General features: G+C 40.2%; 1 protein-coding gene across 1 annotated transcript; it reads right to left on the minus strand.

Moving 5' to 3' along the window:
• Window positions 1-43,885: 43,885 nt before the first annotated feature.
• ca8 (carbonic anhydrase VIII) lies at window positions 43,886-96,138 on the minus strand. Its single transcript, XM_052023387.1, has 10 exons — window positions 96,049-96,138; window positions 95,716-95,961; window positions 95,084-95,275; window positions 85,463-85,587; window positions 78,472-78,567; window positions 72,589-72,651; window positions 68,987-69,035; window positions 68,764-68,876; window positions 63,777-63,943; window positions 43,886-44,732 (listed from the first exon to the last, which is right to left on the minus strand). The coding sequence occupies exons 2-9, from the start codon at window positions 95,789-95,791 to the stop codon at window positions 63,809-63,811; spliced, it is 849 nt and encodes a 282-aa protein (XP_051879347.1). The 5' UTR covers window positions 95,792-95,961; window positions 96,049-96,138; the 3' UTR covers window positions 43,886-44,732; window positions 63,777-63,808.
• Between the last annotated feature and the right edge of the window lie 48,041 nt (window positions 96,139-144,179).

Here is a 144,179-nt window from a genome sequence, read left to right on the forward strand (position 1 = left end):
CCTCCTCTCCCATCAGGCAGAAGATACAGGAGCCTGAGGGCACATACCACCAGGCTCAAGGACAGCTTCTATCCCACTGTGATAAGACTATTGAATGGTTCCCTTATATGATGAGATGGACTCTTGACCTCAAAATCTACCTTGTGACCTCGCACCTTATTGTCCACCTGCACTGCAATTCCTCTGCAGCTGTGACACTTTACTCTGTACTGTTATTGTTTTTACTGGTACTACCTCAAGGCACTCTGTACTAACTCAATATATCTGCACTGTGTAATGAATTGATCTGTACGAACGGTATGCAAGACGAGTTTTTCACTGTACCATGGTACAAGTGACAATAATAAACCAATACCAATACTAATTGGCACTTCTGGCTGAACATGGTTGTGAATACTTCAGTCTGCTTCAACAGGCATAATTAAATGACATATGGGTAATAGTTTAAGGAGAAGGGGAAGTTAACGCAACAAATATCAAACGATACATCTAAAGGAACAGAAAATGGCAAAGGCAGCATCATTATGACCAACTGTTATTCCAGAAAACGGGTGCATTGCTCATAATTTGAAATTGTTGAATTCACTGTTGAGTTTGCAAGCTTTTAAAGTGCCTAAATTGAAAGATGAGATGTTGATTCTCAAGCTTCTTTTGAGTTTCATTGGAACAGTGTAGGAGGCAGAGGTCAAAGTGGGAGTTCAGCAAAGACTAAAATGAAAACCAAAAATTCAGCGCTACATAAACAGAAAATGCTGGAAATACTCAGCAGGTCAGGTAGCACCTGTGGAATAAGGAACAGAGTCAACTTTCCAGGTTGAAAACCTTATGTCAGAAGTGGGGGAAAAAGCAAGTTAGTTTTAAATTGCAGAAAAGCTGAGGAAGGCTGGATAGGACAAAGTGAATATCTTTGATCAGAGTGAGGCCAGGGATGCTGTGGAGATAGGTTGTAGAGGTTATCTAGCTGCTGGGTGAATGGGGACAGTTAAGGAAAGAGAAAATAAACAAAAACTATGAGGTGAGTGCAGTTAGAGAGTGAGAATACAAACAAAGGAACCTGAAAAGGTGCAAAATGCAGTGCTGTTGGACATGCCTACCAGGTCAAGCTGTACTAATGGGGAGAGGAAAACTGAGCCAATTTCACGGATGGATGACTTACAACAAGAATTGAAGAGAAGACAAGTTACCTGATGTTACAGAATTTGATAGTGAGTCTGAAAGGCTGCAACATGCCCAGATGGAAGATACGATGTTTATGTTGGGCCTCATTATAACAGTGCAGGAGACCATAGACAGATAGGTCAGAGTGAGAGTCAGATGGAGAATTAGCATGCCAACACTGGATGCAGTACACTACATTGGAAGAAGCCCAAGAGAATTGCTGTTTCACTTAAAGGACTATTTGGGTCCCTAGATGGTGGGAAGGGAAAAGTTAATTGGAGAGGAAATACTTGAGATGTGGTCAAGGATTCTATCACCCCATTACGCAGATGACCTCTACAACATATCCCTGCGGCCACACTGGCCTTAGTCTATTACAGTATTCTCTTTGTCCTTCCCATCCCTTCCCCACCCTGTCTGCAACTTAGAACTTGTATTCTCTCTTCCCCTGCTCTAATGAAGGGTCCTCAACCTGAAACATTAATTCTATTTCTCTTTCCACCAATACTACCTGACTTGCTGAGTGCTTCAGGTTTTATTTCAGATTTCCAGCATCTGCAGTTGATTTTTTTTGTTTTGAAAAGTTCCATGTCATGCTGGGGGAATGTTCCACAAAGCAGTCACTAATCTGCATTGGTCTCTCCAGTGTAGAGAAGACCATTTCATGGACTATAGATGCAGTGAACCAAACTGAAGGAAGTAAATTGTTCTGCATGTTGAGAGAATATTTGGAGCCATGAACAATGAAAAAGTAGAACATAAAAGGCCACTGCTTAGAAATCCGATTACCTCGCACTTGCTTTCTAGGTGTCAACCATGTAATAATTGGTTCTACTTGGAAGAGACTGTGCCAGCAATCAGATCCAGGTGAAACTACAACCAGCACATAATTAGATTGGGCTCTTCTGGTTAGGATTTACACTTACACTGATCTTTTTGTGGGCTTAGACATGAATGTCTCAAGTTTGCCACTGCACCTTTTACCCCTCATCTCACAAGGCAGCATTGGTAGAGCACAACTGGTAGAGCCGCCTCCTCACAGTGCCAGAGACCCTAGTTCAATCTGCGTGGAGTTTGCACATTCTCCCCGTGACAGCCTCTCACTGATCATAATAATGGCATGGAACTCCATCAGACTAGATTACGTTGGGAATGGCCACTCACAGAGAAGACCTTTGTATCTTCTCTGTGGAAAAAGCAAGCCATATCAAGAACAGCAAAATGGGATATGCAGTCATTACAACTGATGTGATGGAGACAGAAAAGCTGGGAGAATGAAATTGAGTCTTTACAGGAAGCAGGTGGAAGGCAGTGTATGCAAGGTTGCCATAGGCACTTGTAGGTTTCCACTGGATATTGGTTAATAGCTTATCCACAGAAAAGGAGATAAAGTCAAGGAAGTGCCAGGGATGGAGCAAGCAGTGGGGAGGGACAGGTGAAAATTGGAAACAACTCTTCTGACGTTTTCCACTTTTCAGGAAACAGCAGCAACACATTCATCAGGTATCAACAAAGGGAGGGGACCTGAATGGAATTGAAAGGTCTTCACATCCTCTGAAAAGGCAACGTAGGGAGGAATCATATGGTTTCCACAGCAACAATTGTGGTAATTGACCTCTGGCAACCGGAACCACTGTTCCTTCTTGCAAGGTGTGACTCCAGCCAGTGGAGAGGTTCCCTCTTTGCCTCTCAATGACCTTCGTTGCACCAGGATTCTTTGATTTCACAGTCAGCCAAGCATTGCTTGATGATCAGCCCCTTCTTGATAGCCTCTGCCTCTCCTACAGATGTATATTTCTGCTGGTTGAAAGGTTATAAAGTATACAGAAAGCAACAATGATTGGGGACAGTAATTATTTATTATTAGTAATTTAGGATAGTGTGCTGATATATCTATATAGGCCCCCTGAATAATCCAGGCAACAAAACTTTGAACCTGATCAACAAGTGGTATCTCCGCCTGGCCCCTGGTGGCAAGATAGACCCCATTCAATCTTCCCAGTCAGTGTGTAAAAGCTTGCTGCTCACTGCCTTCAGAAACCTTGACTGCAGTTCTATCCCAAGTCTCCCTTCAGTCAACCCTGCAGTGACACCTCTCCTTTGAGCCATGGTGGAGCACTGCATTGCCTGTGAAAAGTGGAGTAGAATGAGGAGGTGTTTTTATCTTTTAGTGAAAATGGCATTATGAATCACCTTTCCAACTTACAACTTTTATAATCTTCCAATCATTTTTCACACAGAGATAATTGTCAAAATTACCCTTCATTATTAGATGGTACTCCTCAAAAACAACTTTTGTACCAACAGAAAAATTTCCTTTTGTGGCTATATGAATGGCATCATAAAAGCCTGGCCCTCAGGGGATTCATCCATTTTTGTAGCAACATAATCCCGAGCCCTTCTAAATAGGACAGGAGTGAACTGATGGTTGCAGAGCTTGTGAAGACTGGTTATTCTGGCATATGCTGCCTTTAGCATTCTCAAGTGATCCACTCTGATTAAAGTTTAGAGGAAGTACAATTTTAACCTTTATGAGTTGAGTAGCATCAAGTTTGGCAGTGGCCTGCTGGTGCTGCAGGAAGGGAGTGCCATACCGAGCAGCAGCTTTCCTATTAGAGTTCAGCTGTCTGCGCTTCTGCTCTGCTCACCCTGAGGAACACTGTGCAGTTGGTGGTCCTTTCTGTGCTGCACCCTCCTGTGATGAAGGTAGGTAACATGCACATAGGGGCCCAATTATATAAGGCAGACAAAGTGACAATTACTTTTAAGGGTGAAAAGGTGAAGTTCTTGAGAGGGGTAAATAATTGGTTACTAGACTTTTCAAATTAAAAGGACAAAAATACTTCAGAAACCCACAAAATAATAGATAATCAAATCTTACAAATAAGTGGAAGCTCAATAATGTAGTTACCAGGACAAGATGTTCAACTTTGGGAGCATCATTACTCCAAGAACGCACAGAAATTCAACATTGTGAGAACCCTGGAGACCACAAATGAGAAAAAAACTTACGTTATGGAGTAATATAAGTTTTTGTTTCACTGAAGACATAATGGATAACATCAGGGCCAGAAGTGCACAACGGTGGAATTTCCATTCGGCATTTCTGCTGCACGCAGTGTGTCAGTGGTACAAAGAAGAGCAACTGACAGCTGCCTGTTTCATGCTGAAAATAAATACAAACTACAGAGACATCATCAGTGATCTGATCAGAATATTAATAACTGATATTTTAAACATTAGCATATCGCATTTTAAATTAAAATTTCAAAAGATAATATAAAAATTAAAATCTAAATTATATCTTATTATATAATCTTGCATATCTGTAGAAATATTTGTGTTATGTACTACAGAACAATTTAGATTATCGTAATTGTTGAAATTAAAACAGTAGAGTTTCACTTGTGACGTTTATACATCCTCATGCTCTGTAAATCTTCACCTTTGCACACTTGCAAAGCTTTGAAAAGAAAACTTCAAAATAGATGCAGCATCAGAGAAAGGATTTTACAATATCTACCCAAATTATTATTAAGCCAATTCACCCAAACGTAGATTACATGTTAGTATCCAATCATAATGGGACAATTTCCTAAAGTGTCCATCTGTTGGTTACTATTGTTGTATTTAGGCATATTTTACCAGTAAGAATAATATAGCAGCAATATGTTAAAATATAGAGTGAGGCACAAGAACACTCAATGCCTTTTAACTGGGTTTGAGTTTCAGCCTTTGACCTTGCACTATAAAGCAAATGAATAGAACATTGTCCTCATAGAGCAGGGTCTCAATAACTAGACATTTTCTGGGTCTGTGAGTTTATACAATGAAATATCAAATTCAATCTATGTACATCATGCTCCAGTGACTGCCTGGAATGGAGTTAATATTGATGGCCTTCAATATGGATCACATCATTGGTGAAATAATGTTCCATAAATGATAGTTAACAATTTAATAGAACAACAGCAACATCAAATGATAAAGCACCAAAAATACAATTGTTCGAACAAGAACACACGTTAGCCAAAAGCAAATAAATGTTGATGCATATGGTAAATGATTATAAATTCTAGGTTATTTATATAAACTCATCAAATTTTATGCATTATTGTTTTTATAATATATTCAGTTTTACATTATTTTATGGTGGAATTCAAATAATATTAGGAAAAGAGTGTTAAGTGGCAAAGAATTTTCAAGCCATTGATCCTTGCAAAAAGATTTGGCCAAATCCGACTATACCTTTTACATCCTACCGGCAACTCTATCCAAATCAACAAAAACAGGAGGATTGCTTTGCATTTCTAGTAGGAGGACAGGCACAGAATTCAGAAATGAAAACAAGATTACACCTGTTTTCTACATTAATAAAATAATTTGATTATTTAAAATCTATTGATTCCTTCCTGCATAAGTTACTCATGGAATTTGAGACAGTAACTCAAACTGTCTGGAATTACATCCTATTATTTAACCAGTTCCATTTTTGATATCGGTATCATAAAGCTGACAATCTTTGCTATGAGCTGATCCTTCACTTATGGAAATAAAACTTTGAGAAGATTTTTATGAGGGGGTGGTGTCAAAAATTATTTTTCATGTTAAAGCACATTATAAATAAAGGCCTAGAAGTTCTATTGTGTAATTTTTTTAATGTGAGTTACATATGTATCTATTATTGAGCCTTTGCCATATGGGGCATGGGATTTTCCATCAGCCTTACATGTGGCTGAGGCACTCATGCGTATGGGCCATTTATGTAGAAGCAGGCACATCTGAGGCTGGCACAACATAACTTATGGGGAACCAGCCAGAGCAGATCTCAGGTTGTGGAATCCATGTCTGAGATTGGCAGATGGGCAATTAAACCCCTAGAAATAGCTGCTTCTTTAGCATCCCACCACAAACCACCCCCACCAATTCCAGTCATGACCTCCACTTTCCCAACAACCCAATTACAAATTTAACCTGCTTACAACTGGTCACAATCTGACACTACAGCAGCCTATTTTAACTCCCTACCCATATCCTTGCCCCCACTCACCCCCTCCCCTCCCCAATACCCTCTCAAGGACCTACTCCCCCTTTCCTTGCTCAACCGTTGCTTCAATCCAGCGCCACTCTCTGGGCCTCTTGTCCCCGCAAACTGCAAACCAAACCTACAATTTAAGTCATGAAAACAGAAAATGCTGAAACACTCAGCAGGTCAGGCATCATCTGTGATAAGAGAAACAGTCAACGTTTTGGGTCTGGGTCCCTTCCTTGGAACTGGGAGAGAGAGAAATCACATTAGTTTTCAACAGTAGGGAAGATGGGGGAGGATAGGTAAAACAAAGAGAATACCTCTGATGGCATGAGACTGAATGCAGGAGTTAGAGCAGGAGCTAGAAGTATATTTATGTGTTGCAATAGCAAGACTGTGGGACATGGCCAAACGGCCAGACTATACCAAAAGAAAAAGAAAAACTAAGTTTAAAAAAGTGCAGATGCTGAAATCCAAAAAATAAACAGAAAATGCTGGAAATACTCAACAAGTCAGGCCCCATCGGTGGGATGAGAAACATGGTTAATTGTTGCAGCTTAATGAGCTTCTCTCCTTCGCAGTTCTGACGAAGGGTCTTCAACCTGAAACATTAATTCTGTTTCTCTTCCACCTGATGCTGCCTGACCTGCTGAGCATTCCCAGCATTCTTCTGTGCTTCTTTTAACCAAAATGATGACATATAGAAATAGTCAATTCTGATACAGAGAGAAAGAATGAATTACCTAAAGAATTACAACATCTTTGTCCAGAATTTGATAATGAGTCTAAAAGACAGCAAGCTTGAGGAATGACACTTAAGATTATAAGATATCTTTATTAGTCACATGTACATCAAAACGCACAGTGAAATAGATCTTTTGCATAGAGTGTTCTGGGGCCAGCCTGCAAGTGTCGCCATGCTTCTGGCGTTAACATAGCATGCCCACAACTTCCTAACCCGTACGTCTTTGGAATGTGGGAGGAAACTGGAGCACCCGGAGGAAACCCATGGGGAGAACGTACAAACTCCTTACAGACAGCAGCGGGAATTGAACCCGGGTAACTGGTGCTGTAATAGTGTTACACTTCATCTTCTGTCTGGGTGTGTTGTGGCCTCTGGCCTCAATATTCAATTTTCAAACTTTAGGTAACTTTCTTTCTGCCGGTAACAGACTGGCCATCTCTGTCTGTCATCATTTTGGTTCAGTTTTTCTTTCTCTATTTGTATGGGGTGACTGGCTGGTCATGGCTGGTCATATCCCACAGCCTTGTTATTAGCAACACACTACACAGGCAAAGAAACATAATATACTTGTAGCCGCTAATTCTATTATTATATTAAATTATTTGGTCTCCATTTGTTCTACCCATTCCTCCCCCACCTTCTCTGCTACTGAAACTTAACTTGTCTTCTCTTTTACCCAGTTTCGATAAAGGGCCTTGAGCTGAAATGTGAATAGTTTCTCTTTCCCCAGATGCTGCCTGATCTGCTGAGTGTTTCCAGCATTTTCGGTTTGTATTTCCGATATCCAGCATCTGCAGTTCTTTGATTTGCTGCAATGTGTTTTCTTTGCAATACTGACACGAACAAATGCCTTCCATAGTATTATTTGCATATTGCCTACTCAATATCTCAAAATACCTAAATCCTCGTGTGTTATTGGCCCTTGGAAAAATCATTTATGGGTCTGCTGCACACCATTGACTTAAAATGTCTTTCCAAGACACTAAAGAATATTCTGACCCAAGTTGTTGTGTTTAAACATGTGGCTAGGATTATTAAAGACAGTGAGGATTCCTAATAATTGAAACCCCACCCAGAAAATATCACAGTCAATTTGCTTTGCTCTACCTACACTTCAAATGGCACTTCATAGACCACTTCCTTGGCCTGGAAATCCACTAAGATCCCAGCAAAAGCATCAAAATTAGGCTTATCTTGTGAAGTTCCCTAGAATCCACAGGGTGGTTCGAAGCCTTGAAACACCACACGTATAATGTCATAGATGCCCAATAAGAAAAATTGCTCCTCAACAGACGTTTGCAGGAATTTAAAATTGGCAGGTTTTGGAGGGTACTTGTCTTAATGTTGTGGAGTGAAGGAATATGCTCTCATCCATAACAACATGTTATACATCTTTTTTTGGATGAGCATTGGTTGCACCTTGCTTGCCCTACCTTGATACCCTTCTGCAGCCCAATATGCTAAATATTGCTGCAACGCTCCACCCTTTCCACAATTTGTCGTTTTTATCAAATCATTATCATAACAATGGTGACCAGCCTTATCTCATTGTCGTGCCTGTAGCCTCTGCTGGAATGCTAATCCAGACCAAACGCTTTACATCTTCAGAAACAATAAGCCTTCCTATATGAAACAACAGAATTGCATTTAAGTAGACATAACTGTAGCAAAGTTAAATACTCAAGTAATAAGGTAACTGCCCATTGTAATTCATTTGTCACTAAACCACAATGTATGTTAGATTTAGAAAACTTATCAGCAAAGATGTAAAAACGTATTTCCTTTACATTTTGGTGTGGTTTGATTAAAAAGCTAAATCTATTAAAATTATTTTATTAAAATGTATTTGCAAAATAAAAAAAATTAACATTCTAAAATATCCAAAATAGTTGAAAGCACTTTTTTTCTATTCAGGAACAGTTTCAAAGTGTATTTGTGCAGTCTGGATAAGATAGAATTGATAAATGTAAGATGCACTGTGTTTGGATCAGTTCCAGGTGTGGAAATTCAGAAACATTTGGAAAAGATTATTCAGCCATTCAGGTACACACCACAAGGGCAACTTTATTAGGGCTGATCTGTACATGAACTCCTTGTCCTTGCTTCTGCTTTGCATCCCTTGCCACCATTACCCAACAAAGGTCCATGTAACTCCAAAAGGAAAACAGAATCAATGCTTTAGGTCAATGATCTTTCATCACGATTGTTAGCTCTGTTTCTGTCTTCACAAGATGAAGTGCTCCTGATTTTGCTTAGGAATGGCTTATCTCTAGTTTTAAGATTATGTGGTTTTGATTTCTCTTGTTCTCAGTGCACTAAGTTCACCCCAATTCACATTGTTACATTTGTCTCAAAATATTATGGTAGAGCATCATAATTTTAAGAGGTATTTATGTTAGCTTACTCTCTCTGTTAAGGGAAGAGGTCAAATGAGAGGGATGATTCTGGAAGGTGTGCAGGGGAATCACATGGGATAGTGCTTCTAGGGTAGAGTTGGTTCACTTCCTGGATCTGAAGCTATGGATTGGTATCAAACATTAGAAGAATGCCTTCATAATCCAAAACTCCAGAAACATGCTGCACTCTTCACAAGTCTGACGCTCCTTGAATGGCAAACAAAAGCAGAAGCAGATGTCCTTAGTCACATTGCAATCAAATGGATTCTTCTCACAGTCTGATCAATAGACAAGGCACACAGCAGTGAGAGAAAGAGTGGGAAGTGTGCTAGTTTCTGGTGCAAGCATTTCCATTTAAGCATGAGCTTTTTACATACTAAGGCCACGCTGGTGAAGCTTTATGTTGAATGTTGTGCTTGTTTTCTGGTTTGAATTATATTTTTTGCAGGAAATTCAGATCAATGTCAGGTGACATTATGACATCAGAGATGCCAGCATGCGTTTTGACATTCATTCTTCCATGCCACGTTGGGCTATCTGTGGTTCAAGCGGTTATATTAAATGCATGGAAGGTTCAGTGTTGACTAATCTGCATGACACATATGCAGACACTAGGAGGATAAAGTGACTTAGTGGAAATACATTGATGAAAATCATTTTCCTTTAACACAGAAAAAGTCCCTACATTGCATCTAAAGGTGATAAGTTAAGATTGGTCACACCCATCTTTTGAATGCTGCAAGGCCCTTTAGAGCACCAAAATGGTATTTGTGGCATAAAATGATAGGATGAAGCGTGCCTGATGCCATATTGGGCTCTGGTGTTTGCACAGTGAACACTCACTGGAAGTATATAGGTTGGGATACTGGATCAATGAGTTGATACCAGCACCACCATTTTGAAGCTCAGAGCACCAGCTGACGTCCTCCTTTAACCTTGCTTGGCTGAACACACATTTGTTAGCAACTTTTATATCTGCTACATAGGTAATTGCTGGTTGATTTTCTTCTGGCTGTGTTTAGTGCTTTCTATAATTCTTCCATGAACTAGAATTCTCCAGGAAATTGTATGATTATTGAAGGATATCTTGTTGAGTTCAAGGATTTTGCAGAAACCAGAAGTGGTGCATTAGTAGGTGATCTACTTGGGAGAAAAAGCAGGGACACACTGAGCAGGACAAGAAGCTGAGAGGGAGGAGGAAGAGGGGTGCAGCATACTTCTGCCCTGGCTGTTTGGGGAATAATGTCCTCACTTGAACCTCAGCAAGGTGCAGGATGTCAGCTATTTGGATTCAGTAAGGTCACCCACTCTGAAATTTGCTGCCTGCTCCAGGTAAAACTACCACCTCAAAGCAAGTCACAAACAGACTTCCAATGCTTGCTCAGATGACTATGGCAATAAGGCTCTAAGCTCCTGGTCTTTCCATACTTTCCAATCTCGCAGATTGCCATCTACTGCTCTGAAAGAGAGTTCATTGTGGCTGTCAAAGTGCTGGCCAGTATTTTAGTCTCCTTTGACACAGACCAACAAAGGGGGAGAGAGAGAGACAGAGAGAGAGAGGGGAGGAGAGAGATGGGGAGGGGGGGAGAGAGCGGGAGGGAGAGAAGGGGGTAGAGAAGGGGAGAGAGGGGGGGAGAAAGAGTAGGGAGAGAGGGGGGAGAGAAGGGGGAGAGAGGGAAGGAGAGAGGGGAGGGCATGAGGAGTGAGAGAGATGGGGAGATAGAGAGGGGGAGAGAGAGAGAGGTGGGAGACAGAGGGAGAGTGGGGGAGAGAGAAAGAGGTAGAGAGGCAGAGAGAGATAGAGAGAGCAGGGAGAGAGAGAAAAGAGAGAATGGGGGTGAGAGAAAGGGAAAGAGAGGGGGAGAGAGAGAGAGGAGGGAGAAAGGGAGAGAGAAGGGGAGAGAGAGAAGGGGGGAGAGAATGGTGGAGTGTGAGGGAGGGAGAGAGAGAATGAGAGGGGCAAGAGAGAGGGGTGAAGAGAGAAAGATTGGGGAGAGAGAGAGGGAGGGGGGTTAGAGAGAGAGAGGTGGAGAGTGAGGGAGGGAGAGAGAGTGAGGGGGAGAGGGAGAGAGGGGGAGAGAGATAGAGAGAGGGTGAGAGAGGTGGGAGAGAAGGGGAGAGAAGGGGAGAGAAGGGGAGAGAAGGGGAGAGAAGGGGAGAGAAGGGGAGTGAGAGGGGGAGTAAGGGAAGGAGAGAGAGGGGGAGATGGAGGGAGAGAGAGGGAGAGGTATAGAGGGGGGAGGGCATAGAGAGGCGGATAGCAGCAGAGAGGGGGGAGAGGGGGAGAGAGACAGAAAGAGAAAGGGGAGAGAGAGAGAGAGAAAGGGGAGAGAGAGGGAGAGTAGGAAAAAAAGGGGGCGGGGGAGGGGGAGAGAGAGAAAAAGAGGAGGGGGGAGTGAAACAGAAGGAGACTGGGAGAAGGGGAGCGAGAGAGGGAGGGGAAGAGGGAGAGTAAGAAATGGGAGGAGAAAGGGAGAGAAAAGGAGAGAGATGTGGGGTGTGGGGGAGAGAGGGGGGAGAGAGGGGGTGAGGGAGGGGAAGGGAGTGGGGGGAGAGAGGGGGTGAGAGGGGGAGAAGGAGAGTGGGGAGAGGGGGGAGAGTCAGGAGAGGGGATAGAGGGGGTGAGAAGGGGGAGAGAGATGGAGGGAGAGAAAATGAGGGGGGTGTGGGAGAGTGAGGGAGAGAGGAAGAGAAGGGGAGTGAGAGGGGGAGGGGGGAGTGAGGGGGAGAGGGGTAGAAAGGGGAGGGGGAGTGAGAGGGGGAGGGGGAAAGAGAGGAGGGGAGAGAGAGATGGGGAGCGGAGAGATAGAGGGGGAGGGAGAGTGGGGGAGTGAAGGGAGAGTCAGGGGGAGAGAGGGGTAGAGGGGGTAGTGAGGGGGGATAGAGAGAGAGGTGGAGAGAGAGGGGCAGGAGAGTACGAGGGGGAAGAGAGAGGGAGAGGGCGAGAGGGTGAGAGAGTGGTGGAAAGAGATGGGGGAGAGAGTGGGGGAGAGAGTGGGGGAGAGAGTGGGGGAGAGAGTGGGGAGGGGTGAGGGGGAGGAGGGTGGGGGAGAGGGGGAGAGAGGGGGAGAGGAGAGAGGGTGAGGAGAAAGAGTTAGAGAGGCGGAGGGGGAGAGGGGGCAGTTAGAGGGGGTGAGAGGGGGAATAGAGAGGGGAGAGAGAGATAGGGGAGAGAGGGAGTGGAGAGAGTGGGGGAGTGAAGGGGTATGAGGGGGAGGGAGGGTTGGAGAGGGGGAGAGCTGGGAGGGGGATGTAGGGGGAGTGGGGAGTGGGGGAAATGGGGAGAGTGTGGGGGAGATGGGGGTGAGAGGGGTGATAGTGGAGGGGAGAGAGAGGGAGAGAGAGTGGGGGGAGTGAGGGGGAGAGAAGGGGAAGGGGGGTAGAGGGGGAAGAGGGTGGAGAGAGGGGGAGCGAGGGGAAAGAGGGGAGAGAAGGGAGAGAGGGACAGGGAGGGGAAGGGAGAGGGAGAGGGAGGGAGAGGGGAGAGAGAGAGTGAGGTGGGATGTGCCAGGGGAGGGAGGGGGAGCGACAGAGCGGGAGGGTGGGGACAGAGAAGGAGGGGGTTGGGGGGATGGGGAGGTGGAGGTGGAAGGGAGGGGGGGAGGGGGAGGGGATGGAGAGGGAGAATGAGGGGGAATAAAATGTTGCTCCATGCCAGCAATAACAGTATCATAATCAGATTTATTATCACTGACATCTGATCTGAAATGTATTGTTCTGCGGCAGCAATACAGTGCTGAGACATAAGAAACTATAAATTACAAAAATAAATAAATAGTGCAAAAAAAAGGAATAATGAGGTCATGTTCATGGACCATTCAGGAATCTGATGATCGAGGGGAAGAAGCTGTTCTTAAATCATTGAGTGTGGGTCTTCAGGCTCCTGTACCTCCTCCCTGATGGTAATAACAAGAAGAGGGCATGTCCCAGGTGGTGAGAATCCTTAATGATGGATGATGCCTTCTTAAGGCACTTCCTCTTGAAGATGTCCTCGATGGTGGAGAGGGCTGTGCCCACAATGGAGCTGGCTGAGTCTATAACCCTCTGCAGCCTCTTGCGATCCTGTGTATTGGAGCCAGTCAGAATGCTCTCCACCGTACATGTATAGAAATTTGTAAGAGTCTTTGGTGACATACCAAATTTCCTTAAACTCCTAACGAAATAGAGCCACTGGCTGGCCTTCTTCATGATTGCATCAATGTGTTGGGCCCAGGATAGTTCTTCAGATATTGATGCTGTTGAAGCTGCTCACCCTTTCCACTGCTGACCCCTCAATGAAGACTGGTGTGTGTTCTCCTGGGTTCCCCTTTATAAAGTCCACAATCAGTTCCTTAGTCTTGCTGACATTGAGTGCAAGGTTGTTGCGACACCACTCAACCAGCTGACCTATCTCACTCCTGTACGCCTCCTCATCGCCATCTGAGATACTACTAACAGTGGTATCATGGGCAAATTTATAGATGCCATTTGAGCTGTGCCTAGCCACGCAGTCATGAGTGTAGAGAGAGTAGAGCAGTGGGATAAGCACACATCCTTGACGTGCGCCTATGTTGATTGTCAGTGAGAAAGAGCTGTTATTACTGATCCACACGGACTGTGGTCTCCCTATAAGGAAGTTGAGGATCCAGTTGCAGAGGGAGGTACAAAGGCCCAGGTTTTACACCTTGGTTATTGGTACTGAGGGAATGATGGTGTTGAATGTTGAGCAGGACGTTCATGCATGGCTTTGCAGGCATAGCACATCAACTCTGCCCTGCAATGGAACCGAGGTTCCACTCCCACAGAAGGCTGGTAGGTTAATTGGTCATCATAAATTATAACTAGTGCTGCTTTTCAATAACTTTCTATTCGAATATAGAGGAGCGGTGTTATGACATAATAACGTTTTTAACCGAAGAAATACGACAGCCCAGCTTTTGTTTAGTTCTTGGTTAGTTTATGTTTATTATTACTATTTTTTTTTGTTACTTTTTTTTAATTTTGGTTTGTTTTTATATAATCAAATTTCTTTTAAAATCTTTCTCATGTTCAATTATCAAGAGATTGGGAGGTTCAGATTATGTATTTTGCTCTTTGTATCTGTATCTATTAACTTATTATTGTAATCCCGATCACTTTGTATCATGTGTATAGTTATTATTGTTATGTTTATTAATTTGGAATTTAATAAAAAGATTGAAAAAGAAGGAAAGAAATTATAACTAGTGCAGGTAGGTGGAAGCAGGATCAGGGTGGAGTTAATGGGCATGTGAAACAGAATATGTCACAAGGAAATAAGAGAGAGAATGAGATCGTTGGGATAGCTCTGACGGCTGGCATAAAGTGAATGGGCTGAATGCTCTCTTTCTACATCATAAGAAAATATAAGAACTTTGAAACGTAAGAATAGCCAAACCTGGGTAAGTTGCTTTTCCGTCTGTCCATAACAGGTTTTGCTATGACACTCTGCAATGCAAGCATTTTTCCTGGTCCCAACAACTCACTCCTTCACCGATGTTTACATGCAATAATTTTTACTGCATTCAGAGCTGACACATGAAGATTGTGAGCTGAAGGGATATCACAAGTTGTTATGCATAAATTGTAGTTTTGTCAATGTCCATGGGCAGTGATACATCTGCAACAGAGTTGTTCTTAACCTGTGGTAACAAGGAAATAACTTCATTGAGCAAACATAAATGATAATGAACTAGCTGTCAACAAGTGAGCACTAAAGTTTCAGAGTGTTACAAATGCTCCCTGTGCAGCAATATAGCTCAAAATAAATTTTTAAAAATCTTGAGAGCACCTGAGATAAACAAAAATGCTGAGCTGAGAGTTGGGAAGTTTGACAGTGAAATGGTCAGTAAGATATGGCATCATTCATAGGATCTCAGATCATTTCTTGATGCCTCCAGCATGCCTTGTACTCTCAATATCAGAAACACACATGTCTGAAAATCCAATTGCATTACACTGTCTTTATCAGCATTGTGCAATTGAAAATCAAATTTTCCGTGAGGGAAGAATAATAACAATCATTTTACATCACTTGGAAAGTCTAGTCAGACATCTCCTGTTGTGATTTGGCCTATAATATATGTAAATGTATGTTCTGTATGTTTAATGCATGTGCACACTATAGTGTAGTTAGAGAGCTGAATAAACATGATGTACATATTCTCACATCTCTCCATGTCTCTCTATGATTCTCAATATTACCTTCATTACCTGCGGTTAGAATAATTGATGTGTGAAGATAGACATACATTGCAAATTGGTGAAAAGGGTGTAAATATCAGGTTCACATGAAGAGAGAAAAATATATAGTTCATGTGAAGAAAGAAGATTATCTATGAGCCAAAAATGTTGGTAACCACTGGGGCAGTTTGAGGCACCAGCAGCTTTGCTAAGTATAGTGGTAGCTAATCCTGAGTGCATGCTCCTGAATATTGGCACAGTCATACTGGAGAAAACTCTGCACCACAAGTGGGAAACACCATGGCTTGGTGGGGCAAGTACTTTGGCAAGGATTGGTACAATTCTCATGGAGAAGAGTGGGACAGATACAGTGTGACCAGCAACAAGAATAAGAAAGTCCCTGACAATTTCAGCAGAGAGGTGTTGTAGTTAACTAAGAGAGTTGGAGACTGGCCAGTGAAATAAACAAGCATTAAGCAGGGAAATTTCACATGTTCTGATATGTTGTCATCAGTTTAGCAGGCGAGATTGTCATCAAGAGGATAAAATTGCTGCTCAAACTCAAGCTTGTCACATTGGAAGCCTTAGTGCCTTTCTGTTCCTACATAGAAAATATGGAAATGTCTTCAGTGTAAGTAACGTAATGGAAATGGATGGTAATAGTGAGAATGTGCCTGCACAGAACATTGCTATATGGGAGCACAAGAAAGCTATTTTCTTAATTGAAACAGGTTCAGAAGTGTCACAGAAAGCCAAAAGTGTTTCCTTTAGCACAAAAGCTACAGAATCATTTCATTCCTCAATCATTCAAAAGCATGGAGGGCCACTAGGAATCAAAAATCACGAGAGACTGTCTTGTTGAAGGACTAGTCTTGGCACAGCAACTTTTACCTTTTTTGGACTGTGCTCATTATGACAAGTTTGTTTGTAGTTTAATCTTTGATGACTTCAATCCAAGTTATTAAAGACGGAATCTCACATTTGAACTTGCGTGCAAGATTGCAACATTTAATGAAATTTTTAAAAATTGCATCTAATGAAAGGTGCAAGCCTGACAGCTGTTTACTGTATCACAGCAGTAGTGAAAGCTAAAGGATCAAAGCAGATTCTAAAGCACGAGGGTGAGACAAGCAAATTGCTACCATTGGTAATGAATATGCCCATATTCACATGAAGCCAGGTGTAAAATCAATCTGCTGTCAGCTTGAACCTATCCATATGCAATGAAGTGGAGTTAGGTGAGTTAGAATGATATGGAATTCTGGTGAAGATAAGCCAAAATGACTGAGAAACACCAATTATAATAGTAGTTAAAGTGGACAAGACTCTTTGACTATGTGATATTATACGGTGACATTGAACCAGGCAGTTGATAGTGAACAGCACCCATTACCGTCCTCATAAGATCTCTGTGCAGTGCTTTCACCAAATTAGCTTTAGCATATTATATGCTCAATTAACTGAGTATGTAGAGTTTCAGAAATATTTTACAATATATCTTAGAGTCTTTATTTGTGGATAAAACTATCTTCTACAATCTTGTCTGGAGATCTTTCAAATTCCAAGGGTCTAGATTTTCCTAAATTGAGTCAAGAGAATACACCTTCCTCAAGCCAAGGAATGGATATAATGCCAACATGTTCCTTTGAGAAGCTTAAAGAGACTCAGAAAATTTACGAATAAGTTAAATCTGTAAATAATGTCACCGTGTAAATCAGCCTTTCTGTTTAAAAATGGGAAAGCCATATAGTGCATGTAAATGTACAGTGCATGTGCTTGGTGTTTGCACACATGCAGTGTAGTTAGTGGGTTGAATAAATAAGTTGCATGTGTTCTTGTAACTCTCCACTTCCATCCCTGATTCTCAGTATTACTGCACTGCCCATAGTTAGAACAAATAATATGTATATGCAGATAATTTATGCACATTGCCAACCTCAACAGGATTTCAGTATCAGGACTGCGTAGTGTTGTCATTCCCCATACACCATTATTCGAGAGTGATGCAGGTGAGCTTGGAGACGTTGTTCTGAGGGCACCCATTGTTGGCCATTCCCAGGACAACATGGTCTCACTGCTACAGCACTGAACTGGGAGACCTACAAAATAAAAAAAACTTACTTTCATCCTTGTACCCAATATTAGAACAGTGAAGCCATACACTAAATGAGGGAAGTGATACTGTTGATGGCAGGAGGGCCTGAGACATAAAAGACATTAGATAGCACCTCAGACCATGGACAAGGTCATTTATGAGGATATTATAAAACCTTTGAAGGAACACTTTAACTCAGCGTCATTTGAGAGTTTCAAGAGTTACAAATTTGGAACAAGCAATGAGGAACTGGAAGAAATGATTAGTCAGCACATGGTCAGGCTAAAGACGACAGTGAAAGGAGCAATTTCATGCGTAGATTGGTCAATGAAAATATTTGGCTGAAACTGCTTGATACAGAGGACTTAATGCCTGAGGGAGGAGACAGGATGACTGTTGCTATGGGAACGATGTTTAGGAGTGTTAGATAGCTTTACATGGGATGTAATTCTGGAGTGACTGTGTCTGATATGCAATGGCAGTATCTCTTTATTGGCCAAAGCATTGAATCATGTGGTCACAGGAAGTTATTTCAACAGAAAATCCTCATGTCACCAGGGACATAAAGTGGGAAAGACCACCACAGCTGAGCAAATGTAAATGGACATTCCAGAAATGGGATGCTTCAAGCACACTGGTTGCCTCAAAGATGGATATAAGTCTGCTCACTGTTAAGGTAAATGGATGCTGGGTGAACATGGTGATTGACATAGGTATGAATTGCTTGATGGTGGGTCTTCGCATTAGCAGTTGCTCAGTGTGAATCCATTGATAAGCTACGGTGTCATTCTGCACATGTACTCCAGGGTGGACTTGCAGAGTCTTGAGGAAAATTTATGCACTGTTCTTTGTAAGGGAATGATAGGGAAACCATTAATAATTGTGACCAATTACATATGATGATTAATAATAATATAAAAATTGTGGCTCTAGGAACTGCACCCATGGTCACCATCGCAGACGTAAGATCAGTCTTCTGGAGAGTGAACCCGAGGAGAGCATCTGGTCTGGATGGTGTCCCTGGCTGTGTCCTCAGCTATTGTGCTGATCAGCTGGTGGGGGGGATTTGCAGACATATTTAACCTCTCCCTGCTTCAATCCAAGATTCCCATTTGTTTTAAGAAGACCACTAACATCCCAGTACCTAAGAAAAGCAAGATAACATACCTTAATGACTACCGCCAAGTGACCCTGACATCCACCATCATGAAGTGCTTCGAGAGGCTGGTCATGGCACGCATTAACTCCATTCTCCCAAATAACCTCGACCCACTGCAATTCACCTACCACTGAAACAGGTCTTGAATGGATGCCATCTCCTTGGCCTTACACTCATCTCTGGAACATCTCGACAGTCAAGACACCTATGTTAGACTATTGTTTATTGATTAAAGCTCTGCCTTCATTACTATAATTCCAAGCAAACTCATCACCAAACTCTGAGGCCTGGGGCTCAACACCTCTCTCTGCAACCGGATCCTTGACTTTCTGACCAACAGACCACAATCAGTAAGGATAGGCAGCAATACCTCCAGCACAATTATCCTCAACATTGGTGCCCCACACGGCTGCATCCCGAGCCCTCTACTCTACTCCCTATATACTCATGACTGCGTGGCTAGATTCTGTTCTAACTCCATCTACAAGTTTGCAGATGATACCACCATAGCAGGCCGTCTCTCAAATAACAATGAGTCAGAGTACAGGAAGGAGATGGAAAGTTTAGTGACATGGTGTCATGACAACAACCTTTCCCTCAATGTCAGCAAAACAAAAGAGCTTGGTCATTGACTTCAGGAAAGGGGGCGGTGTACATGCATCGGTCTACATCAATGGTGCTGAGGTCGAGAGGGTTGAGAGCTTCTCGTTCCTAGGAGTGAACATCACCAATAGCCTGTCCTGATCCAACCACATAGATGCAACGGCCAAGAAAGCTCACCAGCACCCCTACTTCCTCAGAAGGCTAAAGAAATTTGGCAGGTCCCCTTTGGTACTCACCAACTTTCATCAATGCACCATAGAAAGCATCCTATCTGGATGCATCACGGGTTGGTACAGCAACTGTTCTGCCTGAGACCACAAGAAACTGAAGAGAGTTGTGAACACAGCCCAGCACATCATGGAAACCAGCCTCCCCTCCATGGACTCTGTCTATACCTCTCGCTGCCTTGGTGAAGCAGACAACATAATCAAAGACCCCACCCACCTGGGTCATTCTCTCTTCTCTCCTCTCCCATCAAGCAGAAGATACAGGAGCCTGAGGGCTCATACCACCAGGCTCAAGGACAGCTTCTATCCCACTGTGATAAGACTACTGAACGGTTCCCTTATACGATGAGATAGGTTCTTGACCTCACAATCTACCTTGTTATGACCTCGTTACCTATTGTCTACCTGCACTGCACTTCCTCTGTAGCTGTGACACTTTACTCTGTATTCTGTTATTGTTTTTACCCTGTACTACCTCAATGCACTATGTAATGAATTGATCTGTACGAACTGTATGCAAGACAAGTTTTTCACTGTACCTCGGTACAAGTAACAATAATAAACCAATACCAATACATTTTACTGGGCAGAAATCTATAGCTTTGGAACAACATCAGTACGTTTACAGCAGCTGCATGAACACTTTTTTGCTGACTCATTTAAAGCACGGCCCACATTTACATTTGTCGAAGAGCTAAGCCCACTTATTGTTGGCCAGACCAGTTCCCTAAACCCTTAATCCACAGCTGGATGAGGAACTGCACAAGTTAAAAAAGAATGGGATATTAGTGAAAGTTCAGTGTAAAGACTGGGCACTCCCTTGATGGGGATTGCCAAGGTGGACAAAACGATGCAATTACCTGGAGAGCACAAGGTCATCCTGAGCAGAGCTGTTCATCATAAGCAGTTTTCACTGTCCATTTCATAAGATTTATTCACAAAATTGATGATTTCTTGATACTTTGGTGAGCTCAAACTTTCCCAGGGCTACACACAGCTAAAAGTGGATCTTCTTATCATAAACTAATAATCTTGCAAATTAGTACATTGCATGATACTTTTAAAAAGCAAGTTGGAGAATGAAACCTTGAGAACAGGCATGGCCATACATGTTATGAATCAGCTATCTTTAATTGCATTTAATTGCATTTAACTCAATGAGCTGGAACTATCTGGTGGTTAATATGCACAAGGGGTTGTGTGCTAACACAAGTTATCATATAGGGTTAAAATAGCCCTAAGGTCTTTAAGTCTCTAATGGACAAAATGCTACAAGGCATCAAAGTTGTATTAGCAGCCAAAATGAAATAATTATTGCCATAGAGACCAAGTAGAAACATTTAAAGATGTTGGATGAGATATTGGCAGGTTACAGAAACACAATGTATGGTTGAAACAGAAGAGGTATGAATTATTGAGCCTGAAGTTGTCTACTTTGGCTTCCAAATCAATAAAAATGGCAATAGGTGGTGACTATATTGGATGCTTAGTTCTTCACAGTAATTTTCCTCTCAGGAACATGCACAGGCAACACAAGCATCACTAATGAATAAACATTGAACCTAAAATTCAAGTGTGTACATTTTGTACTTAATTTTGTGGTTGCATCACTTCAGATACTTTTTGAACAAAATATTTATATAATCAAATTATTTTAATAGAATGTAACCTTTTGCTTTGTTGCTTGTTGGAGAAATATAATGGCTGCTTTTCAAAGATTATTACTGAGTGAGAAGCAGTCTGACATCAGATAATAGCACCCTCATAGACATGCCTTGCTTAATGTGCAAGTAATCTGCCTGCTGAATCAAGACCAAATTTCCTACAGAGCAACTACTGCTTGAGCTTCTCTCCTAATGTACAGATAATATCTACAACTTCTCCTATAACTCTAAACATTCAGTGGAGCACTTAAATTGAGCTTACACATCTTAAAGCAAGGCATGCATTAAATTCAGCAAGATAATCATTGCGCAGCCCCTATTATCTCACTTTCCCTTTCAGACGGGTGCAAGGAAAGTTCAGTTTTAGAGAAAATCAAAAGAAAATGCGTGAATTCATTTTTTAAACGTATGACGTTCCACATATGCCACCAATGTTCAGTTATTGGATGGTCAGCCTAAGAGTTGTCACGTTATGTGGGAGGGTTTGGAAAAGCTCACTTCCAGCTCATATTCCATTGCATCAGAGCATCAGTGTTCAACAGCTGGCCTTATCCATATGATCATTTTTATGGACATAACAGAGGGCCCTTTGTCCAGTGATCTGTTTATGACATCACTATTAAAATCTTTGAACCAAACAAACTAATATTTTTCATAGAGTCATAGAGTTATACAGCTCGGAAACAGGCCCTTCAGCCCAGTTTGGCCTTGCCAACCAAATTCCTACCTGAACTAGTCCCTTTTGCCTACATTTGGCCCCTATCCTTCCAAACCTTTCCTGTCTATGTACGTGTCTAAACGTCTTTTATATATTGTATTTGTACTCACCTCTACCACTTTTTCTGGCAGCTCGTTCCATATACCCACTACCCTCTGTGTGAAAAACGTGCCCCTAGGTCCCCTGTAAATCTTTCCTCTCTCACCTTAAAACTATGCCCTCTAGTTTTAGACTCCCCTACCCTGGGAAAAAGACCGTGACCATTCACCCTATCTGTGCCCCTCATTATTTTACATAACTCTATAAGGTCACTCCTCAGCCTCCTACGTTCCAGGGAAAAAACCCCAGCCTCTCCAGTCTCTCATTTTAGCTCAAACTCTTCAATCCTGGTACCACCTGTGTGAATCTTTTCTGCACCCTTTCCAGCTTAATGCTGTCTTTCCTATGGCTAAGTGACCAGAACTGCATACAATGCTCCAAGTGTGGTCTCACCAACACTTTGTATAGTTGTAATATGTCCTAACTCTTGTACTCAATGCCCTGACCAATGAAGGCCAGTGTGCCAAACGCCTTCTTCATCTCCCTGTCTGCCTGTGTCGCCACTTTCAGGGAACTATGTACTTGTGCCCCTAGATATCTCTGTTCTACAACATTCTCCAGGGCCCTACCATTTATTGTGCAAGTCCTTCCCTGGTTTAGCTTCTCAAAATGCATCACTTTGCACTTGTCCAATTCATGCTGTTAACTTTACCATTATCATCACTTTCAAGTGGTTTCCAAAGGGAATGCTGAATGTTGCTCCACCTTTTCTCATGAAGCCAGCACACATCTTTGCCTACCACCACCTCAACTAATGTTCACCATGGTATAAAGATGTCCTGTGAGCCAGACTGCCCCCAACACTCAATGAGATGCTATAGCATGCAAATGGGCCCTCTCAAGCACTGGGGAAAATACCATGTAAGACTGGTAGATGATGGAGAGAAGAAATGCAAAGCAAAGCACTATGAAGTAACACCCAGATACTTATACCACTTTTACTTGATGATATTTTCAAAAATGTTTCTGCTGTGCTACGTATTTTCAAATGAAGCTCATTTCAGGTGGTTGCTCTGGCCACCTATCTAAGCCACCAAATGTGGCAGAGTGATCAATGTTGATAGAAAGATACTTGGTCATAAGATATGGCAATGGCGAGCTCAGGTCACAATTCTGTCTTGCTAAAACATGCATTGAGCTCTCTCGTACAGACTATTCTCAAGTTCCAAGAATAAACAGTAACCTGAAACTCAAATGTTTACATTGTGTTTCCTTCATGATTGCATCATTTTGCATATTTTTCAAACAGTACTATTTGTCATAATGAGCTACTTTGCAAACACATATGAAGTTAAATGCAATTAAAGATAGCTGATTCATAACATGTATGGCCATGCCTGTTCTCAAGGTTTCATTCTCCAACTTGCTTTTTAACAGTATCATGCAATGTACTAATTTGCAAGATTATTAGTTTATGATAAGAAAATTAAGCACATTACAGTGTGGTTTGAAGCATAACATTGTAAAGAAATACTGGGCCAGCTGGACATCAGGAATTTCGTGGCCCTGTTTTGAAGAAGAGTATGAAAGTTATTCCTGCTGACCTGGCCCATACTTTTATCCCTCAACCAGTACTACAAACCAGATTGAATGTTCAACATCATGTTACTGTTTGTGGCAACTGCCATGTACAATTCTGGCTGTTGTATTTCCTCCATTGCAACAGCAACTACAGCTGTAAAGTATAAATGTCACTGTTTGCAAAGTGCTTTGGAATGACCAGAAGTCATAAAAAGTATTATATAAATATAAGACTTCCTTTCTTTAAACAAATGGGGAAGATTCTGACAAATGGAGTTCAATGTAAGCAAATATGAGGTCTTCCATTTTGGTTTCCCTCTGCTCCATACCTAAGAATTATGACACAGAATATTTTCTGAGAAGCTGGAAACTGCGTAGGCCCAAACAGACTTAGAGTTCATTCCGAAGGTCATTAAAATATCATGGCATGTTGCAGAAAATAATCAAAAGGGCTGATAGAATGCTGGCTCTAAATCTAAGGAACTAGAATACAAGAGGGTAAAAGTTCTGCTGCAGTCCTGGTTAGACTACACCTGGTGTGTTGTGACCAGTTCTGGCTTCAATACCTATATTATGTGCAGAGGGATATAAAGAGTGAGAACAGCACAGATTTATCAGCCTGGATTCCAACTTTAAAAATATCGATGCTGGCTTACGTTCTTGGGGAGCTACTAGTAAAGATGTAGCAACAGTTTTTTATATATGGTATACATTTCAACATTATCCTTTCCAGCAAAACAATATTCCACAAAAACTTACATTCCACTGTTGAAGGCAGAAGGATGTGGTTCAGAGATATAGTTTAGTCCGAGAGACATTGGAAACATATTAACAATAAAACATCAGCCTTTAATCTACTCTCATGATCACTGTAGATTGTATTTAACTGCTGATGGTAAAATGATTTCTGTACATATACTCAGTAATATGATGAACAGTGAATGTCACATAAGAATGGAAATTGATGGGATACTTGGCCAAATGTGGAGAATCCCATCAGGCCAAGGTAAAATGGAAGACCCACCAGCTGAGTTCTGACAGGGTTCAAGGTGTCAGTCAACATAAAAATGGAAAATCACATCAGGAGCCTTGGGGGCCAAGGATATAGATAAGATAAAGGTGAGGAACAACATGTGAACAGACTTCAAACAGGTGAATGAGCTGTAAACAGTATCCAGATATGCTGAAAGCAGCAATTGAATGAGCTGGCATAGTAATCAGATTACTGTCAATGGGTAAATGGGCTTGGCAGCATAGTCACAACACATGAAGCTAGCAGGTACCATTGAAACACTGAGATAATGAGAAAGGCTTCTGCTTCACATCCATGGTACAGGACAGAGGGATGGGACCAATGGTTACCATGTGCTAGCAGGACCATAAATGGCTATATCTGTATCCAATCGATCCTATCCTTCCCTCCTTCACTTTCTCTGTCACTAAAAACCAACTTTTCTCTCTTTCCCAGTTCTGAGGGGGTGAGGGGGTTCTTCAACCTGTAATGTTACCTCTGTTTTTCCTCCCAGAAATGCTGCCTGACCTGCTGAGTGTTTCCAGCATTTCCTGTTTTTACTTCAAATTTCCACCACCTGCAGTTTTGATGTCCAATCAATAGTCGATCATTGTCTTTATTTCAAACTGCGTAAAATATTCTTATCTTTGGAGATATTTTCATAAGAAGACCCATGCATGTTTGCTTCAGTCAAATAAAGGCTTGTTACATCTACAGTTCTATGTGACATTAATCCACAACATCATGAACCATTTAATTTGGGATGGTGAACCCTGCAGCCAGAGCAGACTGTGTTTTGTTATATTCCATAACCTCATGGCCTGACATATTATTGCCAGCAAACTGTTTCCTTGTAGCAGTCAACCAAAAAGCTAAAGATGTTACGGAAATTATCCAAAAATATTAATGGTTGAAGCCATTTAGCCAGGCTAAATTAGAGGTATAGGAGCAACAATCAGTTAGCGTTTTAGTGACCCAGAGGCCTGCGCTAATACTCCAAAGTCATGCATTTAAATCCTACACAGCAGGTGGAATATAAATTCAGTTAATTCAATAGATCCACATTAAAAACCAAGTATTAGTAATGTTAATTGACCATGAACCTGCAACACAGTCTTCAACAGTTACCTGCTACACTAATGCCCTATTCTACCACCTTTATTTGCTCTGACCTAAAGGTGACTCCAGACACTTAATTGCCCTACAAAATGGCCTTGCAAAACCCTCAGTTATAGCAAATCCTACTTCAGACTTGGCACTAGCTTACGAAGAGACATTGGCATTCCTAGCCTAGTCATCTCACAAAGCCCTCCTTCTGAACATCTGTTTAAAAGTCAGAGAGCTATCCCATGGATTATTCATGCATCAGTGTTATAATCAGACGTTATAGCCAATGTCTAACATTCCCTTGATATGTCCCATCCCACCAGAGTATATGGGTTTGGAAGGGGTGGCACTAGCATTCCAGCCCAGAGTACAAAAAAAAGTGGAGTGTTTGCAGCCTTTACCACTCAGAAGTGCAGGAGTGCCAAAACAAGAATCCATCTTGAGCTCCTCCTGAGTTCTCCACCATCATAAATGTCAAGGTGCAGCCAATTTGCTTCACTCTATGTGAGATCAAGAAAGAGCTGCATGAACCACTGACCCACTGTCAGGCCAAATACGCTCTGAATAATCACTGCCCAATAAGTCCACACTCAATCACAGGCCAACTATCTTCAGCTGCTCTCAATCACAGGCCAACTATCTTCAGCTGCTTTGTCAATGACTTTTCTTCTCCCATAAAGTCACAAAATAAGATATTGACTGATGACTGCACAATGTTCAATTCCAGTTGCTGTTTCTCACAAGCTGAAGCAGCCCTTGCCTGCATGCAGCACAACCTAGACAACATTCAGGCCTTGACTGTTCAGTGCCATCACATTTGTTTCACGCAAGTGACAAGCAATGACCATTTGCAACAAAAGAGAATGTAACCATCTGTTCTTGATATTTCTAGGACAAAACAGCCCACTTTGGTTGTTACCTCATCCACCACTGCTGTCAATCATCTACAAAATACACTGCAGTTACCTGACTACTATCCTCTGATGGTACCTTCCTACCACTGAAAAGGATAACAATGGTAAAAACATGTGAACACCATCACCTATGGATTCCCCAAGTTTCACACCATCCTGACTTGGAAAGATATTGCTAGCCCATTCTCACTGGATCTAATCCTGGGAACTCCTTACTCAACAACATTATCAAAGTATCTACACCAGAAAGCCTGTGGTCATTCAAGAAGCTGGCTCACCATCACCTTCTTAAAGATGGGCAATAAACATTGGCTTTGCAGTAGCACCCTGATCCCAAAATACAAATACACTTAATAGATCAAATATATAGATATATAAAAAATATAGATTAAATCTGCTCATTCGCTCGATCATTGTACTTCAAGTGAAAAAAGATTTAGGAGAGAAAGTTACTTTTTTTAATTACTTTGCTTCAGTTTAATGTTTTTAATTATTTATAAGTGTTTTATATATATTTTAATTAACTTTATTCACTTTTAATTTTTTTAACATTTTATTTTTATATTGTACACTTCAATTTTTACAGTTTTAAATGTCTCTGAATGTTAGATATTTCCAAAAGTATTAAAATCTATGACAAGCTTCATCTGTGTCAAAGCCCCAGCTGCTAATGGCTGGCAAAGGTGCATCAGCACCACACTGGCATCCAGCCACATAGCTGGACTATCGGGTGTGGAAGCACAGCTGGACGGCATCTCCACATTCAACTCAGGTAACTGTAGGTGGAGGTAGATAGCAGGGCGAGGGCACTGAACACGATCCAGCCCATGACGTTGGTAAACACACTCCTTCACCTACACCAACACTCAGCCTTCTTCTCATGGCACCTTTCCGTCCAAACACAGGGAATGCCACACTTGTCCTTTTACCTCTTTCTTTCCCAATATCCAATGAGCCAAGCACTCCTCCCAGGTGAAGCAGCAATTTTCCTGGACCTCTTTCAAAGTAGTGTGTTGTATTCATGCTCACAATGTGGTCTCCTCTACACTGGGGAAACCAAACGCAGATTAAAGGACTGTTTTGCAGAACATCTCTGTGGGATGGAGCACGAAAGTCATCTTCCCTCCCATTCAATGTCTTTGGTCTCTTACATTGTTCTGACAAAGCCCAACATAAGCTCCAGAAACAGCAGCTCATCTTCCCACTAGGCATGTTACAGCTTTCAGGACTCAATACTTTTGACCAGAGGTTTTCGACCTGTGGTCCGCGGAGACCAGGAGATCCGCAAGCAAGCCAAGAAAAAAATGGAAAAGCGACCTGTTACAAAGACGTAGCTTACTTGCTTGCTCCAGTTTTCCACTATTCAGAAAATCGGCCATATCTATTCTATTTTTTATAGGTGACAATCTTAGAGACTTAGATGGTGTTCCCTTCAGGTAAGCTGCCGCTTAATATTCGATTTGTGTAGTCAGAGTAGTCTGTAGTGTTCACTACTCACTACTATTCTGTTGTGCACTGTAGTGTTAGCGAGACTGAGTGATGTTGTTGGTGTGCCTTAATAATATTGCTTACTTACCGTACATTTACGCCACAGTGACGTCACTGTTAAAGGAAAAGTGCGCAAGCGTGTAAATTTTAGATTAGTTTTGATAATTTTGTTTATCAGTAATAGTAATTAAACCGTCCAGTGTGTATTGCTGAGTATGGACAAATTTCTAAGAGAAAAGCTGACTAGAAACCGGAAGATTCTGATGACGAAGAGGATAAGGGTGACCGAAAGAGAAAACAACACAAGTACGATCCAGAATACATTTCATATGGCTTCATTGCAGTGGGGACAAATGCAGACCAACCTCTCTGTGTTGTGTGTTTGCAAACACTGTCCAATGATGCAATAAAGCCAGCGAAATTGAAGCGCCATTTAACAATAGTGCATCCAGATATTGCCAGTAAGATACTTCTGCCTTGCAAGCACTGTTTTGAACCATATTCAACAGCTATCACATTATTTCCATGAGTATTTTGGCAACGATGACACAAGCATGTTTGATTGGATTCAAAATCTGTTTGAATGCATGCCTACTGATTTAGCTGGACGTGAACAAGAAGAATTGGCTGAACTGTCATCTGACAGGACTTTGCGCTTGCAGTTCAACCGAATGTCACTGTCGTCGTTCTGGATAGCATGTTCCCAGGAGTATCCACTGCTGTCCTGCAAAGCCGTCAATGTTCTGTTACCATTTGCAACCACTTACTTGTGCAAAATAGCATTTTCTGCAGTCACTGCCATGAAAACCAAATACAGATCAAGACTGAATATTGAAGGTGACATACGCGTATATTTGTCACACATACCACCATGTTTGGACAAACTCTGCAGTGCAAAACAGGCACAACCTTCACATTGAACTGAACACTGAAAGACACCGCTGGTAATTATCGGTGATTGAAATAGTCACTATTTCAATAGGGCCTATGTGCAGTAATTTAAGTGTTGTATGCATGAATTATCGATTGTTTCATTTTGTGGGCTTTGGGGGTCCACCATCTAACAAGGACATGTTCTGGGGGGCCGCAGCATGAAAAAGGTTGAAAACCACTGTTTTAGACAACCATAATAAAAAGTTATCAACCTGTAACAATAACTCCATTTTCCTTTCTCCACAGATGCCATCTGACCTGCTGGGTATTTCCAGCATTCTTTGCAATTTCTGCGTTTCAGCATTGTTTTTTTTCTCTTTCTCTCTCATCTGTCCTAATTGATCTCCCTATATTCACATCTACGCCAGACAGATCAGCTTTCACCAGCTTTCACCAGCATCCCTCAGCCAGCACCACTGCTACTTGTGTCGTTCAGTCATTCCTGATCTCCATCCTCCTCCTCTTGTTCTTGACACTCCTGCTCTTCCTCTGCAATTTAAAGCACACTTGTTTTCTAACTTCTTGTAGCCCTGATACAATGTCATTGACCTGAAACTTAACTTTGTTTCTGTTTCAACAGGTGCTGACTGACTTGCTGAATATTTCCCAAGTTTTCTGTTTTTATTTCAGATTTCCAGCATCTGTATTCTCTTGCTCTTCAAAAAGTTGGAGATACTTCACAGGTCAGGTAGTATCTGCTAAAGAAGAAACTGAGTAAAAGTTTCAGGCAACGTCCTTCAAAAGCTCATTGACCTGAAATGTTAATTCTGATTCTCCTTCTATATTTATTAAATTGTTTTAATTGCATTTAAAACATCCTCAAGAAAGCATGAGAAATCAAGGAGCAAATTAGGTGAAATATGAGTAAAAATCTTCCTTCCTTCAAAATTAAAAATACCTTATATTGAGATTACATGAGAGTCAACACAAAAAGATACTCTTCTGCAAAATAAAGGATTTCACTATTTCCATTTTAAAAATGTGCCTATCTTGCCCTCTGTTGGAAATATGAATTATTGCAACTACATTTTTTTATTCTTAGCTCTGGACCGTCCACACATAGGTCTAATTTCTAGACTGCTGTGAGATAGACTTGGATGAGTTTAGCAGATCCACACCTGTCAGTTTAGGGTGACTTAAATATCATTTGGTACTGATTAATTTCTTTTGGTGCTGATATTTATAGCTCAACAAATGTCATCAATCAGACTTACTAGTCATATATTTTTCTTTTGTTGGTGAGAAGTTGCTGTGCATAAATTGAATGCAATATTTGCCCACATTCTTCAGAAGCAGTCTCTCTGGATCGAGAGTGATTTCCTTACGCTCCTGTTTTGAGGTTTCTGAGATGGCTAATGAGTCTAATGTGAGAACTACAGACTTACACAGATGGGGCAGGAGGTGCCTGACAGAATGGGCAAATGGGTAGTTTACAGATGGTGGTGCTCTTCCATAGTTGCTTTCAAGGGCTTTTGAATGCTCCCAATGCATTGAAACATGATTCTCACTACCATACTGAATGCCCCTTCTCCACTTGAGCAGTCGTGGGTCAGAGGCTCCCAGGAGTCAGTGAGGATGTTGAACTTCTTCAAGGAAGCTTTGAGCACATCCTTGAATTTTTTTTCTCTGTCTGCCTGGTGATCTCATCCCACAACTGAGATTGGAACAGAGTGTTTGTTTCGCGAGTCTGGTATCAGACATGTGAAAGAAGTGACCTGGCCAAATCAAGTAAATTATGGCCTCAATGTGGGGGATTTTGGCCTGTGTGAGGATGTTGATATGGATTACTTATTCTTCCAGTGAATCCAGGGGATATTGCAGAGGCTACATTTCAAAACAACCCAGGAACAACCAAAACCACAAGTCTTCCCTACCATTCATTTAGATTATGGCTGACTTGTACCTCAACCACTTTGACCCATACCCCTAATTACCTGATAATAATTTATCAACCTCATTCTTGGCGGCTCAAAATCTACCTGCATCCATAGGCTTTTGGAAGAGATCTCCATTTTTCTACCATCCCTTGAGTGAAAAAATACTGCCTGATTTCACTCCAAAAAAGTCTTGATCTAAAATTTAATGACAATGCCTCACCATTACAGGGAAAATAGTTTCTCTCTATCAATATTATCAAATACTTCTTCAATTCTGCATTCTCAAGGGAACACACAGGAAGCTCATGTAACCCATCCTCATAACTTTACCCATTTTCTCCGCCATCATTCTGGTGAATTTGCATCATATCCTCTCAAAGGACTATGTCTTTACTGAGGTACAGAACTAAACACAGTAATGCAAAATGCAGTACCACAATATGACAAAAAATTCAAAAATATAAAGGTAGTTTATTTAATAATGTTTTACTAGTTGTAGAGGGTTTTTTAGGATGCCATGGCAACATCAAAACACTATTTTAACATATTATTTTATAAACAAATCTTTTTGAACCAATGTGCAAGAGCAGGTTCTCTGCAGAATCTCCTGTGCAAGAGCAGTGTGGTTTTTTTTCTGGAATCGTGGTGTGCTATAATTCTTTCTTTAGAATTCTAAGGTTATTTTTTATATTTAGCCTTTACCAATGGAACTAGAATAGAACAAATTTACAAAATTATTAGCGGCATCAATAGAATAGGTAGTAGGAAACATTCCCCCACAACGGAGGTGTTTAAAACTAGAGGGCATAGGCTTTAGGGTAAGAGCTAGAAGGTTCAGAGGGTACCCAAGGAAGAATTTTCTCAACCAGAGTAGTTGGAATCTAGAACACGCTGGTTGTGGTGGCAGGTACATTACACAACATATAAGTAGTATCTAGTTGAGCATATGACACAACAATGCATGGAGGGCTACAGACCAAGTGCTGGTAAATGGGAACAATAGAGGTAGATATTTAATAATTGACATTGACATGGTGGGCCAAGAGGCCTGTTTCTGTGCTGTTTGACTTTAAATGACTGGAAGCCAAAGAAGTTACTGGAGATTGTAATGTGTTCCAAATAATGTGACCCCAATGAGTGGAGGAGTTGGCTCAAGAGACTGATGACCCTATTCCTACTTCTGTTTCTTAAGTTGTGTGTGTAGTTAGGTAATAGCTGGGCAATTTGGGGTGGGGGAGGTGATAAATGCTAGGGCTACAACGTTACTGAGTGGTTGATGATGAAGTGGGTATCTAGTTTTAGTGCACCAATATTTATTGCTAGTGCTAGGAATTATTTTTTTTAAGGTAGTTTTTTTTCCCCTCTCCATTGTATTCAGCTGCCGTTAATGTCAGATTTATTGAAGTTGAGCTATACACATCAACGAGAATATTTTCAGAAAATACCAAAGTATAATACCCAATTTGGCACTTCTGGATGAAAACATTTAATCACTTGTGCCCTGTCCATAACACTTGCCCACAAGACTTTACCAGTGTAGAAAATGTAAATATTCATGAAGCCTTCCATTAGTTTCCAGATTGTGCTTATAGATGTTGGCCTCGAACCTTTAATTATAAGCATGCTTAATTCTGGCTGTAGCTTATAATACATACACTCAAATGCAGAAAACATTTTGACAGAACTTCACGAGATTGATGCCTCATTCTTGGGTGCTCCTGGTCTGCCAACTATATTCACTGTTGAGCCAGTATTGATGCATGAAGTGTGTAATGTCAAATGATGGTGTAGTGAAACTCATTTCTATCACTGATAGTCCATACCGTTTCTTGAACATTTAGTTTTGGTTTGTCAACTTTCTCTGTGCTATTGGGTGACCTCACTGAGATAATAAGACTTTCTTCACAACAACGCAGCACTCAAATCTACCAATGCATGTCAAGATGGTTAACAAAAATTAGCAGAAGCAGATGTTTGTTTCCTTACCACCTGGCAGATGTTTGATCTGACAATTATGTGACCCGACTCTCAGCTAGTTTGATCAGCTACTACCAAGCTATTCTCAGAGCTGGATATGCATGCATCTTATCCAGAGGACACACCAAATAGGTCTTCCATTGGCCTGAAGTCACTGGCACCAGCATCATTCAACCTCAGTTGATGTAGCACAGGTGTGGGTGCAATCTTCCAATGGGAGGATATTGGCAACATCAAAAAGAGCATTGGGGTTATCTCAGCACAGGTGGTTGTCTCATTGTAATCAACTACTTACAAATGCTTTGGACACTTAGAAATATTCAATTACACCAGCCATTAAAAAAACATTTCAAATGACAATTTTATTTTTGTTTACATTTAAAGTATAGTAATGCACATACACACACATTAAAGTGAACTAAAAGCATTGAAACACAAAAAAATTTTGCAGATGCAGGAAAGCATTGAAAGCTAACTTTTATAATAAAGATCCACATAACTTTCTCCTGGGAGTCAATCCATCTCATTCATTTGAATAGGTCTGCTGTATTAAGGTGGGTTAAATTTGACACAAGCTGAGCAGGCAAGCTTTCCAGCCTGAGGGCTGGGAATCCTGTGAAAATTCATGCTGCCCAATTGGACTCCATAAAGGACTCAACCTGTGCAGCACTTGGCATTGCTCATTTTAGCACTGGAAATTAGGATTTCTGGGGGAACTGTGAACAAGCCCCAGTATCACTGTTGGCACTGGCTTGGGAGATTTGGCTCAGTGTGCCCTTCTTTCCCTCATTGCTCCTCCATGTATCATTCAATGTAGAAGATTACCAGGTTGTCAGCTGAAATGCTGTCTTTTCTTAATTTTTTTTTCAATTTTGACACTATGAAACTTAGTAGAATGGAAGTCAGTGATGAAGATTTCCAGGTCCACAGTTGACTGGAATCTTTTCCAGTACCTGTTGATATTTACATAATTGGTGATACTAAACAGTTAAATATTATTAATAATACCAATTGTAAATTATTCCAGTTCCCTGTTATGTCAGTTTTATTGTATTATTTAAGAGCCTCATTTTTTTTTTTGAGATGAAGCCTTCTTCTGGGTACTATTAATTGAATTCTGTAGGTTTACTTGGTAATGTCAGGTTCACGCAATTATAAATGCAACAAAATATTAGAAGATTTATACCTTAGACTACACAAAGCCAAAACCAGTCAATCAATACAGCCATATGGAATATACAGGTTGCGACTGTGATTTTAGTATAAATAATAAAACATTCAATAATGCTATACAACTCTGGGACATGTAATGCAAACTATTTTTCTTGGAAACTTGCTAAATTAATATAGTTGATTTATGAATTAGTTATTACAGTGCTTCAAATTTGCATATGTGAAATTGAAATTTAAAATTATCAACATCATCGTGCTCTTTACATAATTTGTACTTGTATACGAACTCTTGCATTCTGATACAAGGTCAATTATGTTTTCAAACTATGGGATATGAGCTTAAGTTTCCTATATCCAATTTTGCAACTAAAATACTTCTATTTATTACATGGGCATCCAATAGGTAACTTATTGCCCTGATAAACCATTTTAGTTGCTTTGCCAAAGAAAACAATGTGTTGCTCCAGTATCATACAACTTGCTAGAGTGGATGATAGAACAACACAAATCTTCAAGTCCATGGATGCAAGCTATTTATGGAGATGCTTTTTTTTCCCCACATACAAGGCCTTCTTCTTGTCTACTCCAGCCTAGAAGGTGAAAGGACTCATGGATCCTAAAAATCACAAATACTCTCTCACAGTCATCTGACCATACGCAACCTTGTAACAAGATATGGCCCAACTTTTGCTTTCAACCAAACAGAGCACTTTATTACTGATAAGGTTGCTAACTCTAAAAAAAAAAATTCTCATTAATGAATCCATTAATGAATTGCCCCAGACTCTTGCTTTTGACTAGGAAGGAAGCAAATTATTTCCCAAGTTGTAATTTCTCATTTAAATTTGATATTCATATTTGATATTTCAATAGTCTACATCCATCTATTGGCATACCCTACTAGGAATTAAATTCATAGCAGTGTTAATTCTTACCCAAATCATGAAAATTGTTCAAACATTCATGAAATTAATCAACATTCTAAGTGATTGGGAATCTCATTTTGCTTGACAGTATTTTCCTTGATACAGACCAAAGATTCTGATTTTTGTTAATGAGGTTTGCTATCCAATGACATTCCAGAATTAAGTACGTATACAACACTGATAAAGGGAAACAGAAAAATCACAGGGTTTGCCTCAATCTATATTTAATAGCCAGTTGGTGGCGCCATCACACCACGAAGTTAATTTTTCAGATCTTGTATATACCTCCTTAAAAGAGAGTATTAAACAAAAATCAAAAATGGAATTCTGTGGTGATAGCCATGCAAAAAAAAAATTCCCTTCCTCCCTTCTCTGTGGCTTGTGGCAATTTTGCACACCTACACAAATCCATGTTTACAGAATGGAGAAAGACCGAAAATACACACGAGGGCAATATGCAGGCTGAAAATGTTTTCTTGCTCGAGTGCTCTTCACTTCATTTGGTTGGAGACAAGTTGACCTATATTGGATTATAAATTGAAATCTGCCATTTAAAATGTATTAGCAACAGTTTTATATATTCTCATAGTTCAAGAGGATTTTAAAAAAATGGTTTTCCATAATAGAAGCAACAGTTAATAGATGCAATAATCTATTAGTCAGTGATCTCAATTAAATACATGTGACATTTATAGAATGCCCTCATCTTTCATATATATCATTCAACTTGCACATCACTCAAAATGCTGTCTCAGAAATCTCCATTAGTTCCCTGTACATTTTTTATTAATACTCATTATGAAGAAATGTAGTTTTTATTACATATGTTTGGCAGAGCAGAAATTTCATGGCTTCTATCCAACTAGCTTGACTTTGAGGTTTATAAATGTAGAGAGAAATGGAATAGAGTTAATTAATTCAAATTCAATTGATCCATATACTGATTTAATTTGCTGTGTAAATGAGATTTAAGACTCCAGGCTAATTTTAGAATGATTTCATAATGATGTGTGACATACATCTCACTTAATTACTACTATTTAGCATTTCTTTCAGAAAGTGATTTCTCACAGCTCTTACTCTAATCGGTCACTTCACAGCTAAAACTAATTATTCTAGTTTAATTTGCCAGTACCAACAACTGATTAAGTAAGAATTTAATGCAAAAAAACAAATGCCTGCAGATCAAGGAAGTCGTATGCTTAACTTATTTGGTTTTATTTCTACAATAAGTATTTACAGAGTTTTACCCATCTATATTACTGTCAGATGTATATATTACATATTTACTGAAATGCTCAGACTAGATCTCAGGAAAGGTATGCTAAGATAATAGATCAATAAGTTGATTATTTATTTAAAAGCAGACAATGTATCATGTTCAAACAAAGAAACAAAACAGCATCATTATACATCTGAGACAACCAAAATAAAATATTTAAATAAGGTTGACTCTTGCTGCCTGAAGTTTTAATGAAACAGGTGAATCAGCTTTTTTAATATTTCTTAGACTGAAGTTATACTGTATACGCCTGCTTGAAACAGGTACACTTTGTATGAAGTATAGCCAGCAAACAGAAATTACACTACTTTTTACTCCTTAAACCAAGCTTAGCAAAAATGCAGCTTTGGGCAATCACACTTTCATATATTACTTTTTAAATGTTCTAAGTGGGCAGTAAGGTGAAGGTTTCCACAACCACAGTAAACTCCATTGCAAAGTTTAAGCATAAATATAGTAACAAGTATAAAAACATTCCTCTGGAACCCATGCAAATGCTGTTAAGTTTAGGCATAGCTAATAATACATCAGAAATAACACCATGGCTCATTTGACAAACTTATTATAATTAAAGTCAAAAATAAGATTTCTGCTGGATTTGAACTGCAGGTAAATGCTCAGGCTTCCGGGCAAACTTATTTGCTTAATAACAGTGCAATTACTCTCTACTAAAGGTATTAGGAAACATAGGTTCATTTATAAAAATTACTTAATGCTACGTTATAGTTTCTTAGTTACTGTAGGAATGGTTAAATTAATCATAAACTATAGTGGTTACTTTAAACCTAAAATAATCTTTGATTATTCTGTCAAAACTTTTGACAGTTTTTCCCTCTTGAGGGGCTGTAAATCTCTTAAAAACCAATAATTTCATTCACATCTAAACATAAGCACTGTTCTTTTGAATCTTTAAATTTAAATTTAATAGTGACGTTTTCATTGTTAGGTCAATGGTTTTCAATAATTTTAAAGAAAGGTATATCATTTTACATACATGAAATGTTTAATTTAAGCAACAAAATTAGCAAAAATACTCCTGGATGTTTAACCAACTGCTCAACTAGAGCAGTTCGGGAGCTGAAGCACAATTGGGCTATTTACTTTGCAACTAAGCCCATAATTACAATGTTTTAGGCAACTCCCTTGGCTAAATGCCAAGACTAACAGCTGCCATTTACCAGAATAGAGATGAGGATATAGCCTGTTGGTATAGCAAGTTAGTGTAGAATCCTGTCATGACAAGAGGATAAAATGTGAACATTTCTGTAAATGTCAGTACAAGACCCTAATCTTGGTGGAGCCAACAGAAAGAGATACAAACTAATTCTGGGTGCTTCAGTGTAGACATCTGACCAAAAATTGGACTGGAAATATAGCATTTCCAGGTGGTTAAATAGATCCCTTTCAACAAGAGGAATCTAATGCCAGTTTTAGAGTTTAGTTCCCTTCATAGCATTAAGGGTGTGATGAACTGGGCAGGTCAGCCATACATATCTGAATTCAGCAAGATCCCACAGTTAGCAATGAAATGAACTGCCAGACAAAAAAAAACAAAAATACATGTTTGTCAGCAGACTTTAAATCATTCCATGGGATTCTCTGAATTCACTTAAGCGGGCAGCTGAACGACTGGGCTTCTCTTCATTATAACAAAATGCTCTGTAACAATGAAGGGTATAGCTACAAAGTTGCTGGGTAGGCAGTCATAGTTCTGGACCATTGATCTAGACACTCATTTAAATCTCCAGTCTCAGTATTGGTCCAGAAATTACCTGTGTGTCATAACCCATTTGGCTCAGTAACACTCTTGACAGAAGGAACTCTTACCTGATCTAATCTTTGAACAACCCCAGACCCATAACTATGGGCGACTCTTAACTGCCTCTTCAGTTCAGAAGCATTTAGGGATTGACATATCTCAGCAGCACCAATAGCATATTCTATGAATAAACAAAAAAATCCACACTTGTTTAGACTCTTCCGAACTGGAGTTTGAACCCATTGTTTTCTAGTCAATAATGGAAAGTCCTATTACTGTGCCTTGGCTGGATGTTCAATAATGAATATGGCCAACTCATTTCAATGCACTGTGATAAGTACGAGGGCAATAGGTCTCACAACTGCTGGTAAAAACATACATTGCAGTAATTAATTACCTTTAACCAGACTTTTTTTTGGAAAAAACATTGAGATGTAGAAGATCCAAGAAAGTAATACTTATGTATTACTGTCTTGCATCTACCATTGATCTTGCTTGACAGTGGTAAAGCTTCTAACAGAAACATGTGTCGTTGTATGGAGAGTGCTTTTACAATGTTAGATGGAATTTCCAAGAGCTTAACCAAGCAATGATGAACAGATACTTGTGCTTGTGTGCGAGAGAGTAGGAGTGAGAGCGAGAGAGCTTTTGAGAACCTCCATATTGCTGTCTATGTTCTGGTTAGTAATAGAAAACGCAAGACCAGGAGAGCTGTTAGTTTGGTGGTTCATCACAGCACGTTAGCCAGATAGTTAAAGGGGAAATGAGAATTTAATGAACTTTTGTCTTAAATGGCATCAAGTTTTTTTTTACAGCACCCATCCTGACACAAGATTGGTCAATTCTGACAAGACTTTAAACGGCTCAAAAAGAAATGAGCCACCCAATGAAGAATATACAAACTATTCTGATTTCAATTTATTGTTTGTTAACGACTGGGCCAGTTGGGTTTTGATTATGCACAACACCCGATGATTCTGATTGGAGATTTAATTACAATTGCAGTGAACATCATGGAGATGTCTACACCTGTTCTTGATAACCATTAGTAGCTGGCACTTATGCAGCATGAATATTATCAGATGCACCATATCAGCTTATATTGGATATTGTTCAGGTACTGCACCTGGGCACTAAGTACTTTATTGTTGCAAGTAGTACTGAATATTGTACAACTTTTGACCTCCCAGCTACTTCTAACATTTTTACACTTTCAAAAAGAGACTAGTTGTCCAACCTGCAAAAGAAAACATTAAAATAATTAGCACTGCTAATAAACACAAACACAAAAAGTCTTAGGCATTGTTTTCAATTGCAAAGGAAAACAAGTGCATACAAGCACAAAACAATTTAAACAGGCAAAAGGGCTGATGTAGCATTTGTAGATATCAGGCACTGTTCCTAGGTTGGAATCAAATTCATAAAGCATTTTTCAATTTCTTCTGGGTTAAATTTATTCAAGTCAAGGAAGGGTGATCAGATTCAAAATTGTTCAGGATTTCGCCCGAGAATGATGCTGTTGTACATTGATCAGAGCTCAAGTTTACATTTATGCTGCCCAAAACACTGCTACAAATGTGGAAAGAAAGAAAAAACAATTTTCAAGGCTGGCGCACTAACTTTGAATCTAACATAACTTGACGACAGATCAACACTGAATGACCATTGTGACTCCATGAAAGACCTGCCAATTGCAAGCTCCCAATAGTCTTACACATTCACTGCATTTAGATATAATCCTCAATTCTATCCCTTGATCTCTCTGATGCACATGTCAAATTGCTTGCCCCTTGCCAACACTAGCCAGGATTTAGCAGGAAGTTGACAGCAATTCCAAGAGTTCTGTGCATATGTAGTCAAATGCAGATGTATCAAACTTGCTTGGTGGTAACTGACATTGCATTCCTCAAGGCACACAGCTGCTGGCCTCCCCCTGGATTTCAACAGTGGAGCTCAATCTTACTGAGATTCCCTAATACTTATTCTGAAGGAGGGGGATAAACAAATCTCCACTACTAATATATCCCATCAAAAGTGCCATCAGGACATTGTTGAAAGAAAGGAAGGAAGTTATTGATCTTCAAGTACCTATGAGTAGTAGGGCACTAGGAAGTGTAATGGAACAGAGGGACCTAGGAGTACAAGTGCATAGTTCCTTGAAAGCAGCGTCACAGATAGACAGGGTGGTAAAAAAAAAAGGCATTCAGCATGCTGGCCTTCATTAGTCAGGGCACTGAGTATATGAGTTGGGACATTACGTTGCAGTTGTACAAGTTGTTGGCGAGGCCACACTTGGAGTACTGTGTACAGTTTTGGTCACTCTGTTATAGAAAAGACATGGTTAAACTGGAAAGAGTGCAGTAAAGATTTGAGGATGTTGCCAGGACTAGAAGGCCTGAGTTATAGGGAGAGGTTGGCCAGGCTAGGTCTCCATTCCTTGGAGCATAGGAGAATGAGGGGTGATCTTATAGAGGTTTATAAAATCATGAGGGGCATAGCAGTCGATGGTAGCAGTCTTTTCCCCAGGGTAGGGGTGGCCAAAACTAGGGGGCATAGGTTTAGGGGGAGAGGGGAAAGATTTAAAAAGGGATCTGAGGGGCAACCTTTTCCACACAGAGGGTGGTGAGTATATGTAAGGAGCTGCCAGAGGAAGTGGTTGAGGCAGGTACAACAGTATCATTTAAGAAGCACCTGGATAGGTACATGCAGGAGTGGGGCTTAGAGGGATATGGGCCAAACACAGGAAATTGGGAATAGATGGGTAGGCACCATGGTTGACATGGACTCATAGGGCCGAAGGACCTTTACCCGTGCTGTATTGCTCTCTGACTCTATACCATCAGAACACAAGAAATTCCTTTGAAGATAAAGGATAAATTACATACAGGCAGCAAGAATGGCATACACAAATAGAAACAAACTATATTGGAATTGTATTAAATGTGAAGAGCAAACTGGGATTGTTTTTTTTAAGTAAATGTACTTAAGAAAGCATTTAAAGTTCCATTTTATGATCTTTACTCTGTTGCAAGACATTTAAATTCACAAAAATGTGACCAAATCTGTATGTTAAATTGTGTTAGTTGAAAGAATATTGTCTTTCATTATAGAATACATTTTAAATTAATTTTAAGGATGGTACAAAAAACTCAAAAAAAATTGCCAAAAAAGTTCTGCAAAGTTAAGCAAGAAAAGATTTCTAGTCATAGATCCCAGAGGCAGGAAATATTTAATAGTGTTCACATCAAAAGTTTACAGTTTTGGAAATCAATCCAAAGAATAGCTTTAGATATTGCATTCACTGCATATTTCATTATAATACCAAAAATACATTATAAACACTAATGAACAACAATTCTAGTGATGATTGCACCAACATTATTTTCTTCATGGACAGTGCTAATATTAATCCAAACAATTTTGCCTGAACTGAAAAGACTCTGCTTCAACCCCCATAGCATAACACCAGTTTCCTTTAAAAAACAAGTTAGACATACCAACCATTTGCTTTGATCAGTAAACTATAAACTTGCATCATGGCACAGCCCATCTTTTTGGTACTTAGATAAAAGGAAGAAGAAACAAAGTCAGATTATATTAATTTTAAAGAAATAGGATGCCATAAGTCCATCTAAATATTTTAAATTATCCCCTTGAAACCTCAGTGTTTATGTAAATATAGTTAGTACTTCTGCACAGGTAGAGGAAAACTGATGCGACAGGTAAGGGAATAATCAAAGGCCAACAGACCATGAAAGAAACAAGCTGTGGTTTTGGAATAGTCTATTCCACAAATACTGGGGCATATCATGATCAATTCAGGCCTTTCCAAGGTCGCTGCCCATGTGAATCCCACGGCCATGCTACTTTCTGCGGCCCTACACGTCCAAACATCCAGGAGGTCTTCTTGTGGCTGACCCACAAGGCAGAACTGTGACTAGACCTCAGGTGGCAGAACCAGAGGCCCAATCGCCAGATCACCCTGAATGCCTTTTGACTGCTCACTGGTGTCAAAGTCCTTTTATCAATGTTTTTAAATGTCTTTGATAATCAGGAGGTATTTAAAAAGTCAAAATAGATTTAAATAATGAAAATGAAACATAAAAAACTACTTTAAATCATCTAAATACAGAAATTTAAAACATTAATAAATACCCTGTCAATCCAGGTTGGCAATCTCATTCAAGTAAATGGGCTGTGCTACATATACCAGCCACAGATGCCATCTGCATACAACATACATCTGATCTTTCAGCTCAACGCATCTGAGGTTTACCGCAGAGTCCAACAGCAGAGCAGAAGGTCAGATGTGGCAGCATCTGACATCCTGCTCCTTCCTGTCTTCTACATTGCAGTGGATTGACAAGGTGTTTATTTTACTTATCATAGAATCATCTAACAGTACAGCACAATACAGGCCCTTCGGCCCACAATGTTGTGCCGACCTTTAAACCTCACCTAAGACTATCTAACCTCTACCTCCCCCATATCCCTCTATTTTAAATTCTTCCATATGCTTATCTAGCAATCTCTTGAATTTGATCAAAGTACCTGCCTCCACCACAACCCCAGGCAGCGCATTCCATGCCCCAACCACTCTCTGGGTAAAAAACCTTCCTCTGATAGCTCCCTTGAACTTCCCATCCATTACTTTAAAGCCATGTCCTCTTGTATTGAGCATTGGTGCCCTGGGAAAGAGGCGCTGTCTGTCTTAAACTTAATCTTAAATGTTTCAAATTAATTTTTATACTTAGATGATTTAATGTAATTTTCATGTCTCAATTTTCATGGTTTGAATCTATTTTAATTGTTTTTAAATATCTCTGATTATCAAGGGGCAGAGGTCAGGAACAAGTTGACCCCTGCACTGCAACAAGCCATGTCAACCAGCAGCCTGCAAGCAGCACAATTCAGCTTATTAATAAAATCCTGCCATGTTAGCTTGTGAATATGAAAAATTCAATAATAACCAAAGTAGCAGTGTGATCAGCTAAGATTCATTATTATGGCTTCATTCCACTGCAACGTGCTCTTCTCCACCATTTAAAAGCTGGCAGAGGTATCCAGCACATAATATTAGTAGCAAAGAAACAACTCTATACTGAAACTAAAGTTGAAGTTCTCTCAATACTAGAATAAAATCTTTTCTAACATATACAAAACATTGAAAAGTAGCTGAACAAGAATTTCCGATTTATGATGTGAAAATAAAGAAGAATTTCCACTGAAATCTACTGGCTTAGATAAATTGGTCAGGATCTTCAATTAAATTAGTTTGTTATAGTTTTAAAGCAATTCACCAAACATACGTGCTAATTTATATCTTACACATCCCAATGGAAAGAAGTGGAAGAGTAAATAAATGTGAAAAGTATAGCTTTGATTCACAACATTACAAAGAAATTGAATTGATACAACAGCTCTTACATTGGCTTTTGGAGTTGTGCTTGAATAATTGTCACCAAAAGTTTATGATTTGGCCTTAAATTTTATAAGTGCTTTACTTTTCTTCCCATTTGTCACATCTTCTAATACCTTCAAATGAAAATACATTAAAAGGATTGTCCTTGGTGCAATGAATATACTCAAGTGTTCTTAATATATGCAGTTGAGGCCAAGCATTTAAATAATGCAGAAGTCCCTCTGCCATTTAAAAAATACAATTTAAATTACACTACATTTAAATTCTGAAAATTTTACCCCTCTAACACAGTTCAGCAACATGTACTTCAAAACACATGCCTGTAAGTTCATGGAGTCCAAACCCCCAACCCACCCCCCTCACCACACACACACACACACACACACACACACACACACACACACACACACACACACACACACACAGTAAAGCAGGGCAATTTTGGAATTACTAAATTAGGGGAATATTCAGGTGCAGAATGGTTCAATATGTAAATGTTTCAAACCACTTTATTCAAAGTGGTATTACTTTCTCATACCAGAATCAAAATCATATTGCAATCATATTCATCATAAAAGGAATGGGTTTTGATTGAAAGCAAACTACAGATTATGGCACTTTCTTCCAGGTACAATTTGCAGTAAACTTTAGACAACAGGTTGTTGGAAAATGTTAAAATAACAGTCAGTATTAGCCAGATTAACTAGAGTAAAATCAAATGGCTACTGAAATGTTTGATCATTTTAAGGATTGGCAATTTCTCTTTTCTCACATTCAATACAATTTTATTCAGTCATGCAGATAACTCTTAAATCACATCGATATTGTCTAAGAGCAAACTGATCTTTTGGTACTACTATATTGCAAAGTCTTACTTTCCCAAGCAGCAAAGAGCTAGCAAGTACCCCATATGTTAAGCTCATAAGGAACTTCAGAAAGTACATCACTATTAAATGATATTAAATACATGACAGAATTTTTGCACATTTACGAACAACCATTTACAAAAGCCAAATGCATAAACAGTCTACAAAAACAATTATATGAAGCTTGGGGCACCTAAAATGGGCTCTTGTTCTTGCGCATCAGCTCTTTTTATTCGAATATTTAACAGGACTATGAGAACAAGCCAACTGCCACAGCTGCTTTTCAAGACTGCATTAATTATAGAAGGCAACACAAAACATGCTTTGTATTTTGAAGGAGCAGCAGCTTCAGAAAGATCCATTTCTCATATAGTGGGATACTGTGGGTTCATTGTCTTCACCCTGTTAAAAGAGAATGGCACATTCATGCTTGAGAAATTCCTTAGTGGAGGGCTCACCCTGTTCATTTAACTGATCAGACAGATGGAATAACAAGAAAACAGTTCTAATATATCAGCAGAGTCTGCCACTGTAGAATTCTTGTCTTACAAATTATTCAATAATTTTTATCTGTGCTATTCAACTAGATTTGAAACAATGATCTGCATACATATCTCATTTAGCATTCAGAGTTTGTGCATCACATGGTCCTATCAAGTTTGCACGAAATGTAAGCAGTGAGGTAGACACATTATTCCTAATTTCCTTTCTGACTTTAAGAACACAAGAACAATCAAGTACAAGAAATAGGTTAAACTGTTATTTATTTTGTCTAAACCAGATCAATTCAATCCAACGAAATCACAAGTTTATGGTACAAAGGAACATTGAACAAATTAACAAGCAAATTTGGACAAAGGTGATATCTTTTTCAGGGCATATCTATCAAACTCTAATTGGTTCAAATATTTAATGCGAGTTCTGGATCAAAATAAGAGACAGGAACAAAAATAACAAATATCACAACTCCTGCTCCTGAATTCTGCACACCTTCAAAAACAGCTCTGGTAAGTTTCCTAAACAGCTGTCTTTCCACACAATCACCTTCTAGTTTGATATGCACGTGCGCTGCTGGCTTCCCAGTGTATTCAGTTCAGAAGTAGTTCCTTAGCTTCAAACCACTTTGGAACATCAAGGATGTGAAAATTAGATTGGGAATATTTTCTTCTGGGATTTGGGGAGCAAAGGAAGGGCCAAAATGCCATGCAAGGGAAACTGAAGTGCCAATTTTCCTTCCTATCCACAAGTTGCAAATCATGGTACAAACAAGCTTGCTTCATGACACCACAGGAAAGGGAAAGCTGCACTCAGCTGTATAATTAGATGAAACTGATGTCCATGTGTATCGGACACCAGTTGGTACCCAGGATACTTAACACAACTTCACTCTTAATACAAGGATTGCTTTTATGTGACTAAGTTTGGGACAATTTAATGAGGTAAAATATCTTGCAAATAAATGCAATATTTCTGTGGATACATTTCACCCAAAGGTTAAAACCACATAAAAAAAGGTGCTTCTATACAATGTGGTTTGTATAGATGCAGAGGTTTCAATGTTAAATCTCATCTGTTCGCCACCCCACACCACCACCCCCCTCCCCCCAGTCAAAAGCATGGTTCTTCATTGGCAAAGGAGGAATGTGAAATCAAACCTTATGAATAATCTTTATAATTTGAAAAATGATGCCCTCTTTCAACTGGGAAACAAATTACTGCAATAACTTTTTTTTCTCTCACCATCCAATCAATATTCAAGGTACTCATGACCAACTACCAACCTTATTCTCTCCTTGCCAGCCACTTGTGACTCAAGAGAAATTCTCAACGCTGGACCCTGCATAACAGATCAGAATATAGCTGCAGCATCGTTCTGGTTTGTGGAAGAGGTGCAGCGACCAAAACTGAAATCAACTGAATGACTAATTTCTATTCAAAATATGGGTAGTGTTGCCAGTGACACAACCTTAACTATCCTTAGATTGGGATGAGCTTTCATCTTGAAATGTTGTAGCTCCTGAAATAGTGCTCCCATCCCAGGGAGAAAATCAGGACAATGGCCCATTGATAATAATGAAGGCAATACATATTTAAGTCAGTATGGTGTGTCAATTGGAGCTGTAAGTGCCTATTAACATCTTGTGTAAAGGAACATGCAAATTAGTTGGATAATTTCATTTAAGCTCAGATGGACAAAGCATTCAACAACGTTGCAAGTTTCATTACACTTAAAACTTTCAGCCAGCATGTAGAGTATGCAGTGATGATGACTGCAAGAAAGGAATACTCTTGAAGCAAATAAATGGACTGACCTCCAAGGGAAGGTCAAAACTTAGCAAGTCATGCATTATCAGGTTAATATTTCATCATGAGTCCATCACAGAATCATAACATTGTTTCAGTACAGGAAGCTACCATTCCACCCATCTATGCCTTCTCTGATGCTTTGGCAAATAGGTGCCGAAATGTAGAAGGCATGCCTTTACATAATTGAGATGAAGCACTTACAACATGAACATTAAAATTTAGCAAAGCAAAAAAAAAAAATCACAGCAACTTATCACAATAATACTTTATGAAGTACTCTTATTGGTTATGACTTCAGACAGGAAAGCAAGATGCATTTCTAAATGGAAGTGTTTTGGTGAATTCTTGTTTCATCTCACACTTTAGATATCAAGTGTAATGAAGGTTATTTAGATCCCCTACATTTGTTCTTTAGTAAAAAAAAAGTGCCTATGATCCCCATTTAATCATTACCACGTCTTCATCAAGTACTTTATACTTTATCAGTAGAAATTTAAACAGATCCATCAATATTAACATTGCACCAAATTGATATTGTTTCTGTGATCATTGTTAGTGTGTAGCAGTACATTTTGCAAAGACTCTTGGCTATCATAATCAGTGGCTAGTTAACCTAACAAGAATTTCCTCAGACCAATAATGTGGCTATTAACCTATTGAAAATAAATATTAGTTTTTCCCTTAAAATAGTGGACACCAATACTTTGTTCGGTTGAGTATTTCATATAGCTCAGATGGTTGAACTTGACTATGCCTGCAGAGGACGAAGCAATAAGTTAAAGAAGAAGAATTCTGCCCCGATTTCCTGCAATAGTAGCAAGTTAGTAATAGTTGCCCTGGTGGCAAACTACTTATTAAAAGAAATCTGGAAATGGAGCTTCTTAGGAAGCAATGTCAGTGCATTAACAGAAACTTAACTGATATAAACTAATCTACACATTGTTAATGTCCTGTTCTCAACGGTTCTTGCATGGAACTTCAATTTTTCTTCCCTTTAATGGCACTGCTCCCAAAATGGTCCTTTCCTCCACATCCATGCCTCATACAGTAAATCCAGGGAAGGGTCCAAAGTGTGACTTTGGAGATGATGCACACTTAGTGAATTGTACTCAGAACATCCACTCAGGACAATTAACCATATGGCATCCAGTGCCATGCCCATGTACACATCACATGTGCTTGTTTTATTCCAAAATCTGAGCACTGTGCAAGCAAATAGTTCCAACAAGGTTTGTTATCAGTTATGTTCCAGAAAGAACAGACTGTAATGTGGTTCTGGTGTTGTTTGCTTTTTGAAATTAAACAAAATTACTATTAACATAGCAGCTGTCACCGGAAGTCAAACACAGATGTATAAAAAATTCTTAATGGCTGTACAAAGTAAACATGCAACAATATTAACAGGGTTGTTTGTGCATCAACTTCAAAAGAAGAATAAGATCTGTTAAGGTTATTAAAATGTATGTATTTTTATACCAGTTGATCTGACAAACACAATGTGACCAACATAATGAATGATAACTCTAGGAGAGCTATTATCCGGAGGTACAAATTTAATACAAGAATAAATCAAACTTCCTTTTATTAATGTAATGTATTACAGTTACTTTACAAATTTAATTCCACGATTCCTAGCTTTTGCCTGGTTAATCGGCAGCCTCCAAAGTTATTACACTTTAGAATGTGATTTCCCCCCCCCCCCCCCCCCCACACACACAATTTTCTAAAATCCAGCCATCTAGAAAGCAGATTAAGTGATCCTGTTACTGGGCACAGTGGTAGTGGAGAAGGATCCTGCTAAGACAGATCCTAGAATACTGTAACAGGGGCAAGATCAAGCGGCACTTTAAGATGACAGCTGTACAGCTACTGTCAACAAATTCAGCAGATCTGCTAGAGCTGGGCAGATGATGTCACAATCTGGCAGTGTGCAGAGCAGGTGACTTCATTACACATGCAATCTAGACTGCAATAACATCACTGGGGCCCAATGAACAATCTAATTGGAGGCCACTGTGGGAAAGCCAGTATTATTTCCCCAACCCAGCAACACAATGGAGCACAAAATGGTAATTTAAGAAATTCTTTCTGGAATCAGGAGTGGCAGGCCTGCATCACTGGGTACAAGCAAACATTGGAGCTTCTTGACAGAAATATGAGAAAGCACAAAAAGGAAACATTTAAAAATTGGCTGCAGAAAGCCAAATAAACACTTTGAAAGTTGGGATGCAAAGAAGGTGGAGGCAGATAATGCTCCAATAGCAATTATCTACCGAAGGAATGAAACATTAGCATTAAAAAAATTAAAATGTTTATGGCCACAAGAGGGTATTTGCTGATAATTACCAACTATCACACTTTAATTCATTCATTTACTCCTGAATCTAACGTTTTTCTCAAGTGAGAAATAATTGGACAAGAATCTCATGTTCACACCTTTGCACTAATTTCGGTGCTGGGTCTATTGCCTAGAGCTATTATTGTGCATCATGAAGTGCAGCAGGCCATGTCCAGAAAATTACTGGCTTCCACGTGTGCATTTGCTCTAACAAATGGCAAAATTCAAAGATCTCTATAATCATGATAAGCACTTATAGCCTCAACATTATTCTCTATTATAATTACTGAACTTCTGTAAATTGTAGTGTTACATCATAATTGACTGGGTCTAACAATTAAAAGCCAGCACTTCCACTTGTCCCAAACCTCTGCTCAGTAAATTTCTGATCTTGGGATAAATGCACTACACCACTGGGCACCCCATAGAATCAAATGAGGGAGCACAAATCTAAATAGATTTGTCAGCACTTGGGTGGGAAATGTGCCTGCTAAAGTCCAGTGGACCCATTCATCTCAATTGGAAAACCTTCTACAGGTAAGAATAGTCTTTGAAGAAAGGCAAATGGCAAGATCAGCCATTTCACCAGAAGATCCAAGCAAATATGCCCAGGTTTCCACATTCTTTCCTGCTCATGTCAGCCCTACATATTAAAACTCCATTTCAGACTCTACATCTCTCTCTTTTGCGAGCATTTGAAAATTTGTATCTGGCCCATTCTTTCTGACTCTACTCCAACATCATTTTTGCCTGCCTTTTTTTTTGTCAGCAATGAATGAAAGTTCAGGACTTCAGTTTTTGTTGAAGTACCATGGCCAAGACCCTTTTTCAACTAGTCCAAAGTGCAATTCATACTTATAAAGCAAGTTATTCCTCAAAGGGGCATTGCTACCCACCATCTCCTGATTTATGTAGCATATTTACACCTTTAGTAGTTTTCAGACTACTTTATGCAAACTATAACTGTGCATCAGCAAACAAACTGATTTTAATTGCAAAAAAGGTTTCCCAGTTTAGAGGCAAGTAACAAGTTTAAAGTTAGGAGAAATGGAGGGGAGCAGAGGAAATAGAGATGAAATAAAGCCATCCTACTTTAAACAATAGAAGATGGTTGATATTTTGATTAAGGATTGAGCCAGAGAAAGTGATGGGATTGAACAAAATGAGGGCACCATCCAGCAAGGACTAAGTGCGAGCTCAAGACTTAGACAGGGGTACGATAATGAAATCTGGACCCACACAGTCAAGAGCACCACAGTGGAGTTGTCTTCTATCAATGCTGCAAAATCCTCTAGATTTACTGGAAGGATAAGCAAATTGATTCCTGTCCCAGGCCCAAGTCCCCAGAGGTGAGACCCAGTTCCACTCAGTGTTCTGGGCAAGCCACATTATTGCAACTCTTGTGAACAGATTCCTGAATCAGATTCTATTCCAACCTGTCATAGGAAGTAATTACTGGGCAGGCAGACGGGTAAAAAAAGGATTCAAGGATATGCTCCAATTTTCATAGAAAACTTGCAACATCCCCAATGACGCTTAGGAATCACTGGCCCATGACCACTCAAAAAGTGGAAGAGAAGCATTTGGGATGGTATTGTGAAACTGGAGTCCATACACAGAAGCCCTATGTAAATAACAAAACGAACTCACTACTTCACAAACTTCCGTCCACCTGCCCCATGAAACACCTCCTGCCCCCTCAGTGGGCTAATCTGCAGTTCCTACAATACCAGTTACCTCAGATCCCATAAAAACTGCAGTGGAAGTAAATCATCCTTAATTCCAAGAAAGTACTTAAGAAAATTGTCTTAAGCATGCGATTACTTTTCAGTTGTTCCAACACTAGGTGGAGCTGCTTTACCTCCAAGCTCTGACTGAACTTCAGTCCAATCACTTTGACAGCTTTGTACGCAAGTTATGCTGAACTATTTATTTCACTCCTTTTTAGATAAAAATATATAGTCGAAAAGAACATTTTCCTATTTTCATTAGGCAAGGTTTATTTAAAATTACTACGTTTTATGCTGCTCACCGACTTGAGGGACAGAAGTAGGTAGAGTGGACAATTAAAAGGGAAAGGGAGAAGAACATACACCTCAAAAGGACAGCGAGGGAAAAAAAACCAAATGTGCATGTGGTAGGGTGCAAGACAGGGTGGGGGGGGGGGGTGAAGAGAGATCAGGGTACTGAAGGAGAGCAGATTTCAGGGTGGGAAGGATTGAAGCTGACAAGAGAGGTGGATGAAGGAAAGGGGCTCAGATGGCAGCAGCCGACCAGACCACATATGCCTGAGTCAATAGGTGTTCATTCATGTCTCTGCTTGTGGTGAAGTCCACGTTTGTGCTTGTGGTGAAGTCCACGATGCAGAGCCTGGTTTCCAGTTGTCTTGGACTCCCTTGAATGCTCTGTGAAGCCCGTCTGGGAGTTGATGTCGAACAAACACCTCACATAAAAAGAAATCATGGACAAGTAACTCTTACTCCTCCAGCAGTAAGACGATATTCTTACTCAACATTAAATTCACATATGCACACCTTTAGATGCAAGAATGCAGTAAGGACAGTCCCGGGGAGACTGGCCAGGTTGAATCATAGTAATGACATCAAAAGGTGGAGGTAAGGATGGAGTCAAGTACATCTGTAGCTGAGATGTTTAGGGGAATGAATTACGGGGCAGATGTAAGCAAATCGGGAGAATTTTTATTTCAGGGCAGACATGCATGGAAGGGATTAGCAGGCAGGAGAGGAACTCGGTGATGGACATAGGGTGGGAAAAGGAGGGAAGAGAGTGACAGAATGAAATGAAAAACAGACCTGTGATTGTGATAGAAACATAGAAAAACTACAACACAATTCAGGCCTTTCAGCCCACAAAGCTGTGCCGAACATGTCCCTACCCTAGAAATTACTAGGCTTAACCCATAGTCCTCTATTTTTCTTAGCTCCATGTACCTATCCAACAGTCTCTTAAAAGACCCTATCGTATCCGCCTCCACCACCGTTGCCGGCAGCCCATTCCATGCACTCACCACTCTCCGAGTAAAAAAAACTTACCCCTGACATCTCCTCTATATCTACTCCCCAGCACCTTAAACCTATGTCCTCTTGTGGCCACCATTTCAGCCCTGGGGAAAAGCCTCTGACTATCTACTCGATCAATGCCTCTCATCATCTTATATACCTCTATCAGGTCCCCCCTCGTCCTCCATATCTCCAAGGAGAAAAGGCCGAGTTCCCTCAACCTGCTTTCATAAGACATGCTCCGCATTCCAGGCAGCATCCTTGTAAATCTGCTCTGCACCCTTTCTATGGCTTCCACATCCTTCCTGTAGTGAGGTGACCAGAACTGAGCACAATACTCCAAGTGGGGTCTGACCAGGGACCTATATAGCTGCAACAATACCTCTCAGCTCTTAAATTCAATTCCCCGATTGATGAAGGACAATACACCATATGCCTTCTTAACCACAGAGACAACCTGCGCAGCCACTTTGAGCGTCCTATGGACTCGGACCCCAAGATCCCTTTGATCCTCCACACTGCCAAGAGTCCTACCATTAAGACTACATTCTGCCATCATATTTGACCTACCAAAATGATCCACTTCACACTTATCTGGGTTGAACTCCATCTGCCATTTCTCAGCCCAACTTTGCATCCTACCTATATCCCTCTGTAACCTCTGACAGCCCTCCAAACTATCCACAACACCCCCAACCTTTGTGTCATCCGCAAACTTACTAAGCCACCCCTCCACTTCCTCATCCAGGTCATTTATAAAAATCACGAAGAGCAAGGGTCCCAGTACAGATCCCTGAGGTACACCACTGGTCACCAACCTCCATGCAGAATACGACCCTTCAACAACCACTCTTTGCCTTCTGTGGGCCAGCCAGTTCTGGATCCACACTGCAATGTCCCCTTGGATCCCATGCCTCCTTACTTTCTCAATAAGCCTTGCATGGGGTACCTTATCAAACGCTTTGCTGAAATCCATATACACTACATCTACTACTCTTCCTTCATTGATGTGTTTAGTCACATCCTCAAAAAATTCAATCAGGCTTGTAAGGCAGGACTTGCCCTTGACAAAGCTATGCTGACTATTCCTAATCATATTATACCTCTCCAAATGTTCATAAATCCTGCCTCTCAGGATCTTCTCCATCAGTTTACCAACCACTGAGGTAAGACTCACTGGTCTATAATTCCCTGGGCTATCCCTACTCTCTTTCTTGAATAAGGGAACAACATCCACAACCCTCCAATCTTCCGGAACCTCTCCCGTCTCCATCGACGATGCAAAGATCATCGTCAGAGGCTCCGCATTCTCTTCCCTCGCCTCCCAAGGAAGCCTGGGGTACATCTCATCCAGTCCCGGCGACTTATCCAACTTGATGCTTTCCAAAGGTTTCAGCACCCCTTCTTTCCTAATATCTACATGCTCAAGCTTTTCAGCCCACTGCAAGTCCCCACTACAATCCCCCAGATCTTTTTCCGTAGTGAATACTGACGTAAAGTATTCATTAAGTACCTCCGCCATTTCTTCTGGATCCATACACACTTTCCCACTGCTGCACTTGATAGGTCCTATTCTTTCGCATCTTATCCTCTTGCTTTTCACATACTTGTAGAATGCCTTGGGGTTTTCCTTAATCCTGCCCGCCAAGGCCTTCTCATGCCCCCTTCTGGCTGTCCTAATCTCCTTCTTAAGCTCCTTCCTATTTGCCTTATACTCTTCCAGATCTCTAACATTACCTAGCTCTCTGTACCTTTTGTAAGCTTTTCTTTTCCCTTTGACTAGATTTATTATAGCCTTTGTACACTACGGTTCCTATATCCTCTCGTGACTCCCGTCTCATTGGAACATGCCTACGCAGAACTCCACACAAATATCCCCTGAATATTTGCCACATTTCTTCTGTACTTTTCCCTGAGAACATCTGTTCCCAATTTAAACTTCCAATTTCCTGCCTGAGAGCCTCATAATTCCCTTTACTCCAAGTAAGCGCCTTTCTAGTCTGTCTGTTCCTATCTCTCTCCAGTGCTAACGTAAAGGAATTATGATCACTATCACCAAAATGTTCACCCACTGAGAGATCTGACACCTGACCAGGTTCATTTTCCAAAACCAAATCAAACACAGCCTCTCCTCTTGTAGGCCTATCTACATATTCTGTCAAGAATCCTTCCTGAACACCCTTAACAAACTCCTCCCCATCTAAACCCCTCACTGTCTGGAGATGCCAATCGATATTTGGGAAATTAAAATCCCCCATCACAACAACTCTGTTATTCTCACACCTTTCTAGGATCTGCTTCCCTATCTGCTCCTCAATATCCCTGTTACTATTGGTGGGCCTATAAAAAAACACCCAGTAAAGTTATTGACCCCTTCCTGTTCCTAACCTCCACCCACAGAGACTCCATAGACAGTCCCTCCACGACGTCCACCTTTTCCACAGCCGTGACACTATCTCTGATCAACAGTGCCACTCCCCCATTTCTTTTGCCTCCCTCCCTGTCCTTGCTGGAACATCTAAAACCCTGCACTTGAAGCAACCATTCCAGTCCCTGAGCCATCCAAGTCTCCGTAATGGCCACCACATCATAGCTCCAAGTATTGATCCAAGCTCTAAGCTCATCCGCCTTGTTCACAATACTCCTTGCGTTAAAATAGACACATCTCAAACCTGTCTGAGCACGTCCCTTCTCTATCACCTGCCTATCATACCTACTACTAGCTTTCTCTATGAGAGCCAAACACCTCTTCCCCAGTCTCTCCAGCTCAGATCCCACCCCCCAACAATTTTAGTTTAAACTGTTGAATGGAGCAAGACCATGAGAGAAAGCAAGATCAACTAGCTGAAAGTTATTTGGGGAGTTTGCATAGGAAGACAAGAGAGTAATAAAGCTCAGAAAGTGAATTGAAAGAGAGGCTGGAATCACTAATATAGAGGTTCAGGCAGACAAGCAGTGAAGACATCATAATGAACTTGTTTTTAAAAAATGTTGCTGGCTTCCTGTTAGAGAACGAGGATATAAAATAAGCATCAGGGTGGGAAAAAAGACATCAAAAGCTATGGTATAAGCAGGAAGCTCAAAGAAAGGGAACAAATGCAAGGACCAAGATGTCAAACCAATATGCCAAACCAACATGCCATACAGGGACAATGACATTCAATGTACTCCAGACTGGGAAAGGTGATGGAAGTGTAGGCAAGGTGGTTTCAATTAGAGGAATAAACAGTCAAGTTTTCATTAATACCAATGATTTCTGTGCAATCATCCACAATAAATTAATGGGTGAACAGCACCTTTAACTTAAATGAGTGAACATTTTGAAGTGAAATGCAGAGAGGCAGTGACAGAGAACTGTGTGGATTGGCAAGTTCATAGAATCAGTGCTGGATGGGGCATGTTGGACACAAAAGGAGATTGGTGAACTTAGGGTGCTCTAGGAGGAAGAATGCCATCAAGACACTTGTCACTCCCTCCTTTGGGTCAGTCAGTCATAGGAGGTGTGACAAGTGCCTAAAATGGGCCTTTTGGCAATGCCAAAAGGAGCACAAAGAGACAGTAAATGTGCAATATACACATACAAAATAAATTGGCCTAGTTGTGCACAATTTATTACAACACATATGCTAAAGATGAATGGGAATCACCAAGAAAATAGGGCATGGTCCAGATTATAGTCAAGGCCCCAATGATGCAAAGGAGTTGATGCAAATAAGGTGGAGGCAGAAATCACATGGAGCATCAAAGCTCAGAAATTAGTCCTACAGCCCAGTGCCAAAAGCCAGAACCTACATTGATGACAACCTCTCCATGTAATTTAAATTTAGAAGGAAATATGCACAGTTAGAACCATAGGACACTACAGCACAGTTAGAACCATAGGACACTACAGCACAGAAGACAGGCCATTTGACCCTTCTAGTCTGTGCCAAAACGTTATTCCGCTAGTCCCACTTACCTGCACCCAGTCCATACCCTCCAGACCTCTCCCATCCATGTATCTATCCAATTTATTCTTAAAACTCAAGAGTGAGCATGCATTTACTACATCAGATGGCAGCCTGTTCCATACTCCCACCACTCTCTGAGTGAAGAAGTTCCCTCTAATGTTCCCCCTAAGCCTTTCTCCTTTCACCCTAAAGCCATGTCCTCTCGTACTTATCTCTCCTAATATAGGTGGAAAGGGCCTACTTGTATTAACTCTGTCTATGCCCCTCAATTTTGTAAACCTCTATCAAATCTCCCCTCATTCTTCTACGGTCCAAGGAATGAAGTCCTAACCCATTCAATCTTTCCCTGTAACTCAACTCCTGAAGACCCGGCAACATTCTAGTAAATCTCCTCTGCACTCTTTCAATCTTACTGATATCATTCCTATAGTTAGGTGACCAGAACTGCACACAATACTCCAAATTTGGCCTCACCAATGACTTATACAACCTCACCATAACATCCCAACTCCTACACTCAATACTTTGATTTATGAATGCCAGGATGCCAAAAGCCTTTTTTTTTTACAACCCTGTCTACCTGTGACACCACTTTCAGGGAATTATGTATCTGAACGCCCAGATCCCTTTGTTCCTCCGCACTCCTCAGTGCCCTACCATTTACTGTGTATGTCCTACCTTGATTTGTCCTTCCAAAATGCAACACAGGACAGCAAAAAAAGACAATTGCAAGAGTTAGAGTCTAGAAGCTGCAAAAATAAAATAGTCCGGAAGCTGAAGAATCAGTCAAACTAATGAACCAGTTGCAACCTATTCTTCTACGTAGACCATCAGAATCAAAGGTAACTTTCCATTGATCCCAAGAATGAAAGGGTTAAAATGTGAGGAGTGTTTGATGGCTTTGGGCCTGTACTCACTGGAGTTTAAGGAGGATGAGGGGGGATCTCATTGAAACCTACTGAATATTGAAAGGCCTGGACAGAGTGGACATGGAGTGGATGTTTCCAGTACTGGGAACACATTTTTGCTGGCAAGTCCATGTCGAATATGTGGAAAGTGTTTAAGGATCAAATACATAGAGTACAGGATAGGTATGTCCCACTTAGAAGGAAGGATATGAATGGCAAAATAAGGGAAGCTTGGATATCCAGAGAAGTGATGAACTTAGACAAGAAGAAAAAGGACAAGTATATAGAGCTTTGGAAGACAGACCACATGAGGACTATAAAGAAGCTAGAAATGTACTCAAGAAAGGAATTAGGAAAGCCAGGAGGGGCCATGAAAAGTCCTTAGCAAGTAGGATTAAGGAGAATCCAAAGACAGTCTATACCTACGTAAGGAATAAGAGGATAACAAGGGAAAGGGTAGGACCACTTAAGGATGAAGAAGGGAATCTATGTTTGGATGCAGAAGATGTGGATGAGGTTCTGAATGAGTATTTCTCTTCAGTATTTACCCAGGAAAGGGACATGCAGGATGCAGAAATTGGAACTGAGGGTGTAAACATGTTGGGACATTTAGAGGTCAAGGAGGAGGTAGTGCTAGGTCTCCTAAACAATATTAAGGTGTCAAGGAGGAGGTAGTGCTAGGTCTCCTAAACAATATTAAGGTGGATAAGTCCCTGGGGCCCAATGGGATATACCCCAGGTTACTGAGGGAGGTGAGAGAGGAAATTGCTGGGGCCTTGACCAATATCTTTGTATCCTCTTTGACCACAGGTGAGGTCCTGGAGGACTGGCAAGTGGCTAATGTTGTTCCTCTATTTAAGAAAGGAACAAGGGAAAATCCTGGGAACTATAGACTGGTGAGTCTCACGTCAGTTGTAGGGAGATTGCTGGAGAAAATTCTTCAAGATGGGATATATGAGCATCTGGAATCCAATGGCTTGATTAGGGAAAGCCAGCACGGTTTTGTGTGGGGCAAGTTGTGTCTTACTAACCTGGTTGAGTTTTTTTGACAAGGTGATGAGAGAGATTGATGAAGGTAGAGCTGTGGATGTCATCTATATGGACTTCAGTAAGGCATCTGACAAGGTCCTACATCACTGGTTAATCAAGAAAGTTCGAATGCATAGGGTCAGTGGAGAATTGGCTGTGTGGATCCAGAACTAGCTTGCCCATAGAAGACAAGAGGGTGGTGGTTGAAGGGACTTATTCAGGCTGGGGGCCTGTGAGTAGTGGTGTTCCACAGGGATCTGTACTGGGACCACGGCTGTTTGTAATGTACATAAATAACCTGGATGAGTATGTTGATGGGGGGTTAGTAAGTTTGCAGACGATACCAAGATTGGTGGAGCTGTGAATAGTGTGGAAGACTGGCGACGAATACAGTGTGATATAGATCAGCTGCAGATGTGGGCAGGTAAATGGCAGATGGAGTTTAACCTGAATAAATGTGAGGTGTTGCACCTTGGTGGGACTAATGTCAAGAGGCAGTACACTCTAATGGGCAAGACCCTTAACAGTGTTGAAGAGCAGAGAGACCTTGGAGTGCAAATCCATGGCTCACTGAAAGTGGCTACACAGATAGATAGGGTGGTAAAGGCAGCTTATGGAATGCTTGCTTTCATTAATCGAGATATTGAGTACAGGAGTCAAGAAGTTATGATGCATCTCTATAGAACTCCGGTTAGGCTGCATTTAGAGTATTGCATGCAATTCTGGTCACCTCACTAGACTTTAGAGAGGGTATAGAGGAGGTTTACTAGGATGCTGCCTGGATTAGAGGGCATGTGCTATCAGGAGAGGCTGGATAAACTTGGGCTCTTTTCTCTGGAGCGGCGGAAGCTGAAGGGTATAAAATTATGAGGGGCATAGATAGGGTAGCCAAGCAATATCTTTTTCCCATTATTGAGTGATCCGATACCAGAGGGCATGCATTTAAGGTGAGGGGGGTAGGTTCAGAATAGACATCAGGGGTACGTTTTTTTACTCAGAGAGTGGTGGATGCCTGGAATGCGTTGCCTGATGGGGTGGTGGAGGCAAATTCATTGGTGGCTTTTAAGAGGGGCTTGAAGGGCACATGAATGAGAGGAAAATGGAGGGATATGGACATTCTGTAGGTAGAAGGGATTAGCTATGTCAGTACAACATTGTGAGCTGAAGGGCCTGTTCTGTGCTGTACTGTTCTATGTTCTATGTACTGGGAGAGTCTAGGATCAGAGGGCACAGCCTCAGAATAGAAGGATGTCCCTTTAGAACAGAGATGAGGAGGAATTTCTTTTGCCAAAGGGCAGTGAATCTGTGGAATTCATTGTCACAGATGGCCATGGAGGGCAAGTCATTGGGTATATTTAAAGCAGAGGTTGACAGATTCTTGATAAGTAAGGGTGTCAAAGGTTACAGGGAGAAGGCAGAAGTAGGGGGTTGAGGGGGAAAGATAAATCAGCCAGGATTGAATGGTGAAGCAAACTCAATAGGCAGAATGGCCTAATTCTGTTCCTACGTCTTATGGTCTTCTTGCTTATTGGGTTCTGAAGCCAATGTAAAATCCACAAACTCTGCCAACATATGGGGCAGGTGGTGCCTGACAGGATAGCCAAGTGAATAGTTCGTGAGGAGGTCTGCTCCTTCTGCCGTTTTAAGCATGGCTTCTGTATGCTCCTAATGTATGGACTCGTAGGTTCTCAACACCCCAAGTGTTCCTTCACCACTTTGAGATTTCAATGGTCAAGAGCCAACATCAAAGCCTTAAGCCATGGAGGAAAAGTAGATTGAGGGAGAAGGGTTAGAAGAGGATCCATGGCATTTTAAGGATGTTACATAAAAGAGCTCTTCAGCCTAGGTGCAATGTGGAAATAAAAAGAAATGGGTAATCATGAGATCAACGACTGAAGCTCCTTTCTATTCCAGGCAAGAGGCCAATATGTAAACTTGAATCCTGTGACCTACTTCAGGGTTCTTACAGGAACTACCAGAGGCTATTTTTAATGGGTTGACAGGGCCAGAAAGTAGACTCAAACTCTGACTTGATGGCAGCCAAATACAATTTGTAACCACCCCACCACACACACACACGCCATTAAGGCACTAATCATCAGTTGAGTGTGTGGAAGCCAGCCCATTCCCCACATGAAACAAATAGAATCAGAATAGGACAACATGAAAGGAATCCAATCAGTACACCTGTTGAAAAAGTTAGTCTTGTATGTTTCCACACTAAGATCTCTGTTCTGCCTGGCATTTATAAATCTTGTCGTTTACAATAACTGATGCAAAGTGTTCACAGCTTGCCATATCATGTGAACTAATTCAAAACTCTAATGCACAACTAATCAGCTCTATATTTTTACTGCTCTTCACAGATTGTCAAAAAAGTTTGGAATGTTTAAAATGCATCACAAGTAGAGGACACATAGAAATGTAATACATAGCATCTTCAAATATACAAAGAGTGATAGTCATAAAGTTATACAGCACATAAACATACCATTCGGCCTAACTCGTCCACACCGACCAAGATGTCTATTCAAGCTTGTCCCATTTGCCTGCATTTGGCCTATATCCCTCTAAAACTTTTCCATCCATGTACTTGTCCAGATTTCTTTTTAACATTGTAATTTTATCCACCTTTACAGCTTCATCCATTTACTTGTCAGCTTCTGTGTGAAAGTTGCCCCCTCAGGTCCTGTTTAAATCTTTCCCCTCTCACCTTAAATCTGTGTCTTAGTTTTAGACTCCCCTACTCTGGGAAAAAGATTGTGACCATCCACCTTATCTCCGCCCCTTATTATCTTACGTACATCTATAAGGTCACTCCTTAGCCTCCTATCCTCCAGGGGAAAAAAAATTCTCATCTATCCAGCCTCTCCTTATAACTCAAGCCCTCCAGTCCCAGTAAAATCTTCTCGAATCTTTTTTTCCCCACCCTTTCTAATTTAATGAAATCTTTCCTATAGTTGGGCAACCAGAACTGCACATAATACTTCAAATGCGGTCTCACCAACATTTTGCACAACTGTAACATGACATCCCAACTCCTGTACTCAATGCCCCAACCAACAAAGGTAGGCATGCCAAACACCTTCTTTGTCTCTTCTACCTGTGTCGCCACTTTCAGGGAACCATGTACCTGTATCCTTAGGTCTCTCTGTTCTACAACATTTTCCAGGGCCCTACCATTTACTGTGCAAGTCCTGCTCTGGTTTAACTTAGCAAAATGCAACACCACACATTTGTCTGAGTTAAATTCTATCTACCATTTCTTGGTCCACTTCCCCAGTTCATCTACGTCTTGTTGTAATCTTAGATAACCGCTTTCTCTGTCCACACCACCACCAATTTTGATGTCATCCACAAACTTACTAACCACATTAACAACATCGTCATCCAAATCATTAATATAGATGACAAACAACAATGAACCTAGCACCAATCCCTGTGGCACATAACTGGTCACTGGGCTCCGATCTAAGTAACAACACTCTGCTACCATCCTCCATTTCCTTCCACCAAATCAATTTTGTATCCAGTTGGCTCACTCACCATGGATCCCACATGATCCAACCTTCCAGACTAGCCTACTACGCAGGACCTTGTCAAGTGTCTTGCTAAAGACTGTCCAGACAACATCTCCCACCCTGCCTTGTCGATCTTCAAACAAACTCAAAGTTGAGACAATTTCCCACACACAAAGCCATGCTGACTATCCCTAATCAGTTCTTGTCTTTCCAAATGCCAGTAGATCCTGTCCCTCAGAATTCCCTCCAGTAACTTTCCCACCACTGATGTTAGGCTTACTGGCCTGTAGATCCCTGGCTTGTCCTTGCAGCCCTTCTTAAATAAAGGCACATTAGCCACCCTCCAGTCTTCCAGAGCCTCACCAGTGGCTAAAGATGATGCAAATAGCTCTGCCAGGGCCTCTATAATTTCTTCCCTAGCTTATCAAAATACATGATCAGGCCCCAGGGATATCCACCTTAATATACCTCAGTACCATCAGTACCTTCTCTGTTGTAATGTGGATACGTTCCAATACATCACTATTAATTTCCCTCATTCCTTAGCTTCTCCGCAGTAAACACACGAGAAATATTCATTTAACACCTCGCCCATCTCCTGTGGCTCCACATATAGATGGCCACATTGATTCTTAAGGAGGCCTATTCTTTCCCTAGTTACCCTTTTGCTCTTAATATACTTGTAGAATCTCTCAGGATTCTCCTTTAGCTTATCTGCCAAAGTTATCTCATGTCCTCCTTTTGCTCTACTGATTTCCCTCTTAAGTGCACTTCTGCATCTCTTATACACCTCAAGGGATTAGCTTAATCCCAGCAGCCTATACCTAACACATGACTCCTTTTTCCTGACCAGAGCCTCAATATCCCTCATCAACCAGGGTTCCATCATCCTGCCAGCTTTGCCCTTCACTCTAACAGGAATATGCTGATCCTGAACTCTCCCTACCTCACTTTTAAAATCCTCCAAATTGCCAGACATCCTTTTACCTGCAAACAGCATCTCCCCATCCACCTTTACAAGCTCCTGTCTAATGCCTTCAAAATTTGCCATGCCCTCAATTTAGGATTTTAATTTGTGGACCAGTCCTATATTTTTCCATAATCATCTTAAAACTAAAGAATAAATGCAGTCTCAAACTTCTAAATGCACAAAGGTAGCAGGTGCACAGGAATACCATCATCATGTTTTCTTCAGTCACACACCAACTAGGAACAGTAGCATAGTGGTTAGCATAATGCTTTACAGCACCAGCGACCCGGGTTCAAATCCGGCCACTGTCTGTAAGGAGTTTGTACGTTCTCCCCGTGTCTGTGTGGGTTTCCTCCGGGTGCTCCGGTTTCCTCCCATATTCCAAAAGGCGTACAGGTTAGGAAGTTATGGGCATGCTATATTGGCGCCGGAAGCGTGGCGACACTTGTGGGCTGCCCCCCCCCCCAAAATCACTATGCAAAAGATGTATTTCACTGTGTGTTTTGATGTACATGTGACTAATAAAGATATCTCATCTTATCTTGGAATTATTGTTCCTCCTGATCAGTAATTCCCAAATCCCACTGAAAGAATAAATTAAAGATAGTTCAAGTTTCCTCTACACTATAAAGCATTTCAAGCACAAATGAGCTAGTTCAGGTGGAGTGGCTGCAACATAATGACCTATCAAGACAAAAAACACACAAGCTTCCAACGTGCAAATGTTTAAACTTACAGTGAAGTTTAAGGTTTTTCAAACTGAAAGGTTAAGTCACATACTTGTCAGGCTAAAAAATTATAACCTCCATTTTCAGATTTCTATTATTATTTTCTTTTCATTGTAAAATCAAAATGATTGCAGTTCAGTTTTCATCATGTTGCTATCAACTGACAAAATGTTATATTAAAAAAATCTATTGAACAAATGTCCCCAATGGAAAACTGAAATAATTGGGATTTCTATTCATTTTCCTTGATATGAAAATGTGATATTAATAACCTGCTTTCTAAAACTAGCATCCCATAGGACTGCATAAGCCAAAGAAAAAAAAGTATGCAATTTATCTGTTCTACATAAAATGTTAACGCAACTTAAAGTTGTGGACACAAATTTAGTATGAAAATCTGAAGGGATCACTAATGCTACAAGTGAGGAATTTTGCGCAAGTGTTTAAAGATGCTGATGTTTCTTTCATTTCAATTTATTCCTAATGCTTCAGAAAAGAACCATATATTGTAAAAGCAGAAGTATACTGATCCCCAATTTAAAGACAATTGTAGGAAACATGCCTAAGAGTGCAAAGATTTGCAAATGCTTCAATAAACCTAGTTATTAGACCAGCATATATTTATGATTGCAAATTTAATGAAGTATGTTTGTAGTGGAAATGTTTTACGATTACCTGAAACTGATTCAGTTTATTATTGCTGTTTCTTATTGGAATGCAGCTCTGATGATTCGATCACTGAGAGGCTGGGTTGGCCTAAAGTTGTCTCCTAAAATCCCATCACATCCTTCAGGTAGTTCTGCTCCCTTTATGTGGGAACGTACCCTTCTAAACTCTTCTATCTAGAATGAAAAATAAAATCAGATTCACAAGCAAGCAAAATTTAAAAAAACATTTAATAAATAATTATTTTAAGCAATTGATATCTTTACATCATCAGTATATTCTGATTTAGTGTGCCAATCATTACTACAGCAACATCCTTTCTATCTTGTACCTTTGGAGTAGTATAGTGACAAACTGTTTCAAGTTGTTCAGGATGCACAAATATAATGTGCAAACTTTATCAATATCTGCCCTTGTATCACAACCGTCGCTTCAGCATTAAGTCCTCCATTGACTTGATTATTCAGAGACAGCATCAAAGAACCAAGGGATAGGAGGCCATTAGAATCATCATGACCAGGTCAGTTTAAAAACCAAAGTTATCCTATCTAATCCCACTAGGTAGCTTTTGGTGTGCAGCCTCATAGGCTAGATAGGATTTACATCCCAGAAATGGACCATTGGCTCAACTAGTCCACTCAACCCTCCTCCCATATTTCCCCATCTAAATCTATCAGCATAACCCTCAATTCTCTTCCTCTTCATGTGTTTTCCCAGCTGCCCCTTAAACATATTGGTACTACTCACTTCAACTATTCCATGAGTCAATTTTCATCATCTGGGGTAAAGAGGTTTCTCCCAAATTCTCTATCAGATTTCTTTGTGACTATCTTACAATGATGATGTCTAGTCATGCTCTTCCACACAAGTGGAAACATTCTCACTGCATCCACTCGAACAAAACTCTTTATAATTTTAAGACCTTTGTCAGGTCACCCCTCAGCCTCCTTTTCTTTCGAGTAGAGACCTAATCTGTTCATCCTTTCATAATATGGTAATCAGAACAGTAGCTAAATATGGTTCAACATAACTTCCCTCATTTCAAATCTACCCTTCTAGAAATAAACGCTAGCATTTGGTTTGATTGCTTGTTTATGGCCTCGCTATCCTATGTGCAACTTTGAGAGATTGGTAAATTTGTACTGAGGTCCTTTTGTTCCTTTGTCCCAGATGGACTCCCACCTGTCCAGAGGTCTGACAATAGGGCACTGGCCCAAAATGATAACTCTGGTTCTCTCCTTGCAGATACTGCCTGAGCATCTTCAGCACTTTTTTTTTATTATAGAATCATATGGGTAGTGTATATAACAGAAAAATTAGCACCAAGTAAATTTTCGACAATATCTAACCAAAAGGAAATCTAGAAAATTCCTCAAATTAAAAGTGAAAGTAAAACAATCCATTTGCATAACAGGTCTAGGAAAAGGCAACTGTTCAAATAATAATTATGGATGTGTCAACAAGAAATAAGTCAGAAGCGGAAAGAGGCTCAGAACTTAATGTAGAATTAGCCCACACACTTTTAAACCAGCGACGTCCCAAAAGACCTCATAATCATGAATAAAGCTATCAGCCATTTCTGATGTTGGATTCTGATGCTCCTCAGCAACTAAAGAGGCTAGCACCAGTAGAAGAATGCAGGCTTGCACCCTTAAACATGAGGTGCATTGGGCAAATGGTGTTGGAGGCACTCCATAGCTGGGAGAATGCTGGGACAGAAGATGGCTGTCCAAGACAGGGATCATTTTATTCCCATGCTTTAGTGCCACTGACGTGACTGCCTTGCTAAACCAGTCCAAAGGGCAATTGACAGCTAATCAAATTGATGCATTCATCTACTGCCACAAAGAGGCCAGACTGGGGCAAGGTCAGATTTCCTTCTATGAAGGACATTAGTGAACTATTTGCATTGTTAAAATAATCCTGTAGTTTCACAATCACTAAAACAAATACTATTATCTTCCAGGTTAGTTATTAACTAAATTTAAATGGTGGGATTTGAATTTGGGTCTTTGCAACATTAGTCCAGGCCTCTGGATTACTAGTCCTGTTATGCAACCACTGTGTTACCATGCCCCATGAATTCCTTCTTTCAAAATAAAGAGGACTTACCAATCAGATGTCATTTAGACAGAACAAAGAAAAACATAAACGTATAATCATAAAACTAAACCTCTTTCCTCAAACAGCAATGAAGGTCACATTGGCCGACAGTTAAAATATTCCCTCCTAACACATTCTGGGAATTCAGAAATGTCTGAATTGTGGCAGATGCTATCAAAACTATTGTTGGCCATTAAAATTGTGCAAGAATTGTGTATTATTCGATTTCCAATGGTTTATACCTGTATTATTTGGAGGCAGTATTTTACTACAAAGTATTTTACTGACAATACAATATACAAACTGCTATCTGTATTAATTACACATGATCAGCTGCTAGAGCACAAAAAACTTTCAGATTACAGCAGTGGGACGAATCTCAAACAACAAAGAGATGGAGTACAGGAACAAGACAGAGACTCTTGTGACATGGTGTCAAGACAACAACGTCTCCCTCAATGTCAGCAAAACAAAAGAGCTGGTCATTGACTTCAGAAAGTGAAATGGAGTACACGCCCTTTCTGTATCAATGGTGCCGAGGTGGAGATGGTTGAGAGCTTCAAGCTCCTAGGTGTAAATATCACCAACGATTTGCCCTGGTCCAGCCATGTAGACGCTATGGCCGAGACAGCACAACAGCACTCTACTTCCTCAAAAAGCTCAGGAAATTTGGCAAGTCCTTGATGACCCTCACCAATTTTTACAGATGCATTACAACTTGGTATGGCAGCTGCTCTGCCCAAGACCACAAGAAATTGCAGGGAGTTGTAAACGCAGCCCAGTCTATCATGAAAACCAGCCTCCACTCCATTGTCTGTCCACACTTCCCGCAAAGACCCCTCCCATCGGGCAGAAGATACAAAAGCTTGAGAACATGTACCACCACACTCAAGGACAGCTTCTCCCCCACTGTTATAAGACTCTTGATTGGACCTCTCACTATAAAAATGAACTCTTGATCTCTCAATCTAGTCATGGCCCTTGCACTTTATTTGTCTACCTGCACTGCACCTTCTCTGTAACTGTAACACTATATTCTGCATTCTTTGTTTCCTTTTTGTACTACCTTGATGTACTTGTGTATGGAATGATCTGTTTGGATGGCATGCAAAGAAAAGCTTTTTACTGCATCTCGCTACACGTGACAATAATAAACCAGTACTTAAGATCCCTTTTCACGATTTTCATAAAAACATGGAATTTATTGCTTGGATTTATTTTTGCTTAATCCAAACATGCTTAAAATTGAGATTGCTTCATAGGGAACATACCTAGGTTACTACCATAATATCTTTCCAAAAAGGAAGGTTTGACTGCATGATAATGGGTGGATAGTTTTTGAGCCGACCTCCCAGCCACACTGACCCACCCCCAGGCTATCCCTCCAACTGCACAATATCTTTATGGCTACAAATCTGCCAAGGCTTTAATTTTGCAGCTGTCCTGTGAGCAGAACAGTCTGAAGCTGGTGACATGTTCTAAGATCCTGTCCCCAGTATTGCCCTGACTACCTCTGCTGTCAATGGCCTGTTTTCTGATGTCAATGATCATAAGATGCTTAAAAACAGTTAAAATTTATTTAAATAATTGAAATTAAAAACTACAAAAAAAACATGCAAGCATTAAGCTACTGTTATTTAAAAGAATACACAGTGATAGAAACAAAAATAAACTTACTTTTAATGAATGAATGAATTCACCAGCTATAGTTTATGCAAGGCGAGGAACCAGAGAGGAAATATATCCAACCCTCAACCCAGTAAGTCATGGAGTGGAGCAAGGAGTCAAGATGTGCCTGCATCTAACACATTCCATACTTTTGAGCTATAAAACCATCAGTCAGCAGTCAGAGCAACCTGGCCCAATGTATTGAATAGGACCAAATACTTGAGGAGTGTAATTAATCAATATATAGCTCATGAAAAGTTAAAAGATGTTTTGAGCCAAAAACTGACCTGAATACAAACATTTTTGGTTGGCATGGAATTAAAATACTGTGATATACTAAACAAGAAATTTATAAGAGAGGGATGAGTGAAATTAATTTTCAATGTCTTTGGGATAAGGGCTAGCACAGCCTTCACCAATGAAATTTTGTGGGTTCAATGCCAAATTCACTGACATACACAAGGTTGATGGAAGAATGTATTCGCAATTCACTTTTTGTTCTGTTGGATTTCGAAGCTCATTATTGTCAATGTTTTCAATGAAAGCCATCAAAATTCACAACTCAAATTTTATTTAAAAGTCTATCCTTGCCAGGTGAGATAAAAATATCCCATTGTATTGTTCAAACAAAAAACAAGCATTATTCCCCGACGGTTTGGCAAACTAACATCAATAAAACATTAGCTGGTCAATCTCATAGGTGCTAATGGTGTCTTGTTCCGCACAAGAGTGGTTTCTCAATTTCCTGTGTTCCAAGAGCAACTATAAAGTATTTCATTGACTGTAAAGCATCAGCAATATCTTGAAGTTGTAAAAGGTGTTAATTAAATAAAAATTCTTTCTAATCCTGCTAAATGTTACAGGATGAAGTACTTGCATTAAATTAAGATAATTTGAATAATAATTCAATTCAGTCATAGATGGTTAAAATTTAATAGCCATATTTCTAACTTCTATCTAAAATTGAGGCTAAATAGACAATTTGCCTCATTACACAGCTTCAAACAATGACATCTACCAGCTGAACTAAAGTGGAAAACACATGATTTTTTTTTGTTTGATCCCAATGATCACATAGCTGCAGTTGAAAAAATAAGTGATACAAGTCAACCATTTCATCTTTGACATTTGCTTTGAATCCATGCAGGTGGTAGACTCCTAAGGCTGTAACCTTTACTTAAAAGATAAAGCTCAAGAAAGGCAGATTTTGTGCTTCATTTTATACCTGCAGCTGAGAGATTGTTAAAGGGTATCGGAATAGTATCCAGGTCACGTTTTCACTGCATGGAGGGATGGTTAGAGAGCCTTCATATACCCAGTAGTCTCGAAGGAGCGGATCTAAAACATTTACAAAATATGAGAAATTGGAGACATTCTTTGTGCAAACTGCCTCGCTTGATGCTTTATTACTTTGAATTATATTTTAAGTATTATAAATAAGAACTTACCAGGAAGTAGTGTGTTAGGATTAAAACATGGAATGGTTTTCAATTTTCCCTAAAAACATAGCCAAAAATGAAAATTACACATTGTCATTTGGACAAAATTCACACAGCAGTTAAAATGAAAATATACTCCTAGAAATTCATCCACAGTTGGTAGCAATAAATACACTATGAGGCAAGGATTCAGGTGCTCCGATCCACTTTCTAAATTCAATTCCAGTGAAGTCAATGGAACCAAATTTTACAAAGTGAAACAGAATGACCTCCTAAGTAACAGTTTTGTATCAGTCATAATCTTAGCTCAAGCTAATATAACCATTTTAACAAGAGTTCACAATTCACAAGCAACATTTGGAAGCCAATCCAAATAATCTAAGAATTTTCCCCTCTGTGAACAAAATTTACTTTAAAAATTCATCTATACAATTTGTTCCAATATTGCTGCCCAATTCCTATAATGGATTCTTTCCAATTAATTTGCATCTCTTCTTGCTCTCTTAAAGATGTCAATTCCATCTGAGATACAGTTCAATTATCTTTCATGTGTGGTCTTGAGAGAAATTGCACACAGGATATGTGACTAGATAGTTCAGTTGCCAAGACCTTCCCCCACCTCTATCTCACTGAGGTCCACAGACAGAAGATGGGAAGTGTCTGAGGTCCAGTTCCAGTTCCCTTGCTTAAATATCCAATACCAATTTAGGAGTTAGTTTAGCACCTAGCATCTACCACAAGCTCTGATTTCCACAGTTATACGTGTTCACCCACCCTGTTTCATACGAGGAGATCCATTCTGCCAATGTCTCTATCTCTATTGCATCTGGTCCACAATGCCACCTTCCACACCAGCACTTCTAATAGGTCTTCCATTTAACTCATCCTTAGACTCCCCTCTATCATTGTTGAAAGCGCCCTTGACTATTCCATTTCAGGCACATCTGTTCTCCCTCTTCCTCCCACTCAATAACCAGAACAGGATTCCACAGTCAGTGGGTCCAATCTTCTAAACAGAATTAATCACTTTAGTACAAGTCAAATAAGGATATAAAATAGTACATAATTGAATTTTATCAGCTTCCCTCTGGACTTAAATAATGTTATTTTCCACTTGACTTTTTTCTACCTGCACACAAGTTGATGGTATATATTCTGGACTTTCTGAATGGGCCTCCAAGCTATTTACCTTCACAGTTTTGCCAGCTCACAAATATTCTTAACTGTCCCTAACTTCAATGCTTCCATCCAAACCAACATAGAACATTGACGATACCAGGCAATCTGTAATATACACAAACATCTAGTCATGCATGAAAAAAACAAAATGAAAGGAATTGTAGTTCTTCATTATAATCCTATCCTACTGCATTCAAGAGTCATCCAAATCCCTAAACACAATGGTACAGCATTCCTGCACCAAAAGAATTTCTACAATGGTGTCCCGTGATCATTAATACCTCCCCAGGCGAAAGTCACAATACTTCTTTCACAGCAAGTTTCTCTACTCAGTTTATTTAAAGAATGATAACCCTAATGCCACCAAATAGCGCCAATCAATAACAATCTTGCATGACTCATGTATAGAAAATGAACGCAGATACAACAAAACCCATATACAGAGGAAGAAAAATAATGAAGAAACAATTTGCTTTTGGAACTATGTTAACTTGCATGGGTATCATTAGGATATCTTGTAGTACATTCTTCTAGAGCTTGATAACATCATTAAGTATCACATACTGCACAACACTAGCATCCAAGTGAGGACCACCTAGAGCCAAGACCAAGGAGACATTCAGAATAACCTGATGGATATCACTGCAGAAACAGGCAAGAACATCCATATGCCAGATCCTCATTAACAAGATGTTCACCTACTTGTTTGAGATGCAGTTCACATACATTGCCGACACAGATAGGAACACCCAGTGCAGCAAACCCATTGCCTCTGCACAACATTAATAAAATCTCAGTTTTGAAGCCACAGTGTGCTATACTTCACAGAAACAGAACCAAGGCAAATAAAAACAAAGCATTTGTCTTGAAGTGAGCAGTAGATGGGCATTTATGGCCACATTTTACGGTCAACAGAAAGAATACCTGTGGTTCCCCCAGTGGGGAACTCGCAGGGGAGCAAGCCAGCTTGATTTTCAGTAGCCTCACCCCCTAAAAACAAAACATTTGATAACCAGTTTTGATAACCAGTTATGCCACACTACAGTTTAGCCCAAACCAACAAGTAGTTAAAATAAAGGTTTTTGAATCAGAGACAGAGAAATATTCAAAATTTAAAACTACTAAAGCTATTAAAAACAAACAATTTAAAATCTAAATTAGCTATTACAATTCTTCCCTGCTATTGAAGTAAAGCAGGTTCAACATGACACATTACGTTCATGTGGATTTCACATCACAAGTGGTGGGGAATTTCATAAAACGTCAGTAAATCATTGACCTCAACTTCTGGACTTCCACTTTAGCATTTGGATCGTTAAGTCACTTTTTCAGTGAAGAAATACTTACATGGCCCCACAAAGTCCAAGCAAATGTTCCCCAATCTAATGCTTTTGGTAGGAGAGTACAGCAAGTCTTCCAGAATGTGTTGCAAGTATATTTTATTAGGCACCTCCCCATTGCAGGCATGAAAGAAGTGACTGGTTGCTGGACGTACATGATGTTTCTTGGAATGGAGTTGTCTCTGGACATCCAATAGCAGATGAGCATCTGCTGTAACTAAGTACATGGCATTTTTTTGATACTTCAAGTCAGGAAGTTGTAGGTTTAAGTCCCACTTCTCAGATGTGATGGGTTGAATTACCTCCTGCCCCATTAAAAACTTTTATTCTGCGATTCTGGGGTTTAAGCACAAAATCTAACCTGAATGCCGAGGTAGTGCTTCATTGTCAGAGATGTTGTTCTCCGAATGAGGCATCAAATCAAGGACTAATCTGTCCCCTCAGATAGGTGTATCCATGATGCAGTGGGTCACATTTTATCCCTCAACCGACATCACCAAACAAAAAATTCTGCTCATTATCACACTGCTGATCTTTTGGACTTTGCTGTGCACAAATTCAATGCTGCATTTCTTAGATCACAAAAGGTACATTGAGGATATCCAAGGGATAAGAAAAGCAATATAAAATGGATGTGCAATAGATTGTATTCCTTTCTGGCATGTCTTTTGTCATTTCAGTGAAAGTCAGTTTGCCAAAATGTAATGCTACCTGAGAAACAGCAACGTGATCAGTAGCCACTGTGGCTACTTCATCGTGCCCAGTGATTTGTGCGTGAGCAAATCACTGACAGGTTTGCTATTATGTACATTAGATGTATTGAAGTTATTGACATCAAAGCAGAACCAATAGATATGCTCCTTCTCCAAACAGCAGTAGGCTATGTGACCTATATGGTTCAAGCTGAATTTTTATTGTGCCAACTATTTGTGTTTTGTTTACCCAATTAAATGCTACTTTCCTCTTCCCTACTTGTACATTTAAACCCCAGTCACCTGTGCTAACTTCCTTTACCTAATTTATATTACAAGGATGTTGAGTCATCCATCAGATATTTTTGTTCTTTCTGCAGGAAAATGATTTATAGCTTACCTTGTACTGAATTTCCTGAAGGATTTCAGTGACTGCCTTTAGACCCAAGTGCTCCTTTCCTATCTGTGTCAAACAAAAAATAGGCATTTATGCACAATTACCATAAACCAGTGTGAAAATGTGAGGAAATAAAAACTCAAATCATTCATACAGGAACAAATGGACTGTCCTACATTAAAATATTGTATTGATTAATAATATTTGTATATTACACATAACCTTGAATCTCATCATAACTTGTTTTATCTGCAATAAATCACCATATATCAACACTGAGGAACATTATGTCACCGACTAGAAATAAAATACATTTTATTAAGCTGCCATGCAGATGTTAGTTTTAAAATTAAAACAACTGATTCATACCTTAAGACTGAAGAAAACATTTAAATGATCAGATTCAATTGAAATAAGGAAACAAATCATATATTAATACCCAACTTTTTTTTGTAAACACACATGTAAAATTTGTTTCTTTCTATGCTACTGAAGGCAGGAGATAAAACACTTCCCTTAACCATTCTTATGTCACATATATTGGTGACAACAGAACAGTTGCAAGGCTAAGTAGGCTCTTCATAGTTCTCTAGCTAATGATGGTGTGAGGGAAGGGAAACAAATACATTAAGAAGTAACTCAGTTGTACAGAAGTGTTCTAATGACATGGTCAGGGATGGGCTGGGTTGAGGGGAAAATGAGGCACATTGCAGAAAATTGCAAACTTCTGCTTTAGATTTCAGTCTCCATAGCTATACTTAGCCATCATTTACAAGGATTCTGACCCAGTTTTAAATGCCTTTGGACTAACTGGCAATTCCTGTAGAGTTCGGAACTAAGCTTTTCATTTAGCCATGTCACTCAGTATAATTTGCACATGGAATTTGATGAATAGGTACAGCAAGACTCACCACAACATAATGCTAATAGGGCATGGCAGAAGAACAAAGAGGCATTAAGGCAAGAATCACCTTGCACATCCCTTACTCTGTACACATTGGTATGCAAAACTCCCTGTTTCTACCCAATTAATACTTGTTTCTCCTACTTTGCATACTTGATGCATCAGAGAAAACTTCACTTTACCTCCTGTTGACATACATTACTCCTCAAAAGTTGCCTCTTCACTTATAATTATTCCTCCTCTCAGCCACGTATGCTTCTGCTTCCTAACATCATGCACACTATAGCGCCAAGTATGGCAAGACTGAGCAAAGATGAGTTTTTGAGGCAAGACACCAACCAGGCCCACAAGGGGAAGGAATGAACCTCTCACCCAGAATACGAAGTAAACCATCTCCTGCCATTATTTTTTTCCATATCAATCAGAAAACTTGGCTATTAGCACTAGGCAGGCTCATCTCAAAAACACACTTTTACCATACCCTGTCAAACTGCTAAGCACAGTTTACATATATAGGTCACAGCAGTATTCATGCCAAACACGAGAACACTCAGCAACTTTGATGCATTATCCAATCTGTTCTGAAGCCAATATTCATTAAATAAAAGACACTTCTTAACAAAAAAAGAAAACTGATGATTGTATCTCAGCCCTGGTAGAAGAGCCACAGAAATCATCACCCCAAATGACTTGAGAGCAGTGCACTGCAGGACATGCCTAGCATATACCAGCAGGAATAAGTGACAAGAACAAGCAGAGGGTTAACTTGACGACCAAGGGAACGTTTGTCTGCTTAGCAGAGGGTGTTATTGCTTTTGAAAAGATTTTCCACATCTTCCATTCATTCTCAGCATTGCTACAGATTATTCAATGTCCATTGTGTCCCAGTTACCAACCTTAACTACTTAACTGCACATTTCCACTTCCTTCACAACCGCTTTGAGAATGCAAAAATCATCAAGTGCTGGGAAAGGTTATGGACACACTTTTTACTTTAAAAATTATTATTCAGTCATCAATTATCTACATCTGCTTATACTTTTTCTGCACCTTATATTTTCTAGTAAGCTTAGGTCAATGTCATCCATATACTGGTTACTAGAAGCAGAAGACCTTTCATCCTTTTTGTCTATCCCTTGCAAAGTTTCATCACTAAACCAATCTTACCAGGCACTGTAATGATAAGACCCACTCAATAATAGCACAATTGCTCATATATTCTGGATTAATAATAATGTCTTATTCCCATGTGGAGCTGGATTGTTTCTGTCCAATTAATACTTCCTTCCCCTACTTTAATACTTGATCATGAGTCAGCAGAGAAAACTTCACGTTACCTCCTGTTGACATACATTCCTCCTCAAAAAGTTGCTTCTGTACTCATAATTATATATCCTCTCAGCCATACATACCACTGCTTCCTAACATTAAAGTGCCAAGTATGGCAAGACTGAGTAAAGGTGAACTTTGAGGCAAGACCCTTACCAGGCCCAAGATCCAGCTTCACAAATTATATATGCAGTCAACCAATGCCACATTCTCAAGACTTCAAATTTACTTCATATTGAACTTCAACAAGTTAAAAGTAATTACAAATATAAAGCACCTTACATAGTTAATAACTTAATTACAAAAAAACAATTTTCAATTTGTAATTACTTTAACTTTCAGAACAAGCTTGCGCTATTCACTATCAACTCCCCTGTGCAAATCCTTCATGATACTGTATTTTTTTAATGTGTTTTTTATGCTAAAATGTAAAAAAGAGGCACTCACATATCCTACTCTGTTAGTTATTGTCCCTAGTATCTGCCTGGTCATACACCAGACCTTAATTGAGTTTGTGCACACATTTTGCAGAGTGATATTTAGCAACAGAAAGACAAGTCAGTCACCAACTAGTGAATGAAAGTGGGGGAAATGACTTTCCTAGTGACTTCGCTTACTTCAAATTGCTTCACCTTTACTGTTTCAGTTCCAAAATGCTGGACTGGATAAAAAGGTTTTGCCTTTTAATTTCCATATGGGTATTAAAAATAACTGCAATACTACAAAAAAAATGAAACATCTGTTTGTTTCAGAGCCACATAAAATGTAATTCTTCTCTCATGTGGCTTTGCTCCTTTCTTTGTTTTTCTTTATTCCACACATAACTTCTATTTCATTTTTAACGCAATAATCCGTCTTCTCTCTTTTGTTCTTTGTGACCATCTTTTTTATTGTTTTAAATCTTCTCTTGCAGCAGGATTTCAGGAGTTGATCTTCTGGATTCAACAGGATATGCAGCTTCCTTACTGATAAAACAACAGTCAGAACGTCTGTCTCCCAATCACACTGGTGCTAACTCCATTTAAATTAGTAGGGGTGCCAGACTCTATGGGGATGCTTGCACTGTTTCTGCCACACTGGGTCGATGCCCTTCCCATTCCATTTGTGTCACTCAGATCAGCTGGTTTTGTGAAGAATAGAGAAACAAAGGACAGCAGATGCTGGAATCTAAATGAAAAACATGATGATGCTGGAGGAACTTAGCAGGCCAGGCAGCATCCGTGGAGAAAAGCAGGCGGACAACGTTTCAGGACTGATATGACGGTCCTCGGCCTCCTCCACTGCCAGGAGAATTCCAAGCACAAACTGGAACAACAGCACCTCATTTTCTGTCTTGGAACCTTGCAGCCTAATGCCATGAATATTGAATTCTCCCACTTTAGGTAATCCCCATCCCCCCTTCCCCACAAACCCTGCTTCTTTTCTTCCCCCACTCTCTCCTTACCTTTGACCTATCCCCCAGTGGATCTGCTCTCCCCTCCTCCCCCGCACCTGCCTATCACTATCTCTTACCTGCATCTACCTATCACATGACATGGTGTCATGACAACAACCTTTCCCTCAATGTCAGCAAAACAAAAGAGCTGGCCATTGATTTCAGGAAAGGGGGCGATGCACATACACCTGTCTATATCAACGGTGGTGAGGTCGAGAGGTTTGAGAGCTTCAAGTACCTAGAAGTGAACATCACCAATAGCCTGTTCTGGTCCAACCACGTAGATGCCAAGACCAAGAAAGCTCACCAGCACCTCTACTTCCTCAGGAGGCAAAAGAAATTTGACATGTCCCCCTTGATACTCACCAACTTTTATTGATACACCATAGAAAACATCCTATCTGGATGCATCAGCTTGGTATAGCAACTGCTCTGCCCAGGACCACAAGAAACTGCAGAGTTGTGGACACAGCTTAGTACATCATGAAAACCAGCTGCCCCTCCATGGAGAAACAAAGGACTGCAGATGCTGTAATCTAGATGAAAAACTCTATGATGCTGGAGGAACTCAGCAGGCCAGGCAGCATCCGTGAAGAAAAGCAGGCAGTCAACTCCAGTGTCCTGAAAAAGGGTCCTGACCCGAAACATTGACCACCTGCTTTTCTCCATGGATGCTGCCTGGCCTGCCGAGTTCCTCCAGCATCAGTGTTTTTCATCTCCCCTCCATGGACTCAGTCTATACTTTTCACTGCTTCGGTAAAGCAGCCAACATAATCAAAGGCCCCACCCACCTGGGACATTCTCTCTTCTCCCCTCTCCCATCAGGCAGAAGATACAAAAGCCTGAAAACACATACCACCAGGCTCAAGGACAGCTTCTATCCCACTGTGATAGGACTATTGAACTGTTCCCTAGTACGATAAGATAGACTCTTGACCTCACAATCTACCTCATTATGACCTTGCACCTTATTGTCTACCTGCACTGCATTCTCTCTGTAGCTGTGACACTTTACTCTGCATTCTGTTATTGTTTTATCTTGTACTACCTCAATGCACTGTGTAATGAATTGATCTGCATGAATGGTATGCAAGTTTTTCACTGTACCTTAGTACAAGTGACAATAATAGACCAATTCCAATTAGCAATGTCTACATAGGTTTGGCTTCACCCAAGAGTCCTCACTGAAATGAGATCCCCCCTGCAACCTCACGTACAGTCTCAAGTGCCTGTACTGCCTTGCAAATAATAGTCAAGGTCACAGTCACTCTTGGCTTTTACCAGTCTTGGGATCATTCCAGGCTATTGTCGTTGATCTCCGCCATATCCTAGTTTTATGTTCACTACTGTATTCAGGGAAGTCATCCAAGCTCCATATTCAAACAGAAAATACACTCCACTTTTCTTTCAGCCCACAGAAGCAAATCACGTGAGCACAAGGATCTGCTACCACTGCAGGCTTCTCCAAAGTGCAGACATTTGTACATTGCACTCTGACATTTTACATTTCACTGTTACATTTTACATAGATTTGCCTAGCAACCTCTTGCCAGGAGCATTTGACTGTAGCGATGGAGGGTCTCTCGGTTCCTTTGTACGAAGGAGATCCCTTCAGCTGGTAATGGTCTTCATCAATCTGACCAGATCGTTTGAATACTATCCTTCCTTGGAACCCAAGCACTCTTCAGGGAACTTCACAAGTTAAGAATCCAATCTTTATGGAAAGTTTAAAGACAGAGTTAGGATGACACAAAACACCTCAGATGTTAAAGTGTCTATCTTTTTTTTTACACACACCCTAAGACTTTGCACACACTTCTACGATCTAGCTGAAGCTGTTTATTGGATGATCTGCTGGCACATTATACATGGCCAGAACAAGGTAAATAACAACAAAACAACATTCTCTGGTCTACCTCCTACCCCTAGCACAGGCAAGGGTGAATGCTCACTCGAGGCAAGCTCCCCTCTTAGCCATACACCACCCTGACTTGGAAGTGTATGATCATTCCTTCATCAGTGCTAGATCCAAATCCTGAAACTTCATAAACAACTGCATAATTGACATTATGCCAACACAAGAACTATAATGCTCAAAAAGACAGTTCACTGACACTTTCTCAGCAGTAATTAAAAATGGGCATTAAACATGCTAGCTTTGCCAGAAACACACACATCCTGTGAATGAATTTTAAAAAAGGGTTGTAACGATATTTACCTGAACAAACAAAGCAATAATTGCTATTCCATTTTTCTTCCCCAAAGCTTCATCAATGCTATTAAACAAAGTTGAGTTCCAATGGATAAGGTGGAGCTGCAAAATATAAATATTGTATACATCAGGAAAAAAAACAAAAAAAAAACACATATTTGAATTTGGAAACCCAAAATAAAGATTTTTTTTTTAAGTATTTTCTACTGGGTCTAAGGAAACAAAATCTTTTACTCTTGAATTTGATTGAAAGAAAACTAATACAGAATAAAACAAAAATAATCCCAGCCTTCTTCTGTGTCACTTTTGCTGCCAGAACACAACAGGATCAGAAGCTTGCCTTTCCTTCATATTGGGGCCAAACTCATCGTAAACCAGGGCAAAATGTAACATGCTGCACTAGTTCAAAAGGGTCAAGTTCAGTAAATAATTTAGTCAGAAATAGTAAGTAGATTCTTTGGGAGAACACCTCTGCTACATGATACAGACACCTATCATTTTCACAGAAGGAATGGGCACGGTAAAAAAAAATGTGTTCATGCCATTACTGCCAATCCAACGATCCCAGATATAGCAATAAACTACGAAGCAAAATTCAACAATCATAGGTAAAGGAAATTCAGACATAACTACCAAGAACACATCAGAAAGCATGTCAATGATCTCTCATCCATGTGTTTTAAGAGCTTAACACCAAGGTCTACAAGGGCAGGAGTCGCATGCATTCACTAAAGCTTTCATATGCCCAAGTACTCCTTAACACTAAGACTGTGAGACTTGAGACTACATTTCATGTGAATATGACTTCGATCCCATACCAACATGTTTGCCCTCTGCAATCTGCTGGGATAACTGTCATAATAACAAAGTGAGCTTCACCATATTGTGAATCTTGTACAAGTACTGCATGCAGTTGCAATTCTCTGGTGAGATGCTCCAACAAAGATTGTTTGAGTGTGGGATAGCCTTAAACATTTAGGTTTGAAGACAATCAAACCCTCCCTTGATAGGAACAGTTGCTTTGGTTCATCTTAATGTTAGCATATTAAAATTTGGGAATCATAAGTAATGAGTCTTATCATAGTCCATTTTAACTACTACTTTCTCAAAAAAATGAAGAGGTTAATACAGATCATCCCTTTCTAAATCCATGTTGACTGCCTTTAACTCAGCTTTTGTACAAATAATTTCAAATTTACACCAAATAAATATTTCTCTTGGCTATACGGCCTAGAAGACCAAGAGGACTGAGCCTACCAGTATCTACTTCATCAGCCTTTTGAATATTTGCCTTCTTTCCAACATCAAAGAACCTCAAAGGTTTCCTTCAGCATTTTGGAACAAACACCACCTTTGGAGATTTGTTTGCATTGAGTCCATTTAAACCTCTTGTACACTTTGGCGAATATCTGGCATACCCATTTTGGAGAGGTAACGGTGCATGTTTTCCCTTATGAATGGTCATTAAGATTCAAGTAAATCTATATCTCAATGGTCCATGTCTCTTCTTTACCTACCATTGTATTGTATTAGGAAGAAAGATTATTGATTGTTTTGTCTAGTCCTTCCATATCTTTATCCTGGGTTCACTCTTAGCTTCTGCGAACCATTTTAAAGTATTTCAGAGTCTCGTAGCACAGAAACAGGCCCTTTAATCCACCAATTAAGTGCCCAATTTACACTAATTCCACTTTATTTTCTCCACATTCTCATCAACTGCACCCCCCCACCCCACCCCCAATGCTATTATTGCTATCATTCTCTTATACTCTAGGCATGAACAAGGAGACATAGCTGCAAAATAGGTCGGTCAGTTAAAAGTGAGGTGCCTAAAAATTCCTTCCCTCAGGAGGTAGTGAAGCTCTGCAATTCTCTGCCTGAGGGTGGTGAAAGCCAGATCATAGCATACATTTAAGGAGGAGATAAATAAATACTTGAAAGATTAGCTAGGTAAGTGAGCCATGTGAGGCGACTATGTTTATAGCCAAGAAAAGTATTTATTTATAGTAAATTTGAAATTATTTGTACAAAAACAGAATTAGTAGCAGTCAACATGAATATAGAAGGGGATGATCCATACTAACCTTTTCAGTTTTTTGTCCTGAAGAAGGGTCCTGTCCAGAAACGTTGACCACCTGCTTTTCTCCATGGGTGCTGCCTGGCCTGCTGGGTTCCTCCAGCACCATATTATTTTTCATTTTTTTGAGTAAGTAGTCATCAAAATGGACTATGATAAATGCAAGGTGTTGCATCTTAGGAAGTCAAACCAGGGTAGGACTTTCACAGTGAACGGTAGGGCCCTGGGGAGTGTTATAGAACAGAGGAACCCAGGAGTATAAGTACATAGTTCCCTAAAAGTGGCATCACAAAAGTGGTAGACAGGGTGGTGAAGGCAGCATTTGGCACACTGGCCTTCATCATTCAGGGCACTGAGCATGGGAGTTGTACAGGACATTGGCGAGGCCACACCTGGAGTACTATGTACAGTTTGGAAAGGCATCATACTGTTATAGGAAAGGCATCATTAAGCTGAAAAGAGTGCAATGATTTATGAGAATGTTGCCAGGACTCAAAGGCCCGAGTTAGAGGGAGAGATTGGGCAAGGTGGGACTTCATTCACTGGAGTGTAGGAGACAGAGAGGTGATCTTATAGAAGTGTATAAAACCATGAGAGGCATAGATACATGAATGTGCAGTCTTTTTCCCAGGGAAAGGGAATAAAAAACTAGGTTTAAGGCGAGAGGGGAAGGATTTTAAAAGGGACCCAAGGGGCAACTTCAAGCAGAGGACAGTGGTTGAGGCAGGTACAATAACAACACTTAAAAAGACATTTGGTCAGGTACATGGGAAAGGAAGCTTTAGAAGAAAATGGGACCAGCTTAGATTTAAAAAAAACTCATTGTACATATATATTCCAACAACTTGGTGAGGGATGGGTATCTTGATTGGCATGAAAGAGTTGGGCTGAAGGGCCTGATTCTGTACTGTGTAACTCTATAACCCTATCAAGGGATTGAGGGTCATGGGGAATTAGCACAGAAGTGGAGTTAAGGCCGACATACATCAGCCATGATTACAGTGAACGAGGGGCTTGGTGGCCTTCTATCTTGTGTACCAACCTCTTTGGAATGTAGGAGGAAACCGGAACACCTGGAAGAAACTCATGCCGTCACAGAGAGAATGTGTAAACTCCACAGAGACAGATAAAAGGTCAGATTGAACCGAGGCTGGAGCTGCAAGGCAGCAGTTCGATTCAATGCACCACTGTCCTGCCATTTTCTAATATTTAACAGTGATCCCCTCCTCTTAGGATCACTCAAGGATAAAGGAGGGAATTTATTCTTGGAGTCAGAGGACATGAGCGTGGTACTAAATGAATACTTTGTGTGGGTATTCACCAGGGAGAAGGACAGAGTATAGTGAGAGCAGTGTGGGGCATGCTAATGTGCCAAGGCATTTTGAGATCAGGAGGGAGGTGGTGCTGGGTCTTTTGAAGAGCATCGAAGTGGATAATGCCCCAAGGCTTCATGGGATAATCTCCAGGTTATTGAAAGAGGCAAGAGAGGAGATTGCTGGGGACTTGACAAAGATTTTTGTATTCTCACAAGCAACAGGGGGAAAAAAAAAGAGTTGTGGATGTTGCCTACATGGATTTTAGTAAGGCATTTGACAAGGTCCCCTCATGGTAGGCAGATCCAGAAGGTTAAATATGCATGGGATCCATGGTGACTTGGTAGTTTGGATTCAGAATTGGCTTGCCTATAAGAAGACAGAAGGTGTTGGTGGAAGGGTGGGAAGTGTGTTATTCTGCTGGAGGCCCATGACCAGTGGTGTTCCACAGGAATGAGTGCTAGGGCCGAGGGTGTTTGTGATGTATATAAATGACTTGGATGAAAATGTAGATGGATGGGTTTGCAGAAGACACAAAAATTGGTGGAGGTGTGGAGAGCTGTCAAAGGATACAGCAGGATATAGATCAGTTACAGACATGGGCAGAGAAATGGCAGATGGAGCTTAATCCAAGCAAGTGCGAGATGTTACACTTTGGGAGGTCAAATGTCACGTAATAGCATTGATGTGCAGGGGGAGCTTGGGGTACAAGTCCATAGCTCACTGAAAGTGGTCACACAAGTAGATAGGGTGGTAAAGACGACATATGGCATGCTTGCCATCATTGGTTGGGGTGTTGCATACGAGAGTCAGGAAGTTACGTTGCAACTATACAACACGTTGGTTCGGTCGAACTTGAAGTATTCTGTGCAGTTCTGGTCGCCCCATTACAGGAAGAATGTGGAGGCTTTGCAAAGGGTGCAGAAGAGGTTCACCAGGATGCTGCTTGGATTAGAGTGTATGAGCTATGAGGTTGGGCAAAATTGGGTTGTTTGCTCTGGAGTGTCAGAGGCTGAGGGGAGATCTGATAGAAGTGTATAAGATTATGAGAGACATAGAGTAAAGAGTCAGAACTATTTTCCTCAGGGTAGAAATGTCAAGTACCAGAGGACATGCATTTAAGGAGAGAGGGGAAAAGTTTAAAAGGAAATGTGCAAGGCAAGCTTTTTTAAAAAAACCACAGAGATTTGTAGGTGCCTGGAAGAGGCTGCTGGGGGGAGTGGTGGAAGCAAATACAATAGTGCAGTTTAAAGAGACTTAGACACATGATTATGCAGGGAATGGAAGGATATGGATCACATGAAGGGAAAAGAGAATTAATTTAAAATCAGCATCGTGTTCAGTGCAGACATTGTGGGCCAAAGGGCCTGTTCCTGTGCTGTACTGTTCTATGTTCTGTTGTATAATTGCTTGCCAAGTTCATTATTAAATTTCTTTATTTGTGGTCACAGTAGTGCAGCCATTATTTCTGCTGCCTCACAGCTCGAAAAATTTGGATCCTATCCTGACCTCTGTCACTGGCTGTGTGGAGTTTACGTGCTCTACGGATGTTCCAGTTTCCTCCTACATCCCATAGACATGGTGGAAAGTTAATTGGCTACTATAAATCACCCCAAATGTAGGTGTATGGCATGAGAAACAAGGACAAGTGGATGAGCATGAGAGAGAATAGGTTACAGGTAAATAAGGGGAATGAGACTTCAGGATTGTTCTGCTGAGGACAGGCATAGATCTGGATGGGCCAAATGGCCTCCTCCTGTGTCAAAGTAAAGGTAGCAAAGCTTAGTCAGGATCTTTCAAGTTTAGCTTTCTCAGTTCATGACCCCTCACATTATTTAATCTACTTTTTCCATTAAAAGTTAGAATGATTATTTTTCTCCTAAACTACTACTCATGGCAGAACACTTCATACTAGCTTCCTGCATTATGAAAGTCCTCCAACAGTGTTCCCTTACACTTGGTGACAAATTTAAATTGATAACCTTTATTCATTCACATGCCACTTATCCTTGCAAAACCATTCATAACTTTAAATACATTAAAATTATTTCTTTTAGCCTTCCCTGCTCCAATGGAAATCAAAGACCTTGCCTTATAATTCTAATACTCAACCATGTGCTCAGGTGCTTGAATTTACTCTTCAACTCCCCACAACCTTGCACTCTTTCAAGTATCTAGAAGATACCCAAGGTCTAATCACCTCAAAAAATTTGGCATTACTTACTTGCTCCAGTACTCTATCCCACTATTTATAAAGATCAAGATACCATTGTCAACTTCAGTTTTGTTCTCAAAACCTAGGAAGTTAGCTTTTTGAAAAAGTTACAGCAATGCATCTTTAAGCTGCTTTGGTGATTATTCTAGATTTACAAAGTGAATGCATTTTGGAATTGCAGCAGCGGTGTTTAATGCTGCAATTGTGAAAAAGTCCTAACCAGATATTGTGCCGCAAGACATAAAAGTGCAAAAAGGAAGTGGGGGCATTTGCGTCAGATACTTGATTCTGTGGTGCGAGAGAAGGACCAGCCTCTTCTTCAGCTGCTCAATGAAGCCACTTTTTGGTAGCACATTCCCTCATCTTTCGGTTGCCAGCCAATAATCCACCATCACAGAACACGGGCTGAGGAATTTAAAATAAAAATCACTCAGAAGCTTTTTCCCCACATCTTCAAGCATTAGCTTGATTGGAGTGAAAACGGTGCCACAGATCACAGATGATGGATGTCTTGAAGTAGTATGACCACCCTCCACTTTCAAATGGAGAGGAATACATTATATTTCTTACAGTGAGAATGCAAAACCAAGAGGACCTTGCTTCCAGAGAGAGATATTTCAGCTGCGGTACTCATTAACCTTTTTAAAAAGCAGTTTAATTGAGATATTCCCCATCTTTAAAAATGATGTTGTGAACAAGTGACCCATTTAAAAGGAAACCTAATTAAGTGACCGAGTCTTAACAATGGAATGAGAGTGACCTTTTTAGAGTTTCACACAGGCCCATTACTGAAAAGTTATGTCCATAATAAACATAATTTAAGACAGCAAAGTGAAGAAAAGACAGCAAAATCATGAATAACAACAAAAATAAATATTTGTCCAATTGAAAAGGAATATGTTCAAAATATCCAGACACGCAAATTATGACACTGAAGGCAAGAACACTATCTCTTTTCGAAAACCTCCCCTTTTCCTCCTCCTTCATTCATCACTGGTCTAGCCAATCTAATTAAGAAAAAAATGAGACCTCGCAAAAAGAGTCCAAGTGAATAAACAGGTTCAAGTTCTAAACTACTGATAAAAAAAAATCCAAGAATTTCACCCCCCACCACCCCAAGAATGAAAGGAGGAGACAGCCTGGAAAAGTTCCAACATAATGCAAAGCTATTTCAGGACACAGCATCCAATTCCTCACTAACAACTGAAAAATACATCACATTATATTAAAGGAGATATTAGTCCAAATATCCTTTTAAGCCATTTGGTAAGAATAGCACAAGGAAGAAGCAATGTTTCTTATTTTTGGCTAAGAAAAATCAATCAAATTTCCAAAGTAGGAAACTCTATTGCACAAACAATTCACAAATATCTTCTTTCATCCAGTACCTACCTCCATGGGGAATGCTTTAAAATTAACAGTATGTTCGGAACCACGCTGGTTCTCTTTACCCCAGTGAAATCGAACTTCATGCAATTCATATTCATGGTTTCCAATCAATGGACCACCAGTCAAAACTGTAATAGAAAAGCAATTTTAACTACAAAAGTTGTATTTAAGTTGCCTATTAATTCAGTTGCATGGTGCACCATTTTGCTCACATATTTATGGAGGTCTCTATGGGTCTGCAAACCCTGACTGGAAGGTTGAGGCCTGCTTCTGCATTAAGAGAGGGACCACAACCTTACCTGATGCATTGCCATTGAGGAATCCATTGATTTCCCCCCCCCCTACCCCCCCTACCCAAGTACATTCTCCATTATGTGGTTTTCTTAGTGTTCGCTCTGCCCTCTTACTCCACCTTCTTCCCCACCCCACCCCCTTCAATGATCACATCCCCAAACCTCTTCTCTCCTGAATTCCAATCATTCCTTCATTTAAGCCTCCAACTCCCTTTGGCCAATCCTTGTCTCAGCCTCAGCTACTTTTCCCTAACAACTCACTATCCAGTTTCTAATCCCATGACCAACCCCCCACACCTATTCTTCAATTCTACCCCCATTTCTCCCTATATCTGACTCCATTCCCAATCCACATCAATCCCTCTCCTAAAGTTAGGGACATGGATGTTCCTCCAATATTTCTAGAATGGCAGAGCTACCAGAGAAAATACCTTCGTGCACAACACGTACAAGATCTGTCCTAAAGCCTTGTGTGCAGTAGCAATTTCTCCAGCAACAGCCTTGCATAAAACAGGTGCAGGACTCCATACCACACCATTTTAATGTTTTTTGGGCAACTTAATTTCTAATTTATTAACTTTTGCACATTTACTGCTTCTTTTTTTATTTACACTGTGCCCGTTACTAGTAAAACATGATTTATATACATTATACTTATCAATTTGAACTGAATACATCAAAAGCTACACAGAGATGAAACTTCTGCTTTTTTCAGATCATAAAGTGACCTAGAAACAAAGCTCTGGATCTATCATTACAAAGTTATGTCTCTGTATTCATCAGCATTAGAGTTAAAAATAGTGTGTTAGTTGAGTGTTTTAAAATCCAAATATGATAAAAGAGGACAATGCAATTAATTACAGATTTTAAAATCTGTGAGTTATACACCACTTTCTTCATTAAGTATACAGAATGTTATAAAAGACTGAACAAATTATCTTCTGGGTTGACACGTCCTACTTGAATAGATGTGGTTCTTTCTTTTGACACACCATAAAGAGAATTCTTATGGGATAACTCAATATGGATCATAAACTAGGTGAATTATTTTTGTTCCACTTGGAGCATACTGAAATGATTTTTTTATCTGCCCCTGCCACAATTAATCATCAGCTAATTACAAGAGTGGGTGAAGCTATCCAGGACCTAATATACTTGATCCTCCTTCAGGGGCACTGCATTGTCTGAACCATCTATCTAAAGAGGCATTAAACCAAGGCACTATGTGTTGATAAAGTGGACATTAAAGAAATCACTGCTCTTTTCAAAGAATAGGAGAGCAAGAGTTCCAGCTAACAGTTATCCCTCAATTAAGAACAGCAAAAAGTATAATTGATGTTATCTCAATGTAGTTTTTAAAAGGTCTATGCACAAATTGACTGCCATTTTTGCCACCAAAGTAATATCAATCACTCTTCATGCTTTGGTACATCAAAGTCGAGTTTATTGTCATATGTACTAGTACATGCATGCACAGGTGCAATGAAAAACTTGCCAGCAGCAGCATCACAGGCACATAGCATCATTCACAAGAAAAACAAATTATACACAATTTGTACAAGAAAGAACACAAATAGAACAAACAATAACAAAGTCTATTTTAGTGCAAAGTGATCAAAGTGGTCATAGTGTTGCTAAACTGTAGTGATTAGGGTTTTGCCGGTTGGTTCAAGAACCAAATGGTTGAAGGGAAGTAGCTGTTCTTGAACCTGGTGGTTAGGGACTTCAGACTTCTGTACCTCCTGCCCGATGGTGGCTGCGAAATGATGGCATGGCCCGGATGGTGGGGATCTTTGACGATGGATGTTACCTTCTTGAGGCAGTGCCTCCCGTAGATACTACCGATGGTGGGGAGGGATGTGGCCCATCGTGTTTTGAGCAGAGTCTACTACTCTCTGCAGCTGCTTACATTCCTGCGAATTCGAATTACTGTATGCATGATGCAACCAGTCAGGATACTGTCAACAGTACATCTGTAGAAGTTTGTTAAGAGTGTTCAGTGACAAGCTGAACCTCCTAAGAAAGTAAAGATGCTGGCACACTTTCCTCATGATTGCATCTATGTGCTGGGCCCAGGACAGGTCATACGATTATGTTAATGACCAGGATTTAAAGCTGCTGATTCTCTCCACTGCCAATCCCCCAATATAGATTGGCACATGTTCACCCTCCTTGACTGAAGTCAACAATCAGCTCTTCAGTTTTTCTGACATTGAGCAAGAGGTTGTTGTTGTGGCACCACTAAACCAAGTGTCCCATCTTGCTCCAGTAAGCCAACTCATCGCCACCTGCGCTTCATCCAACAACAGTAGTGTCATCAGCGAATTTGAACATGGCATTGAAGCTGTACTTAGCTGCACAATGTATGCATAGAGGATTTACTAGGGGGCTAACCACGCAGCCTTGAGGAGCACCTGTGTTGATCAGCAAGGAGATGTTGTTACCAATCCTCACTGATTGAAGTCTGCCAATGAGGAAGCTGAGTACCTAGTTGTAGAGGGAGTTACAGAGGCCCAGGTCTTGAAGCTTGATAAGGAGTTTGGATGGAATGATTGTGTTGAACGCCGAGCTGCAGTCAATGAACAGCAGCCTGACATACAAGTTCCTGTTGTCCAGATGGTCCAGAGCAGAGTGAAGAGCCAGAGAAATCTGCCATTGACTTGTTGTTGTGGTAGCCAAATTGCAGCAGTTCCAGGTCACCTCTGAGGCAGTAATTGATTCGTGCCATAACCAACCTCTCAAAGTACTTCATTATAGTTGATGCAAACGCTACTGGACAGTATTCATTGAAGCAGGTCACCATGTTCTTCTTGGGCATTGGTACAATAGATAGATATACTTTAATCTTGGGAAGGTATAACTGAACAGACAAGTTAATAAGATTGAATCCCATGTAGATTTTGGTTGGATGAGGAACTACCCAATTCTCACAAGAGAGTTGTTATTAATGGTAGTAATCTGCATAGAAACCACTAGAGAATCCCCTAGGGTATGGAATAAGGCTGTTGCTCCTCAAAGCCTTCACTGAAATTAAGATATTGGAAAAACTGTTGAAGATACAAAGATTTGTGCAGATGTTAGAACCTTAAATCAAAAAACTAAATTACAGACTGACCCAGGCACAATAGGAAAAACTACTTCAGATATTGCATTTCTCAAGTAGCAATATTTACAAAAGTTGTCAAGACATGCATACTCTATACAAGATTGAGTGCTCAGGCTAGTAACCAGAAGCTGTAGTGCATGCATCACTGAATGTCATAAAAATAATACCAAGAATATATTTGGATAATTAAGCACACCAACCCAAATTTTGCCATTTTAGGTTACATTGAAAGATTGTGCTGAATTTTAAAAATACTGGATAATTAATCCAGATCACCTAGGCAATTATGAGAAGATGCACATTTTTTTTAAAAATGTTGACGTATCATTTTTTTTTGTTACAGAGAATTCACAAGAGAGTGGGCCATAGCACAGGCAACCCCTGTATTTTACCCAAACGGCCATAGCACAGGTGTCAGCTGTACCAGAAAGATCCAAGTCCTGCAACTAATTCATTCTTAATTAGCTGAAATTGGAACAGACAGCAATGGAAGAAATAACAGCAGAACTTGCTGAATATTCTCAATAGTTCAAGCAGCATTTTCATCATCAATTTAGTAAAATAGACTACTTTAACACTGTTTCACTCTCCACATGTTATTTGACCTAAATATTGCCTGTACTTTGCTTTGAAAACTTATTTGCAGAATTTGTATATTTTGATTTTGCAACTGAATAAAAATGTTGGTCAATGGTCAGAATAGATTGTTTTGTATATCACAGGCAATATAGTATAAATACATGTTCCTTCTTTCCCCCCCTCCCCAAATACTCTTCATTTGTAAAATTTGCAATTACTTTTCGCTCAATGTCAACAAAAGAGTTGGTCATTGACTTCAGAAAGGGGGGCGGTGCACACGCTCCTGTTTACATGAGTGCTGAGATCAAGGGCTTGAAGTTCCTGGGTGTGAATATCACCAGTAGCCTGACCTGGTCCAACCATGTAGATACCATGTCCATAAAATCTCACCAGCACCTCTATTTCCTCAGGAGGCTAAAGAAATTTAGCATGGCCCCATCAACTCTCACTGATTTTTACTGATGCACCATAGAAAGCATCCTATATGGATGCATCAGTTTGGTATGGCAACTGCACTGCCCGTGACCGCAAAAAACTACAGAGAGTTGTGGACACAGCTCAGCACATCACGGAAACCGGCCTCCCCTCCATGAACTCTGTCGATACTTCTCGCTGCCTCAGTAAAGCAACCAGCATAATCAAAGACCCACCCAACCTGGACTTTCTCTCTTCTCCCCTCTCCCATCAGGCAGAAGATACAAAAGCCTGAAAGCACGTACCACCAGGCTCAAGGACAGCTTCAATCCTGCTGTTATAAGACTATTGAATGATTCCCTAGTACAATAAGATGGATTCTTGACCTCACAATCGATCTCGTTATGGCCTTGCACCTTATTGTCTCCCTGCACTGCACTTTCTCTGTAGTTGTTACACTTTATTCTGCATTGTTACTGTTTTACCTTGTACTACCTCAATGCACTGTGTAATGAATTGATCTGTATGAATGGTATGCAAGACAAGTTTTTCCACTGTACCTCAGAACATGTGACAATAATAAACCAATTCCAATTTATACAAAGCAGGACATTCCTCTATTATTTAATTTACTTACAATATATATATTATGTCAATATGGCATCACTTTTTTTTCCCCCATTTACAGTGATAGTCCAAGAAGTATTTATACAGGGTGCAGCATCTCAGTGTCCAGTGGCAGGAAGAGACTAGAAAGTCTTTGTGGTTACTGCAACAAGCTTCAGCATGTAGTCCTGCACCTTGGAAATGTGCCAGTCTGCAGTATTTGGTCACATACAGCTCCTTTTACTGGAAGACCACCAAGTTTGGGCAGAACAAAGTGCACCTTCCAGCAGGAGTCAATGTTGGCCACAGTATGCGTCCCTGGGAATGACCTGTTGAACACAGAGTTCTGTGTTAAGCAGCAGTTCAGGATGAACCACAAAGACAGCTACATCCCTCTCTAAACATTCTTAGAAAACACACTCCAGTATTGTCCACACTACAGCCACATTGAGGACAACATGCACTAAAATTGAGACTCAGTTTATACATAAAGAATCTGATGGAAAACGTTTCTCACCACTGGCCAAATTATCTTTTGGTGCTTATTCAAAAGTTCTGGTGATGAGGCATTCTGCTAAATAACTTTGACAGTCTGGTCATGGAACCATCTGACTGGATCCACCATCTTCTTTTCCATGCCACAGGGCATCAAGGACATCCCATGCAGAACACTGTCTGATTTTTGTGGTCAGGAACTTCTCTATGAGGCTCAAGTAGAATGGCAGTGTCTAAGTGAATGGAACGTTTCATGGCATCATAGCCAGGTCAATCCTTCACAACACTGGGGACAAGTTGCACCTCAGAACACTGAGGTTTGGTGTTTATGAACCCAGGGTCTACATGCAGCCACACACACACAAAAATGATCATTAGAAAGAGGATTATGTTGGGTACAGTTCCACTCTCCCGTGGAAATATGTACATCAGATCCCTGCAGATATGATCCACTTTGGACCCCAGGGTAAAATTGAATTCAACTCAGGTGACTGCTGCAACACAGAAGTGAGATGTGGGGTAAACCCATGTCATTTACAGCAACAGCTAGAGTACCATGCACGATGACCAGCTTCCTTCGCACAATCAAAAGGGAGTGCTGCTTCTTCATTCCTAGTGTTTAATTGACCTTGGATTTGCACTCTACAGAGTTCTTGCTGGTTCCTCCAAACCATATTCCCAACACCTTCAGGTAAACTGAGTTAATAGTGAAGGAAACAAAGGATCAGTCTGACCAGCTGCCAAAGGACATGATCTCACTTTTGGTGCAATTCACTCTGATTGTTAAGGCCTGTTCAAATTGATTGCAGATGTTCATCAATCTACAGACTGACAGCGGGTCTGAGCAAAAGGCAGCTATGTCATCGGTGTACAGAGAGGCTTTGACCTGAGAAACTCTCACACCTGAGATCATTGCCCCTCTGATGCTCATTTCCCTCTTGACTGATTTCTCAAAAGGCCGAATTCCATGCACGAACAGAGGAGAGGAACAGCCGTGCTTGACTACAGATTTGATCAGGAAATCCCATTTCTCACCTGCTAACTTGAAATCTGTTTTTTTTTTAAAAACATTATTTATACAGCACAGTATCAGGCCCCTCTGGCCCAACGAGCCCGCACCTCCCAATTACACCCTTGTTAACCTACTAACCCTTTGGAATGTGGGAGGAAACTGGAGCACCCAGAGGAAACCCACACAGTCCAGGGGAGAACGTATAAACTCCTTACAGACAACAGCAGGAATGGATCCCCGATCACTGGCGCTGTAATAGCGTTACACTAACAGCTACGCTACCATGCTGCCCTTATTGATATCCATTAACAGCAGTTGTATCCAATTATTGATTTCCCTTCCCAAACTCCACTTCGAGGCATGTGTCTGAGAGATTTTCTGTGAAAAGTAAAGGTCCAAGCCAACTATGTAGGTATCCACCTCATTGCCCTAGTCATTGTCAATCATACCCAAGTACCACAAGGCTGTCAAAGATCTTCTTGCTGACTCCAGCGCAGATCTGATCTGGATGAATCACCTACCTCAAAAGTGACCTGATTTGGTTGTCGATGATCTTGAACAGAATCTCATAATCCACATTTAACAGCAATATAGGTCATCAATTTCTGAATCTCTTCCCTTTTCCCCTTCTCCTTGTAGACAAGGGTGGTGGTGCCCTTGTATATTCTGACATTGCTGCGTGTTCCTATTGATTTGCATGCATATAGCTTTGAGGTTTATTTTACCAGCAATTCAACAGTAGGAGAGATGATCCTATTAAAGTGTCAAGCCCAATAAGAAAAAATTAGACAAAGCAACAGATGAAGAAATGCAGAAGGAATTAGTTCAAGGCATCTTGGCTTTAAAAGAAATCAATATTATGTTCCAGGGCAAGTCAAGCTGGACATCCAAACATGAGCCAAGGTTTCAGTCTTGTTTTTCAGTCATTATTGCTAGAATAGAACATTGGGTATTGGCATAAGTGTAGGTTAGTGAAAAAGTTAACATCACTAACAACAATGGAGAGAAAAATTCCAGTCTCCTAGATGGAGTTGTGGAGTCACACAGCACAGAACTGGCCCTTCAGCCCACAGGTCCATTGCAATCATCGAGCACCCATCTGCACCAATCGCATTTCTTTAAATTCTCCCACTATTCCCAGCAATTCCACCCAAATTCTACTTTTCACCACACAGTAGGAGCAATTTACAGTGGCCAATTAATCTATAACCTGCATATTTTTTGAAATGGAGAGAAAATCGGAACACCTGAAGTCACAGGGAGGATATGCAAATTCCGCACAGACAGCATCCAAGGTCAGTATTGAACCCAGATCACTGGAGTTGTGAGGCAGCTGCTCAACTGCTGTATCACTGTATCCTGGTGAGATCAAAACAAACAATGTAGTATAAGTGGTGGAGCATCAGACACTTATGCTAATTTTGCTGTCTCCAGAATTTACATGGAATCAGAACCAGGACAGTTCATCACATTTACCATGTTGTATGTGTTCATTGGAACTTGAGCATCTGAGATCTGGCATCGCGCATCCAGTGCGCCTTTACCTGCATTTCTTTCTTCTCTATTATTGCATAAAAGCTGGTATTAACAGTGAAGTGTGGTGCACAGCCACCAACTTCAATTGTTTCTAAACCCTACTACCCAGCAGTTAAAGAAGAATATCACTAAATGAAATATTCAGGAACTCAACAAGCTTTATCAATAAATACAAATGGAAATCATAAGTAGTAGAAAATAAAGCCTTTCTCATCACAAGCACAAATTGAAGAACCCAACATTTCTGATTTTCCAATTTCAGTAAGCAGCAAAAATCAGGAAAACGGCTCTCATCTGGGCTTGAAGCAAATCAGCCAGTTTGTAAAGTTTCCCCCATCAAATTTTACCTGATGCCTGCACACATTTTGATATAGATTCTATTCTGAATAGTTCCTTTTCCAGTCTATATCTTTGTGTATTCTTATCCTGGATCTTACCAACAGCTACAGATTATCCTAATCTGTTTCCTTCAGGAATTTTTAATATTTATTGCATATAATTATTTATCAGCTATGGATCAATGACAGCATGCTGACCAGAGTCAGAAGATTGAGTCTATATCCTACTCAAGAGGCACAAGCACAGAAATTCCATACTGACTCACTACTGCAATACTGAGAAAGAGCTGCACTGTCAGAAGTGCTGTCTCGCAGCAAGCCCACGCTCTGTCAACTGTCTCTAGGTGGTTGTAAATGATTCCACAGCACCACTTTGTAAAGGAGCAACAAAATTATTGCTACTATCCCACCCAAAATTTGTCTCTTTTTTTAAAATCACAGTACTGTTCATGGATGCTTGTTGTGCAGATTGTTGTAACGTGGTAGCCAATAACTTCTATGCTGCAATAATAACTTCACTACAGCAATGAGGTACTTTTGGAAAAAATGCTTTCAAATTCACTGAAGGGAATACAGAGCGCAATGTATAAATGACGATGTTTTCCTGATAATCCCAATTCTTGAGATCTTTTTCCCTCTATATGAATCTCCAGAACTGAACGGATATTGGAAAACCACACAATTATTAGATCTAACGGGTGCGAAAACTCACCACATTGTCAAATGAGTCCTGAAATCTGATATCTGGCAATGAAAAACTGAATGACTTATAGATGCTGCATCAGGGACACTTGCAGCAGGACATCTGTATGATAAAATTTAAACTTTGCCCATCGACACCAACTTTAATATAAGCCAATTCAAAATATAACTAAAGTTAGGACCTGCTCTCAGACATACTGATAATTTACTACTTTTGGGCAAAAATCTTATTTTGATTTGGAAAAAGTGATCTGCAGACATCTGTGCTTCATTTGTGGCAAAGTAGTAAATGTTTTCATGACCTCAATATAGATAGCTAAAAGGAATACTTTTTTTTCAAAGCAATATAAAGCTAACAAGTCTTCTGCTGAGGGCCAATTCTGCACATTGTGCACTTCAATTCAACCTACATTGGTGCCATTATACTCTACAAATAACTGTTCTAAGAATAAATTATGTATTAGAAATACGAGGTGATGCAAAGAGCAAGCATTTCATAACGTAACGCACAAATCAAAACATTTTCACATTTATTTTACATACCCGATTTGGATTTCAGTAGTATCTGAATGGTGTGACCATCATTAATTACTTCAGAATCCCGACAAACCACATAATTTGGTGATAAACGTACTTCCAGTAGCGAAGGGTCATACTTTGCCTCCCTGGAGTTCAAATTTATCGGAGATTGATACTCTCCATTAGCTGCAGGGAACAACAATCCCCATTCCACTCCTAAAATAGAATAGATTTTTATATTATGTAGGACTTTCCAAATGTAATAAAATTAAAACCTGTTGGAATAATCATTTGAACACAGTTTTGCAGATTGAACACAAGGCATATTTGCTATAATTTTCAGAACTGGATGGTTTATGTCTGGCACGTTATTATACAAATAAATAATTGAACCTCGCAGATAGTTTTTGGATAGCGCTAAAATTTTAAGTAACCCAATCTCCTTAAGTGGAATTCATTGAATGCCTTTCATCAACGTTAAGTTAAATTAATTTTTGCAAGGACAAATAGACCTCTTGCCAAGGAAACAAATCCAAACTAAAAATATTTTCCAGGTTTATGGAAAAAAAAGTAATCAGCAGACGATTTCTTGTCATGTCAACTACCTTGATTCCTTTGCACAGTTAAAATGAAATAAAAAGTTTTCAAAAGCTCACCTTCTTCGTAGCCCCAGTCCAGCCCTTCCTTATTCCTGGCAGGCTCGGCTTCCTCGATGAAAGCGCTGTCAGCCATTTGGAACGTTGCCCGGATCTGAGCTGCGAGGAGCCCGGACCGCGTGCGCCTCCGAACAAGCCCCGGTCCCCGCGCGCACCTTGGCTGATTGGCAGGCGCGCGCAGGAAGCGAGCGCCTCTCCACCTGGTGCACTTCGTGGTCGATTCCCAGCCTCCACGCTCTGTCCTAGCTGAAACATTATTTAGATTTACAGAGGGACCTTCAGGCTCTATTTCCGACCCCCCCCCCCAAAAAAAAGCACAAATAAACCACTCACCGACTATCGGAACCTGCAATCAGACTAGATGTAAAACAAACAGTGCCGCATATTATCTGTCACCTTGAAGTGTAATGCTTCCAATTTCTGTTCTATCTGCACGGATACAAGTCTAGAAATGTTTAACTAGAATGCACCTTAATGTAAAATGCATGTTTATATATTGAAACTACGAAGTCGGGGAACTGCTCAGTCACGTAACTTTTTAACTACCACCGCCCCCACCCCCAACTTTTTACATGATTAATTCAAAGTAGAAGGAACGGTGGAAGCACTGAGACCTGTCAGGTGTGTTAACTCTTTCAATGTGTCCAGGGATTAAAGCTTGAAGAGTGCCCAGCCAATGTCAGTCCACAAGAAAAGGTTCTAATAAATATTATTTTCTGCCTGTGTTATACATTTTTTATTGGTTGAATTATGATCGTTCGTTAGAATGGACCCCATTGAACTGACATCTTCAGTTTGCAATTGTAAATGTGCTCCGTTTGCAGCTGAATGTCGATAACCTTCAGGCTTAGATTTTTGCAGCAATACAAGCAAAATTTAGTACCATTCTCTCCTAAGTATAAATCCCGCCCCAATCACTGAAACTTAAGCATTGTGAGTTAGTTAAGGAATAAATAATGTTTAATAGTTATTTTAAGATTACTTGTCGAATTACAGAGAAGAAGTGTAATTTTAGAACAATACTTTAACCATTTTACATCTCTCTTACCTTCCGACGACTTCCTCCATCGTGCAGGATCTTCAGTAAATAGTTTCAAGCTCACGGCAGGAAGTCAGACAACCACATTACCAACCAGAAATACACAGAGCCCAGTGTTTCCACAAAGTTACAGTACATTTACTCCGAACAACAGGAGGTAAAAGAATACCTAGAATATGTGTGGCAGATACCTTGAAATTCATTCAAATTCTCCCACTTACCAGCTCAAGTCCAACTGCTCAGACTGTGCAAGGTGTATCATGTTACTTGTGCACCTGTGTTTCTGGTCTGCAGTTCTGATGAACCCAAACCTCAAAAGGCAGGAATGAATACACTACCCGCCTCTACACTTCAGATGAAACCAGAGTACCCTGGTGTGGTTCCTTTGTGGTGTGTAAATTGCTGTCCATTACTTGGTCCTACCATTACCAACTGAAATAATGTAGAAGCAAATTTTATAACATCAGCTGTGCTTTAGAACAAACCCTTCACCCAGTCACAGAGAATCACATATATCTTAATTTTACCCTCTAAAACTATTGTTTGACTTTTCCTGTCTCCACTACTCTCACCTACAATGGCACATGTGGGGAGCTCATGGACATGGAGGCAGTGATCATAACATGATAGAATTCACCCTGCAGTTTTAGAGGGAGAAGCTAAAATCGAACGTATCGGTATTACAGTTGAGTAAAGGTCACTACAGAGGCATGAGAGAGGAGCTGGCTAAGGTTGATTGGGAGGGGACCCAGCAGGGATGACAGTAGAGCAGCAATGGCAGGAGTTTCTGGGAATAACTTGGAAGACGCAGAATCAGTTCATCCCAAAGAAGAACCATTCTAAAGGGAGGATGAGGCAACAGTGGCTGACAAGGAAAGTCAAAGACAACATAAAAGCAAAAGAGAGGGTATACAATATGTCCACTGGAAAATAACACTGGAGAGGTAGTAATGGGGAACAAAGAAATGGCAGATGAACCGAATTAGTATTTTGTGTCAGTCTTCACTGTGGAAGACACCAGCAACATGCCAGAAATTCCAGAGAGTCAGGGGACAGAAGTGAGTGTAGTCACCACTATGGAGCAGGTGCTTGGGAAGCTGAAAGGTCTGAAGGTAGATAAATCACCTGGACCAGATGGACTACACCCCAAGGTTCTGAAAGAGGTAGCGGAAGAGATGGTGGAGGCATTAGTAGTGACCTTTCAAAAATCATTATATTTAGGAATGGTTCCAGAGGACCGGAAAATCGCAAATGTCACTCCACTCTTTAAAAAAAGGAGGGAGGCAAAAGACAGGAAGCCTGACTTCAGTGGTTGGTAAGAGTCCATTATTAAGGATGAGGTTTCGGGGTACTTGGAAGCATATGATAAAATAGGCCGAGATCAGCATGGTTTCCTTAAGGGGAAATCTTGCCTGACAAATCTGTTGGAATTCTTTGAGGAAGTAACAGGCAGGATAGGCAAAGGAGAGTCAGTGAATGTTGTTTACTTGGAATTTCAAAAGGCCTTTGACAAGGTGCCACACATGAAGCTGCTAAAGAAGATAGGAGCCCATGGTATTGCAGGAAAGGTACTAGCATGGATAGAAGATTGGCTGAATGGCAGAAGGCAAAGAGTGGGAATAAAGGGGGCCTTTTCTCATTGGCTGCCAGTGACTAGTGGTGTTCCGCAGGGGCTGGGGTTGGGTCCACTACTTTTCACGTTATATATTAATGATCTGGATGATGGAATTGATGGCTTTGTGGTCGAGTCTGTGGATGATACAAAGATAGGTGGAGGGGCAGGTAGGGTTGAGGAAGCAGGGAGTCTGCAGAAGGACTTGGACAGGTTGGGAGAATGGGCAAAGAAGTGGCAGATGGAATACAGCGTAGGTAAGTGTGTGGTCGTGCACTTTGGTAGAAGGAATAAAGGCACAGACTATTTTCTAAGCGGGGAGTGAATTCAGAAAGCTGAGGGCAAAGGGACTTGGGAGTCCTAGTGCAGGACTCCCTAAGGGTTAACTTGCAGGTTGAGTTAGTAGTAAGGAAGGCAAATGCAATGTTAGCATTCATTATGAGAGGACTAGAATATAAAAGCAAGGATATAATGCTGAGGCTTTATAAGGCATTGGTCAGACGTCATTTGGAGTATTGTGAGCAGTTTTGGGCCCTATATCTAAGGAAGGATGTGATGACGTTGGAGAAGGTCCAGAGGAGTTTGCCAGAATGACCCTGGGAATGAAAGGTTTAACGTATGAGGAGTGTTTGATTGCTCTCAGCCTGCACGAGTTTAGAAGGATGGGGGGGGGGGGGATCTCATTGAAACCTACCAAATATTGAAAGGCCTGGATAGAGTGGACATGGAGAGGAAGTTTCCAGTAGTGGGAAAGTCTAAGACCAGGAGGCACAGCCTCAGAATAGAAGGACGTCCCTTTAGAACAGAGATGAGGAGGAATTTCTTCAGCCAGAGGTGGTGAACCTGTGGAATTCATTGCCACAGACGGCTGTGGAGGCCAAGTCATTGGGTATATTTAAAGCAGAAGTTGATAGGTTCTTGATTAGTAAGGGCAGCAAAGGTTATGGGGAGAAGGCAGGAAAATGGAGTTGAAAGGGAAAAATAAATCAGCCATGATCAAATGGCGGAGCAGACTCGATGGGCCGAATGGCCTCATTGTGGTCCTAAGTCTTATGATCTTCTAGATATCTTTGTCATTCAGTTTATGACTATCTAATCTGCTGGCTGTCAGTCCACTTTGTTGACACAGGCCACCAGGCCGTACATCTAAATGATCAGTCAGTCTTAGTGCTGAATTTCCATCTTTCTCCACTCTCCTCTACGTCCCCATTGTTCTCCACAAACTTACGTAGTATATGTGACCTATATCTTGCTCCATCAACCTATTCCTAATAAACTGCTGACCACCTAATTGCACTTCCTGGCCATCACGTCAACTGTTATTGCTAACTGCTCTCTCCTCGCGTGCTGATCCTCTCTCAGTGAAATTCACCATCATCACCCTTCTCCAGAAGAAAACATCATTGCAGACTACCACCCCACTTCCAACCTCCATTTCCAATCCAAAGCCTTTAGACATTGGAATCCTTCATTCAAAAACACAGTACGCTGATGACACCCAGCTTTATCTCACCAACACTTCTTTTGACATCCACCCCGTCACCTCTACTAGTGATCATCAGGCTGTTAGTCTAACATCCAGCTTTGGCTGAGGTGAAGAGACTGGAAAAGATGAAGGTATTGTTTTTGTCATGAACCAGCAACAAAAGAAACACACTGAGCATGATTCAGTGTTAAAACCTATTTTATTAATTACTACTTATGATAATACGTAAAATAAAAGTAAAAATGTTAGTATGTTAGAATTCAAAAATGTTAAACCTTGAACGTTAACCCCAAAACTAAACTCTTCGTGTGTGTGTGTGGCAAAGTCCAAAACTCCCAATTCCGGAATGGTTCTTAAAGTTCAGTTCCGCAAGCCATAAGGTGAAACATGAGCAAGGGCTTCTTCAACAACCACCGTTGTCTGAAGATAAGACATAGATGTAGAAAAACAGAGAGAGAGTACATACGAAATCCAAATGTTCCACGATGGAACCCAAACGACACTCCAGTGCTTACTCGGTAGTGACTTCCTCACCCCGAAAAGCATCCGAATCGTGGTCGTCCACACACAAATACCTGTTTCCTTCTACAGGTCAGCAACAAAGTGAACTCCACCTGATTACTTCCAACTTCCATACATGGATTTCAGTGGCAAACACAGTTATTGTTTCTCATCCATCGATAGAGAAAACAAGCAGGCTGGTGTCTCTCTCCCTTCTCTCTCTCTCTCTCCTTCTTCTTCTTCTTCTAACTTCTTCAACAACGTCATTACGTCCTTTATCTTCTATTAACATAAGCACGCCCCACACACACATACACACACACTCTCTATCTTAAAGGGACTTTCACTGAGTCCATAACACTTTTGATACGAAAACAGAACTGATGAAGTGTCTTTGGCCTGAAACGTTAACTCTGTTTCTCTTTCTACAGATACTGCCTGGCCTACTGAATGTTTCCTGCTTTTTATGTTCAGATTTCCCATTTTTATTTTCAGATTTCCAGCATCTGCACTTTTTTTTAATTTTTATTTATTGTCTTTGGTCCCCTTCACAATTTCTGTTTCCCAGCCATCAGCTAACAACTGCCTGAAATTGTACTCACCTATTCACAACCTTGGCGTTACATTTGACTGCAAGTTGAGTTTTGGACCTCATATCTGTGCCATCTCTAAGACAAGCTTTATCTACCTGATAAAATAACCCAAATACAGCCTTTCCTTAGCTCCACTACTCCTGAGAGCTTATCATGCACTTGGTATCTCCAAACTTAAATACTTTATTCTCCATTTTCCCTCATTCTACCCTTGACAATTTTGTCATCTAATACTCTGCTGCCTGTATCCCAGCCCAGCACCATCATGCATATTGACCCACAATGGGTCCAACTAAACAAGACATCAATATTGACATTTTCCTCCTTGTTTTCAGATACTTTGTTCCCCTCTTCATCTCTCCAATCCTATAATCTATATATCTATATCCCTCCAGTTCTAGCCTTTTGCACACCTTTATTTAACATACACAAGAACACATAAGAAAATAGGAGCAGGAGTAGGGAACCTGGGCCCTTAAGCATGCCTGCCATTCACCATGATCATTGATGATCTGCCCCAGGCCCTAACTCTGCTGTGCCATTTCCCATAGACCTGAATTCCCCAAAAACTGCAGCAAAGTAAAGGAGTAGATTGAAAAGGAAAGTTGTGGATTCACTTGTGGGCCCCACCACAACAATTATAAAATGCCAAGTGTTTGGACTGCACGGAGGAAGTTGATCCCACTACTTGCCTCTTGACCTGCATTTGCATAGATTGGTATTGAGGGAGAATAAAACAGGATTTGTGTAGGAATAATATAAATGGGTGTTTGATGGATACATTCTTTGAAATCCAGCTTCATACATAGCACAAGCTGGTTGAGACACATTCATTAGGAATTTAATCCCATTAGACAACTCCCCAAGCTCTTGCAGCACAACCAGCATTATAAAGCCAACAAATATGGCAGAATGTGCTAACATTACCATTTTCTGGAAACTATTTCCAAAGTTATGCAATATCCAAACCTCTTCAGGCATCTATCTCACATCATCTTGTGTAGAAATTCATCCCAAGTCAGCACATTATATATGAGCACCAACACCTTGTACTCTGTTCCTAAACTTCTCCCATTGAAATCAAAGGCTGCACTTTTATTTGCTCTTTGCCATATTTTCTGGAGCACAGGACAGCAGTAACAGGTAATATTAAAATGTGGAGACTCATGTGCCTTTGAAAAGTAAGTGAACAATAGCCAGAGAGCTATGTATCCACACTCCCTGTGATGCTCAACCGAGCTATTTGATGAAGTGCTATTAAGATACATTGTAAAGCAGTATTTTAAAACTAAACTACATAACTATGCTTCTCTTTTCAACTTTTTAAATATTAGTAAATATCTTTATCTCAGGAACTAGCCACAACTGAGGCTGGCTTCGTCCAGTCTGGTCTTGCACCATTTTTCAAGAGATACCACACCACTCCAAGATACCCAAAGTAACTGTACATTAGAACCTGCAACACTGTATCTTGGATGATTATGAAACTCCTTCATAATTTTAAATGTCATTGAGGTCTCCTTGTATTTTCTAGAGTAAAGACCACTCGCCTGTTGATCTTTTACTGGTAGGCAAGTATTTACAGTTCCAGCATTCTTCTTATGAACTTGTTTTGCATCTTTGTCAGTCACTCTACATTCTCGTTGAATATATGGAAAATAAAACAGTGCATGAGGGCTCATGACGTTACCCATTAAAATGTGATATCTCATACATTTTCTTATCCATTAACTTTTTTTAGCATCTAGGCATCATTGGCAAGGCCTGCATTTGCTGTCCATCCTTAATTGTCCTTGAGAAGGTGATGGTGGGCTGTCATTTTGGACTGCTTCAGTCCTTCCAGTGAAGATGCTACCAAAGTGCTTCTGGGGAGAGAGTTCCAAGATTTAGACTCAGCAACATATTTGCAAATCAAGATCGTATGTGACTTGAGAGGAAACATTGTGATGGAGGTTCAGGAGATGCTGTCAGAGTAATCTAGGTGAGTAACTGAAATGCATCTTGTATATGCCACACACTGCAGCCACTGTGCTCTGGTAGCTGAGGTAACAAATATTTAGGTAGTGTCAAACTTCTTGAGAATCCTTGGACTGGATATGTCCAGGCAGGTAGATGATATTCCATCGTACTCCTGACTTGTGTCTTGTAGATTGTGAAAAGGCTTTTGGGTGTTAGGAGGTGAGTCACTCACTGCAGCATATTAAACCACTGACCTGCTCTTCAAGTCACAGTGTTTATTTGTAAATTGAGTTTCTGATTAATGGTAACCCCCAGGATGTTGATGGAGGGGGATTTGGAAGTAGTAATGTCTTTGATAGTCAAGGCTAGTTAGACTTGTTGAATATGGTAATTGCCTGACACCTTTGTGGCATAAATATTATTTCCCATTTATCAGCCCAATCAGCTCAGTCTGTTGCATACCAATGTGGACTGGTTCATTTGCAGAGGAGTTGCGTATGGAACTGACCATTATTCTGGAAGGGGTGTCATTGATGAAGCAGTTCAAGATGGTTCAGTTTAGGACAACCACCCTGAGGAACTCCTGTAGTAATGTCCTGAGGCTGGGATGATTGAACTCCAACAATCACAACCTTTATGGCAGATATGACTGCAACATTTGGAGTGTTACCACCCCCCCACCCCCCCAAGTACTCACTGATTTCAGTTTTACCGGAACTTCTTGATACCACGCTGCCTTGAAGAGCATACTGAAATTTATTTGCTATTAGCTATGCATGTTCTGCCAGTTTATTAGTCTATTATGTTGGAGCCTTTCTCAATGGTAAATAAATGCCATTCTGGAAATTTTGAAATTTTACTTTCAATTCCTGAATCCAAATCTTTAATGTAAATTGTGAGCAACTGTGATTGTAATCACATTTCCTATATGCTGATGTAAATAGAAAACCCAAATTCTTTCTCTGTGTTTTCAGTTCTGCACACACAAACACACACACACACACACACACACACACACACACACACACACACACACACACACACACACACACACACACACACACACACACACACACACACACACACACACTACTCCTCCTGCTGCATGTCTTCTAACTCCACGGGTTCTGAATAATGTTGTAATTCTGCCATGGTACCTTTTTGAACATTTTGAACATCTAAAATATAACATTACCTTTTTGTTAATTCTTTAAAAAAATCAGTGAGGTTTATCAAACAAAATCTCCCCCTTTTGAAATTCGTACTATTTTCTGTTTTGTTTTTGATTTCCAGATATTTTTCTATTGCATCTTTCAGTAAGGATTCCATTATTTCCCCTATGACCAGTGTTAACTGGTCTACAACAAACCTGAATTTGATCTACATCTGTTTTTAAATATAAATGTGCCATTTGTTGTCTTCTCATCTTCTATTACTATTTTTCCTGCTAACTAGCAATAATATTAGGGTTATCTTTTCCCTAGCTCTTTTTAATATGAATGGTTGGAATCTATCTGGCCAGTGGTTTTAACCTTTCCACATTTGAATCTTTTATCAATTATTTCCATATAAATATATATATAGATATAGATATATCTAGAATAACTTCATGGATATTATATCTAATAGTGCCCAAAAATGAGTTTGTGTTGGCAAAGTGAATTAACCTGTGCCTCCTGCTTCCAATGCAGGCTATGGGCCATTTTGTGCAATTTGCTTATTTATATAATTCCTATATGCAGCAACTTCACTTTTCATTAGTTGTATATCTTAGCTGGGATCCCAAAACCCTGATGGTATTAAAAGTCAGTCTGTAATACTCAAAGCCAAACTGCAGCTCTTAAAAGGAAGGTGCTGCTGTAGGCAACTGTTCTGCGATTATTCTTATGTAAGGGACATTAAAAATGAAGGCATGCCATCACTTGACTTAACACTCCCAGTTACTCAGCAAATACTAACATTGTACATAATTTAGTGGTGGCATCTGTATATAATGAGACTCTAAGCAGATATGGCCTCCAGCCAATGCAGGGGACAAGTACGGCTCATGAATTACTTCCCTTGGAGGACAAGGCCATACATGAGTTTTTCTACCGTGGATTTAAAAGTAGACTTTGAATGGACAGAGAAAGTCTTGGTGTCTTGAGCATCAGCCAGATCAAGGAGCTTGCAGAGTTTAGCAGCAGGAACATGCAGAATTTGGAACCCATCCTGAGCAAGTGCATTAGAGAACTGGGCTCACTGTAAAACAGCATCTAATGGTCGATGTCTCAGTTCCATCGCAACGCAAGCAGAAGCCACCTAACCTCTGGAGCTGCCATGTAAGCTTAGAGTTCTGTTATGCAATCTCAAACTACTGTCACCACAACTCTGTTTACCTGTGTTCAAAGAAGTAGTAGAGTGTCACAGAGTGTCACAGCACTTCTGAGGCAGTGTGTCAGGAGACTGGCATCAGCTCTATGGAGCACAAAACTCCCTGAGAATGATATCATTTGGTGATATAACATGGTGACAAGATCTCCAATAGAAATAACATTGAACAAAGAGTTCTGCAAACTTGTGTCAACACCCACCCTACATTAGCACACATTCTCTCAGAGTTGAAGTACATTAATGTACACTTAGTGTATAAAAGTGAAACAAACTGGACATAAAAAGACACATCAATGAATTCTAATAAAACTGGGGATTGCTGGATCATGATCAACAACACAGCAGTCCAAATGTGGTGTCTGACATTGACCACAAAATACCATTTCTCACAACCAACAATACACACCTCAGATGATATAAGTTTACAAAAGAGGAGGGCGATCGTACTAGAGGAGCAAGCATATTCTCAGAACAACCACCATAGAGGATTGTTTGGTAGAAGCAGAGGTAGAGCTGCCAGAGGAGGCACCAAAAACTCTGCGAAATGAGATTACCTCAGTTTAGCAAAGGACCAAGGAGAATGGCAACTCAACTTGCAAGACCGCTGCTTTGACACAAGCTTCTGGAAGACATTGTGACATAGAGATTGGACTGCTATTTTGAATGTTTGTTTCTTTCTCTTTGTTTTTTTTCAGCATTGGAGAAGAGATGTAACATTTTTGCCATACGTAATATTGAATCAGAATAATCATTACTGTTTTAAGTCTGTAGTCCTTTGAAATTCTGTTATGTGATGAACTATTCTCCGTGTGATGTTGAAACATTTCTAGTAAAGAACGTTCAAGAGGCTGCCCATGTGTGTGGAAGGAAACCAGAGTAAGAAATCCTGACCTGATAGCATAAAGTTTTATTTAATTTGTTGTTGTTTGGATTATAGACTACTTTCCGGTATCTTACATAGAGATACTGAGGCATGGTACAGAAATGTTGGTTGATGAAATTATGAAATAATGCCATGACTGAATTAGAATGCCAAATGCCAGGTATTATTCCTCCCAACTGAAGTAACACCGGCTTACACTGAGACAGCCAGCATGGTGATTCTATTGAGATTGAGCATGCTGGAACAAATAAAGACTCCTGAGCCACTGGATTTCCAGGTAAGTAACCAGCCTGAAGAATGCAGACAGTGGAAGGAAAAGTTTACACTTTGTGTTGGGCTGGCTTGGACAGACTAACCAGAGCACATGAAAGGTAAAATATTATTGTATCTATTGGTTAAATGGGGAGAGAACCAGACCATACCACAGGTCTTCAAACAAAATCCCAAAGAATCCATTATATGCACTACGAGCACCCTGCAACCTATCTAGAATTGAAGCAGTTGACCGTTAGCGGTCCTTTACATACATCCAGAAGCAGAGATATGATTGTTAACAGACAGTTCCTCAAATTTGAAGAACTCACTTATTAGGAATTAGATTATTTGTAGAATCTGGGAGCTGGCCTGAGGGGATGGCTATAATGTTACAGTTAACACCCTAAAAGTCCATACAGACAAAGCTCCAGAGCTATCAGAGCCAGGCGAAAAATACTTTGCAATGAAACCCAAGACTAAAGGTAGTAAATAGAAAGTACACCCAAGGTACCTTAGATGCTGCAAGAACGGTGGATGGCAACTTAAGTGGCAGAAAAAGAAATGCACTGTGTATGGGGAAAAAAGTTTGCACAACGTACTGTAAATTGGAAAATCCTTTCCACAAACAGTGCACAGTGAAGAAGGCATTGAAAACCCATGGAATGGGTGAGATGAGCTACACAGGGACAGAGATAAGGTCACATTTAGAGTTCCAGATGAACACAATGTACTTGGTGCCAAAAGAAGCCCCTCCACAGAGCACCAAAAAGGTTGCAAAGATGATGGTAAGGATGCAGGTACTCATGTAAAGTTTCGGTACTGTCCAGGCACACTAGCCCAACACTCAGATGAGGTTATTTCAAAGAAAAAAGTGATGCCAAGGATACTGAGCTTGAGGCAATCACCATGGTGAGACTTATTGCCATGTCTTAGCCATTGGTGCCGCAAAAGAAGAGGCTATCAGACCAGATGATAGATGCAGCACTTAAAATGAGTGACTAAGGCAGGATGAGGTTGAACCTGCTCTCTGACCAGACTTCCATGTGAGAGATGAAATGGGCACCAAAGTGACTGATCTTCAGTGATGAGAGAGTAATTTTTCCAAAGTTATGAAGGAGCAATGTGATTAATCTTATTCACTCCTCACATCTGAGAGTAAATGGTTGCCACCACAGAATGATGAAAGCATCTATTGGTTTTCAATGAATGGGGAGATCAGAGAACAAGTGTAAAAATGTGAGACCTACAGACTTCTGGAAAGAAACCAACCAAAGAAAACGTTTCACTCTCATCCATTCCCAGGCATACCCTGAGCGTCACAATAGCGCATCATTTAGTGGTGCCGCAGAGACCCAGGTTTAATCCTGACTTCAGGTGCTGCCTGTGTGGAGTTTTCACATTCTCCCCATGACAATCTGAGAGTTCACTCAGTGCTTTGATTTCCTCTTACATCCCAAATATGTGTGGTAAGTTAATTGACAACAGTAAATTACTTCTTGTTGTAGATAATTGGCAAAATAATCAAAATGGAGTTGAAGGGTTTGTGTGAGAGACAATAAGTTGCAGGGATACAGGGAAATAATGGGGTGGAATGAGAGATGGTAATTCTCTGATGGGAGCCAGCATGGATTCCTGTGGCCAAATGGCCTCCTACATTGTCATAATAAATAAGGAAAAGTGGACCAGATCTCTTCTACCCAGATGGGAAAATGTACCTGGTGACAGTCGATTATTCTTCAAGCTTTGGGAAGGTAGACCATGGTATTGGTATTGTTATTGGTTTATTATTGTTACTTGTACCAAGGTACAGTGAAAAACATGTCTTGCATACCAATCGTACAGGTCAATTCATTACACAGTGCAGTTACATTGATTTAGTACAGAGTGCATTGATGTAGTATAGATAAAAACAATAACATTACAGAGTAAAGTGTCACAGCTACAGAGAAAGTGCAGTGCAATAAGGTGCAAGCTCACAACAAGGTAGATTGTGAGGTCAGAGTCCATTTCATCGTATAAGAGAACCTTTCAATAGTCTTATCACAGTGGGGGTAGAAGCTGTCCTTAAGTCTGGTGGTATGTGCCCTCAGGTTCCTGTATATTCTCCCTGATGGAAGAGGAGAGAAGAGAGAATGACCCGGGTTGGTGGGGTGTTTGACTATGCTGGCTGCTTCACCAAGGCAGCGAGAGGTAAAGACAAAGTCCAAGGAGGGGAGGCTGGTTTCTGTGACGCGCTGAGCTGTGTCCACAACTCTCTGAAGTTCCTTGCGGTCCTGGGCAGAGCAGTTGCTGTACCAAGCCGTAATGCATCCAAATAGGATGCTTTCTATAGTGCATTGATAAAAGTTGGTGAGTGTCAAAGGGGACATACTGAATGTCTTTAGCCTTCTGAGGAAGTAGAGGCACTGGTGAGCTTTCTTGGCCATGGCATCTACGTGATTTGACCAGAACAGGCTATCAATGATGTTCACTCCCAGGAACTTGAAGCTCTCAACCCTCTCGACCTCAGCACCATTGATGTAGACAGGTGTATGTACACCGCCCCCTTTCCTGAAGTCAATGACCAGCTCTTTTGTTTTGTTGACATTGAGGGAAAGGTTGTTGTCGTGACACCATTCCACTAAGCTCTCTATCTCCTTCCTGTACTCCGACTCATCGCTGTTTGACATACGGCCTACAACGGTGGTATCATCTGCAAACTTGTAGATGGAGTTAGAGCAGAATCTGGCCACACAGTCGTGAGTGTATAGGGAGTAGAGTAGAGGGCTGAGGATGCAGCCTTGTGGAGCACCAGTGTTGAGAATAATTGTGCCAGAGGTATTACTGATTACGGTCTGTTGGTTAGAAGATCGAGGATCCAGTTACAGAGGGAGGTGTTGAGTCCTAGGTCTTGGAGTTTGGTGACAAGTTTACTTGGGATTATAGTATTGAAGGCAGAGCTGTAGTCAATAAACAATAGTCTAACGTAGGAGGATCCACATCCATCAATGTCCTCCACTGGCTCAAAGTTTAGTCTACCGGAGATGGCATCCTGAGATGCTGATCACTAATAATGAGCCACAGTTCACAAAGAGCTGGCAGACTGATCATCAGACAACATCATGTCACTTTCGCAGAGTAAAGGAAAGGCAACACTGAGCAAATGGCCAAAAACTGCTCTTCTTAAATAAAGGCACAACATTAGCCAACTTCCAGACTTCTGGTACCTCACCCGTGGCTAAGGAAGATACAAAAATCTCTGCCAGGGCCCCAGAAATTTCTTCCCTTGCTTTCCACAATCTCCGAGGATACACCGGGTCTGTCCTGGGGATTTATTCACCATTATGCATCTCAAGCAATAGGTCCGCTGTCAGGCTTCTAGCATTAAAATATATGCAGTTTAGCCTATCAGATCTTCCTCACTCCCTGTCCTGCTCCTGCCTGCCCTGCCTACTAGACTTGTTCACTTTAACTTGTATATTTGCCACAAATTTCTCATCTGCCACACTACTACTACTTCGGGTCCCCCCTCCCTGCCAGACTAGTTTAAGCCCTCCCAAGTAGCTCTAGAAAATTTCCCAGCCAGGATATTGATCCGCCTCCATTTCAGTTCCATCCATCCCTCTTATACAGGTCACCTCTGCCCCAGAAGAGATCCCAATGTTTCAAGAACCTGAATCCCTCCTTCCTACACCAGCTCCTCAGCCACACATCCATCTGCCCTATCTTTCAACTCAAGTGTCTAGAAGACTTTGTGCCACAGTAGGGCACATTGGGACTAGACTGTTACTTTGGATGTTTGTTACATTTTGTTTTTCATTATAAGGGGAAAGTAATGTATATGTCATATGTGACACTTTTGAACAATCATTTTTTTTTAAGGTTGTATCCCTTTAAGGATTATATCTAATTGATGCCTACATTATTGTATAGTTTGGAATACTCCAGAAACTGTATGTGTGGAAGAAGGCCACAGTCGGAAATGTTTTTTCTTTTATGTTATAAACTAGCCTTGTTGTATTTTCCATTATCTTAGCTGGAGGATACTGAGACAGAAAACATAAAGAGAATCAACCACAGAGACACAAGAGATTCTGCAGAATCAACCATTTTATTCGTAATAGAAAAGAAATACTGAAAAATAAAGTTAATTAGGGATCAGAAATGGTTAATTCTCTTTGTGTTTTGTCTCAGTATCCCTGCAGCAATATCTAAAACCCAAAACTCCATGTGGAAGGAGCAGAAACAGTCAATAGTCACTATTTTTCACATTGCTTCAAAACATTGTAGTGCAAAGAAAAATAGTTCAGGCAACTACACACCATGGTAGTCTGAACCACCAAAAGAAGTGGTGGAAAGAAAGGAATACTCTACAAAAAGTGGATAAAGACCAATCATATCAATATCCAGGTGATATCATAAATTATGACTATTGTGAAGGCAAAAGAACTGTCCCAGATTAATTTGCAGATGAAGCAAAGAGAAGACAGCAGACAGGAATTTCCACAAGAAGCAAACTTAATTTGAAATCAAGGTATGAACTATAACCCAATTGAAATAATAAACTACTAAATTAAAATGCTGTAATAGAGCAATAGTAGGTGAACTTCAATGAACTATTCAATCCTCCATAGCTTACTACAGAAAGGAATAAGGATGAGATTCAATCAACATTGAGAAACTAAACTAAACATCATGTTGTCAGTTGCAGAAAGTCCCATTGAACTGATGCCAAGAAACAAAACAACTGGAATTTGTAGTTTACTGGCAGAGGTATTAAAAGCAGTGGAAACAACAGGAGAAAAATGTCTGTATAGAGTCTTTCTAAATCCCATGGGAAGAAAAAAAAACTCCCTTGCATTGACAGAAGCCATTATAAGTCCTTCATCAGAAACATCGACTGTTTATTTCCCTCTGTAGATGCTGCCTGACCTGCTGAGTTCCTCCAGCGTTTTGTATGTGTTTGCTCCAGATTCCAGCATCTGCAGAATCTCTTGTGTCTCCATTATAATCCCAACCTAGAAAAGCAAAGGAGGTGCCATATTACAAAGTATCATTGCACAGCAGTAATGAGTGACAGGGGAAAATATATTCCAAGACATTAGAGTGATCATACAGACCTACAGTGGAACATTAATTTTTTTGAGGTTGGGAAGGAACTCTAAGGAGATAGAAGTTGTACAGATGCCATCCTGACCACAGGGAAACTCACCGAAAGCTGAATGGAGCACAACAGAAGATTACTTGTGGCTTTTATTGACCAAACAAAGACAAAAATATTGTGATCAGTATAATCTAATGATCCACAGGTATGAAAGCCTATGTTAAAGGAACAGTTGTAAGGATAAGAGCAGAGCTCTTGGCAAGTTTTAAGATTAATCTACTGCACTGATGTGATTTATCAACACTTTGTGAACTGCACACATTGAGAACATCTCCAAAGATGACAATCAGCAATCCATTTAAGATCATGTTGCAACAAGTAGGCACCGATTTTCTGATGATCAAACTTGAAGCAGAAGATGAAAATCAACCACAAGAGCACATCTCAAGACAAAATAAATGGTGTAAGGGCCACAACATATAAATAAATAGTGGTAAACACAGAAGTGATGTTAGTCAAAAGAATTATATTTAGAGACCTGCGGACACCAAATTCAAGTGTTCAAGTAATTGACACCATCACCAATAATAGAGGAGTAGACACACAAACAGAGACCAGATGTGCAAAGGCAAGCCAAACAATAGCCAAATAGCATGAATCCCACAACATCATTGAATACTTGTCAGCACCAAGAAGAACCCTACACTAGCAATCTTCCTGCAAGCATTTGGTTATCTGAAACGTCTGTGGTTTCTGCTATGTTGCTCACTGTTTAAGCAAATAGACAGAGGTAGAGATATAAACAGAGCATCTTTTAATCAAGGCAATAACTCTAAACCAAAACCAGAGTCTAAAGCAACTATTAGTCAGTCATAACACTTGATATTTCTCATTACTAAAGGTACCCTACACGTAACACCACTTTCCCTTTAAAAAACATGCACTGAATTAAACTGTTTATTCATATGAAGTTATACAATTAATTAACTATTTAAATTAATATACATTTGTAAATTGAACCAATTATGAATTCACTCAGTATCTTGGTCTCTTCATTCATTGAACTCTTCACTACAAGTTGTATTTGACATCGCTGAAGTCACAGAGTCATAGAATTGTACAGCATGGAAACAGGTTGTTTGGCCCAATCATCCGCACCAACCAATGACCAGTGGGCACCCTTCCATATTAATCCCATCTACCAGCGCTTGATCCATAATGTGCCGGATTCAGTGCACATCTAGATGCTCCCTAAATGTTGTCAGTGACCAAGCTTCAACTGCTCTCTCATGCAGTGCATCCCAGCAGCTTACCACACTCTGGGTGGAGATGGGCTCCTTCGTATCCACTCTAAATTTCTTCCCTCTTACCCTATAGATGACATGCGTTTTATCTTCCTCTGATATGGGAAAACGTTTTCTGCAATCTACCCTATCTATACCCATTATAATTTTATATACCTCAATCATGTCCCTTCTTAACCTCCTCCACTTCAGGGAGAACAGATCTAGCTTCTCCAGTCTCTCTCATAACTGGACTGCTCCATCACAGGCACCATCCTGGTGAATCACTTCTGCACCCTCTCCAGCGCTATCACATCCTACCTATAGTTTAGTGACCAGAACTACATGCAATAGTCCAACAGAGATCTGACCAAGGTTTTATAAAGTTGGAGCATAATCTCCCTACTTCTGTATTCAATGCCCCAATTAAAGAAGGCCCAGTATCATGTATGCCTTCCTAATCACATTATCTACCAGTGTTGCCACCTTCAGGGATCTATGGACTTGTACTCCAAGGTCTCTCTGTTCCTCAATACTCCCTAAGACCCTTCATTCATGGTGTATATCCTTGCCCCATTAGTGCTCCCAAAATGCATCAGTTCATATTTCTCTGGATTAAACTCCATCTGCCATTTTTTAGCCCATTTCACCAACACATATCTCTCTGCAGCCTGAGAGTACCTTCCACGCTATCAAAAACTCCACCAATCTTCATGTTATCCACAAACTTACTGATCATGCCTCCCACATCCATATCCAACTCATTCATGTATATTACAAACAGCAGAATCAGAATCAGATTTATTATCGCTAACATATAATGTGAAATTTGTTGTATTCTGGTAGCAGTACAGTGCAAAGGCATAAAAATCCATAAATTATAAAACTAAATAGTGCAAAAAAAAAGGAATAATAGGGTAGCATTCAAGGATTCATGGACTGTTTGGAAATCTGATGGCGGAGGGGAAGAAGCTATTCCTGAAACATTGAGTTTGGGTCTTCAGGCTCCTGTACCTCCTCCCTGATGGTAGCAATTAGAAGAAGGCATGTTTCCAATGGTGAGGGTCCTTAATGATGGATGTCGCCTTCTTGATTATGGGCTGTATCTCAAATAATGATGAGTTGGAGTACAGGAAGGAGATAGAGAGCCTAGTGACATGGTGTCATGACAACAACCTTTCCCTCAATGTCAGCAAAACAAAAGAGCTTGTCATTGACTTCAGGAAGGGGGGCAATGCACATACGCCTGTCTATATCAACGGTGCTGAGGTCAAGAGGATTGAGAGCTTCAAGTTCCCAGGAGTGAAGATCACCAATAGCCTGTCCTGGTCCAACCATGCAGACACCACGGCCAAGAAAGCTCACCAGGGGCCTCTAGTTCCTCTGGAGGCTAAAGAAAATTGGCATGTCCCCTTTGACACTTAACAACTTTTATCAATGCACCATAGAAAGCATCCTATCTGGATGCATCACGGCTTGGTATGGCAACTGATCTGCCCAGGACTGCAAGAAACTGCAGAGAGTTGTGGACTCAGCTCAGCGTATCACAGAAACCAGCCTGTCCTCCATGGACTCTGTCTACACTATATTTCTCACTGCTTTGGTAAAGCAACCAACATAATCAAAGACCCCACCCATCCCGGATTTTCTCTCTTCTCCCCTCTCCCATCAGGCAGAAGATACAAAAGCCTGAAAGCACGTACCACCAGGCTCAAGGACAGCTTCTATCCCGTATGACTATTGAACAGTTCCCTAGTATGATAAGATGGACTCTTGATGGTCTTGCACCTTATTATCTACCTGCACAGCAATTTCTCTGTAGCTGTGACACTTTACTCTGCATTATGTATTGTTTTACCTTGTACTATCTTAATGCACTGTATAATGAATTGATCTGTATGAACGGTATGCAAGACAAGTTTTTCACTGCACCTCGGTACAAGTGACAATAATAAAACAATTCCAATTCCTAAGCCACTGTCTCTTCAAGATGTCTTTGATGGTGGGGGGGCTGTGCCCGTGATGGAGCTGGCTGAGGCTATAACCCTCGGAGGCCTCTTGCAATCCTGTGCATTGGAGCCTCCATACCAGGCTGTGATGCAACCAGTCAGGATGTTCTCCACCGTACATCTATAGAAATTTTTCAGAGTCTTTGGTGACATACCTTCCTAATTTCTTTTTTAAATGTCTCCCTACACTTCTTATTCTATTGACATGCCTCCCTATAACTGTTGTATGCTTCCCTTTTCCTTTTTATCCAACCCTCAATATCTCTCTACATCCAGGGTTCCCTATACTTGTTACCCTGGCTTTTACCCCAACAGGAACATAGTGGCCTTGAACTCTTGTTATTTCTCATTTGAATGCTTCCCACTGTGCAGATATAGGCTTACCTGCAAGTAAATGCTCCCAATGTACCTTTGCCAGGTCATCCCTCATGATAATGAAATTGGCCTTCCCTGAATGTAAGACCTTTATTACTGGCCCATCCCTGTCCTTTTCCATAAGCCCTTTAAAATATATGGAGTTATGGTCATTATCTCTAAAATGATCCCCCACTTACACTCCCTCCACTTGACCAGCTTCATTCCCCAGGAAAAGGTCCAGTAATGCCCCTTCCCTTGTTGCTCCATCTACCTGCTGTGTCAAAAAAGCTCTTCCAGATACACCTCAAAAATCTCTTCCCCCTCTGAGCTTTTAACACTGAGGCAATCCAGATTAGTATTTGGGAAGTTCCTCACTAGGTTACTGTCCAGCTACTCCCTCAAGTATCCCATCCTCTTTACCAGTGTAATGCCAGTCCCATAGAATGCTACCCCAGTGGTTAGAGCATGACTGATGGAAGTCTGCTGGCCTTCAGTGATGGAGAAAATAGATTGCTTTGGATGACCTTGTGCAGCTGTGAGCTTAGAAGATCTGGCTGCAGACAGCGCCATCTTACCAAGGACAGAGCAGTTCGGGCTGACTGCCAGATAGATAACAGCAAGGGCACTGGCAGTATGATAGGTATGGAAGTGCAGACACTACTTTCCTGAGAGAGGACAGAAATCATCCCTATCCATGGATCTACTGCCACTTCCCTGAGATAGCACTTCAGCGATCTATCGAAGGACAGTTTGCTGAACTTTGTGGGGCCGACCAAGATGCTACAAAAATTGAAATTCAAAAAGGAAGCCTCTTTTACCAGGCAAGCTCAACAACCCTATTACACTCCCTTTCCATGTTTGAAATACTCTGTTGCTTTGTTGTCATATTTGCTCCATGAGAAAACAATATAAGAACTCAACAACATAAAATCTGCTGAGAATGGCTCAAGGGTTGTTCAGCCTTGACATTAAAGGGGTAAATAAATTTTGTACCATATAAATATATATCTCTATAGAGATATTACATCTCTATATTAATCCACTATGTGGAATGTAAAGCTAAATTAGTGTATCATCTTATTATTCAAGTAAATGGTTAACTCACATGTGGGCCATCAAAACATTGAAGGAATTATGCATTTTATCACTTACCCCCTGGGGTGGAACATATGTTAAATTGTAGGCATTGGGAGAGAACATAAGGGGTAAAACTTTGTTCTGCCTCCCAATTCCACTATGACTCTGATCCATTTTCCTGCCTCAAGTAAAAGACAAGAGCTGAAGAGAAGATCAGTTATATTCTTTTGTGGATAGGAGAGAAAGGATCAGTGTTTAGAACAATCCTTTATTTTCATAGTCAAATGCGAATACATGTTTTTTTTAAATTCCAGATTCATTTAATAATTTAAATTCTCCAGCTGTTGTGGTGAGATTTAAACTCATGTCCCAGGCTCAATTGTCTATCCCTCTGGATACAATTCCAGTAACAGGCTGCATTCAGTTGTATAGCTTTAAAGGTACATGCAGACTCTTCTTGCAAGTTATAGACAGACTCTAAAACCCAAATAATGTAACAATGATTTTCATTCTGATCAGAATTGCTGCAGTGTAGTAAATACTCTTCCTCTTTCTCTAACTGTCAGTGTTAACTATAGCTTCAGTGTACTGAATACAAATGATGTCATGGTAACTCCAAACAAAACAAACAACAAATATTGAAGGCTTAACTGATCATTTCAGGATTATGTGCAACTTTCTCCATTTGTATTGACACTAAGATTGTGCCTTCAACTGTAAAACAAAATACAACCAGCTCATAACATCCCTGCAAATAAGACATTGGGAATCTTATCAGTTCCTTTTATAGTCTGATCTTTGTTTTGAAGAATTCACAAAAAATGATGCTGTAGTACATCAATTTCACATATACTGGTCTAATTTTAAGAAGAGTTTATATTTGTGTATACCATAGTCTTTCTCATACCCCTAAAGGTGCATTATTTCTTAAATATCTATAAAATTATGTAATCTCAAAATATATGTTAAGCTTGCATAGTAGCTATGGTACTTGATCAAAGGCTCATCAAAGGCTATGAGCATAAAACTGAACAAAGAAACCAGAGATGAACCATGCAAGCTGCTAGATTGTTTGAACGACTTGTCTGGGTCACGAATAGCTGTCAGAGAGAGACCTTGAACTTCAAATTAGTCTATCTTTCATGTAATGCTGATGCCCAGGTGGTTGACTCATAATTCCCTCAGGACAACTTGGGATAGGCAATGCATACTACCCCACCCACATCCAAATAACATATAAATACAATAATGACTCCTAGATTGTTGATGGTGGTGGATTCAAAGTAAATATCAAGAAGGAATTAAACTTCCTCTTCTTGGAAATGGTCATTGCTTGCACTTAAGTTGCGTGAACGTTCCTCACACTTGTTAGTCCATGCCTAAATGTGGTCAGGGTGTAGAAGCTCGCACACACAGATTGCTTCATTATCTGATGAGCATTGTTCAATCATTACCAAACTTCCCAACTTCTGACATTTTGATTGATAGGTTGTTAATGAAGAAAGAAATGATGGATTGGCCAAGGATGCTGTCTTGAGGAATTTCTGCAGTAATGTCTTGGAGCTGAGATGAATGGTCCTCAACATCCATGACCATCTCCCTTTGTGCCATTGGAGAGTAAATTCCCTGATCACCATTGAGACAGATCATATCCATCATTTGCCAGTGATTAGACCCTTTCATCCAGCTCCTCAGCCTTTCACCAGCCAAAAGAAGGTAAGTGCAAGTAAGTGTTCCACCTATTTTTATTTATTTTATCTTAATGATTTTAGTTAATTTCTAGAACTTAAAGCTGTTTTTATTAGATGTATTGCTTTCTTTAAATTATTTAAGCCTCTTTGAACTACGTCTGATTATCAGAAACATTTAAAAATAGCTCAATGGCCTTTGACAGCAATGAGTCGTCAAAAGACTGTCAGATTGTTCAGGGGTAGAGCCACAGAATACTCCGCTTGAGGCCTTGTTGCTACTCATGGTCCACTCCTCTTCATGGAATGACCCTTGGGTACAAACAGTGGGGAAACTATTGGAGAGGATTCTTAAGAATAGGATTTAAGTACATTTGGAAAAGCATGGCCTTATTAGGGATAGTCAGCATGGCTTTGTGAGGTGCAGGTCACGTTTCACCAACTTGAGTTTTTTGAGGATGTGACGAAGATGATTAATGAGAGTAGGACAGTGGATGTTGTCTACAAGGATTTTGGTAAAGCACTTGACAAGGCCCCTCATGGTAGGCTAGATCCAGAAGATTATGATGCATGGGACTGACGGTCACTTGGTAGATTGGTAATTGATTTATTACTGGAATCAAAATTGGTTTCACCATAGAAGATAGAGGGTAGTCATGGAGGGGTGTTATTCTGACTAAAGGTCTGTAACTAGTGGTGTTCTGCAGGGATCAGGGCTGGGACCTCTGTTGTCCGTGATATATATAAATGACTTGGACAAAAATGTAGATGGGTTGATTAGTAAGTTTGCAGATGCCACAAAAATTGGTGGAGTTACAGATAGTAAAGAAGCTTGTCAAAGGATTCAGCAGGATATAAATCAGTTCCAGGTATGGGCAGAGAAATGGCAGATGGAGCTTATTCTGGGCAAGGTGTTGCACTTTGGGAAGTCAAATGTAAGGGGAACATGCACAATAAATGGCAGTACCCTTAAGAGCATTGATGTACAAAGGTATTTTGGAGTCGAAGTCCATAGCTTCCTGAAAGTGCCAACACAAGTTAATAGGAGCGGTATCTCCAAAAAGAATTCTTTTTGGACCAGATGCCTGGAACGTGCTGCCAGTGGAAGCGGTGGAAGCAGATACGATAGTACGCTTAAGAGGCACTTAGACAGACACATGAACATGAAGGGAGTAGAGGGATATGGATCATGTGCAGGCAGATGGGACTAGTTTCATTTAGCATGATGGTCAGCACAGATGTGGGCTGAAGGGCCTGTTCCCGTTCTGTACTGTTCTATGCTGTAAGCTGGCCTTCCACATCTGGATCAGGTTAGTGTGGGTGAGAGGGCACTCCAGGTAGTATGTTCATGTAATGGACCAGATCCACTATGATCCAGCCCCATGCCTTCAATTTTACTAGTGCTTTATGATGCCACGCTTGGTCAAATGTTAACTTGTCAACAGTATTATGTTGAGCAGGTTATTTTATATTGAACAGAGTTATTCTTTATTCTAAGTAGCTGTATTACAAATCAATTTCAAATTTATACATTACTTCTAATAGTTCATTTCAAATCCATATCAGTCTATATTGTGCATAACACAGCCATTTCTTAGTCCCATGCCAACGTCAGAATATCCAAAATATCATAGATCAGACGAAAAACGGTTTGTTTTTGCAAAGTTTGCCTTTTTGTCCTACTATAAAATGACACATTTTTTTGATTGCTTGCAGCAGGTGTAGATTGCATTATAAAGTCTGCCAGCTGTTTTCTAAGAAATTTTGGTGATGGTGCAGGCCATTTGTTCCCTGCTGAAGCTCCAATGAAGTTTGGTTATCAACTTGAGTGGTGTTCATAGCTTGGCACAGCCACCTGTGATATGTGCTGAAGACCATGATGCCATCAGTCTTAAAGGCACACCTTCAAAATGATGCAATTATGACAGCACCAGTTTAAGACTTGGTATCAGGCACTAAAGCAGCAAATTGTTTCTACCCACAGAATACCAAAAGCCTCTCCAATTTACTGTTCCCTGGAGAAGGGTAAATATAAAGATTGAAGATGGGGTTCCTAGACTCAAAGTACAGACAAGAGGATCCTGGAAATCCCCAGTCATCTCTTTGTCTGGTGCAAGGGAGGTAGGCTTCTAATTTGTCCTGTTTTGTTGACTTACTAACATATTATTTATGTGGCTATACGTAACTGAATGGTGTTCTCTAAAATTTTAGCATTTTACCAGGTTCTCATTTTGTCATTTTGCTCTTTGGATAAATTTGGCCTTCCCTGCATCATCTCCACCTCCTTTTAAATGTTTGCTATTTTTAACTCAGAAATTCTTGGTGCCTAAGACAATTCAGATACATCAGTTCAGTGTCATTGTAAATCAAATCCATAATAGAGATTGTTCTGAAGTTAGTGCTGATTAATGCATACATCAGTGAAAATTGGCATCGGTTCTAACAGCAAATTAAATTTACATATTCACTGTTGCTACCTCATTTAACCCCTTATCAAGCACATCCTTGATGCTTTTGCAGAAATATTCATATAACAAAAAGCTCATTTAGCCATGCAAGTACATGAAATGAGTTAATAAAAATTGATGAGTTCATCACTGATTTTCTCATCATCTAATGATGAAGGAGTAACTTGATTGAAGCTTACAGGTTTTAAGGGGAATTGATAGGGTAATAGAAACTATTCCTGTTAGATGTGGAGTCTATGGCTAGGAGATCTAAAAATCAGAGCCAGAGTTTTCAGGACTGAAGTCAGAAATAACCTCCATGTGCAGTGTTAGAACTTGGAAATTTTATACAAATTGTAGCTGAAAATGGTTACTTGTTAATTTTGAATGTAAAATCATTAGATATTTGTTAATCAAAGGTTCACAGAGATATGGGGATAAGGTCATTCTGTGGAATTAGGTCACAAATCAGTCAAAACCTCACAGAATTGTGGAATAGGTTAAGTGGCATACTTTGTGACATTGGTGTATTGAATAGCATCTACTCATCATTATGTAATAATCTTTACCAATGTACATCTCTGTTCCTTTGAGTTTACAATGTCCAAAACTGGCTGACATTTTCTACCTTATCACAATGACTACTTTTCAAAAGTACTTTATTGACTATGGAGTGCTTGGAGACAGCTCAAAGTCATGAAGGACACTGTAATTAATGTTAGTCTTTTAATCTACATCTGTCCTGGGAAGGGTTTGCACACTGAGATACAGGAAAATAGAAACAAAGTCAATAGGAGTGTGTATAGACCATTCAGTCCTATAAGCCCAGTCAATATGATTTGGCTGATCATCCAAGTAGTGCTCTTTTCTCCCCATATCCCTTGACCTCTTTGGCCATAACAACTATACCTATCTCCTTCTTAAATATATTTAATGATTTGGCTTAAACTGCCCTCTGTGGTGGAGAAGTGGTGGACTAGTTGGCAAGTCCTATTTGATGTTTTATCAGGACAATCTATTCTCGGAGTGGCACATTTTCCCCTGCCCTTCTCACAGGACTTTTGGTAGAACTTATTCCTCTAATGGTGGTCATCATTGGTGGTCTGTGTTCAGCTTTACACAACCATGAGGCAGAGCTGTTTCCATCCCCCCACATCCTCTTTGTCTCTGAATAGCTAAATAGGTCATTACTTGTGGTCCAGGGAGGGGGAGGAACGCAGCTCAGATTGTTTTGTTCCCGACTGTAAGAAGTTGATTTCTATGTGCAGCTTTTGCTGGGTTGCTAGGGATGAATCACTTTCCCAAGAATCTGCTTTGTATTTTAGTACCTTTCCACAATAATAAGTGAATGCTGAAGTACTGATTCTGCTGTTGTCTGTTCATTGCAGTATATATTCTCATTCCTCTGACCATCATCAATTCATTTATTGACATCAACTATTCACTGGATTTCCAGGAATAGTACACAGAATTTTATGACCAATGATTTTTCAAAGGCAACAAGCTGTTTGGGTTTCTATAATCCCATATTTAAAAGGGTCAAAATCATCATAATCTAATTTAGCATTAGAAACTGCTGTTGACTTTTAATTGTGTTGAGACATATGCAAATATTTCTTGACTCTTGCATTACACTACTGCCATCTGGTGGTTACAATGTGTATTTTCCAACAGTTTTTAAAATCCTGAAATCTATGAAAATACAAATGAAGTGCCTTTTCCCAGTCCCAATGACAGCCTTGTTATCAGTGCCACATGAGGATTGAATGATTAACATTTTCAATCAGCATGTGTATTGTGAGCAGCCTGCATAAATATTGTCTAAAAATTCCACTTTTTTCAGTGGAGTGGGCAATACTTTAGTCCATTTATTTGGCCTGTTACGAACCCCTTTGAAAAGTTTCAGGGTGGGTTAGTTAAATATTTAGCGCATTAGACATTCCACTTGCTGAGGAAGCAGAAGACAGAGCGGCATCCAATCACTGGCCTGATAAGTTTGTACTAAACTAAGCAAAATGCCCCTTCAAGCAATATAAAGTGGCTATGCAAAGATCCTCAATCTATCTTTGCTTTCTTTTGTCTTAACATCTACCCTAATGTCACAATGAGAGATACACCAGTTCAGTGCACTACATTCACATGGCCGAGCTGGACAAAATGCCAAAGGGAAGGCAGGAGTCATACCAAGGCAGATCTCCTGGTTGTAGCTTCATCACATAAAAGATTCCTGACATCCTTACCTATAATTTGATGCATTAGTTGTTTGGAATGGAAAATCACAGAGTGGTTTCAGTAAGAAAGCATGCCAATCAGTCTAGCAAATCCATACTAGCTAATCCATACTAAATTATAAAAGAGCTATCCACCTTCTTCCCATAGCTCTGCTGATACTTTCAGATACTTAGCTCCCTTTTGAATACTCCAATTGAAGTTGCTTCAGAATACTATTCTTCATATTGCATTCCAAACCCCAACTACTCTCTGTGTAACAACAAATTTCCTTATGTCAATTTTGGTTCTTTAGGCAACCACCTTCATTCTGTGTCCCTAGATCCTGATCCCTCTGCCAATGGTAATAGTTTCTCTTTATCTACCTTGCCTCTACCCTTCATGATTTTAAATACCTCTAGAAGATCCCAACACAACCTCCAAGGAACAATTCCAACTTCTCTAGTCTATCTATGGGTCTAAAGTCTCTTGTCCCTGCAATCATTTTAGTAAATATCTTCTGCACCCTCTCTAAAGCCTTTGCATCTTTCCTAAAGTGTGGCATTCAGAATTGGGCACAATACTCCAATTGTGGCCAAAACAGTGTTTCATTATGACTACTTTGCTCTTATATTCTATTTACAAAGCCCAGAATCCCCTCGGCTTTTTTAAACACCTTCTGAACCTACCACTTTCTATTACCTCTGTTCTTGTATCCGTTTTAGAATTGTGGCCTCTTCTCAGTCTTCCTACCAATATGTAACACCACATTTCTCAGCTTTAAGTTTCATCTGCCACCTATCTACCAGGCTGTCTGTATTTCCTTGAAGTCTCTTGCTCTCTCTCTCTCATGGTTCATTATACCTCCAGGTTTTGTGTCAAAATTTGGAAACTGTGCCCTTGTACACCCAAGTCCAAGTCATTAATTTATTGGGAAAAATACCCTGGGGAACTCCACTTTACACTTCCCTCCTATTCCAAAATACAACCTTTCACCGTTACTTTCTGTTTGCTATTACTTGACCAATTTCCTTTCCATTCTCTGACCATCGCTTTCATTTTTAAATCTTGAAATCAGGCCTATTATGTAGTATCTCATTCAACACCTTTTGAAAGGACATATTAACCACTTCAATTAGATTTCCATTGCTGAGCATCTCTTTTTCTTCATCAAAAAAACTGTCAGATTAGTTAGGCATGAATTATCTTTAAAATGTCCATGCCGGCATTTGCTAATTAATTTGCATTTATCCAAGTGAATTCTAATTTTCTCTTTGAATATTGTTTTCACTACTTTCCCCACCACTGAGGTAAAACTGACTGGTCCGTAGTTCCTGGATCTATCCATACACACCTTTCTGAACAAGAGGATAAGAATTTCCAATTTTCCAGCCTTCTGACCCCATTACTAAATCTATAGAATATTTGGAAGATTATTGCCAAGGCCTCCACTGTTTACTCCCTCACTTCTCTCAGCATCCTAGGATGCATCCCTTTTGAAGCTGGTGATTTAAACATTTTAAATGCATCTCGTACCTCTATCACTTCCATCCAGAACCTCAACTACATCTTTAGCAAAACAACAAACTACTGGAGGAACACAGCAGGTCAGTCAAGCCCGCTGAGCCCCTCCAGTTGTTTGTTTTTTGCTCCAGCTTCCAGCATCTGCAGTCTCTGGTGAATCAACTACATCTTTGTTTGCTGCAACTTCTTCCTTGGCGAAGACAGATATAAAGCACTTATTTAGCACCTCAGACATACCCTCTGACTTCATGGGTAAGTGCTCTCTTTGGTCTCTAAGTGGCTCTGCTGCTTTTCCTATAACCTATTTCCTGTTCACTTGTCTGTAGAACATTTTTGAATTCCCTTTTAAGCTTGGTGCCAAACTTCTCTCATGCTCTCACTTTGCCTCCTTTATTTTTTACTCACCCTCTAAATTTTCTGTATCAGTCTGGTTCTCACTTTTGTTAACAGCATAGCATCTGTCATATATTCCTTTTTGCTGCTGTACTTGCTATCTTTCTGTTATCCGTGGAGCTTTCGCTTTATTTTCCTCGCACTTCTCACTCGTGGGAATGTAGCTAGACTGTAGCTAAAAGTCTTGGTGTTCAATCGCACCCATTGATTCCAATTTATCCAGGCCAAAACCTTTGTTCTTCATTGAAATTGACCCTTGTCCAATTGACTATTTTTTATCTTAACATTGTCTTTATCTTTTTCCATAGCTATTTTAAACCTTATAATATTGTAATAATGATTTTATGATTATCATAATATTATGATTTCCCCCCTTGACACTTACTCCACTTGACCTGGCTCATCTCCTAAATCTAAGTCCAATTTCACCAAACTCATTGATCCAGAACATGCTGATCAAGAAAGTTCCTTTGAACGTACTTCAAAAACTCCTCCTCTCCTCAGACCCTTATGCTGTTCCACTTGCTATTCCAATCTATATTTGGATGGTTGAGGACCCCACTATCACTACCTTGTGGCTCTTTGCATCTCTGCAATGTCCCTGCAAACTTGCTGCTCAATGTCCTTCCCGCTATCTGATGACCTAGAGCATAGTTCCAGTAGAGTAAACAGATACATCCTCTCCTTAATCATTCCATGACATAACAGCGCTGCAATTTTCTCCCGAATCAGTACTGCCAATCCCCCTACTTTCTTCCCTTCCCTATTTTTCCTGAACACCTTTTATACAGGAATATTTAGAGCACTTTTCTGCCCTTTGAACCAGGTTTCAGCTATTGCCACAACATCGTAATCTCTTAATTGCACCAGTAGTTCATCGACTTTGCTTAATACACTTCGTGTGTTTACAAACATGCATTATAAACCTTTCTCTTTAGTTCCGTCTAAAAATTTACCATTAAATATTTTGGGGCTTTTATCAATGACTTTTCAATTATTTTTGCACTTGGAGTCAGAAAGAGAGAGAGGAGAAAGAGAGACACTGCCTGCTAGTCTCTGCATTGCTGGATGAAAAACAGTAACTGTGTCTGTCACTACAATCCATGTCTAGATTTTTGGAATAATCCAGTGGAGTCCACTTTGTCATTAACCTGTAGAAGGAAACAGGTATTTCTGTGGACGGCCACGTCTTGAATGCCTTTCGGGGTGGCAGATACTTCAGAACAAAGCAGTGGAGATCATCAGTGACAGAGGTGTCATATGGGTTCCATCGTGGAACATTTGGATTTCATAATGTCTCTATTCTCTCTCTACATTTTCCCTTCAGTCAACGGTGGTTTTGCAAAAGCCTTTGCTCACATTTCACCTTATGGCTTGCTGAACTGAACTTTGAGAACAATTCCTGGACTTGGAGTTCGGGAATTTGCCACACACACACACTTCAAGTTTAGTTTTGGGGTTAATGTTTAATATCTAACATTTTTACTTTTCTTATTATCATAAGTAGTTATTAATAAAATAGTTTCTAACACTTATACATGACTCGGTGTGTTTCTTTTGTTGCTGGTACGTAAATAAATTCCACTATAAATTCTTTTCTGGACAGAGACAAATCTTTAAATTCAGGCCCAATATAAGGATTTTGATCCTCCAGTGAAGACAGAAAAGTCTCAGGCAAGTCATCAGAACTTGCATCCTGTTTAGGGCTGTCGCAGGGAACAACATCAGGCTGCACAGTACTATTGGCCTGGGCTAATTCTTTAGCCCTAGCTCGAGTCACTGTACAGGATGGATAAACGTCTGGGTCGTTCTTGGACTCCTCAACCCTTGGTTTGGTCGTTAACTGTACCGCAGGGACAAGTTCTCCACCTGCAAGGTCATTCCCTAATAACAAAGAAACTCCTTCCACTGGTAAACTAGGTCGTATCCCTATTTCAACAGGTCCTTCTATGAACTTTGACTTTAAAATCACCTGGTGCGAAGGTACAGACATAGTGTCACCTGTAACGCCTCGCACTAGATTTACCTCACCAGTATCAGTTTCTTCACCAAAATTTTTGATGATTCCAGGTCCCATCCCAAATAGTACCCTTCCCTCAACCCCAGCTAGGACAATGTTGCACTCTTCAAATGGATTTCTGCTTTATGAGACATGATAGTACGATTTCATCACTGTATTCAGTTAAAAAGCAGGGTTATTCAACTTCAGTAGCCTCTACTTGTTGATGTAGCCATACAGATAGTTTTCACGTTCTGAAATCTGATGTTATCATTCTTCACACTTATTTATCAAATAAGTTTCATCAAAATGTGATAGTTCATAAATATAAGTGACCCATGCTACAGATCTGTCAGTTTATTAGCAGGTGTTGGTATTCATTGAATGATGCTTTTGGATTTGCAGTGAAATCAATGGGTTGAGTATCTGTCAGGTGTCAACATTGTTAAGTGGTCACAAGTTTCTCTTAACACTGTGTGCCATTGAACAGGCAAAGGCAACTGCAAGAAGGAAAACGACACCATTTAGAAATGCATCTTTAGAGATCCCTTTACATTAGGTCCTCAGCCAAAGGTTGAGATGGAGCAAAGAGACAACTTCCTGTCGCTATCATTGTATTTATGAATTCACATCAAGTGGCAGGTTAGCCAGAGAGTTAGCTGTCATTTGTTTCTCAAACATCCACTTATACGGTGGTAGTCCAGTGGCTAAGATAATAGGTCAGCAGATTTAAGATCAAACCTTAACCTGGCAAGCCATAAATTGGTCAAAATAATGCTGTTAGAGAAATGACCATGAAATATGCCAGATATTTGTAAATCCCTAATGGCTCACTAATATCCTACTGAGTAGAAATTTGCCACACTGTTCTGGATGCCCTTTATCTGACTTCAGTCCACTTTACATTGCTTAATCTGAATGCCCTTGGGGAAAATGGGAATGAGTAATAAGGAGAGGCATGCCAGTGTCACATCACAAGAACAAATAGTTTAAAGAATTAACATAAAGTGGTGGGTGACGATTGGAAATTATACTCCCTAATATTAAATGCTAGTCTGTCGAAAGTGGAGATATTATAATTAACATTGCCCAACATCATCCCTCAATTAATTACTCCTTACATCAATTCCTGATTGCAGTACTGCAGTATTACTCACAATAATGTTTTTCTATTTAACCTCTGAATTGTTGTCTGTGTTCTAAACTGTCTCTTCTGATAAAGATAAAGGCTCACAGGACGAGTTATAAAAACAACTCTCCCATAACACGCACAGCACTTTGCATCATTCCGTCCTAATGTAGCAAACGTGGAACGTGTACAAAACCATTGGAGAGATTCAGAAGGTGAACTGTAGAAACAACTCGTTGGTAAAATGTTAAGAGAGAACGAATGAGAGAAGGAAGCAGAGCAGACATCAAAACTGGACAGCTGCTGAGCTCTGAGGTTTGGACCTTGGAGAACCTTTGCACACTGCAACATTTCATGAATGACATTTGATTGTTTTCCAAACAGCCTGCTCATTTCAATGATGACCTCCTCACCAAACATCAACCTGATATGTGTAAAGCATGATGGCAGGAGAATCCTCTGCAGGAAAAAATTCTCAGGTCCTGGTATTGCGCATAGACCTACTAATTGAAGACATTTCAACCCTTTAAACGTCATAGCGAGTGAGAAAATAGGGAACGTAGGTAAAGTGGAATGTTTGAGGGAACGTGCCTTCCTCAAACCTAGCACTAGTATGCCCATGCTGTTTTTCTGTCTTCGCTCTCTCCTCTTCCCTTGCTTTGTAACTAAGATTTATTCATTCAAACATAAAACCTCATGGACAGTAAATTACAGCAGAACTATTGTCCCAATTTCCCTTTTCTTTTTGTAGGTCCAAAAACAGAGCCTGTCTCTAGCATCACTAAGACCTGCTTTGCAAGATATTTAAATCTGTAGTGAAGCTCTTGTACAAAAAAGCACACTGCTGCCAGGTAAACAGGTAAAGACAATGTTGTGTAGTGCAGGAACAGGCAGAAAGGAAGCAAGTTCCTAAATTTGTGATTTATGGACTGCAGTTGTGCAATTTCCAAGCTGTTAAGTGCTGTGAGAAAAGTAAACTCATAACATAATAAAAGCAGTATAATATTTTAATTAAATCACATTGGTGGAACCATGTGTTCTGGCATGATAACTTTTTTTATGTATACTTTCAAGCATCATTCAATATAAAATTCCCTTGGCTGCAACAATTATTTGAATGATAAGAAAATGGCTTATTATACCTTGGTTCCTGGCCACAATGCTTGATTCTGGGTAATGTTGAGAAATTGGGAGAAATGAGGATTAGCTGCAAAGCTAGGCTTCAATGTATCTAGCACATGCTCCATAGGAAAACTTTGGGCATTACAAGATTCACCTCTAGCTTTATATTTAAGGTGCAAACATTTGCAACTGTTTGCATTTTTTCCTCTCTCTCATGGTCTAGCTTCTTTCTACAATATCTCCAGTGGAAAAAGGTAGTTATTCAATCAAACGTCAGAACAAATCTTGTTATACAAGCAATTTCTATGACTATTTTGGATATTCATATCAACATGAAGATCATTAAAATTAGCAGTAATAAATTTTGTTTGTCCCATTACGTATGCATGTAGACCTCTTAATATAATAGATACACCTCATCATAGCACATGTTGCACCAACAGGAGTGTTATATCACATAATGTGTAATGTATTTTTTTTGTCAATTCCCTCAAAGTCTATTCTGAATAAAATTCAATCCTGTTAACCATGGAATGGATCCAGCAAGAGGTTAAAATGTTGGCCAGGTACATCTCACAGGATTTCAAAATCACTTACTCCTTTCGCTTTAATAATTCCAGTGTCTGTAGTCACAGGAATGATGTCTGTCACAATCAGTGCTTCATTAATGTTTACAAATAAGATTTAGGGGAGAACATTGGAGTCCCAACGTCATTTAACTCAGAGTCAAATAAGTCATGAACAGTGCTATGCCTGCTGGGCAAAAATGGTTATAGATAAGATCATGGCCAGAAGGTGAGGAAGGTGACAGTTTCAATTTTTTCTTGGTTTCTAGTGGACCATGTAGTTTCCATGCTACTTGAGAATCCATATTGAAAAGCCTACCTAATTGAGGCTTCCTTTTCCCCTAATTGCAAATACATCATGAAAACCCCTGTACCATTTACCTTGGTGCCAGGACCCATTCCTTTGGATCTTTCCCACAGCTGCTTGTGAAGCTCCTTGTCATTTCCAACATTTGAGCAAAATGTTCTGAAAGATGGTAATGAGACTCATACATTCAAATATTTTGATATTCACACTGATGTAGCATACAGACGCATCTTTTCACTTCTCTCTGCTTCCTTCCTTCACACTGCATGATTCTTTGTGTGTGTGTGTGTGTGTGTGTGTGTGTGTGTGTGTGTGTGTGTGTGTGTTTTTTCACCTTCTATTCAGGGCTGTGCTCAGTAGGGATTTAATAGGGACACGGCAGCTCCCAGCCAATAACTGTAAAGTATATTAGAAACATGCATGCAGCATGTACATGTCTAATACATCTGCTTAACAAAACTTGCCAAATAATGTCAAATTTAAGTTCTTGCATATGCCCCTGTTTCTAACTTGTACCCACTTTTTGCTCTCTGCATGATTTCACAATTCCCTTTCTCATCACATCAGTATTTTTACTGAGCTCAACTCTTTTTCTCATTCCATACATAGAACGTAGAACAGTACAGCACAGGAACAAGCCCTTCAACCCATGATGTTGTGTCTATCTAATTAAGCTAGTAATTAAATGCCTAACTAAACTAATCCCTTCTGCCTACACAATGCCCGTATCCCTCCATTCTCTGCATGTTCACATGCCTATCTAAAACCCTCTTAAACTCCTCTATCATATTTGCCTCCTCCAGCACATTCCAAGTACCCACCAGTCTCTGTGTAAAAAACTTGCCCCGTACATCTCCTTTGAACTTACTCCCCCTCACCTTAAATGCATGCCCTCTAGTATTAGACATTCCGACCCTCCATTTCTATATATTCTGCCTTTTACTATCTTAGTGTTGGCCTCACTCATGAGAGCCACCCAAGCTGTTGGTGATGAATGAGTCAATTCCAGCTGGAGAGGCTCTCTGTGAGCAGAGGAAACAGTCAACAGAATAGATTTAGCAAAAAAATAAGAGCAATAGAAGAGAGAGAGAGAAAAGTGAAAAGTAATGTCACAGACCACAGGCTGGTTAAAAGCAGTTCAAAGTGCAGACTCTAATTCAGCAGATAAATGAGAAGAGAATTAGGAGAGGACAGGATGTGGTAACAATGACACAATAAACATTTCAGTCCAGGGAGTGGTGGAAATGATGAGTCAGTCTGTTTCCGAATGCTCTAAGTATTAGGAATAAAGTCAGAAATCTAGGGGCCTTTGATGGTGAAAGAGGTTAGGATTTCCTTAGCATCATGGACAAAGGTTAGGAAAACAATCAGTAATATTGGTTACTTTGAAGAACTGGAAAAGATAAACTGGGAAAAGGTGTAATTTTTAATGTGGAAGAGATTTTAGAAATTATTTTAACATACCCTGATTTATGCAAACAGGATGAAAAGTTAATCAAAACTGAGGTGAGCTTTTACTCTGATTGCCCCTCCTTGCAATACCAGCTACGTTAACAGTGGTATATATCTCTGGAAACCTTGAGTGCTTCCTTGTGGTTGGATCCCTTCTATATTAAACTGGAGTCCTGAGACATATACTAGACTTAGGGTGTTAATTTTGTTCTATTTTATTTACTTTTCAGACGCAGGCATTGCTAGCAAGGTCCGCATTTATTGCCCATCCCGAGCTGTCCTTAAGAAAGTGGTCATGAACCCTCTTCTGGAATGCTGCAGTCCTGCTGAAAATAACTGGACAGTACTCTTGGGCAGAGAGTTCCAGGATTTAGACCCAGTAACAATAAAGCAACAGTTTACTGAGCAAGTGATGTCCATGGAAAGGAGAACCAGGTGGGATGTAAATCAGGCAACCAACTTGTTTCTTTTGATTACAGTGTATTTAAAATCACCCCCCTTAATTTTAACTGCAGTGTATGTACTCTTATATTACATGAGAAGCTTTTTATCTTACCGTGGAGGACCAAATGGAAGCAACACTTGTTGGTGATTTCAATAATGGTCAGAGAATAACCGACAAAATGGCTTCTCTTCCCACAGCTGTGCTATCACCTCTGGTGTTTCCAAGGAATTATCCTTAGTACCATTCTATTTCTCCTCTATATGCTAACCCTCAGCAACCTAACCCAGAAATGCAGCATCAGTTTCCACATAGATGCTGGCAACACCGAACTCTCCACCAAACTCACTAACTTTCTTGGCTCCTCCAGTGCCTCAAAACAATCAAACTGCTCATCCAACGTTTGGTACTGAATGAGAATAAACTATACATTGGGAAGACCTTTGGTGCCCACCACTTCAATATAAACTCCATTCCCTGCCTACTCACTTCATCCTAGAAACTGTCTAAAATTGAACCAGACTTTGTCATGGAGTCACACAGAATGAAACAGGCCCTTTGCCCTATGGAGTCTCTGCCAACCATCTAGCACCCATTTACAGTAATACTAAACTAATCCCATTTTATCTCCCCACATTCCCATCAACTTCCCCCCAGATTCTACCCCTCACTTACACACTAAGGGCAACTTACAGTGGCCAATTACCAAACTGCTCATCTTTGGGACATGGGAGGAAATGAGACCAGCCAGAGGAGGGAATATGCGCAAATTACCAACAGAGAACACAAAAGGTCAGGAGTGAACTCAGGTCATTGGAACCACGATGAAACAGCTCCACTTGCCGCACCACTTTGCTGCCTCATATTTGAGCCCAACACGAGCTTCAGACCACATATTCATCATTTTAGTTAGACCCATCATTTCCATTTCCATTGCATTGCCCAATCCCAGCTCACCTCACCTCAGCTGCTGGACGTCTTTGCTTTGTTGCGGCTTGATTATTTCAATGTCTTCCTGGCTGCTCTCCCTTTCTCTACACTTCATAAACCTGATATCATCTTAAGCTCAGCTGCATATGTGCTGCCACACAATGAGTTCTTCACCCTTCAACCCAATGCTTGCAGATCTCTTTGGCTCGATTTAGTTTCAAAATTCTCATTTTTATTTTCAAATCCTTCTGTGGCCTTGCCCTTCCAAAGTCTGTGATCTCTTCTAGTCCTAAAGTTGCGATGATTAACCTCTCTTCCAATTCTGGTCACTTCATCGACCTTGAAATTAGCCGCACAACTTCCAAGGTGCTCTAGTCTGAATTTCTCTCCTTAAAGAGTTACTGCCTTAAATCTCTACTTCCTCTTTTCTTCACCCCCCCTACCTCTAATTCTTTTCTCCACCCCCCCTACCTCTAATATCAACTTTAAGATGTTGCTTAAAACTTAGCTCTTTGACAAAGTATTTGTTCACCTACCCTACTCTGTGTGACTTGGTGTTAAATTTTGTTCGAATGCCCTTCCATGAAGTAGTTTGAGACATTTTGCTGTTAAACGTGTTATGTAAGTGCAAGTTATCATCATTGTTATGAGTAGGAAGTACCATAACTTTCACATTGCCATTTCTTATAACTAGCTGAGTTAACTGTTATTTTAACAATCACGAGAGTTAACTATGACCAAAGCAGAACATGGTAGTCATGAGAAATGCATTTCTATTTATTACATTTGATGTAGGAAAGAAGATGTTGCCAAGTGTCCTGATGCAATCCTTTGTCCTTTTGGAGGTGGGGTGGGGCACTGCTTCCTGTAGCTGGAATGTGTATGGGATAGTTGTGCACACATTTCCCGTTCCCATGGTTCCCAAATTCCTATTCTGAGGACTGAAGATCAAGTTCTGGCAGCTTGCTTGCTTCATTCTATGGAATAACTTGTTGAAGTGACTAGTGAATATTATACTTAACCTATTGTCAATTACTGCACCTTGCATTATTATTCCTTCTGACCTCCTGAATTGGTTTAATCGATGTTCATGGAGTGGGTTCCCTCTTGACACAGATTAAGATTAGCTCTCTCTTTTCTGCTGCTTGACACCAAAATCTCTGTAAAAATCTGAGTTGTATTGCTGGTTTCCTTGTTATAATTAATAAAATTCCTAGGTTAAGTGAACTGTATAAAACCACCTGTATGATGCAGTTCTGCATTGCAAGTTGAAAGATTTGGTGTACTACTTTCTGTTGTTTAAAAAAGCTAATGAATAGAGAGTCACAGCAGTGATCACCTTTGTAGCTGCTGAGTCATTCCTGAGGTTAAGGTAGTTTCAAGGTCAGGTATTCATGGGCGTTGAGCATCAGATGGCTACATAATTCTGTCACAGTCTTTCTTATGAATCACAGAATTTTCAGAGTTTTCCCTGGAAGGTCACTTTCAGATTAGCTTTGCACCATGCATATGGATGATATAACAGGACAGCAGTACCTCAACCATCTAAAATGTAGCTGTGTCAATCCCCCAAGACCAAGATAAAGAGCAATATGATCGGTGCCAGTTCTGTGGTAACAATTGTTAACTCATCAATAGGCAATGTAATAATTATGTGAGAGTTTAAGACAAATTGCCATATTACTTTGCACCAATTCATTTATATCAATTGGCAACTAGATGTCCCACCAAAGAGCACATAAAGTGACAAAACAACTCTACCAACCAAAGACTATATTATACAGGGTGCTGTATGACTGGATCATGTTTTAGCTGCTTTAGCTGCATTATGGGACCAGATAATTAATTTTCATCTCCTTAGCAAGGGTCCATGCCAAGTTATCAGCCCTCAGTTTTAAATATGAATGTGTGATAAGTGAAATGGCACACAATAGGTATGAAGACTGAAAGGTAAGCATCCTATAATCCAGACCACTCACACTGCATTTACCTCCAGCAACCAGCTCTACAAAGTTAACCCAGGAGGAACTGCAGTGAGTACTGGTTAATGGGCTTCTTTATTATGGCCATTCATTCTTCTTACTTGCATCAATTATCTAAACTTAGACATTAAGGAAACACTGTAAAAATTTGCTGCTGACATCAAATCAGGAACCATTCCTTGAAGGTTATGACATTGTGCAGCAGAACATATGGCAAATAGCTAGTTAGATAGTGGGTGATCAATGTACAGAAGCATGTGTTTAAACACTTTGGAAGTAAGAATGGAGAAAGTAAATACATCTTGAATTGCACTAATTTAAAAGGAGTTGAATCCATGGCATTAAGACCACAAGAAACAGAAGAAAGAGACTTCACAGACCCACAAATCTACCTCACATTCCAGTGAGATCGTAGCTGAAATTTTACATCACCTTCCCATCTTATCTCACTTGATTCTTTTAGTACCCATCAGTCTCAACCTTGAAAATAGTCATCGAATTTGCACCTACAGAGCAATGGGGAAGAGAATTCCAAAGATTCACAACCCTCCGAGTAAAGAAGTTTTTCCTCATCTCATTCCAAAAATGCATTTTGTCCTAAGCACATCATCAACACCCGGTGGATTCTGAAGTTGCTCTCACTGCATGGGAATGTGGCAGCTCCGTCATGGCTCTGTTGCTATTTTGTGGGAAAGAACAAGTAACGTCTCTGCTGAACACTATATCAGTCACTCATTTGTATGTCTGTTGACAAATGAAACATGGGAGCTGGTAATTAGTTCATTAGTGATAGGTACAGGGGGAAATATGTGAGGTTGGTGAAAGGGTGCAGAAGTTGACAAAATTCCATTAGGTTAGGAACTGCCTGAAAAGGTCCTTGAGAGAGCCTGAAAAGAATCACAAACTGATATACTGTATCGTGGAGGGCAAACAACAACCAGTCCTTTCCTAGAAGTCATCACCTTTCACTTGTTAACATACAATTTTTGTTCTGATTAGATTTAGTTACAATGATGGGTTCTACAATTGGATTGCTAGCTGCACTGAGTAGTCCAGGATACCTGGCAACAATTACAGCACTGATTGTTGAAGTCTTTGGGAGCATCATGAGAAGATGACAGATGCCATAAGATATGAGTGTGTTTAATTTCTTAAAGGTACTACCTCATAACACTTGTTTTAGTATTGACTGAATGGGACAGAAACAATCGTTAAAATTATTTAATAATATAAGCTATCTTGCATTTTCATCCAATGCCCCAATGAGTAGCTAAAGATATCAGAGAGGGGGGCAAATACAAACCTGATTTTAACATTTTATGTTAACCTGCAAAAGGGGCTTAAGTGTTTCATTTTTTTACTGATAAAAATTGTAAAACAGAACTTCCTTGAAAACCTACTTGGAAAAATCTGCTTTTCTTTTATTTTTATTCACTAATAAAACACTGTGGCAGCAGTAAATGTCAACCACACAGAATTTACACTTTGCTTTCAAAGTGCTGCATGTGGCTTCAAAATGTGCAGGCCACTGACCAATTCCTTTTTTGTCTGTGGAATGTGATGTTCAACGGCCTAACAGTGGTGACAAAAGCTGGCAGAGTAGAAGTATGGGTGGAAATGGAGCACAAAGTAAAAGGTGCATGCAGTTATGTGAAAAAAAAACAAATATTTTTCTGCAGAGGTAATTAAGGAAAAGCCTGAAGTTGTCTGTAAGTATTACATCATTGTCATTTCAGTGACAATCAGAAAAACGCCTGTCAGAGTGGCTGTGCAGTGCATCACACTGAAGGATTCAGTCTCAACTTGTGAAGCCATTGCTTACAGAAATTAACTAAAACAGAAAGAAAGTATGGAGAAGAGCAGTATGTCATTCATGAATTTGTTCAGGTGACGGTACAATTGGGGATCACATTGAATCAAGCAGATAAACCTCTCGGTGAGATGTTAATGCAGTAAGGATCCTCCCAGAACTCTGCCTGACACATGCCAACTTTACACCAAGTATTTGCCAGAGGTTTTTGAAAATAATTTCAACTGCATCACAAGCATGGAGAGTAATAAAAAAATCATTAGCTTTAATGAGAGCTTTAAGATACATGGTAATCTAGCAATGGGTATCCTGTTTAAGTTTTGTGCTGACAAGGATGATGACAGGATAAGTACCAGAATGGCTGATGTGGTAATTATACAAACATATAACTTCCTCTCTGTGGCAACATTGCTTGGAAAAATTCCCCATAAATTCACTACAATGCACTTAAAGAGAATGGAAGTTGATGCATCTTATGACTTGTAATGTGTGTGAGCTCAGTCAGCTCCTAACCTCCAGTGAAGGCCATTGCAGAGTGTGCAGAGGTGCACATGTGAGACGCAGGGAGAGCAAATTGTTCATGGGCTCATTGCAAGCTGGCCTTTGGAACTTTGTGTAAACATCATTGCCGCCCAGTGAGCAATTAGTCACATGGCACAATCATCAAAGGAGTGAAAGCTTTAAAGTGACAGTTATTGTTCACAACCAAAACTACATATAATACATGACTGAAGATTTTTATAGCAGAAATTAATCAAGTTTGTTGAAAACCAAAACCAAAAATAATTGTCCTCAAACAAACTAGAATTAAAAGCCCAAAAATTTCAAGATCTCCCAATAAGTAGGAATGAAATGAAGGAGCAGCTGAAAAAGAGGTGATATATATGTTTAGTTCACAATAATTGCAAAAAATAAATATAAAAATTAAACGTTATCCCTAATAAATAAAATCAAGATGCTGACAATCACAGTTCAGAAATGATTTTCACAGAAACCTGCTTGTACAATGGTTATATTTTTACTTATGGAATGATGATTATAAATGTGGAAACAGGAATTTATATTTGGATAAAGTTGACACCAATTATCATCAAAATTTAAAAAATGACAGAATGAGGTCATCTCATTCTGAACTTTGGAATAGAGATCGATAGATAGATAGATAGATAGATAGATAGATAGATAGATAGATAGATAGATAGATAGATAGATAGATAGACAGACAGACAGACAGACAAATAGATAGACAGACAGACAATGTGGGAAATTAAAATAAAACTATACAACATCTGTTTTGATTAAACTGTAGAAAGGTATTACAACTTGTAGGAAAAACATGCTAAATTCTAATTTAGGGTAGCAAACCATGACTGGAGCAATTTCAGTAGTCAGGAGCACAGGTTTTGAATCTGCTGCACAATTATGCTCCATGAACCTAATTTGTCCACAAATGTTTCATCCAGATATGCACATCATAATTATACTGTCATATTAATCAGGGAAAAAATGTGTCCTTTCAACTTGTGCTGCAGAACTATAGTGAAAGGCAATATAAAAACATAAGAGAATAAGAAATGAAATAGAACTAAACCAAATGAACTCTTGAGGCTGCTCTGCAATTTAGTAAGCTCATGACTGAATCTCTGTCTCATCAGCCTACTCATATGGTTCCCATATCCTCTTATTCCTTTAAGTCTCCAAAAATCTATCAGTCTCAGACTTGAAAGGAGAGAGGGCATTGCACTGCTGATTAAGGAGAACATTACGGCACCACCCAGAGAGGATGTTCTGGAGGGACTGGCCAATGAGTCTATACAGATAAAACTAAGGAATAAAAAAGGATGATCACTATAGGCCTCCCAATAGACAGTGGGAATTGGAGGAACAGCTATGTAAGAAGCAACACACACAAAATGCTGGAGGAACTCAGCAGGTCAGGCAGCATCTATGGATGGAAATAAACACAAAACGCTGGATGTAGGTATGTAGGCAGATCACAGAAGGGTGTAAAAGCAATAGGTCTGTAGTAGTGGGGATTTTAACTTTCCCCATATTGACTGGGATCACCTTAGTACAGGAGGCATAGATGGGGTGGAATTTGTAAAATACATCCAAGAAGGTTTTTTGAAGTACTATGTAGAGAGTCCTACAAAGGACGGGGCTGTACTAGACCTTATTTTAGGAAATAAGGATGGGCAAGTGATAGAAGTGTCTATGCAGGAACCTGTTGGGAACAGTGACCATAGTTCAGTAAGCTTCAAGGTAGTCTTGGGCAAAAGGTAAGGTTGATCCTTGAGATAGGGCCTTAAACTAGGGGAAGGCAGATTTCAATAGCGTAAGACAAGACCTGGTAGAAGTAGATTGGGAGTAGCTGCTATAGGGGGAAAACAACATCTGATAAGTAGGAGGCATTCAAAAGTGAAATAGTAAGAGTTCAGAGTCACCTGTAAGAGTAAGAGGCAGAGATGGTTAAGATCAGGGAACCTTCGTTAACAAAGGACATTGAAGGTTTGATCGGGGAAAAGAAAGAAGCATTTGTCAAGTATAGCAAATTGATATTAAATTTTTGAGAATTATAGATACAGGAGAGAAAGAAATAAGGAGGGAATAAAGGGGCTATGAAATGACCTTGGCAAGTAGAATTAAGAAGAATCCTAAAATCTTTTGTAAGTATGTTAGAAGCAAGAAGGTAGCTAAGGAGAGAGAAGGTCCCCTCAAGGGTAATCTATACTTCTCATCGGTATTCACCAGAGAGAAGGGTGTGGAGGATGGAGAGTTACAGAAGGTGTACACTAATGATCTGGAGCATGTCTGCATCAGGAAAGAGGAAGTTTTAGAAATATTGGAGCACATTTGGATGGATAACTCCCAAGATCTGACGGGATCTATCCCTGGATGCTAAGGAAGGGCAAGGGAGGAGTTTGCTGGGGCTCTGACAGAGATGTTTTATGTACCAGAAGACTGGAGGAGAGCTAATATTGTCCCCTTATTCAAAAAGGGCAGAAAAGTTAAGCCTGGAAACTACAGTGCAGTGAGCCTTACATCAGTGGTAGAGAAGTTGTGTGGTGACCACAACTGTACACAGTACACCAAATGTGGTCTAATCAATGTTTTGTACAGCTGCAACATGCCATCCCAACTCTTATACTCAATGCCCCAGCCTATGTATACCAGATGCCTTCTTTGCTACCAAATCTATCTGTGTTGTCACTTTCAGCGAACTATAGACTTACACCCCAAGGAACCTTAGGAATATTGATGTACAGAGAGACCTTGGGGTGTAAACATTTGAGCAGGTACTTAGACAGGAAAGGCATAGATAGGGCCTATTGCAGGCAAATAGGATTAGCATAGGTAGGCTTCACAGTCAGTATGGACGAGGTAAGGTAAGATAAGTTAAGATATCTTTATTAGTCACATGCACATCGAAACACACAGTGAAATGCATCTTTTGCGTAGAGTGTTGTGGCGGCAGCCCGTAGTTGTCACCACGCTTCCTGCGCCAACACAGAATGCCCACAACTTCCTAACCCATACGTCTTTGGAATGTGGGAGGAAACCGGAGCACCCAGAGGAAACCCACACAGACACACGGGGAGAACGTACAAACTCCTTACAGACAGCAGCGGGAATTGAACCCGGGTCGCTGGCACTGTAATAACGTTACGCTAACCGCTACACTACCGTACCTTGGTTTGAAAGGGCCTGATTCTGTGTTATATGTTTCAATGATTCTATGACTGAACATCACAGCCCTCCAAGGTTGAGAATTCCAGAGATTTCCAATATGTCATTCAAAGAAACTTCCCCTGATTTCAGTTCTAAATGGCTGATGGCTTATCACGCTAGTTTAGGCTCTCTAGCCAGAAGAAACAGTCTCTCAGCAACTTAAGGTCTCAGTCCCTTAATGTCTCAATGAATTATTTCTCATCCTTCTAAACTCTATATTCAAAGCTAGTCTTACTCAATCTCTTGTCATAGATCAATCCATCGTCACAGATAATCACAGAAAATTTCCCTACAGTACAAAGATGGCTGGGCTAGCATATTATGAGGAAGACACAAAGATCTTGCAAAGGGATGTAGATAGGTTACATGAGTGGCCAAAAGTTGACAGATGGAGTACAATGCGGGAAAATGTGAAATTATCCATTTTGGTGGAAGAATGAAAAAGCAAAATATTATTTAAATGGGGTGAGACTACAATATGTTGTCAAACAAATGGAACCACAAAGAGTGAAGGGGTATGGGGGTGAGGAGAAAGAGGTGTTGAGGCCAAGATTGGATCAGCCATAATCTTATTGAATGGCAGAATAGCTCAAGAGATTAACTGTCCTAGTCTGGATCCTATTTCTTATGTTCTTATTTTATGAATCAATCTAGTGAATCTACTGCAAGACAAGCATATATTTCCCTTGGATGAAGACCATGGTATATTGGTGTATCATTTGAAAATAATTTATATGGTTACAGAATGCAATGGCATCATCATGAATTTCTAGAGGCTTGGACTAAAAAATCCAGAAATCTGAGTTCCAATTCCATGATGGCAGTTTTATGATTTAACTTCATTTAATAATCTGGGAATAAAAATGTTAAAAGTCATTAGTCATCGTAAATGCCTTTCAGGGGAGTAATCTACATCCTTCCATGGTCTGGCCTATTTGTACCTCCAGGTTGACTCTTAAGTGCCAATTCAAAGGCAATTAGGGACAGACAACAAATGCTGACCTTGCCTGTAAAGCAGAGAAAATTGATTTTTTTTTAACAGAAGACCTTGTCTAGAAGCTCTTGGTGTCTGACGATGTTATTGTTATTTGCTTTTGCAAGCAGTCACAACACGGTTCAAGGTTCACCCAAAAGTACATTGCAAATGGGGACAAGGATGACACCAATGGGAAAAGCATTGCAAAAAAAGACGCTGTGGTTGTGATGTAAAATCCCCAGTGGCGAGCATCCTGGGTAAAGGCTCAGTGGGTACGATTGTGCTGGTACCAATGGATAAGCTCAGAGACAGAGCAAATCTACAGTTAATGTTATGTCTTTGCACTGTACTGCTGCTGCAAAAACAACAGATATCAAAACATATAAATCAGTGATAATAAATCTGATTCTGAGTCTGAGGTAATAGCATCACTCTAGCGCAGCTACAGTTGCTAGTAAAATTGCAACAGCTGATTTTGAAGTTAAAGTTAAAGCAAGGTGGACATTATAAGTCAGCCACATGGTGAGATAATTGGAGGAGTCAGAATGAAGACTGCTCGTCCACAGTTGTATTGTATATTTGGGTGGACCTTGGACTGCATTGGGTGTGCTGGTAAACGCTAACTAACATACAATCCCTAGCATACCAGCAACATCTAAACAGGGATTTTGACAAGCAGAGAACAAGCTCAAGCACGAGTAGGTTTCAAAGGCAACCTAGGAGTGTATTGCAAGGCAAGTAAATTTTTCAACTAATTTTTTTCAAATTACTTTTCAGGTGAGGATGAATTTGTCCTTCTTGATCAATAACATTCTTGAGGTGGAATAAAATGATGAGAATGTGCAGGCATTGAATGCCATAATGTAGAAGAAAGGCAACAATTTTACTCACAGTAATCAGCTCTGAATCATACACTCACTAACTTAGCAGCTCCTCAGAAAATGAAAGACATTGAAGTAGTTCAGAGGTTAGAAGAGTATTTCAAGTCACAGCCATCTGAGAAGGTGAGAAGCTTAAATTTGGCATACATAATCAAAAAATGGCAACAACAGTGAAATCCATCAAAGACCCATTCTGGCATTGCCATTTTGGAGAGATTTTAATTTGGAATAACCAAGTATCCAAAGAGTGTCACGCCACAGAACTCTGCTCCTCAATGGTAATCATTCATCACTATTCCAGAGGATTTCCTGGTCACATTCACAGAGATTACTCAGATAATTAGCAGGATGTACTTCTGATGCATGTGTACAAATAGCCTCTGCAAAGCTGGGCCAACCTGAACATGTAACCGAATTTAGTGAGCAGAGCAGAGAGGCTGCAATTGAGGGAAAAGGTAATGACTCAAGGCAAAGAAAAGTAATTCAACCAAGTGAAAGAGTTAGACTCACCAGACCAATGAGAGAGTCAGAAATGTCCATGTTGATTAGATGATCATAGCAAGAGGCAATCCTGAAGATGCTGAGGTGATTTGTGATGATGAATCTGTTCTCAATGTCAATATTGAGTGAAGTCCTGTTGAAGAGGTATAGAAAAGCAGTGATTTGAGCCAAGAGGCTGCAAGGAAATATTATGTCATAGGCAATTACACAGCTCAGAAGGTTGAACTAATTAAGATAGCCAGACAACGGACAAAATCTGTAATGACTCATTAGTCATTTTATACATACAAAATCTGTCATAACTCTGAGTGGGCACAGCACATTCTGAAAGGTGGGGGTGAGCAGCCAAAGGTCATGGTCCATATTGGTACTAACGACGAATAACTCAGGAAGAGAGATGGGGTCCTGCAAAGAGAATTTAGGGAGCTAGGCAGGAAGTTAAAAAGCAGGACGTCCAGGGTGGTAATCTCAGGATTATTGGCTGTACCATGTGCTCATGAGGAAAAAGGTAGGAAGGTATACAGTTAAGGAGTTAGTTCAGGGGGAAGGGCTTCAGGTGGATCATTGGACCCATCAGGTAAATATCAGTCTTTGAAAGCTGAATAGGTTGGGGAAGTGGCTGAGCCAGCTCTCAAACTTGTGGGCAGTGCTGGTGTTTTGCCATCCTCCTATGATTAATGGAAATCCCTGCCGGGCAGATTTCTGGAAGGTCAGTAGCTCCAAGGTAAATTTAAATTTATGTATAGATTCAGCAGGTTGTCTGCTATGCTCTCCACTGACTGGAAAATCCTTATTGCTGTGTCTTTCCTGATCCAGGATATTAAAGGTCAGATGCTAATGCTGTGGGAATCCTTTGGGAAATAGGGCATCCCTTACTGATCTTGTACATGATAGCCAATTTCCATTTCTATACAGGACATTTGGCAATTCTACTGACCCTTATATATCAATAGATCAAGATTGGCTGACATGTACCAGTCTCTCACTGTTTAAAAATCCTTCAGTGAATTTATCCTGACAACCACTGCATAAATTTACATTTTCCCAGACTGTACTCCATCTGCTACCATCTTATTCATTTGTTAAATCTGCTTATATCCATTTGTGTCCATCTTAGAATTCACTTTCCCACTCAGCTTTGTATCATCAGAAAAAGATAGAACATAGAACAGTACAGTACACTACAGGCCATTCAGCCCATGATGTTGTGCCGATCTTGATGCCAATTTATACTAAATGTCCTCCTCCTGTTTATCATCCATAATCCCTCCATTCCTTTAATATTCATGTGTCTATCTAAAAGCCTCTTAAACTCTGCCAAACTGCCTGATTCCACTGCTACCCCAATAACCATTTCAGGCACCTACCACTCTCTACATTATAAACTTGCTGCTCACATCACCTTTAAATTTCCCTCCTCTAACCTTAAAAGCATGTCCCCTGGTGTTTGACATTTTTACCTTTGGGAACAGATTCTGACCGTCTACCCTATCTGTACCTCTCATAATTTAAAAAACCTCTCTCAGGTCTCCCCTCAGCCTCTGACATTCTAAGGAGAACAACCCAAATTTGTCCAACCTATCCTTTTAGCTCATGCCCTCTAATCCAGGCAGCATCCTGGTAAACCTCTTCCGCACCTTTTCCACAATCTCCACATTCTCCCTATAAGGGGGCAACCAGAACTGCACACATGACCATGACCATTGACATAGAACTTCTAATGCACAGAAATGGGTGAACTAATTGACGGGGTACTCTTGAGCATTCTGGTGGACCCTCTGTCTGCAAATTACTGAGAAAGCTCAGGAGTGAGGTGGGCAGAGGTTAGAGGGGAGAAAGACCTTGTCATTGGAGAATGAGAATCAGGT

Source organism: Pristis pectinata, chromosome 9 (genome assembly GCF_009764475.1).
Source record: "Pristis pectinata isolate sPriPec2 chromosome 9, sPriPec2.1.pri, whole genome shotgun sequence".
Classification (NCBI taxonomy): Eukaryota; Metazoa; Chordata; class Chondrichthyes; order Rhinopristiformes; family Pristidae; genus Pristis; species Pristis pectinata.

Excerpts from the sequence above, each read along its gene's own strand:
- ca8 (XM_052023387.1), bottom strand. The coding sequence starts at position 95,791 with ATGGCTGACAGCGCTTTCATCGAGGAAGCCGAGCCTGCCAGGAATAAG. Across the intron at positions 95,276-95,715 it reads GGACTGGGGCTACGAAGAAG|GAGTGGAATGGGGATTGTTG; the intron begins GTGAGCTTTTGA and ends ATTCTATTTTAG. Across the intron at positions 72,652-78,471 it reads TTATTGCTTTGTTTGTTCAG|ATAGGAAAGGAGCACTTGGG; the intron begins GTAAATATCGTT and ends TGTTTGACACAG.